General features: G+C 42.6%; 3 protein-coding genes and 2 long non-coding RNA genes across 14 annotated transcripts; 4 read left to right on the forward strand and 1 right to left on the reverse strand.

The window, feature by feature from the left end:
* The first annotated feature begins 9111 nt into the window (after positions 1–9111).
* On the forward strand, positions 9112–37886 carry MFSD6 (major facilitator superfamily domain containing 6). 2 transcript variants are annotated; one of them, XM_064515092.1, is made up of 8 exons: positions 9112–9387; positions 13940–14115; positions 17266–18861; positions 23941–24038; positions 29728–29889; positions 30569–30667; positions 32860–33140; positions 35702–37886. In XM_064515092.1, exons 3-8 carry the CDS (start codon positions 17318–17320, stop codon positions 35876–35878), a joined length of 2361 nt encoding a protein of 786 aa, XP_064371162.1. In that variant the 5' UTR covers positions 9112–9387; positions 13940–14115; positions 17266–17317; the 3' UTR covers positions 35879–37886. The 2 variants fall into 2 exon arrangements, with proteins under 2 accessions (XP_064371162.1, XP_064371161.1); XM_064515091.1 differs by lacking the exon at positions 13940–14115 and having other exon boundaries at positions 9113–9387.
* An 864-nt stretch (positions 37887–38750) lies between these two features.
* Positions 38751–55265, reverse strand: NEMP2 (nuclear envelope integral membrane protein 2). Of its 3 annotated transcripts, none has more exons than XM_064515099.1 (9): positions 55040–55265; positions 51824–51939; positions 50022–50250; positions 49777–49849; positions 48659–48752; positions 47820–47934; positions 46964–47189; positions 44313–44489; positions 38751–42092 (listed from the first exon to the last, which is right to left on the reverse strand). In XM_064515099.1, the coding sequence occupies exons 1-9, from the start codon at positions 55155–55157 to the stop codon at positions 41867–41869; spliced, it is 1374 nt and encodes a 457-aa protein (XP_064371169.1). In that variant the 5' UTR covers positions 55158–55265; the 3' UTR covers positions 38751–41866. The 3 variants fall into 3 exon arrangements, with proteins under 3 accessions (XP_064371169.1, XP_025954331.1, XP_064371171.1); XM_026098546.2 differs by lacking the exon at positions 55040–55265 and adding an exon at positions 54726–54844; XM_064515101.1 differs by lacking the exon at positions 38751–42092 and adding an exon at positions 42099–43114.
* On the forward strand, positions 54929–114269 carry NAB1 (NGFI-A binding protein 1). 6 transcript variants are annotated; one of them, XM_064515094.1, is made up of 12 exons: positions 54929–55031; positions 59091–59180; positions 66130–66261; positions 66620–66775; positions 83639–83725; positions 93474–94307; positions 99889–100022; positions 101011–101062; positions 106494–106604; positions 108993–109134; positions 110338–110487; positions 111588–114269. In XM_064515094.1, the coding sequence occupies exons 5-12, from the start codon at positions 83666–83668 to the stop codon at positions 111677–111679; spliced, it is 1575 nt and encodes a 524-aa protein (XP_064371164.1). In that variant the 5' UTR covers positions 54929–55031; positions 59091–59180; positions 66130–66261; positions 66620–66775; positions 83639–83665; the 3' UTR covers positions 111680–114269. The 6 variants fall into 6 exon arrangements, with proteins under 6 accessions (XP_064371164.1, XP_064371166.1, XP_064371163.1 ...); XM_064515093.1 differs by lacking the exon at positions 54929–55031 and adding an exon at positions 55334–55518; XM_064515097.1 differs by lacking the exon at positions 54929–55031 and adding an exon at positions 55334–55518 and having other exon boundaries at positions 110338–110463.
* Positions 83732–86697, forward strand: LOC135328872 (uncharacterized). The gene is made up of 2 exons (XR_010390023.1): positions 83732–83823; positions 84866–86697. It is a non-coding gene; the product is annotated as an uncharacterized LOC135328872 (long non-coding RNA).
* Positions 114270–135717: 21448 nt separating the features above from the next.
* Positions 135718–138249, forward strand: LOC112986503 (uncharacterized). Of its 2 annotated transcripts, none has more exons than XR_010390024.1 (2): positions 135718–136399; positions 136641–138249. It is a non-coding gene; the product is annotated as an uncharacterized LOC112986503 (long non-coding RNA). The 2 variants fall into 2 exon arrangements; XR_003260112.2 differs by having other exon boundaries at positions 135718–136125.
* Positions 138250–142520: the final 4271 nt, after the last annotated feature.

The raw sequence follows: 142520 nt of genomic DNA on the forward strand, positions 1-142520 counted from the left end.
CACTGCAGGGAAAGTGCCTCTGCCCCCCACCCCCTGCCCGCCCCGAGTTTGTAAATCCATCATATGCCCCCTAAGTTGCCTCTTTTCCAGACCGAAGAATATCAGACCACTGAGCTATTCCAGGCAGATGGGTCATTCCATAGTTTTGATCATCCTTCTCTTAACCCTTCCCAGTTCCACTATGCTTTTTTTGAAACAAGGAAACCATACTGGTTTTCTCAGAGAATTCATCTGGGATCCATGCCTTAGTTTCTCTCAGTGTGGAAAAAATCTGTGGAGTTTGCTGAAGTAGTATTCTTTCCTACCTTTCAATTGGTTTTGCACTTATTTTATATATATATATATTTAATACTCGTAAGTACTTTGACATTAGTTTCGAGGCTTCTGGTAACAAATAGTTAACAGCACACTGTAGCAGTATCAGAAATCTTCAGGGAACTAGTTTGTACCTCCAAAAAAGCAGCTAAAATTGTCTAACCCTGCAGGCAACAGGAGACCTTTTTTCAACTATTAATAGAAGGGGAGAAGAAATGAGAAAGAAGAATAGGAATTGGTAAATGATTTTAAAAAGCAGAGCTATTTAAAATTCATAGCTGATATGCTCCTTTAGGAAGTTGTGAAATATGGCATAGAAAAAAGGTAAGAAATGTTAATACCATTAGATAAGCAAAGAATATTTCTCTGCTTTTGTCACTTTCCTGTATTTTTTTCTTTCCCCACCCAAGCATTTCAAAGGCATATCCTCGCAGTGACTCATCAATTTGCTGTCTACTGGAGGTTTGGAAATAGCTGAGATGTTATAAATAGATCATGATCTGCAAGAGACAAAAAGAACGGAAATACTGTGAAAGGTTAGCTGAAAAATGTAGATGTGGATCAAGATCTCAAACATATCTCAGCGTGGAAATACTCAGTCTGAAGTGTTTTATTCAGCGCAGCAGAGGGACCTGCGTTTGTTGCAGAGCAGCACGGAGCAGCCGGCTGGAAGCGGCCGGGATTTTTGTGGTGGTGCAGGGCCCTCAAAGGCTGCATTTGCTTACTGCCGCTAAATTACTGAAGCTAAATTACTAGAACTAATTACTCTTATAAGCACTGTAGAGCCACTAAATCAGCATATATAATTTTTATACAGTAATTTTTCTGGCATTGCTCATGTGTTTTGAATTGGTAAAATTCTTCAAGCTCACTCCCATTTTCCATTTGTCCTCCAAAATGCCTTAACTTTACTGAAGCGCCTTGGTTTATGGTGAAATCTTATCCTTGTCCAAAGAGGCAGTACAAAAGCTAGAACTGGAAAGCAGTCTAATATATTTTTATTTTTGTTTCAGAGTACTTGCTTTGTAAGGTCATTTAAATGCTGCAGAAACTTCCAAACTGCCTTTACGAGAAGAAGTAGTGGTATATTGAAACCTGATGCCAGGAAGTGTTTTTATTCCTGTACCTGTATATGTATAGCTGAGATCCATGTTTGTGTATCCTGACCAGCCAATTCTGTTACAGCAGCTGTCAAAGGGAGCACACTTTCCCTGGGATGTGTTCCTGTTTTGAAGAGATGTTGCTTCCTGAAACCATTTTGGGTTTCATGGTAGCTATGTTATGGTAATGGGCTTGACCTAAGCTGTACATTCTCAATATCTGCCAAATACAGTGACATACCACTAATGAAGGACCTGGTCTTGGTCCTCAAAGTGCGTCTCCAATTGTTACTGGTTTCCATAGAAGTTTAGGCCAAGAAGCACTTTGCAGAATCAGGCTCTTTAAACCTAAATTAACATTCTGTTGAAAACTAAACATATGTTGTTTTTCTTCACAGTCAATAATTTAGTTTCCAGGTTTGGAAAAGAAACACTGCTGGGGAGGCATCCAATGAATTTATTAATGAGCTTGGTAAGTATAGAACTATTAATATCTTCTGAAATTTTGTTTGTGTTATTTTTACCTTCAACTTAAGACTCTGAAATAAACAGATGTTCTGAGGCTTTCCACTGAGAATACTACAGCATGTGAAGCCCTATTTTAAATACATTGTCATTATCAGTATATTGTAAGAAACAGGTGAATAGCTATGTTCAATATTTCTGAAATAATCTGTAACATATATGAAGCCTGTATTCAGATTGCACTGATAACACTACAAAGAAAAACATCTTGAATGTTTCTCATATGTTACTAATGAATTTTATTTCCAGCCAGAAATCTGAATAGAAAAATGGAATCAAATTAGTTTATAATATTATCAGTGCACATTAAGGTTCCTATTACCATTTCCTGGCATGGCTAACAACATAGTTCACCCATTTTAGGCACATTTTAAATATACGAATGTTTCTATTTGTCTAAATTTTTTTATTTATTTCATGTTCATTTTTGATCAGAGATACTGCTTTGAATCTCAGTTTAACTGGAGTCTATGGCAATCCTCACTGACACTGAGGTATTGAGGTCCTCGTTCTTACAGGGAGGACTATCATCTTGAGAATTTATCTGAGAAGGGCATCAGTCAATCGCCCGTTGTTTTCACACTTTGGGGAGGAATGTTTGAAATTGACCTTAAAATTGAATTCAACTACTAGGATTGCTCAGATGCTGATATATTAACCAAGAAGTTAAAACTGGTCAACCATTCAGTTACACTAGAGATGCTGAGATGAAATACAAAATAAAAAAGATGTGTCTGTTTTTTGGGGAAAAAAGGCTTGGCTGACACTGTGACTCATGTCCGTATCAGAAGTGCCATTTGCTGCTCCAATTTATAAATAGGCAAATTCAGCCCTAGAGAATTCGGTTAGTCCTCTGAAGCTACTGCAGTCAGTCTCAGCTTGAATTCAGTGTAATATGTTTCTCAAGAGAAAAGATGACTTCACTGCTTGCATCATTCATGTGGTTTTCATCAAAAATCACATTTGCATGTCTTGGTGCTGGTTTGTTTATTCAGCTGCATTGTAGAAGACGTGAATTTAATATGATTCAAAGAAAACAGGTGGGTTAAAAACTGCTTTGAGCTATCACCACTTATTTCAGCCATATAAGTGGTGAGAGCTGGTCCTTGGATTAAAGGAGAAGAATATGTAATGCTGTGTAAAATCAGAAGCTGTTTTCTTGACTAATCTTCCAATGTGAAGCGTACTGATTCTTAGCTAAAATTTGTTTCGGTCAAAGAATATTTTGAAATGCAGTGGTATTGTATTTCCTTTAAAAGCTAATCTCAGAAACTTAATCTAGTTAGAAGCTGAGAACTCTAATTCCCATTGACCTCAGCGACCAAGTCATTTACTAATAACGAGAAGAAAAAAAAAATGAATATCTGACCTTTTTTTTCTTTTGCAGATGTGAAGAACAATGCAGAAAATAATTTCCTACTTGAATGCCAATATTTGCTCAATGTTTTGTTCTCAGAAGGGATAGAAAGAACTTCCTAGGGATCAGAGGGAAGTGGTCAGTTTGCTGTCCCTCAGTCATATACTTGCAGATATTTTGTAAACAGGTTAGGCTCAATGGTTACTTATTATGTTCTGAATACAGTTTAGAAGACATACATTTGGGTTACTGAAGCTAAATATGAGAGCAAGGACCTGTTCTGCCAGGACTTAGTGGGCAGAGGAGATTGGTGCCTATGCCTTTTTTAACCATTCTGTCTGCCCTAGTCATTCTCCATTTTTATTTTTAAAGTTTCTAGGTTTTATTACAATAAAATGTGTGTGGGAAGGAGGTGCTTATATTTAAGTTTTACAAGTTTTTTGGTTTTCTCTGTAGACCTTGCTAGATGAGAAGGCCTAAGCAGATCCATCTGAAAGCTCCGGCCAGTTAAGCCTGCCTCTGTGAAGACAGGCCGATGTAGAATTCATCACAGGTTCAGTGTCTAAATTGCATAAACTATCTTAGCTCCTGCCTGGAATACAAATAAAGTCAGCAGGGCTTTGCATAGGCTCTACAATCTGTATTTGCAGAGCTTATGACAGGATCAAGGTCATAATATTTTTGCACATATTCAATGGCTTCTGTATTAGCAACAGCCCAATGTAAGCAAGCGGCCCTGTGAACAGCAGGGCCAATGAAGCTTCGTTTCCTGCGCGTCTGTGTACTTCACCTTTACAACCCACCCTTCCTCCACCACTTTGCACACCTCCGCTGTCCCATCTCCGTTTCATCCAGTTCTCATCTCTGTTCCCTAAACTGTCCCTCCACTCCTCCCCAGGTTAACTGAACCGCTGCTTGGGCAAGGCGAGGGTTCACGGCCGAATGGGAGCCAGTTGTGGAGTTTATGCTGTGGGCTTTCCTTCCGTGCAGGGCTCTATCTTGGGTTTCTTTGCTTTGCTATCTGCTGATGTTCACACAAACTCGTAGGAATTTAATGTTTATGAGACCATCACCACTCACCCAATTTGGTATGTGCCAATAGGTTCCAAAGTTCTCTGGGTGAGGAAAAGTTGACTTCTGTATAGACAGATAAAATGCAAATACAAACCTAATTTGAGGGAAAAAAAGGCCTATCAGCCTGGAAAAAGCACACAGGCGTATACAGTAAACATACTTTTTGTAACTAGTATTTGCTTTTGCACATTGCTTTGTCTTCTCTTGGCTAATGAATTTAATACTCCTAAAGGTGTTAGATTAAAAATCTGAGGAAGTGAATGCTCTGCTTATCTGCTAAAGCAGATAGACCACTGCAATAGCATCTCATGGTGTGATCAGCTGTGAATACTTTTACTCTTGTTACCATTAACATTTTTTTTAGCTCTGTATAGTTTGCTGATTCACTGTGTGACTATTTTTCAGTTCCTCTGTCAGGATTTCTCTCTTACTGATGGTAATGTATTTGCATTTACTCTTTGAAACAGTAGAGAAAAGCCACTTTTCTTTGTTCCTCATAACAACTTAACTTCTTCCCAGATTTATACTGGGATACATACAAACTGGGTGTGTGATGAAGACCTTCCTAAAGAGGAAGAACTGAGTGCCTTAGTCACCTTAGTGCATTTCCTCTCCTAGCTAAGGGTTGACTAAAGTAAGTTTGTCTATGTTGTGCAAAATATACTAAAGGCTTAATTGAAATAAAAGCTTTTCTGTTGACTTCAGTGTGCTCTGGAGCAAGTCCTAACAGCATAATCTCACCTTGAACTTATCTTTCTAGCCTTATTGATGTAATTTGTGTTTTCCTTTTTGGCTCAGAGCTAAAAGCCACTGAAGGACAGTAGAATATTTTGTAGCAACCAGAAGTTCCTGATTTCAAAGTACCGCTCTACTTCATGAACGAACCCAAGTAAGGAGATAGTTCTATAAATCAAAACCTGAGCTTCTAGAAACAATTTCCGTAAGATGAAATCTCAGATACTTTACCTTTGCCATTATTGGAAAATATCAAAATCATGATATGCATGTATTATACATCTAATATGAAGGACGTTTTTCTGTAAAAGTTTTGTATGTGTTATGTAATGGCATATTTGCTTTATTTTCCCTCTAACCTCGGAACAAGTCAGCTGCCTCAGAGGGTCAGCTGGCACCACTGAGTCCTTTTCAAGCAAGATCCGCTACTGTGAGCAACGTGCAGTGTTCCAGCAGATACATCTAGGTAATTTTGTTCATTTTGTTTTTAAAAATAACTATCTTGCTTTAATTTTTTCAGTTTCGTTGGGCCTTTGTATTATATATTAAAGTTTTTTTTTCTAAACAATGAGGTGTTTGTAGATATTTTTGGCAAGTATTCTCTCCCCAACATACGGTAAGGTGGTATAGGACATGTAAATTGAAATCTTCATAAAGCAGTGTAAGCATTTAACCAAAAGTCCACAGAAATCCACTGCCATTTTTTCTATTTCTTTGATAAGTTTAACCCAGGTATGGGTTCATAATACAGCATTTATTATATGACATGTATATTTACTCTTTATATTTATTTTACAGTTTAAAAGCATTACTTTTGAATATTCTAATAGCCAGTGGTCAGGTGCATATTTATTAGTCTCACTCTGTGTATTTGCTAACAGCAAAAGAGTTTTTCAGCATAATTTCTTGTTTTTTACATTTTGTATATCACATTTTACAGCGATTCAGAGCTTAATCCTAAGGCCCTTGAAAAAAAGAGGTTTTCCAATTAATTTCAACAGACCTTACCTCTGACCTGGCTTTGTATTTCCTTAATTCTACTATCATGTCCTATAATAGCAAGTGCTTTAATTGAAACTTTGTACTTTAGGTAACTCAAAACTGTATTTCCTCTTCTCTGAACACTTTGGCTAGAAATATATAGGCTTTCTTGATAAAAATACATTACGTACAGTCTGTGTATAGTGCAGCAGTTTCTCCATTTCTGCTAATCCTCATTTTCATAGCTGAAAGAACAGAGAAGGAACCCTCTGAGCATATGTAATAATTTCTGATGGGTTGTAATCCAGATCTTTACAAAGAGCTTCACTGAAAGAAAGAACCAGCAGAGCCCTATTATGTTCACTCCCGCTCACCCCGGGATAGCTTGTCAGATGGGAGCAATATTGTTGAATGCTGAAGTTTTCCCTTATGTCAGAGATCCTTATTGCTTGAAGCCAGTGGACCCCAGTCTAAGCTATTTGATCAAATTCAGTTGGTCCTTGATTAGGTTTTTAAACTCAGCAAGAAACCATTTTTGCAATACATAAAATAATTCATTGTAACTGGCTGTGTGTTGGGCACATTCCATTATCCGCTCCTCAGCTGCAACTTCCTGTTCACATAGCATGTTATGCAACAGCCTGCGAGGAAACATTACACATTTTGCCTAAATTCCCACATTCAGAGAGGAATTTTTCTAGGATATAACCCTGGCATCTCAGACACCAAGTATACGGAAGGGGGGATGTGCAAGGTAAAATCTCCCAAAGACTGGGCTCCGAGAAATCATAATAGAAGCAAAGTTGCAAAAGGTGGTTACATTCTCAGTATGTATTAGTGGGTTCCCTGCATCTGTGGTGTTGAGTTATCCAAGTTCATGAAAAGCCTGCTTTTATAGCTTCTGTAAATGTAGTCTGTCACTACAAAGATCAGCTTTCCCTTTTCAGTTCAAGAACAATGACTGAAAATGATTGGAAATACATATTATCCCTAAAAGCATTTGTTGTAGTAATTTGCCAAAAAATCTCCATCAGGATTAAATAGCTTCAGTTGGAGCTGACATCTGATCCATTACAGCAATATTTTGTAATAACAACAAAACAAGTTGTATGAGTTGATAAATGTCTGAGTCCGGCAAGACAGTATGAGACCTACCTATGAGGTCTAGTCTGACGTGGTTTCTCTGGGTTTCAATAGCCTTAGGGAAGATTTTCAAAGACAAAAAGGGTTTTGTAAATCTGGACAGATGATAAACAAGCCTCCTCCTGCACCAAGCCATCTGCCCTATGACATTCAGCTTTTGTCTCCTGCCTCCTTGAGGAGAGGCTTTTACTGCAGAGCTAGGCAAGGTTTTAATCGCATATCCCTCATATCTACATACAAATATCTACATATCTTAGGTAATTAGCATGGCTGGGTAATGGCCTTGAGACAGCATTTCCTTCTGCAGAGACTGGTATCCCGTTCACCGCAGCGAGACTGAAATCGGTCAAATGCTACTGCTCCCCCCATTGCCCACGGGCGCAGAGGGGCAGCTGAGCGTGGCCACGGCTGGGACGGGACGGGACAAGATGAGGGTGCTCTCGCCAGCTGCAGCACAGCACGCTGCAGCTGCGTGCCCCGCAAGCTGCAGCAGCAGCACAAGCTCACAGCTGGCAAGATGTATACAGTGGTCCTGGCTCTGCCCTGTGTCGTCACCCGCTTCTGTACGTTGAGATTGGAGCTACTAGAAAACTTGCTGTCCCGCTGGCTCTCTCGCTAGTTTGTTCTTTTTATGGATGATCTTAGTTACCTGAAGTAGCTACTGGCACTGTGTGTATGTATTTTAAACAATCCCATCCTCTGTCTGTCTGAATTAAGCAAAATCATACTTTTCTCTGGACTTCTTCCCTTGGGGAAAACGCTGCAAAGATTCCTCTTTTCCTTGAGGAGAGGGGGAGCCTCCTTCACAAAAAGGGAGGTACAAACAGGAAGCTATTTGCCTTATTGCACCCCAGTTGCACTGTCTGTGCTCTAGTCTGTCCTTGGCAGCAACCCGTCTCCAAGCGTGTGCCCGCTCCCGAGCCCCCGGGCTCTCCTCGGGGACACCACCCGCTCGTGCGCCACTGCCTTGGACGTCCCTGCGCAGCCTGAACTCCCTTTACCGACCTCACTTGGCCTATGGCCCAGTTCAGGCCCTTCACGGGCAACTCCCCGAATCTGAGCGCTTGTGTAGGAAGCACAGGCACTTGAGCTGAATCCTCCAACTTTACTACTTTATGAGTTCAGGGCTCATAAACTCCCTCCAAACCCCAGGCTGTCCTTTCATTTTCTGTCTTGATTATTCCCCCTCTTCAGCTTAACGCTGTCGGACTTTCGACAGTGCTATGGTCTTGTGGGGCGGCTTGGGCGGTTTCTTTCCTGGAGATCTTGCCCTCTGGAACAGGTTGCTGGCGTTTTTCCACCTCAGTGATTGTCATTCCGTTTTCTAATCTCGCTTTCGGTAGCGGTGGTGGTGGGGAGGTTTATCCTGTAGCCCGCACTTTCAGCAGTTATGTCATTTCACGTGTACGTAACTCTAGGAGCGCTACTTGGATGACTGAAGGGCTGTGCGAGGCTGTACCCATCGCAGCCCTGTGTGCTCTAAGAGGCCTTTGCAACCTCTGTGCAGCAGGAAATGCTATCAGTCATGGGCTGTTTTGTCGCTTAGGGCCCATGAATGCTCCCCAAATGCTACTTTTAAACCCAAAGTCTACCGTGTGGCCGAAGCCCTACAGGCTACTGCATGTGGGTGCAGACCTGACGTGGGCAGAGCTACTTCTTGTAGACAGACTCTCCCCACATCACCTTCCCGGCGACTGGGGTTTACATCGGAAGAATCAAGTACAACAGGGCGAAGCCCGTAGAAGGCTTCCCGCAGCCCCGCGCTACCGGCGCGGTTAAAGAAAAGAGCGAGCGAGAGAAGCAGCCCCCTCCCGCCGCGCCGGGGCAGCTCCCCGCGGCGCCGCCCGGCCCGGCCCGGCCCGGCCGCGCCCGCCGCTCCCGCGCGGCCCTCGGCGGCGGCCGCCTCTGCCTCTGCCTCTGCCTCTGCCTCTGCCTCTGCCTCTGCCTGCGCGGGCGCGGAGGCGGCGCCGGGCGCAGCGCGGCCCCCCCGCGCGGGGGGCGGCTCCGTCGCTGCCCGCAGCGCCTCTGCGCGGCGGCGGCCCGAGCCCGGGCGGGCGAGCGAGGGTGCGCGGCGCCGCCCGCAGCAGCGGCAGGAGGCGGCGGGAGGCGCTGCGATGCCCGCGGCCGGGCGCCCGCCCGCAGCCGCCCCCGGGCGAGGTGAGTGGCGCGGCGGGGATGGCGGCGGCGGCGGCGCCCGCAGCAGGCCGCCGGCTGCCGCGGGGGGCGGCGCGGGCTGCCGGCGGGCCGCGGTCCCCGCGGGGCGGCTGAGCCGCGGCTGCTGCCCGGGCCGCCGCTCGCCTCCTGGCTCCCGTTGCGGCCTCGCTACTCGCCCCGCGCCTCGGGAGCGCGGTGCCCCCGCGGCGGGCCGAGCTGCGGCCGGGCCGAGCCGCCCCGCCGGCTCCGCACCCGGCCCCGCACCCGGTCCCGGCCCCGCGGGAGCCTCCGCGGCAGCGCAGGCGGCTGAGCGGGGCGGTGTCTGTGGCTGGCGCTTGGTTTCTGAACCCTTACATCCTTAAAACGCCGCGATTTTCAGTCAGCGGTCGCCCGTCGCTGTTGTTCCGCCCGTTTAAATCTGCCCGGGGATGTTGGCTTGCTGGGGCCGCCCGCGCTGGGTATGGTGTATGTGCTGTGGGCACCTGTGACGTCCCGCAGTGCCACGCGTAGGTTTTGGAAGCGGCCTTGGGTTGGTACCTTTAAAGCTTTAACAGCACTTTTTTTTAAAATGTGATATTAATGAAAAATGCAGTATTGAACAGCAGTAAACTTGGCACTGGGGAGAAGAGAGCGGCTATCTGAGCATAATACTAGTAGCTAAAGTATTTCAGTAAGAGCTCACCCGAAACAGTATTATGCTGCTAAGCTATGTATCGGGTCTAGTTGTCCATTTAGCTATGTCCAAGGAAGGGTATTGTAAAATGCTATTTTTCTGGTCTGGTAGTATTTCAGGTTTGTTTCCCTGGATGTAAATAAACAATGGACAATGGAACATTTATTTAATTATTTGTGTTCTCTGAAGTCCCATAGGAGGGTTAGGGGACTTGAAAACAAAATAGTTCCCATCTTGAAGATGGTGTCTGTGGTAGTAGCCATTAAATGAAGCAAAAGTCCTAAACAAGTTTTGGAAAAAAAGTTCAAGGAAGCGGAGTGAGAGCATAAGAGCAAAAGCTGGTCGCGGGAGTAGCCGGTACGGAGAAGTCGCGGTTGCTCACTGCTGTGACGGGGCCAGAGCAGAGGTGCTTCCCTCAGGATCATCCTCGGTGTCCAGCCGCAACACAGCGGGTGCGAGTTCTTACCGCAGCGCAAGGGAACGTAACCTGGGGATGTGATCCAGTTACAGGAACCGCGCAGTAACCCAGAGGCTAAGTATCGCCGAGCAAATCTCTTTGTTTCGAAGCGGGTCACTTCTTCCGCTGCTGTGAAGCGGTGGCTGGTGGAGCACAGCACACGTTGCCTTTTCCCAGTACTAGATGTACTGGAAGTGCTTGGAGACTGCCGCAGGTCTGAAGTTGGGCACTTTCCTGGGCGGTAGCTGAAGTCACACTTATTATTTACCAAAACTAATGAAGTCTAAACCTTGTAAGTGTGGACACATAGTTGGTAAATTAAGAACTGGTTAAAAAGTTTGAGCCTAGTACTGATGAAAAATGGTTAAAAAAATAGCTTACTATGACACCTTAATTTGCACACATTAAACAGAAAACATGGCTAGGAAACAGGAGTCCTAAGGTGCGAGTTTAATGGCTTTTCTCTAACAGACCAGGATCTGATAGTGCTCTTACCTTTTTGCTTTAATGTTAACACTAGTACTATTGTATCAACTTAGCAACTTCAAACCTATTATAAAGTGCATTAAGCCTATTATAAACCTGATCCTGACATAATTTAGACGTATTTTTAGTGTCTCAATCTAATTGACTAAACATGTCAAAGTATGTGGGGTTTTATGTGCATATTAAATGATGTAGAAAAGCCTGTAGACCAAAACATCAAGTAAGTGCATGCCAAGCAAAGCACAATAAACCAATTTTAAGAGTTAAGTGTTTTAGAATGAGGTGATTTCACTTCTTGGAAACCCTAATTATGGTGGCTAATGTTAAAACACTAAGTCTCACTTGAGACTTGAAATAAGTATATATCCCAGCCCCAAGTTAATTCACTAAGCGTGGTTTACGCCTGCCTGTATGACTTCTGAGCGAGGTGGCCATGCTCAGGGGCGACGGGCGAGAGGTGCGTGGGGGCAGTGAAACCACCGCTCGCCGGCCGGGGGGCGAGGGCAGGGCGCTGGGGGGAGCCGCTCTGGGGCGTCTGCCCAGCGGGTCTGCATGCCGCTGTGCTGCTGGAGGCTCGCGTAGCGCCGAAAGCCTTGGGGCGCAGTGTGAGAGCAAACGCAGGATATACGCTCTCGTGTCATGACGTAAGCTGTTTGCATAATGTTTACCACCTTCTTGGCGTAGATGCAGGTGATGACGCTAGGCTGTTCCTTAGGAGCGAAACTTGCTTGAAAAGGGAAAACGCAGCCTATTATTCATGTTTATTACAGCAGTGTTTTATAGACTTGCTTAATTTCTGCTAGACACTGCACAGAAACAGCAGCAGAAAGTTCTTGATCCAAAGGTTTTGTAGTTTAGATCAATGAGACAAGGAGGGCTGAGGAAGAGATACTGTGTCTGAGCACTGTCATGGGTGCAAATGTTGTGGCAGTTTCACCATCCCAGGGATAAGTGAGGTGATCTTCCTTTTAAAGATAGTTTTTAAGTTTGCTTCTCTAGCACAGACCTGCTCTGAATTTAACTTAGTAATTTAAAACTTCTCATAAACCCTAATTATGGAAGTTAATATTAAAAGGATAAAGTCTCACTTCAAACTTGAGATAAATATATAGCCCAGCACTGAGATAAGAACTTAATAATTAAAAAAAGAAGCTGAAGAAGAACATTCAAAGAACATGTTTTGTGTTAGCAGATTGATTTTAAAATATTCATGAGAAAATCTCATGTGAAATTTCACATTTATTGCAAACTCATTTTTCTAGTCAGTGAAAGCCTGAATGGGGTAAAATAAGATTTGATGTCATATATAGGCTGGCTTCGATTTATCCACACAATGCAGACATCAGCCTATCCTGCTTCTGTTGTTACAGCTCCATGTTGTTTGAGAGTTTAATTAATGTTTCCTGTTTTGATATTCTACTCTTAGAGTATGTTTTCAGAGCCTATGTAAACAGAAATCTTATGCAGTGATTTTGATGGGTACTTAACCGGTTAAAGCTATTCTTAACTGCTCGCACTGTGTTACTAGGAATTGTGAGGGGGCTTTCTTTATTTTCTTTTTCTTTTTTTAAAAAAACATTCTGTTTACATCCAAACACTGACTTTGATGCTCTTGGATATTTTGCTTTGTGAGAATTATACTTGAATTCTCAAAGCCTAAATATTTGATTTGTAGATATTATGCTGAATAAAGCTTTATTTAAAAACCACAATGCTCCTCCTCCTAATTGCTTTTTGGTCTGCAAGTGAAGTTTTAATGGCTTCTTTTTACCCCTCTAAATCTGTAAGTGTCTTGGGACTTTCCTTGAGAGGTTCAGGGATTCGCTACCCCAGTCAGATCTGTTGATCAGCATTTTTTTGAGACACGATGCAAAGCAGGTGCTTTTTGGAAGCTTTTGGGAAGAGTGACTCCAAGGGGAGAACTGAGTTTTTAGTATACTGTACTAATATTTTCTTGTGTTATTGTTTTCCTTTGTTTTGTAGGGAACTTGTTGCAATGTCAGGTTGTCTTGAATAGACTAGCTTTTTGTCCTTTCTGATCTTGAAATCCTCTAACTATTGAGAGAGCCAGTGCAAATGAGGATCAGTTTAAAAGGAATGCCAAGAAGGTACTTAACTAAATAGAGCATACCCAGGTCTGTCCGCTCCCAGGCAGCTGCCGAAGAGGCTAGTCACAAGTGTTAAATGAGCACGGCGCTGTCATCGCTCGGGTCCTTGGAGCGAGTGGTTTTCCCTCTGTTGCTCCGTTAGGGTCAGCTGTTCGCAGGCAGCGAAGTCTGCAGGAAAGCTGCTGTACCTTTTTGCAGGTTGCTGGCTGAAAGCCTTCTCATAGATTTCAGTGTTTGAAGCAGAATTTCATTAGAGGAATAAGAATTGGTGTAAAGCGGGAGGAAACACTCTGCTTGTCAGGAAACTCACAAAAAATAATTGACTGTAGGACTTATCTAAGAATACTCTTTGCGTAAAGCGCGAAGGAAGAATAGTCCTGTGGTTAACACCTGTTTTCTTTATCTGGAAAGAAACGAATATACTTTCACATAAACAGGCTCAGAGAACGTGTGATCTTGCGCAGAAATCCACTCCGATGAAGTCACATCAGCCACAAGCTTCCTGTGTAACTTTGAGCGAGCGCCTTACAGTCGTGTACCTGAAAAACCAGATTATGTTTCCCGGGGGGGAGGGGAGGATGTGCATTTTAATATTATGAAATCCTTTGGAGCTGTTACGATGTTGGGGGCGATAGGGTGATGGAGAAACGAAGATTCAGTTCTTAATTCTAAGTGTTAAAGCGTTTTGGAAGCATAAACCTGTTTGAAGCGAGAGGCTTGTTTGTCCTGTCAGCTGGAGGAACAAAATACTTTCCTGTTACATAAATCTGCTGTCCTGTCTGCTTGCTAAACCTCATTCCTGTCCATTTGCGTTTTTTTTTTTTTTTTCAGGATCTTTTCAGATGTTTCTTGCAGTTTGCGTATAGAGGTTAAAGGGCTGTCTTGGCTGTTGGTGCTACGCAGATAAGTTCATGGAAGGTAGCTTCAGATCAGTTATCCCTGTTTTCCAAAGTGATGTTACTACTCAGGAACATTTCTGATGGTGCGAGTGGACCCTTTTACTACGTGTAAGTCCAGTTACCCTGGCTAGACTGATGGTGTTTGACAAGTCTCGACCAAAGCTTCGTGGTGCTGTTCCGCCTCGAGGAAGTTAAGGCAGGGGAATGCATCGCGTTTGCTTTTTGAACCGTTGCTCCTCACTGCTGTGCGCTGCTGATCATTTTAAACTTGGCGGTAGCACTGTCTGCTGTCCTCCTACTGCCTGGTGGATCAGGAAAAGATTTTACAACGGGAAGATGTAGTATTTATAATACCTGGTCGATACCTAGCCTATTCTCACTTGGCAGTATGTTGTTTTGCCATCTGGCTGATTTCCCTGCACATTCAATTGCTGCCTGGCTTTTTTTTTTCTTTTTTCTTTTTCAGGAGAAGGAAAGCCCCATAGATCACTAAATTTTTTGCAGATTTCCAATAACAGTACCAGTTAGTTGGCTTTCTCATTTTTAGTCATTTATTTTTAGAATTTAGAAAGATTGCTAAATAAAATCACTTCCAAAAACCCAACCCCCAAACAAACTAGTGATCAAAACATTAAAGAATGCCATATGGCTCCTACCAGTCTAGATGCTGTTATATTTCTGAAGGGTATATTCCATGTTATTAATAATATTCAAAGAAACACTCAAAGGGTGGGAAAATATTTGCTGAGCTTATTATGAAATATACTTTTCATAGATTTCTTATTATAGGTGTTTTAGTCAAAATAATAGAAGAGTTTAAAATTTCTGTTGGATTAATCCTCACACAACAGGTTAGATGATGATAGATGCACTGGCAAATAAAAGTCATGGGGCAGGAGAAAGAGGGTGCAACAACTTAAGTTTTTAAAGGTTAAGAGTATAACAATTTTTAATATACTCACTCTTCATACATCTTATGTAACTGAAGTCCCTTTCCAACAGGAAAGGGAAACTGAAGTAAAAAAAGATCAAATACTAATTGCCAAATCTTTGTTGTCAAATCAAGGCAAGGCTTAAAGAAAATAAAAGCACAGAAGATGACTGATCTGATTTAATCATTAGAAGGACTTGTTTTATGGATGTATAAGCCAAAAATGAGCAAATGTACAAGCAAAGACCTACAGTCTTTCCAGCTGTCAGGTGGAGGTGGCTGGCTGAACTGAAAATTACACGAACTAACTAAACATCTGCTGGTTTTCACTTCACGTGGCTTATAATGGTAGCAAGTAAGAGCAAGAAAATGTGTTTTCACATTTGACTGTTGTAGCAACTTAATTAGGACTTTCTCTAAACTTTCAACACTTGCAGTTTTTTTTATTTAATTGGATTGTCTCTGAAGTATTTTTAAAGCAATAGGAGAGAAAAGGAGGCTATGTTTATGTGCTAAGTTTTTTTGATCAGCTTCTGATTTTGTACACTTGAATATTTAAGGTTCCAAGATTTCTGTGCAACCTTTTCTCTCTGGATAATACCAGAGATCCTTGTAGATAGTATCCTTTGAAATACCATTTAAAAATAAAAAACATCTACAAATATCATGAGAGTCTAGAATATTAATGATGATATTTTGAGAGCTGTCCAGTACCAAACTATGTAAGGTTTTGATTATTTCAATGGACCGCTCTTTTTTAGAAGTATCCCTCACTTGTTCTGCCAGCTGTTGTGTGTACATTGGATCAGTACGAAACAATTCATTTAACATACTTGCGAATTTCAGATTCTCTTTCATTAGCCTTCCATTGGTTTGCAAATATGTTGACGGCATTGAAATAAATTCTGACTTATAATTAAATAATTTAAATGAGCTGGTTATCTCAATGCATGACTAATTTTAAATAGACTGTATTATGCTTTCAATGGAGCTATGAAAGACTGAAATTTCATTGGAGCATTGCTTGTGAGAATAGAAAGGGCAGAGCTGCAAAATATACTCCAATTTCTGGAGGAATATCTTCCATATCCATAATTTCAGTGTTCTTAGAGAAATTTCAGGCTTTTCTGGAATATTGCTAAAATGCCATATTCAAATCTTTGTCCTTGAAAAGGTTCTTGTGTGTCATTAACAGTGAGCCAAATGGTAACGGGTGACAGAACCAAAATATAATAAATGTTCAACTTACAATGGATGTATGCTAATCTTCCTAGGCTAAATTTGCAGGTATGAGCATAGCAAAAATAGTTGCCGAACATAATGGTTTTGGACTGGTAGTCCATTGGTAGAGCTTTGTTTTATTCCTCAAGAGGAAAGCTTCTTTTAGCTAAATCGTTTGTGCAAATGATTTGTTGTTTTCAAATGTGAAAGCTGTTTTGTCAAATCAAAGTCTAAGTAGTGGTGACTTTGGTCTTGTTTTCAAGTGCAGCTTGTCAGTTCTGCAACCTTTTACTTCTCCGCAGGCTAAGTACAGTGCAGGCAGCTGCAGTACAGTTTCTCTCCTTAGCCACCTTTCTTGAATTTCAGAATTTGACTTGAAAAGATCATTATAGGGCCTGTATTTACTTTCTGTCCTTGTGTTTCTTTGCTCTCAGGTCCTTGATGCCTTTGAGGTTGTTATCCTAATTGCAAGGATCTCTTGTTTTAATCTTGAAGGCCTCTCCTGATTCCCATCTCCCTTCCCACTCGGCCAGAAGCTTTAAGCCTCCCACCAATTTCTGCTGTGGTTGTACAGTTTTTTGAAAATCATGTTTCAAGAGGGGATTGATTAACTTTGTGTAGGATATCATCAGCCTTCAGCTAGTAATTTATTTTGATCATTAACAAAACAGGATATATATTTGGCTGCATTATTTAGTTATGAAATCATGGCTTTCTTATCCTGTGGTATTACTGTATTCCTGAGGGAATACAGGAAATAAAGCAGTTAGCGTTGGAGGATAAAAGACAACTTGAAAGAAAAGACTTGCAAATGATAGCACTTAATTGCTGCAGTAACTTTGAATATACAAATTTACCCTGTCTTAGACACAAAAGGTGCTTTAAAGCACAATGTTAAAGTTGCTGTTGGGAGAACAGCGTTGGTCATGAAATCCATTTTTCTTGAACCTACCGTGTACCCGTAGTCTAGGCAAATGGCCTTCTCTACTGTGGTAACTGCTGTATTTATTGCTTTGGAGCATCAGTTATGTTTGTTCTTGATGACTGGCATTGCAGATCTGTCCCTGTGTGTTACCTTACCATGGTCTCTTTTCTTTGTTCTGTAGGGTAGCAGTAATTCCTCAGAGTGCATGAAATATTGGGTGCCTGTGGTAAGCCATGGCAGCTGATGATAAAGTCGCCATTTTAACAGATGATGAAGAAGAACAGAAGAGGAAGTATGTGCTTGCTGATCCTTTCAATGGCATTTCCAAGGATCAAGATTTGCAGCCCCCGAACGAATCCCCTTCGACAGAGACAACCACTGTCCCAGATGAAGAGCTAGACTGGTTAGAAAAGCACTGTGTCAAAATAAATAATGATCTTCTCATCTCAAAGGTCTTCTATTTTTTCTTCTATTCTGCATATGGCTCTCTCTACCCCTTGCTGCCCGTGTATTACAAGCAGCTGGGTATGTCACCCAGCCAGAGCGGACTTCTGGTGGGCATTAGGTACTTTATTGAGTTCTGCAGTGCTCCCTTCTGGGGAGTGGTGGCAGATCGCTTTAAGAAAGGGAAGATTGTCCTTCTTTTTTCACTTTTATGCTGGGTTTTATTTAACCTGGGGATTGGATTTGTTAGACCAGCCACCTTAAGATGTGTACCAAAGGGCCTTCCCCCAGCACATCCCACCAATGCAAGCAGCCATTTAACAACAGTTTTGCAAAATGCCTCAATTTCTTCTCCGCTAATCACAGCAAATGCTACATCCCAGAAAGTTCGTGGGAAGAGAGACCTGTTCACTTCCAATCCAGGCCCTTTGGAAACAACAGGGACTGCTAGTCCTGAAATAACATTCCTGTTACCTACTCAGAGCAATGACATGGAATTTGCCTTGGAAAACAGAACCCGTTTGATTTCAAAAAACACGACTGCTAGTCCAGTCTCACCAGGAAATACGACTCGGAGTACCACTCCAGCTGCCACCACGACAAAGCCAATGCCTTCTGACCAAGCTGTGCTCGTTTATGATCATCAAGAAGTAGAAGCCATCTTTCTACTCATTCTGTTGGTTGTCATAATAGGAGAATTTTTCAGTGCTTCTTCTGTTACTATTGTGGACACTGTAACTCTGCAATACCTTGGCAAACACAGGGACCGGTATGGACTGCAGCGTATGTGGGGGTCTCTGGGCTGGGGGCTAGCCATGTTGTCTGTGGGAATTGGCATTGACTATACCCACATCGAAGTTGGCATTGAAGGTCAAGGATGTAAAGCTCCTGAGTACAAGAACTACAGGATAGTTTTCATAGTTTTCGGTGTTCTGATGACAATGGCATTAATTGTGGCCACCCAGTTCCGATTTCATTATACGCACTTCAAGCAAGATGAAGATAAGAGAAAGGAAGTAGAAATATCACAGGTGGACAGAAGTGCCTCCAACGAATCCTCTGATAATACTCCCACTAGTATGAGCCAGTCGCAGTCTTTCAGTTTTTGGGATCTAATAAAACTGCTGTGTAGTATCCAGTATGGCTCAGTGCTCTTTGTGGCTTGGTTCATGGGGTTTGGATATGGCTTTGTGTTCACCTTCCTTTACTGGCACTTGGAAGACCTGAATGGCACTACCACTCTCTTCGGAGTTTGTTCTGTGCTCAGCCATGTGTCTGAGCTGACCGCCTACTTCTTCAGCCACAAGTTGATTGAACTGGTTGGTCATATCAGGTAAGGAGTTGTTAACAATCATTAAAGAGCTATACAAAAAATGTTCAGTGTTTGGCCTAGGCTTGTGTTACAAAGTGAAATTCAAATTAATCTGTTTTAAGGATTTCCTTTTATTTTAAAATTCCAAAGCCTGATCAGATACGTAGCTGTCTAATCGAGGTTTTTATTCTGGGAACTTAAAGTGCGCTGAAATTCTTCTGTAGCATTTTAGTTACATGTTAGTACTTGCATTTTGCTGGCAATGTGACCTCCTGTAGATGGTTCCAAAAGACATCCTAGTTCACTGATGCAAAGCTCTATTAGAGATCTTTGCAAATCACCTCCTACTCAAGGATTGTTTGTTTTGAAATAAAATTTCAATTAATTGTATAACTTTTTCCTGTGAGTAGCAGTGTTCTGGAAGTCTCCTGCTTAGCTGCTCCTCCTTGCAGGGTGGTTCTTTGCTCCTGCACTCGACTGGGAATGTGTCCCTTGCGCTGTGGGAGGGGAGGCGTATGAGACGGAGAGGAGAGGTGAGCACCTCCTGTGCAGATGCCCTGGTAATCAGACTCTGGGTGTTGGCAGAATGAGGTTGCAGCCTGGTAGTGTTGCTTACAGGTTCAGTTCCCTGCTCTGTGCCTTTAGTTGCAACTCTGTCTGTTACCTACTTAAGTGAAATGGCTGTATGGTTCTTGTACTTTTTCCCTTGGTAAGTGGGACTGATTACTTAACAGCATGTTAGTGAATGTTTTTTTACTCTGAATTCAAAACTGACATGATATAATTTCTGCATATGTTATATCCATTCAGTCATCTTCAAAAAAGCTTAGGGAGGAAAGATAGAGCGCAATCTCAGTTAATGCAATTATAAAGGTTTTTCTGTACAGTATTCATTCAGGTACTGCGTGCACGTGAGCACAGAACTCCGTGTGCTGTTAGCATCTTGTCTCTTCCAAATACCCCAGTTACAATCACACAGTCATTTAGATACAAGCCTATTTGCAGCCACCTGATTACACTGTTCTTTTTCTGTGCCTTTTCTGTGTGCTTGTTTTTTGGGTTTTCATTTTGCTTTTCATTTGGATGAATCTTTCAATTCATTTGACCTCTACTAAAAATATGTTTGAGATGCTTAGCACAGTAATTTGAGAGATCACTTAACAGATTTTTTTTAAAAAAACTAAGGATGGCCCTTCTAGTTTGTGCCATTCTTTTATTTTTAATCTCTGAATTTAACAGTAATTAATTTGAGAAAATATGACGCCTTGCATGCAAAGACTGGAGGAAGGATATAATGATGGAGGAGTGGTGAGAACAGATCATCATCTTGATAACTGAAGATAGGGTATGCTCTTTCAATGTGTATTGTTATAGTACAACATTCAGGGTTAGATTTCAAATAGAGGAAAAAATAAAAATTGAAAGAAAGGTAGGCTTATAAATAAGATGAAATAGGAGTTATAGGGGGGATAGGAGTAGTGGCCTGCAAAAAGAAAGATGTACAGGATTAACTCTCTCTCTCTCTCTCTTTTTTTTTTTTTTTTTTCCCTTTGCACTGGTAAACCTGTAAATCCCAGATTGGATCAACATAAGTTGTTAAAACACTAGTTCCTGTTTTCAGTGAAACAACATTCTTTATAGATATACCTGGAAACGGCAGATTAGTCATATCTTAATGTTTTCTAATGCTTATTCATATTTAGTCATCACAGTTTATGAGCAGTCACCTTCTGGTTGCCTTTCTTCTCCAACTTTTTGAACTTTGCTATATAATGCATGGTTTGTTCAAAAGAAGACAAACTACCAAAAAAAAAGCATTGATAGGAGTTTAGAGTTCATACTCTTCCCTGATAGTTCTATGTATGTCTGCCCTATATTACAGGTATTCTTTCTCCCATTAATAAGAACCAGCAGTCTACAGCTAGATGTCTTTTCTCCTAGGCTGTTAGACTCCTGTAAGTAGACACTCAATCTTTCCTTGTTATCCTAATTCTTTGAAGACAGGCTCGAGTAGCATAGTTGCATGCACTGTCACAACAGCGAGGAAAGAATACTATTGACTGTCCCTTGCAGAACTTGTGGAACAAGATGGGCTTTACACCTTTGTCAGATACAAACTCAGTTTTCATTTTTCCTATCTTGTAGAGCTTTCTGTTTCTACTATTGTATGTGTTGGCGCATAAGCTCCTCACCACGTTCTGAATGTACTCCATTTTCACGCGTTGATTGAACAAGCATTCGAATTACTATCCAAGCATTTTAAGTAATACTATACTGAATATGCATTGATTTAAAGTGCCTTATTTCTGGCTTCATTAGCTTTACTGTTCATAAACATGTTCTACATGCATACAGATGTTACATATGCTGGTAGCATTTCTGATTTTGTACGAGATTAGCAGGTGACTAGATGAATCTGGTGCAGTAATACTGATCAGTTCAGCTAGGTAACTGTTCTGTGGTTGTACGCGTTTACAGGGCAAAAGGAATTTTGCAGATGTTAGAGGGGTTTTTTTTGCCTTTCCTCCACCAGCCACCTTCTGAGAGTTGAGAGAGTAGATTTTTCATTTAAACGTAGACTAAATAATTCAAAAGAAGTCAGTCTTCAGAAGATGTGCTGAAGGTCACAAGTTCTTTGAGAGGATATGGTGACACAAGTGAACAAAACTGGCTATCAAATGTTTAGACACCATTGCTGAATGGTGTCCTGTGTAGAAACACTCATAGTTGCCCTTGAATTTAGGAAGATGTTGTTAATCTCTGAAAATAACCACCTGCTTGAGGTTAAGCTTGAATGCATTTGACCATAATTTTAGCATGTGAGCTTTTATGGGAAACAGAGACTGATAGTTATGGCTGCAAACAGCTTAGTCTTCTTAACATAAATAATAGATTCAGTGCTTTAAGTGTTTAACCTGTAAATTGAATATGGTATCTCTGTGGATACTGCAAATAGTGTTCATAAGGAATGTCTGTTTACATTATCCATTTAGGTCTGATAAAGAGCCTTAGTGGTTGCTATAAATAGGTTTTTGAAAGATCCTGTAAATATACAAGAGTTTTCATGTGATGTGTGCCTTCAAAAGCATAATTATAGAAATCTTCCTATGAATAACTTAAGTATATCTAAAACTACATACATATTCTATTAAATTAAAAGGTAGAACTCGACTAAAGAGCGCTTATTAAACTCCAAATTATTCTTCAAATGTAACATTGTGGGGGAAAAAACAAACTGAGTGTATTAGTGGCCATGGAGTAGCTATGAAGCAGGAGATGTCTGTTCATATGTCTGATCTGGCTGTCATCGTGAATGGCTAAGATGGGAAGAAGGTTCTTGCTGCATAGTCAAACTTTTTGCTGGACAAAAGTGAAATTAAGCTGGTATGAACTAGTCCTAAACAAAAGGCTGGATGCATCTGGGTGTTGATGTGGAAAAACAGGTATATGGTGATGAGGTTTCTTTACATCTCCAAGAGTATGCACTGTGCTGGGTCTTACTGGTGGACCCCACTAGTATCTCCTTAGGTTTCCTTCTCTTTTCTGGCAAGTGTGGTAATACAGTTCAGAAGTGTAACTGTACATAGGAATTGCATTAAGTTGTGGCTGTAGAAGGAACTAAGTTACTTGTTTGGAATAGTAGAAGTTAAAGAGGAGGATAAGACTTATGATGAATGGTATACAGAGTAAGTTTGTTCTCTTTATTGTATAATATCCAACTTTTTCATGGTTTCCCATGTTTCCTTCAACTAATGCCTTGGCTTATGTTGCATAAAGGCAGCCTACATCAGCTATTGATGGACGTCATATGCATCTGGGAGCAACACAACTTGGCCTGATGAAGGGTTTTAGGAAAAAAAAAATTTCCTGCAAACTTACCCAACTTATTTAAAGTAAAATGTATTATGTCTTCTGTAAGTCTGTGCTGTTGGAAAAGGCATAGGCCTATCTTTATAATTCTGAATGTTCTGTGATATCCCTGACCTAATGAAAATTATGGTATTAGTATTTTAGCTGTCAACATGTATATTTAGAGACTTCGTATGTTAACAAGATGCTGCTTTTGTATGAGAGCATCTCACTCTAGATTTTGCAGTGGCTACGTACCATTGAATTAAATCTTGCTGTGCTTTTGTGGAATAGCTAACTAAAAATCAATACAAAGAATAGTGAATTCTTTCAAAGGATATCTGTGCTTAGACCTTTATTATCAATTATGTGTATTTTACTTGTGCCAAACGAGGGCTTAACCAAGAACACTGCAGCCCTATATTTGGGCAATAGATAGTCCCTGTTTCTGAAAACCTTTAAAGGTTGCAATGGCATCTTTTCTCAAGCCAAAAACATGCTTGGAATAAAGTCTTTGTTTCCTAAAATCCACCTCAAAATAAGAGAAAGATAGCTGGATGAATGAGGAACTTGTCAAATATTAAGGTAAATTAAGCTAAATCTGAAAACTGAAGGGAAAAAGTCATCTGGTGCAATGGGAAATGCACTGTAAAATAGTTTTTGTACTTCATTGTTTAACAACTGTTACCAGAGCTTTTTTCTCTTGCTTCTGAGATGCAGCATCTGCTGCTTTTCAACAGGATGGTTAAGTTTTATCCTGAGGCATGCTGCTATAAACCATACTGTTTCTGTGGGATGTGTTTTTAGAGTAGTTCTGAGCAGTTTGCAGATACTGGGAAGATAAACTTATATTAATCGGGATAAAATTAATTCATATAATATAAACCTGCACCAAGCCCATATTACAATGAAAAATTGACATCTGAATGCTTAGGAAAGAGGATTTGTTTGAGTGTGTTTAGAATGAAGCGATAAAAGCTCAGTGGATCTGTTGACCCTGTTGACTTTTTTCCATTAGGATTTTGAAGTGACGTTTAACTTTACTCGTTTTGAATATGTGTGTATTTGGTGGGGGCAAGAGGAGAGTTTATGTTTGGTTGTAGGACTTAAAGGAGGTATTTTTTGTTGAGCAAATGTTTCAGATGAGCAAACTGTCCATGCAAATGATTTCCAAAGCAGTCAGTATATTATAACAAACAAGACAAGGAAAGCGCAAACCATTATGACGTCTCTTTTCTTTACTTCCTTTAGAGTGCTCTATATTGGTCTTGCCTGTAATACAGCTCGCTACATTTACATCTCGTATCTGGAAAATGCCTGGACTGTTCTCCCTATGGAAGTACTTCAAGGTAAGACAGTTCATTACGGTACATTACAGTACATTAATGGCCTTCCAGTTTAAGATCATATGCTTATATTTTTCTTGTTTTCAACTGAACTGTGATTAAGTAGCAATCTGGTATTTCTCTGTTCTTCAACCACAAATATCCCAGAAGACCCAGTTTCCTAAAACGTTATTGTTTATCTTGGAAAATATTTGACGTCAAGAGGGCGAGTTTGCATTTGATTGTGCCCAGTTCTCTGTTGATTCAAACAGAACTGTAAAAGACCAACACACCCTTTAACTAAACAAAGAGACAGAAACATGAACTGAGTACACACCTTCTGCAAATCCTGTTTGGTGGATAAATATGAACTTCATTAAATGCGAAAGGTCATGGTGCTTGAAGGGATGCTTTAAAAACAAAAAGGACGAAGAACATAGTATGGGTCACTCTGTCTCTATTAAAATATTTTGCAGCTGTCTTTCTGTGGTACGGTTTGATTTATACCTTAGACCATTGATTTTTTTTATATAACTAGAGAGGAATTTCTTTTAAAAGCTTTGTCAGTGCTAATAGAGCTTCTTTAAGATAATGGCCTTTTACATGACTTAGAAGGACAAAGGTGTGGTCTATGAAAAGTTTGAACCCTGTTTTCATGTCCTGTTGTCAAAGAAGTTTGTAAGACCATTGCACTGTTAAAGTATAAATTGTTCTTATATTTTATGTCATTTTTATTCCCTCTCTGTAGTGTGTATCACTACTCAAACATAAGAAAAAAATCTAAACAATTTTACTTTGTCTCTCCTGTATTTGAAGAATACTGAATTTGGATTTGCAGGCATGAAAGAGATAGTTTAATTTTAAATGCATAAATGTTTTCCCTGCCTTTAAAATTAACTGAGCCATCTTTCCTAAAGCCAATATTTTGACTTTATAGAATGCTGTATAGAAAGTTTTCCACAGATTATACTTAGAGGTTTTTAATTTTTTTTGTGCAGCATAATTTGAGTTTGCACTAACTTTTTCTATTATATTTACAGAAATCTCTGTAAGATAGATTTCAATGTGAGTTATAAAATGCCATTTGAGAGCAGTGTATCGATCTCTAAATAAGCGTAGAAAGAAACCTGTCTGTCCTGGCTCCTCCCCTGCCTACCAACAAAAATGGTTTATTGTATTTATCTATTGTAACAGCAAGCTTCTGAATAATTTTTTAAGAAAAAAAAGATGCAAAGCAACCACTATCAAACTGATAATTCATCTCTCATACCAAGTGTTAAAATATGGAAGTGTGACAAAGAACCTGAAGAAAGTGTACGTGTTATAAATACTCTTGCCTGCTTAAACGTCTAGGGAGGATGAAGGATGAATATAAGGGATTGGATATTGCCTTGTACATAATCCTATTTTAATGACACCCTGACTCAAAATACAGGGGAGGAAGCTTATGTCTCCACAGTACAGCCATAAATTTGTGTCTTGCATCCTACAGTTACAGCTGAGAAGGAATTTTCTTCTACTTTGTATCTTGTATTTATTCTACTGAAATTTCAGTATGATTTGTTTATTATATAGCTTTGCTTTTACAGAAAGGCTATGAGGGGGCTATTTTGGGAGACTTTTTTGTATGGTATAATCTTGAGTAATTGAGATTTGAGAAAAAAATGGGGAACTGCAAAATAATACTTTCTCATAAACTATTCTGCCAAACTTTATCTATATCTAGCCATTGCTGAATCATTTACACTTTACAATCTTGTTTTTTAAAAAATGAAACTTTGCAGTTATTTATAGTCAGCAAACCAGAATGTTAAAAAAAAAAAAAAAAAAACACACAGAAAACAATAAAAACCCTCTTCATGTTTTATGTGCACTTTTCAGCCTGCATCTCATCTGTCATTGCTCTTAGGGGACATGAAGTTCATAGGCACAGTATATATGTCTGTAATTACTGCCACTACATTTGTTACTTCCCAGTAATAGCATTCAGTGTTGCTCAATGGGAGACTGAGGTCATCTTTTTAGAAGTACTCTTGGGGTTTTTTGCCCACTATTTTCATCCCCTCCTCTGTCTTATTCATTTTCTCTATTCTTGATTTTTTTAGTTCTTTTGCAGCAATTATCAAATTCTATTTCTTTGGGCCCTACTTTCTTTTCTGTATATGCAGCGAATCTGTCAGTAGGGATAATAGGTGACACCCCAATGAAATTTGGGGAGTTGGAAACTCTTATTTTTGTTTAAGTGAGTCTTGTGACTGAGGGAGATAGAGTTGCAGCTATTTGGCATATGTGAGGGTTAGAAGTATTTAGAAACAGTGGAAGATGAGCTCGTGCAGAGTATGTGGGTACTGTATGGGCCACATAACTGCTTCAAGCTGATAGGTCTTTTAGCTCTCTTGGTGAAGCCCATGTTGTAACTGCACATAATTCTCTTTCCAGGAAGCTGTCAGATTTTATACAAACTTCAGTACCAGCAGCTCAAGGGTTTGTAGGGTTAGCAAGTTCAGCTGAGTCTTGCAAAGAATTTCTTTTTCTTTTGACTATGTTTCTGAAATACAAGAATTATTATCCCCATGCTGAAGGGCATGGAGAGACTTCTGGAAGATGACTCTGCAAACTGCGTCTATTAATTGTAATGTGAACCATGCTGTATTTCAATTGCGATCAGCCTAACTAGGGTGGTGAGGGTTCTTTGAGTGCATTATACTCTCAAAGGAGTAAATGAGGAGATTTAAACTCACTTCTTAATGCAGAGTTCTGAATCTGTATGATTTATTTATTTGTACGTGCAATGTATGAAAATGAGGGCTTAGGTTGAATCTTAAAAAGTTTCAAGACATTCTGATAGGTACAAATGTATGGTAGGTATGTGTATAAAATGCTGTCTGTCAGTCTCTGAACATGTAAGGAATGTTTACTTTGAATTTCACTGATTATGTTTTAATATACTAGTTATATATGTCCAAATTCTGTGGTAACAGCTATGCTAGCTAACTAATTTGCATAACAGGAGTTTTTCTAAAATACGAAACTATAATAATAACTTGAAAATTAGCTATTTTCATTTGGTAGTTATCCATCAAACTCCAAAAAATAAATAATTCTCAGAACTGACTTCTATCCTACAGATGCTCCAGTAACACAGTTACATTCTAGAGAATAAAAAAGCTTGCATCTTTAACTGGCAATAATTATATTATCATATATCTCTCTTGAAGTAAATTAGGCTGCCAAAATCTTCAACTCATGGCTAAAGTTTACTAAATATTATCATTCTGAGCATAATACTAGGGTTGTTGCAAGCATTAGTACTATAGTCCAAATGGCCAAGGAGGGTTAGTAGTTACAGCAAATAATGTTAAAATATGTTTAGTGGGAGCAGCTTCTTTAAAAAAAACAAAACAAAACAAAACACAATTAGCAGAAATGCAGGCCAAACTTCTTATAAGGAGTTGTTGTTAAAAGCATTCCAAACTGTCACTGTTGTATAAATAATCATCATAAAAATCACATTAATAATGTACAGTTTTAAATGTCTGTATCTTTAGAGCCAAGAATGATAAGCTAGCTTTAAAGGGAGTAGATTTCTTTTCAAAAGAACTGAGAACACTATGTTCTATCTGGATCTCCTAGTTAAAGGTGAAAATCATCCAAGAACCTGTGTATTAAGTACAGCCTTTTGTTTTCAAACAAATATAGTAGTATTGTGCCTAATGGTTTGAGTAATTTTTGATCTGCCTTTCCTTTGCCTGGCTTTAAAATTTGATTTACTCTTCAATGACTGACAAAACTGAGTATTTTACGTTAATTGATATTCATTGTTTTCTCATTGGCACGTGCTCTTCCTAAAGACAAGTCATCTGTGTTAGATTAGCTTTGCTTTGTGACTGGGACAATACTTGCTTGCTATTTTCAGTGCATACGTGGATCTGCATTTAACAAAAAAATTATTAGTAGAAATTCAGTGAGTTTTAAAACTCAGAGCTTTTTCAGTGGAAAATCTGTAAGTTTTAAAGCCTTATACTGTAAATGATAGGGTAAAATACACTCGGCCTAACGTAAGCCTTTTTTTCAACAAGATGATGTACTATTAGCAAAAACAATTCCACAATGGTAAATGTGGTCTTTATGTAGTTTGCTGTCCTTTCAGTAGTCCTCTTTTTACAAACCAAAAGGTTGGGCAATTTTTATTCAGACTTGGAATTAAATTGAAGAATACAGCCCTGTGGACATCAAATGTACACCAACTATATTGAATTTTTACAGTGTTGTTTATCATTTTACTGCCAAGCAAAAGCAAAGTTATTCTGTATGTTAAAAACCAGTGTATTGTCTTGCTCTTATGAATCTTCAGCCTAACCGCATAAGTAATTATTGAGTGTCCAACTATTCCTTAATAAGTTAAGCGTAGAGGACAGAACCGTGTTGACTGAATCATCAGTTATGCCAACGCTTTTTTAAAATTAGGCAGTAGAGCTTAGAATGTCTAGGCACTGGTAAACTGTGATTACTATTTTTAATTCCACTGAAATGAGAATAAATATTCCCACTCAGCCTGAGGGTGGCAAAATAGTTCAGGCTTATTTACTGTGCAACAAGCTACAAAACTGCTATTTTGTTTCTTCAGCATCTCCATAACCCCTCCTTTTGCTGTCCAATTCTACCCCCCTCCAAAAAAAAAAAAAAACTAAAAACAAAAAAAAAAAAACCAAACCACCCACCAGGTGCTCCAAGAAGAAGATTGAGTCTGCAGCCTGTTTTAGCATGTTGATGATCATTTGCTGTTTTTCTATTTAGCTGTTATTTTTCTGTGGTAGGAAAAATTGTTTATAACCCTGAATCTACAATGCAAGTACCAGAAAGAGACATCCAAAATCTATATGGGTGAGCTCTGACTGTCTTGGATAGATGACCATTATTTATAGCTGTGAGGACCTCTACTGTTCTTAGTCCTTGATGTGGGTGCAGTATGTGCAGGCAGTGTGGGGCAGCATGCCCGGTCAGGATACCATCAGACTGGTGAGGAAGGGCCTCTTGGATCTACCTCAAAACAGCATAGGCAAAATCAGTGTCCTTGGCCTATCCGGTTTGCCAGTCCGGAGCTTGCATGGTTTGCCAGCCCAGACTGCTCAGTGCTAAATGCAGAGTGTTGGTGCTGAGTTCAGAGTTTGTTTGGGATTGGGTTGGTGGGGAGCGAGAAGGGCAGAAGAGGATTCATTCTTGCCTCTGAAAAAATGATGTGGTATCTCTGAGACTGCTTAATGTTTTATAGGCTTTGCACCTTCTTCATTGTGGCAGTAATGAGACTGCTGAGAAGCATCAATGCTTTAATTGCCTGTAGCTTATGAAATCAGCAACGTATATCCAAGGCCCCAGTTCAGTCTTGAGGGGGTGAGGAAGCTGCTGGAGAGACTTTAAAAACGTTTTATATAGCCTTTCTAGGGACCATGTCTCCAAAAGAGAAATAGTCATCTTAGAGAGAGAAAGAGCTACTGCCAGACTCTACAGAAGTAGTCATCACATCTCCCTGGGGTTTGGTTGCCAGTATTACATTACCAAAAGTTGATTTGTACTTCATAAACATTAGTCACTGAAGGGTTTTTGTTGTTTTCCTTTTTCCCCTAATGCATGCTCTAACTGGTAAGTGCCATTTTTCTGATGTGTTAGTGTACTTTGGGCCCTGTACTCTCCTCACAATGTTTCATCTCTCTAGGTGTTACACATGCAGCTATATGGGCAGCTTGTATTTCATACCTTAGTGCAGCGGTGCCTCCGGAGTTGAGAACGTCAGCCCAGGGAATCCTGCAAGGTCTCCACTTGGGTCTGGGCAGAGGATGCGGGGCTATGATTGGAGGGGTTTTGGTCAATTACTTTGGTAAGCAAAAATTGTATTGGAGGATTTTATTTTATTTATTGAAATTCTGGGTTTACTTAACTGTTAACTTACTAACAATACCTTAAGTATAAATAAGTTGTATTACTCTTACTCTTTAAAACATAGCACTTTGCATAAATCTTGGAATCATAGGATCGCTCAGGTGGGAAGGGACTGTAGCAGGTCTGCAGTCCGGACTCCTGATGGAAGCAGGGTGAACACTGAATTCAGACCAGGTTGCTTATGGCTTTGTCCTGTCAGATTGATTAAATATGTAACATCTTGATAATATTTGGATTGTGTGAGCAAATCTATTAACTAATCCTTAGGTAAGATGAGCGAATCCTGTGTGAGAGAATAGGTTGATACTACATAGCCTCTTGACCAAGAAATGAGAATGTAATTACTCAGTTAAAAATCCTACACAGAACTTGTTGAGGAAAAGTGTTAGGAGGAAGAAAATGTAATAAAACAAGCTAACAAGAGTCTATGTGGGATGATAAATATCCACAGAGTACATTATGTTGACTTACCTTGTATTACTTTATTGGTTAGCTAGATTCTCAATTAAAATTTTATATATATATAAAAATATATATATATATATATATATATATATATATATATATAAAAAAACACACACACACACACACAAATAAAAATATACCTCTTTTCACAGGTCCTGCTGCGACATTCAGGGGAATAGGAATGGCTTGTTTAGTGATTCTCCTTCTGTTTGCACTGATCCAGTGGCTGTTGGTTCCTGATGAAGAAGAAGGTAAATATTCATGTCACTGAGACACTGCAAAATTAGAGTTGGTGAAAATGATATCTCCGAATGTCATTCCCTGCAGCTTTAACTTGGTCTGTTTGGTGTCTTTTCTTGATTTTGGCTGGACAATTTGTTTTCAAATGAGAGGCTTTTTCCTGAGTAATGATTGAAATTGAGGTGGTGTGTTGCTGCTGTAAAAAGTGCAGCACTGAGTTCTTGGATTTTAATAGGAAGAAAGTTAATATACTTTATTATCTTTACATCCTCTCAGTTCTGGGAATCCCTTAATTTAGTCTGACAGCTGTAATGAGTTGTTTCAGTTACGTCAGTCCCTTAAGGCAGCCTTCTCGACCACTGCAAATGTTTGTACTCTACCAGTCCAAACCGTCTCTGCCAGAAATTGTAGAAATGGCCTTAGAGAGCAGAAACTTTTGTAACTGCTTCAGTTCTAGTTTCCCCACAGATGGAACCTGAGCTTTTTCACCACTATCTTTATTAGTATAAAGGCTAAGCAGAAATGAAAACTTATTGTGAAGTTAAGGATTTAGCATAAATCTAATTCTTACAAACAGAAAATAACATTGTTGCCTAATTCTGAAAAGTTGCATGAGTTTTTGATTTCCTTTTTACCCAAATGTTACTTTCTAATATGCTTGGCATTGAGTATGAAATGAAAGATTGTTTTCTTTAGCTGGAGTATTAAATAAACTGTCCTTGAATAATTATCAAGTTGCCTGTACCGAAGTAGTCAAATATTTATTTTGCTAGAATTTTCCTCACCTCTGTTCAAATGATAATGGAGAAAAATGGCAAAGTGAACAGGGTATTTGCTGTTTCTATTTTCCATGAATGTTAGGTTCATCACACACGAACCTACAAAATTATAGTTTGTTCCTTGTGGTCTTACTCTATGAAGTTTGTTTCAGCCTTTGGTTTTCACTTAAGATGGGTATTGAGTGTATCTTAAGAGTATGTATCTTAATTTTAAGCATCATAGTAATTATGTTGATCTCAACAAGACTATTTGAGTGAGTAAAGCTAAGCATGAGCTTAAATGCTTGCAGGATTAGTCTCTTTGTTTCTTAACTACTACAGAACTCACAGCCATTGCTTAAAATATCCACCGCTATCTTAGAAGTGTGTAAACAAAATAGATTTTATAAATTTGAAAATTTTTTTATGCGGTACAGTATTTTTACTCAAAAAAATTTCCTTCAAATTTACAGTGTTACTTACAGACTCATAAAGAACATACAGCTTGTTACACAAAAAGTAATTAAACAAATTGTTAGAAACTGTTGGATATTTTAAGTATAAATACTCTGGCTCTTCCAGATTAGAAGGCACACCATTGGGCCACAACAGTCATATTTTGGGTGGTATTTCATGGCACTTGTGAAAACTATTTCAGACTATCAGAAGACCTAAGATGTAAAAGAAGGAAATCTGTGGTATTATTTCTCCTTTCATCTAAGCCTCTTTGATAAACATTTTAATTTTCTCCAGTGTGTCACTCTAACTTTTTTTTGGTCACTAATTGTAACTGCATCTCAGTAACTACGCAGGGATGATTTGTTTTCTTTGATAGGACTATGTTAGGTAATGGAATAAAGTGATGAAGAAGATGTAGAAGGAACTCCTTTAGTCAAATCAGTCATGTTTAGAAACTTTAAGATCAGAACCAAATATGATGATGATGAAGGCCACGGGACTTCACAGAATGATTCTGAATAGTGTTTAGCTATGACTGTGAGTGAGTTGTAAGATACAGGGTTTATGCAGAGAAAGAAGCTTGCCACAAGGTTAAAAGACTTATTTTAAATTTGCATTTAACATGAAAATGACTTATTTTAAGTTTGTATTAACATGAAAATAAGTAAACCTAATAGCTAGCTGGGAACAAATGGGCCACTTCTTAATCATTAGCCCCTCCTGCTCATGCAGTCACTGCAGCTGCAGAACAACCTTGTTTGTAAGGAGCATCCACATAGTGTTCCCGTAACTAGATTGTGATGTTTCTTGTTCCTGGCTGTTTGTGCCTTGTGGTCTGCTTTCAGGACAGTAATAACCATATTATGACAGCAAGAATCACATTGAGTTCATTGCCTGCTTCGCTGCTTTTTCTTTTTCTTCTTCTTTTTTTTTTTTTTTAAAGCTCATTTGGCTTTTGCTGATGATTATTTTGTTTTAAACTTCAGAAAAGACAATGCTGGCAGAAAGGATCCCAGTGCCTTCCAGTCCTGTTCCCATAGCAACTATTGACCTTGTACAGCAGCAATCAGAAGATATCATGCCTCGGACTGAGCCCAGGCTCCCTCTAAAGAAAACCAAACACCAAGAAGAACAAGAGGATGTGAACAGGCCTGCTTGGGGGATCAGCTCTTCTCCTTGGGTCACCTTAGCTTATGCCATCTATCAGATAAAAGAGATGGTTAAGCTATCCAAAACCAATCCAACTCCTGAGAATCAGCCTTTGCAGGTAATCTTCTGATATATAGAAAGTTCTTGCCATAACTTACTGTTGAAGGTAAAAACATTCTGTGGGATGCCTGAAAGACCTCAACAGCTGTATGAATCTGTTGATACCTGACAAGCATTCTCTGTCAGCTTGCAATAAATTCGGAGCTGTGAAACAATAATTGAAATATTGTAGCAAATAAAGTTGCGACCCATGTATATAGTACAGCAGGAGTAACTATTTTTGAAGATATCTTCCTGAAGGTAGAAGAGGGAGACATGGAAAGAGACTTTGTTTTATAGGCTTGGATATACTTGAATTCCCTTTAAGTCTGCGTTTATTTTCATATTATTTGGAATGTGTGTTTTTTCCATTTACCGAAATTAACAAGAGGATAAATGAACATGAAGTAAGATGCATGGCTTCTTAGTAGAGTATAAAATGTTTTTTATTCACTTTTGCTTCCTTGGGCGATGCTGTCAAACATCTGTATTGTGGTGGAAATAGGTGTTCCAGACAATTACCAATGGGATACAGAGCCTTCTGTTGAACTAGATTTCACCTCAATTTTATCTAGAGTTGTACCAGATGAAGGCAAGAGCCATTCCGTGACTTAAAATATCTGATTCCTAGTGCTTACTTTACACAGTTTCCCCTCTTTGCAGTCTCTTCCTGGAATAACTTTTTAATAATCTCATCAAGGACTGGATGGACTTGAATCTTAAACAATGATCTAATGCTTTGGATTCACCTTTCAGAATGGAGTTGAAGCATACTGGTTAAGCAAAGTGGGAAACTGCTGTTGATACAGGTGTGAGGACAGCATGGGTAATGTTAAAACCGCTGTGTTTGGTTGTCTGGAAGAAGGAGTGGTGAGGTTCCCTCTTAAACACCTGGTGCATGTGAACACAGAAATGCTATTTCCACAATTCCTGTCTTTGGGAATGGGTAATTTGGGATATGACTGTGAATCAGCTGAGCACAGTGTGCAGGAATTTCACCTGGTCAGCTCTCTCCTGCCTTTATCATTTGTCTTTATTATTGAAAATACATTTACTTTATTTGCTTTATTTGTCTTTTGAGCTTCCCTGAGTCTATAAACTGACTTGCAGGAAGAGCAAGCACCTCAGCTGTCCATTAATGAATCTCTAGTGTCTGATGTCTTATCTGGAATGATCTTGTTTAAACATATTAAGAAGCAAGTGTGTTTTATAGTGGTGCTGAAGATATCATTGAGTGTCTCACATCAAAGTAATCTCTCTAGATAAACCACTCTGTTTCCCATTGGTAAATGTCCTCAAGCTGTTTGCTGATATAAGCTGTCCCCATTTAAAAATTGGAAAAAAGCAGTGATAGATAGAGAGTGCTATGTACACATCAAGAAAAGAATGTTTTGCAGTTGTGTGGTGTCTTAAGACTTGTCCAACACTGTTGGACACTACTCAGCTGCTTCACTGAGAATTATTAAGTAGCCAAAAAGGCTTTCTTGCCTGTTGAAGTTCATTGCTGTCTCTAAAGAATATCATCTCTTCATTATTCTCATTCCTGTAACAATACAGTGCTGATATAAAAGTAGTTCTTGCTGATGTGCCAAAACTTGATGCCCCACATTGTATTACTTGCTTCATTTTGCAGTCTCGAAAGTCAATTCCTTATCCCTGTTTCAGGTTTCCAAAAGCACAAATCTGTCCCAAAGCTTTTCTATTTTCTCTTCACACAGTCATTTTAGGCTGATAGTAGTAAAATACTGAAACTAGATAAAGGCTGCTCAGATCTGTTACTAAATTTGTCAAATAGCCTCCTTAAAATGTGCATGAAAATAGATGATTTCTAAGGAGGATTAGTGTACAGAAAATGTAATTAGTTACAAAACTTATTCCTCCTCATTTCATAAAGATTTTGGCTTCATAGTGCTACTGCCTGCTTATCTTCCTTCAAGCCAAGGAATATACTTGCCATACTCTTCATTCTTTAATGAAAAAAATATTCACAGATAATGTGCCATCTTCTAATGTGAAATTTGTCAGTATGAAGGCTTGTTGTTTCAATCCTGGGGGATATAATTGGTGTTTGTCCTTAAACGTGCTCCCATGTTTCTTAGTAAGGCCTGGTTGAGTAGACTGGATGGAATGCATACTTCAGTATTGCAAAAGTTCTGCCATTCAGAGAGTCTGAGCAGTATCTTGGAGAGGGAGGCGCTATTGAAGAAAGCAATGTGTAAGGAGCATGAAATAATTCTACAGATTTCTTTGGTTAAAATAATTATGTTGTTTGAACACTTTAAAGTTCAATTTTTTCCCTTGAAGCACAACAAGTTTGTTTTTTGCATGCTTCCTGGGGAAGTGCAGTTAGGAAAAGAGATAGAAGGTAAGCTATCGTCTGCTTGTTGTTAGTGCCATCCGGATTTGAACGTACTACTTTTGCTTTGCTTCTTTAAGTTGATTTGCTATGTTGTGGGCATTCAGCCTAAGGGCTTTGTGAATTTCCAGAAGTGACTGAATGCATCTGGGGATATCCACTGGGGATAGTGCCATGAGTGTTTATACTTACTTTTTGCACACAATGCTTTCCTCTCTCTTTAGAAAATCGATGAGAATTGCAGTGCTTCACAAGCCAGCTCAGCAGGACAACCCCAAAATGTGACAGATTCTGGCCAGTCCAGAAATTGCTCAACACCAACAGCAACATCAGATTCCCAAGTAGGCAGCAGCCGCATTGTGTTGGACTGTGACGCTCAGCCTGCTGCTGCAGGGCCCTGAGATATGTTCATCTTATCAAATCCAGTGCATGGAATTCTGCTTCTCGGCTGGGAAACGCTGGAATAGGAGCTCAAAAGTAGGACTTCCTTCATCTTAATGATCATAATGTGATGCAGTGCAAGCTTTTAACTATATAAAGAACATTCATATGACTACACAGAGCAACATGAGCTGGGAACCCAAAAGTTTGGAAGGCTTGAGCAAAGTGATGCAACTGGATCTATCTGTAGGAAGAATTATTGGCTGCTTTGCTAAAGTTTAGTCAAATGTTATTAGATTTCTTTGCAATCTGTAGAAAAAGGGAGTTCACTTTTCACTTGCTCAGGCACAGTGTGTCTGACTTGGTCAGCTATTTTTTTTTTTCTTTTAATTTGTTCCTAACACAAAGAGACTTTTTAGGAGAGAAATTGAGTTTCCCTGCATAGTCTATTAGAAAATATCAGACCCAATAAATACAGGAACAGCATGAAACTGTCTCTGTAAAGATTTCTCAGAAACAGAATAGCTTTAGTAAGCATATCTTGATATTGTGTTGATGGATTAAGTAAAACACACAGCATATCCTTTGACAGAAACATTATCATGTTTGAGATATAGGTCTAGTTCTGCAGAGCAGAGATATTGAGCTGGCATTTTAGTGAAACAAAGCTGGAGGAAGGGTTCTGAAGAAGCTAACCTCTGGGCTTGTAGCTCTCAGTTGGGACATATGTGTGCTTGGGTAACTTTAGGTTTGATGTTATATCAAGACAACAATCTGATCAAGATTGCACAAGCTGAGATTGATCAAGGTTTTCAATGGACACACTGACTTTATTTTTTATTTCATCATCTATACAATGGTTTATTTAATGAAGTGTTGTTACTGTGGTTATTTATTAAGAAAACAGTAAGCTTTAAGTGCCTGGGGAAGGTGGGAGGGCAGGGATGAATTACCTATAAATCTTAATGATTAGGATTTCAGGGGGGAAATTGTTGATGCAAAAGTCAAGTAACATGAGAGATTCTCAGGAGGAAGGAAATGTAGTTAAATAGCAGTATGTTTAGAAAATTGCTTTGCCCAATGTCAAGACACTGGAAGACTTTTGAATTATGTTTTGTCATGCTTTTCAATGTTAACTGTGGCCAGCTCAGTTGCTGGTGCACAGTGTAAATTGCTGCTGAAAGGAAAATTCTTGGGCTCAAGGTAGGAGTCTGTGGGGTTTAGGCAGGATAGTGTTTTGGCCCACTTGCTTACATTAAGAGCTTGATCCTGGGAGATGCTGAGCGCTCAACTTTTACAGGACTGAATAAGTATTGCTTAGCCCTCCTTGAAGTCAGGCGTATGTGACAGGCCTTCTGTGGGGAAGGTGCATGGACTGTAAAGCCTGTGCAATGATCCAGGTGCAAGCTTCACAGGAGCACAGGGTTAGGGGAGAAGGCGGTGGCAGCAGGTCAGAAGGAAAGGGGATATGAAGTTTCACCCACTTTGAAATCCAGTTAGCTTGACTGAAGGGTCTCTCATAGCTGTGCTTTAGCTGTGCTTTTAGTACAACCCATGTTCTGGTGCCTGGGACCAACACCACAGAAAATAAAAAGAAACATCGATACCTAGCCACTAGTTACTTTTTTTGCACTTGAACTTAAATGTACTGTACTCACATAAATCCTCATGACTTGTTTAAGTGTCCTTTAAAATCAGAATTGTTATTTATTGTATGTTTGTATAACCTGGGGGAGAACTAGACAACTGAACAGGTGACAGGACAGAAGGATGCTAAGAATCATCAGACAAACCATTTGTAGAGTTCACACTGTGTGGTGTTACCTCAGCTGCTACTGCATAGCACCTGGATTGTGAGGTGAAGAGCTTGTACACTGTGTTTACACTTCAGAATTGTTTATTTGAAATGCTTGCTCTTTTTGGAAATGTACAGTCATTCTGTGTTGCAAAATGGACATGTACACCTGGGTTTTGATATTTGTGAAACTGTAAAAACTGTGGTAAGAAATATAAAATATCCATAATGTATTTAATAGTATCAATCTGAACTTTTATTACATTTCCTCATTTTATGGCACCAGCAGTGAACATAATCACCTGAATTGAAAATAATTAAATTATAATTACCTTTTATAAGGTTCACTCCTTGAAGGCTAGTGAACCTAGAACCTGGGAGCTACTATCTCGTGTGGTGTTAAAACTGTTAAGGTGATAAAATGTGACTGTAGGCACAAACTGTCTTTTGTGGGGTGAGGTGAATCTAAAGGGTATACACCTAAATGCATCATAAACAGGCTGATAGGAGAGTGGGCAAATTCTTCTCAGGACATGAGTGAAAGTAAAAGCTGAATTAAGTTTGTCTCCTAGCAAGTTATGAAAAAGTGGCTGCTGAATGCTGGTATGGAAATACTTCCAGTTTCTATTTCGGATTGACTACATATATTTGCACTAATGCACCTGCTCTATACAGCAGCACTTTGCCTGGAATTTATTTTTATTTTAGGTGTAGGAAAGTTCAGTTTTTATTATTCCAACTGCTTAACTTGGGTGCAAGTACAAAAGTCATGAAAGAGAGAAATCTTAGGGAAAGTTGTTGTTGTTGTTCCCATGTGTATAACTGCCAGACCTCACTTGTAATCTTATGAATTTGGCTTTGTTGTGGTTTGGATCTGCTATGAATGGAGAATGAGTAAGGCACATTCCTGCAGGGAGATGTATTCAAGGTAGAGGAACCACTCCATTTTGAAGCAACCACAGCCAATACACAGCTACTGTTTAAATATGCTATGATGCAGAAGACTTAAGGACATGAACACATGTATCCATTTGCTTGGTTCCTTTTTGTTAGGTGCCCCGCTGTTCCAAAGAGAGTAAATACATAAGGGGTGTGACCACAGTTGAAAAAATACTTTTATTTAAAAATCTTGAATGCAAAAGACAGTACATCAAGTATGTTGCACCATGAATGCAAAATAAATATGCAATTCTAACTTTTTTTTAACACTGTGAAACAGAAGATAAATGTAACTCATCCTTCATTAAGGAAGAAATGCTTCTCTAATGGATAAGGCACTGGATTAACATCTAGATTCTGTTCCCACATGTTCTGAATGAACACTACACAGTACTTAATAATTGTGTTTCAGTAAACCTGTGTAATCTCCATATATCATAGGAGCACTGTGCAAGTAAACTTGCTGTTAGTAAAGGCCTCAAATGACAGCACTCAGTTTTGGTGGGTTTTGTTTATGAAACGCTTCAAATGTTGAAACAAACGTGGGAGGATTTTTAAGGTCGGGATCAGCATTCTTAGCTATCCACTAAATTAGTTATCTTTCTCAATATGTTGCTATACTTCTTTTGGATGTGCTTAGTAGTTGCTGTACTTTGGCTAGCATTTACCCATCCCTGGTAAATTACAGGCTTTGTAACTAGGTAAAACTTGGGTTGTTTTTTCCACTTTGGAGTGGGAGTATCTGATATTTTTCTAAAAAAACATTAGCAAAAGGAAAAGAGTCTTAAAAATTGCCTGTTTTGTTTGGGCTTTTCCATTTAACATATTACATAACCAAATAATACATTAAGATAATATTTTACCTATTGTATATAAATACATACTATATATCTATGGAAGGACAATCATCACTAACTCAGCAAAAAGAGGAAGTCCAGAGAGATTGTGTGGGTTTAAGCTAGGACAAAATCTGATGCTCCCCCTGGGCCTCGAATCTCGTGATCAGCAGTTCTTAGCTAGTTAAGTACACTGGAAAAATTTGCTTACGTTAAAACGTGCAAGAAACAGATTTAAAATTAAGACATCTCTGCAATAATCCCTTTCTGATTCATTTTGTAATAGTTTTTGAGTATTTCATTTTCACAGGGGCAACACAGGCAAAGATGAAATAAGATCATCGTTCCAGTGGGGGAGTTTCTGTCCTTCTGTCAAACCATCAAAGGTAATGGGGCTTCCCTCCATTTTCACAACAGCTGATACTTGTAACTTCTTGCCAGTAAAAGAACCTACCCAGTCAAACCCGACTGGTGGAATATGGGTGGCAATTTAACTGTGAATTTGGTAGCAGCCTCTCTTGGAGGTGACTGGGGTGTCTCTTGCTGCCAATGGCCTTGCTGAGTAGAACTCTCTCATTCTATCTATTTTTGAATATTACTGACTTACAAGTGAACATATTTTTGATCACCAGCTTGACAGGGCCTCTCTCCCCTAAATATACTTTAGACTTTGCATATATATTTCTAAATGTATGGCACAAAAAGGTGTTAAGCTTCTCTTCACTATAGAATGAAAAGTTCTTTTAAAGTAAAGCTACCTCAAAATGATATAAAAGAGGAAGAATGATCTAAGTGATGCTTATAAGCATTCAATCTGAGTCACGTTGTGTAGAGAGGAGCTCTTGGAGTGTGGTATGGTGGTAGTTTTTAGAGCTTTTACTGGAGGTAACAGATCTTATCTCTTGTCCAGAGATGCACATGAGAAACCACAGTTAGCCATGCACCACGGCAGTGATGCTGCATCAGTAGGTGTGCTACAAAGAAAAGGTATTCCTTTCAAAGAAGATGCATTTTGGTCTGAAATGCCCTTCTGGAGAGCAAACTGCTTCCCACCACTGGCAATTCCTGGAGGGCTTACAAGAGAAAATTAATGTCTCTTGCTCTCTGAAGTTTGGAGACAATAAAAGAAAACCAGCAAGGGTGAGGACAGAAGAATACAGGGAAAGCCTGAAGAACAAAAGAAGAAACTGAGCCCTGCAGACAGATGAACTGAGGGGAGATGATATATCCCCTAGCCTAGTATTGGATAATACATAAGCTGTAAGATACATGACTGTCTAAGGTTCTCTCCCCATTCTCTTTATTCTTCTCACAAGCACCTCCTGTTGTAAGTCCCGAAGAAGGGGCTAAGGAGAGGAGGGAAGAGTCAGGTATTTCTCCCTCCTTGTTTTGCCAGGGATGTTTTTTTTTTCCCCCTCTGTTTATTGAATGAACTAACCACTGAATACTCTGAGCATAGCGGGGCTATATGTGGGTCATTCCCACTTACATAGCGATAGCATCACTCTGGCCTCACTGACAGCAATTCCTCCAAACAGCTGAAACATCCTCAGGCTTTGCTACCTTTCCTGGGCTGTTCAGAGGGCTGGAATGGAGGGCAGTACCCTTCTGAGGTAAGGTGACACAGAAATTGAAAGCAATTATAGAAGACTGAAGAAAGATGCAGTAGAGGGTACCTGTGAAAGAGGGAAGAAATGTGTGAAGAAATAAAAATGCAAAATGCAAAAAGAACAAAAGAAATAAAAATGCAAAATGTAAAAAGAACAAAGTACAGCATAACTAGAACAGAGATGAAGAACAGAGCAATACAAGCAGGGGGATGAAAAGTCAGGTAGGGTTCCAAAGAGGAGCTTAAAATTCATGTGGGGGGCAAAATGAAGCTAACAAAGAGCAAGCCTAGCCAGAAGAGCAAACAAAGCGCGTTCAGCTGTGTTAACTCTCTGTGGATCTTTAGCACTAAAAGTTGCATGAATGATAGAACTGGCTTATCAGCATAGTATCAGCATTATTCAATTTGTTAACATGTAGGGCCCTTAGTAAAAGTAGAGCATTAATAATGACTTCCCCTCCTTCTAGTGCTCAGTACAGAGGACTTGACAATGAAAAGGACCGAAACGGAGTCTCTCTTTTCTAGAGGTAGTGTCCTTGGGTAAACAAAGCATGGTACTGGGACAGGCTGCTGCCAGTACTTGCTTTGGAAATAAGCAATGTTTATTGCTACAGCTAAAGTACTAATAGCATGAGAATCCTTTTCACTTGAACAGCCTATATGACTTTCTTCTGTTGCTCTAATCAGGCACATCAGTGATACAAGAAACAATCTTTCAAAGATGCTTGCTTGTTCCCTGGCATCCATAAGAAATCACCAAGAGTGAGTTCTCAGTCTGTACCCTTCCTTTCTAGGAAGAATGTCTGTTTTTTAGGGTATTTTCCAAAGCTCAGGAGAACTCAGTACCATACGGAAATGAAATTTGTTCATTTTCATCTTCATCCTCATCATCTCCTTCTCCATAGATGGAGTTGGCTGGTTCACCCTGCTCTGATTCTGCCCTTGTGTCAAAGAGCTGCTGCTCTAGGAAGACGCTTCCAATGCCGTATTCCTCATCATGTGCCTTTGTTTCTGCAGGTGAGACATGGGGAGATCCCAGAACAAAACCTGCAAACCTGCCAGATTTTTTTAAAGAGAAGTGATCAGCTAGGAAGCAAAAATATACTGCAAATGCAGGAAGTACTGCCAATTAAACACGGAGGTTGTGAGGGCATATCCATGTGCAATGCAGGGAAGTCGCAGCATAAGCTAGGGAGTCATGCACAACAGAGTAAATAGCAAATATGGCAACAACTCTGAACACATCTCATTGTTTTCCTGTCTCATCTTCATTTCTGTCTTCAGTCTTTTCTAAGTAACTTTTGCTCTTCTAGAAGCCATCTGCAAGGTCTTGTGACTAAGCAAGAAGATCTAAATTTGATTTCTCACCTTGTCAGCGTTTGCAGGGTAATCCAGAGTGAAAACCTGTCCCCTTCCTGTACTTAAGTAAATGGTACTTTAACTTCTAAAAATAAATTAAAATTCATAGTGTATCTGAGATAAAGGCTGTAAGAATTCAGGTAAGTTGACATTCTGCTAATGAAGGCAAAAAGGGTGAGAACTTAACACTCCCATGTTCCTGGGCAATCACCTTGCTTCTGATGCCGAATACTCTGGGCAAGCTGAGACAAAGTCTTGTAGAAGAGCAACTGCTTTTGGTAAGCTTTGAGCTGCAGACTGGGAATTCTGCAGCTGCTCCAAGTAAACACCAAACTAGAGGTTTTGCAGAACAAAGCATGAATTTAACACTGTCTCTACATTTCAGTTCGCAATAAATCTTACTTTCAGTGGACAACTGTATTGAAAATAGTCAGAATGGAGCTGGAGGTTTCTGGCAAGTGCATAGAAACAGACGGCAGTTCTGACACCTGGGTAAGTGTCGACAGCATCAGATAAATGTAAGAGAAAGGAACTGCAGCTATATTTTACAGTTCTGGTAAACTGATCAATAATTTACATTTTAGATTTAACATTTCTTTGAGATGAATGTGTCACCTCACTCTTCTTCACAGCATCGTTAGCCTATATGGGGAACAGTGTTGGACTTGCTCCATTTTCCAGATTTGCCTTGTGTTGATCTTCAGATAGTTAATGAAAGCTTGAAGAGATATTCAAATTTAAATCAGACCTCTACCTGTTCTCATCATTATTTCTGTATTTTTATTGTGAACAATTTGTAATAATATTAATTAAATGAACTAAAATAAAGAACAATATTAACTAAACTAAAGAATAGTATTAACTAATCTAACCAGAGAATATATGTCTCATTTGCTTGCTCTGTGCATTTGGCTTGTTTGTTTGCTTGTTTGTTTACAAAACTGAAGTTGACTTTTCACTTTTTGTATCTTTCAACAGTGCTACAGAATGCAAGTATCTTAGAAAATAAGATAGTTTAACAGGAAATCTATAAACTATGGCAGGGGGCTGTCTATGTGTCCATCCAAGGAAGATGGAGCTTCTGAAACTAGTTTTAAATTTATACTGATTAAATGCCAAGCTGATGGTGGCTCCTTTGAAATTGTGAAAATTGGTTCTGGGGTAACGGCCAAATCTTGCATGATTGGCTAATATGTGAAACTCTGCTCCTAATATTTTAAAGTTTTGATATTGAAAAAAGTACACGATTATTATTTTCTGCAAGCTTTTTTTGCCACATTTATCATACCCTTCACAACTCTTATTTGTCTTAAGTTTGTCTCTTAAGCTGTATCTGGAGTAGCTCAACTCATTATACTTCCTGGGTAAAGATGCTGCTTTTGCACAGTATTCTTAGTCTTAGATACTGGTTGATACTTTAAGCAATAGGTTTCTTTAGCTGTGCTGGCTTGCAGTTAGAGAGCTTGATACTGCTAACGTTTGAGCAAGTTATCATCAACCTGCCCCAATTTTATGGAACATAAGAGTATTGCTCCTAAAGCTACAGAAATAAGGGGGCATTTCACTGGTTAGACAGCCCCCTGGGTCACTAGGTAGGAACTGGCACAAGCATTATAGGGAGTGTATAAGGTTTGGGGAAAGCTGCCATTATTATGAATTAGCTTTGAACCTCTGCAAACTCTCAGGAATTTATGGTCAGAGGAGAACAAAAATGGGGTATAATATTACCAGCAAGTAATATCCTGGAGAGCTGTGCCTGTGATCTGTAGCAGGATTACCCAAGCAGATAAAGCTAATTCCATGTCTAACTGTATGTAAGATAAACTCACCTGGAACAATGCCTGAAGTAGTATTTGGATCTGCTGTGTTAGTGACTACAATGCAGTTACTGTTTTAGAAAAGCCAGATTTTCTTACCTATGGGGGGACTGGAGTTTGGATACTGCTAGCCATGATGGGAAGTCAGGGTTCCTGCAGAATGAGCGTAGCTCCTCCAGAGCTCTGACAGTTTCTGTTTCACCTTGTTCTCTGTATTCTTCTTCAGTAAGGCATCTAATCACTAACTCTTTTGATTTAAAGTAGTTCTTCATTTTTCTAAAATGAAATGAAAACAATTAGTACTTCTGAAGTCTTCTAGCATGTATTTCTTGTGCCACACGTGTAGTCCACCTAATTATGGCCCAACCTTCTTCTCTACTATCTACTATTAACATGCATTAATCATCTTTTTCCTCTTAAGAAGAAAAGCCACATACTTGTATTAAAATTTTAGGATGAGGGGTCTAGTGTTTGTTAGCCTGTTCACTCTAGGTCTCATCCAAAACTGTAGAATTCTGCAGAAAGATATCCACTGAGCTTCAACTGAGTTTTGGATTGGGTCCTTTCTAAATACTTCATTGTGTATGCATGGACTAAAACCTCATAAATATCGAATAGACGGCTGCTTGCTCAGCCATTTTTAGGTGCAATATGCAAAATGTGTCTGTGCAGAGACACAGGCTGAATCAAAAGCCAGTTTGCATATATAACTTTGAAGATAAGCAATGCTCTGAGTCTGTTATGAGTTGTTCATGTTGTTTACTAGATTGCTTCTCTTAAATCTTGCTTTAAATTACACAACTGAGTAGTCTGAGGCCAAAATGTTTACAATCTGATGTTTTTTTAGCTGCTGCATAGCAATGTATAATATAATTAGATATCAATTAGAAAGTGTGCCATGTTCTGTTCCCTTCTGTCGACTGCTTTCAATTTAAATGTTGTGATGAGTTAAGATAAGCAAGGGCTGGATGCCCATAAAACTTTCAGCCCTGTATAAAAACACCTGCTCTAACCATCAGCGTTCAACTTGCCTTCTTACTTCCCTGTAGGGCAAGAATGAACTGCAGCCCTTACTTGGGTCAAATAGCAAAGGTCTTGCTGGCTCACTGTGATCAGTACCGACCTTAAAAACGGACAGATAATGTAAGATTAATTCTTAGTTGTGTTGACATATCTGCTGCTCTGAACAATGTATCTTGGCCTCTGTTTATCTGAATGTATGTGTGTGTGTATAAATATATATATATATACACACACACACATATATATCTATATATAATGTGCATCTCTATCTCTCTGTATCCATGCTCTGAACTGTGTATCCTGGCCATCTTGGGCTCAAAGTTTGGTGCTACTGCTTAATGTTTTCAAAGCAGAAAGGAAAAAAAAACCCTTCAGATTTTCCTGGTTTTGAAAATGCATCCTCATTCTCCCAAGAGATTTGTAGTGCTACTATTTCAGTGCTTTTTGGCTCTACAGGAGCATTAATTCATTGAAAAGAAAAAGGGGTACATGTGAAGAACAAACCACAGTGTATCAGGGTAAAACACATATGTTCTGACTTCTGTCAAACCCTAACCAAATCATGCTGATTTCAGCATGAGCTGAGCCTGCTTACACCAGGTAAGCATTGATCCCATATACTGCTGTTGCAACAGTTTGTACTTTTCAGCTGGTGGAAAAATCGGTCTTTGACAAATGGCAAATTCTACCCAAAACAAAAAAGTTTTGACCTAATCTACACCAGAACATCTGAAAATAATACAAGAGCAAAGCAATATGTTCTTCAAAATTAAACAATGTGTCAAAGACTAAAAAAAGAAATTAGTATTTGTTTTTTATTCTTTTGGTTATTCCAGTTGTAGTCTTTGCCTCTTCCTGATTCTTTGAGGTTCAGCAGAAGTACACAGCCATGGAATAGTCTGCACTAAAGACTCTCTTAATCTGGATGTCGTCACTGAAGGTAACAAGCAGCTGTAAATTGTTGGGATTTTTCTTTTAGAATCTTCATTTGTGTGTTATGTTTGTGATAAAACACACTTTAAGATCAGGAAGATCAAACATGTTGTCCCCATACTGCTAAATAAAATGCTTAGCAAACTGAGGTCTACATATTGCTAGTTCTAATTCCAGTTGTATAAATGGGGCTCTGGGAATATGTTGGAATTCTTCACAGTGATAACTGTTGCCATGCAGTAAGGGTAGACAAGTACATCTCTGATAATAACCCTGGAACACTAAAATCAGTGGAAACCATTACTTTGGTGGAACTAGGTTTTTAATCCCTGAACTCTATCTGATAGCCAACCAACCTCCAAGAACCATTATTTAACATCTGCTTCCTACGTGATAATACACTGTTTTATCCTGTTAGATTCGGTGCGAGTTCCCTGCACATTCTGTATCACAACGCATGAAACCAAGATGGTATTGCTGAAGTCTAATCAATCAAACAAAAATGTGTTGGTTACCATATGCTGCAGACTAGAAGGTGCTACATTTGTACTTAAGAGCGCAGTCACGTTTCTCCACAGAACAAAATTCATACTTAGAACCGCCAACTAGAAAGCAATTAAATTCTGTATCTTACAGATTTAAACGTCTCCTAATGTAGCTTTACATTTGGTAAAAATATGAACTAGCACTAGAAACTCACAAATCGTAATTAAAGTGTAAGGGCTTTTTTCATTATTAACCTCTAATATCTCCTGGCTATACAGAGATTTGGACCTTCACAAATACATACAAACCTGCCTATGTGACAAGCAGCACCAAGGGGATAACACAGGCCTTTTGAACAGAGGCTGACTGCTATTACTGTATATGCAACTTGAGGTATGGTGACTCCACAATAAATCAAGGCAAAGGCTATTAATTGTAGTGTCCATGTGAAGAAGGTTATGCTCAGTTCACTAGTAAGTGGTCCATGCTGATAGCAAGTGGCAAAGCTTGTAATTCCAACAGCCAAAAAATACCCTGTGGAAACAGGAAAGAATGACATGGAGAAAAAGATGCAAACTATCCACGTATGCTTTAGTACTTTGGTTGACAAAGTATAGCCTGCTGTTTCTTGTGTTGCCCTATAGGTACCTGAGACATGTTATATGCCCCTTGTATTTAAAACGCATGCAGAGTTCACAAGGTGATCTACAAACAGCCTTTAGCTAATGCTGTAAGAGCCACACAAGAACCCTTTCATGAGAGAATGTCCAAGCAGGTGCCAAATCAGCAGGTTTGTCAGCCCCTGCAGCCACATCCAATTATCAGTTTGTGCATCCACATTTCCCAGTGCCAGCAAAATGCAAGCCTGCACAGCTAACCTTTTGCTGTCATGGGGAGAGTATGAAATGACAAATTAATGAAGAAATAATACAGACAAAATCTGCTTTTAAAGTTGCTACTGGCCCACTATATTTAATGTGGAGTAAATGATCATTTGAGTGGATTAGGAAACTTCAGACTATTCCAACATCTCTGGCTTAGGAGAAAAAAGTAAATAATAAATGTGAGTCAATTGCCATTTCTTTATGGGCAGGTATTAATCTAACCACTAAATCAACATCAAATGTGCAGTGCATTTTCTGATTATTCTGATCAGTCTCTTACCCAACAGATAGTTCCTGTGTTCAGACCACAACCACTGCATATTCTCTTTAAAACAGTAAATGAAATACAGTGAGGACATCCAGCAGCCACTCATTAAAATCCAAAAGGTACTGTGCTGGGGAAAAAAAGAAAAAAAAAAAAAGAAAAGGGAATACCTCAGGCAGAGAGTTACTCATACTGGTAGCATCAAAAAATCTCGGTCAGAATTAGGACCACTGTGTGCAAGGGAATTCCCAGGCAAAGACAGATTTGGTAGACCTACTAGGCTTATGAGCTGTATTAGACTTCCACTATAGAGTGCTCTGCATGCTACAACTAAACAATGTCAAGTCTAAGTGGAGCAACTGCATTTCTGTATTTGTGTACATGTCCCAGTGCCATGGTATGAACCCATTACATCCTCTTGCAATGTATTTCCAATTAACATATCTCAGAAACGTGACAACAATGCACGGACATAAAGGTCTTGTGAAATGAAGGAAAAGTTCATATCTGCCTTGAGATGAATTTTCTCTGGTGAATAGAAGAGAATTTCTCCCAATTGCCACTAAAGCTATGGTTTGAGGAAGCTTAGCTGCAGTCTAATAAAAACAATTCAGGTTTCAGAATAAACTTTTCTTGTGCATCAACAGTCTCCAGTTCATTTTAAACTTGGGAGCAACCTAATTAGAACTCAGTTCTGACCTGATTATATTTATTTGATACAAACAATCCTGTACCCATTTCAGTGGAATTACTGGCCACAAAATCAGAGCAAGGTCAGAATCTGCATCTAGACTCTTTACTTCCTATATGATGATGATGATGATGATTATTTTGTTTTACAAATATAGATTTACCCTTGGAACAAATCTTTTAAGCGTCAACAGGAGAAAGACTAGCAGAGCAAGAACACCCAGTACTATTCCAGAAAGGTAAAAGAACCTGGGGCTTCTGTAAGAGAACAAGAGAGAATACTGTAAGAAGTTTTTACTAAATTGTAATTGATTAGAAATGCCACATTTTTAAAGACAGCAGTGGTCTTCAGTAAGAACACAACTGTAAATCAGAGGTTGCAGTGATATGGTTAACAGGTCTTGTATAGATTTTAAACTCATGCAAGAAAAATTCTCAAAGAATGTCATAAGGTCACTGGAGCGTTAAAGTCACAAGCTGTAAGTCTGTCTTCTTAATGCTCACATTGTTTCTGCTTTTATTGAATTTATAGTTTCTAGTCATTTTGTTTCCTTATATATACAGATACAGTTTTGCATTGCAAGACAAGTTTTTAAGTTTAATTTAAAACGTTATAAAAAAAAAAAAGGTTTTCTAAGATTGTATAAAATCTGACTTACAAAATATAATACAGAGTTAGCTCTATAAAACCTAATGCTGTTCTGCTTGTTTTAAAGATGTCACGTGACAATTAATTGCTGACTCATTTTGCTTTGAAGTCCTGGGGCAAGTATTTTGTTAGAATAAGAGGTATCTTCCCTTACATGCTATGCAAAATCTGCATCAAAAGAACAATGAGAAAAGGCTGTCATCAAGGTGGAGGCAGACCAGGCCCCACATGATCTCATCCTAAGCATTTCTCCCTGCAGGAATGCATCATTTATAATACGTACAGCATCCTTTGGCATTCAGCTAACCTTACTCATCTACACAAGGGAGAGAGTTTTTCTAAATCCACACACACTTGCTCAATCAAGATTGTCTTGGTGTTTCCAGAATTTCTCATGAGTGCGGGAAGCTAAGGAACCCTAACATAGCTACATGATGAATATACCACAACACTTCAAGGCATGGCACAATCTGTCTATACCCAAACATACCCATGCAGAAGTTTAAATATATGTTTATTTTCCATATTTCACTGTCCCAGAGAATAGCCGTTTGGCATCTTTAGCTTAGGTAACAGACCAAAGATGCACAGACATTGGGAAAAGAAGGTCAAAACGCAGGGGCTAGTACTTACCTGCTAAGAGTGTTTGCAAAATGGAACAGAAAAATTCCAGCTACAAACAAAAACAAGATCTTTCCATCTAGCACTAAAAAAGGAAAAACAAACAAACAAAAATGGATTTTAGGCTAATTCAATCTGAAATGTTGATTTTATATATATTAACAGAAACGTCCAAGATTCCTACATAAGAAGTAGTGTTCATTAACACTTGCAATACCAAACTATTTGTAAGCTAAACTGAAAGCATTATTACTTACTTTTTTGTTTTACACTCACAATGTATGGTTCTTTCTTGAAGGGCTGTATTTTGAAACAAATATCCTCTCCATATTGTTTTAAGTTTATGAAAGTTTCTGTAGATGTCTCTGATTGCCAGAATATTCGAACAGCACACGCAGCAAACTCAAAAACAGTTTCTGAATTACGACAGTTGCTTTTGTCTGAAATAGGCACAAACTTGAACGTTTCTGTGCTGTTAACTTTTATCTAGAATCAAACAATAACAAAATACCTGTAAAAGTAGCTCAGAACTATTGGGGTTTTTAGTTTCTGAAACACGTAACATATAATTCATACATATGATAATGAAAATCAGTATAGAGAGCTAAAGAATAAAATGTTAGTTCAATTCTTTCTGTTAGTTATGCTACTATATACAGTTTGGACCTTAAAAGGCTATTCAGAGAACTCAGTCACCAAAGTTCTAAGGGCCTGAATCCATTCAAGGGCTCTGTGGGTTTGGTTTCACCTGTGATATTTGCCCACCCACAAATTTCTAACAAAACCAGTAATATTTGACTGACCACAGTTACTTTTGTGGATGGTCACACTCTTTCCCATTCCACTCCTGAACCACAAGAAACTGAACTTGCTTTTCTCATAGAAAAGAACACAATCTTCATGCTAGGGACAGAAGAGGGAAAAGGAAAATGGAAGATGTTAATGGAAGTCAAAAATTAAGCATTAAGGATGTTCCTGTTGTGTCTTTTGGGGTTACTTGTTGGTGCACTCCCCCTGAAAACTGTAACAGATCTTGTCCATCTTCTGAGATGGGATGATCTACCTGGAGACTATGACTGACTGTGAACTCTTGAACAGGGCATACTGGACAATGAAGACCCATCTACAAAAAAGTGCTGTAATAGGTAATAAAACTTCTACTAAGAGAAAGAACAGCATGGCAGCAAGCAATCTGTTGTAGGAAAAATCTTAACCTCCTGGTTTTAAGCACTTACTCAGAGAAAGCTTGCATGATTGCTGGAGGGTTTCACTGCCTAAAATCTGCTGCCATGCACAGAAACATCTCTGGTATGTTCCTAAGAAAGGAACCTAAGGTCCTGGGAACAGATAAAAAGATGTTCCCGTTCCTTCTATCTCAGAGCCAGTTCCTCCAATGGATGTGAAGCAAAACTGTTTCCTTCCCTTGTCCAGTAACATACTTCCCCCTAAAAAAGGAACCAAACAGATATCAGCTTGTTCCTTACCCTGTCGTTACTTTCAATGTTTTGAGGATTTTATGCTTCAAGCCTGATGTCCTAAACATGTTTCTTATAAGACCCTCTGTTACTCTGCAAAATAGAAATATACTGCTACTGCTGTTTTTTATTAGTCACGATCTAATATGCCTTTTGTTCCTATACTGTGGCCTGCAATGCTACGATAAGTGATCCACAGAGCTGTATTTTATCCTCAGATTTAAAAGTTTGATGAAGATGTTTGGTGATAAGCAAAAACATTTGTTACAGAGGTTAATGTTTGTTACAGATGTCCATCAGTGGAAAAGGTGTGTAACAACATAATATGCAACATGAAGTAGATGTTTGGCCTCTTATTATAACACCATAGCCTAATTTACATCCTTCTAATAGAGACAGCAAACCTCCACTGCACACAAAGTGAAGGAGCACAGTACTATAATGTAGTTTTATCATGGTCCTACCTATACACCATTCAGACTACGAATTATACACAGAGATAAAACTTTGATCTTCCTAACGGATCAAATACTCTGCTGGGGAAAGTACTGCATACGTGAATGATCCCCAAAATAGACTCTTACCTGAACAGTTGACCAAACGTATTGTAAGCGCATGGTTCTGTTTTGCACATAACAGTAACAGTTTTCATCCAGTTCCTGGATGACATCTCTTTCCTCCAAAAGGCTACAGTTTCCATCTGGTGGGGGGAAAAGTTGGTTTTAAGTATATATATAATATGTACAAATACAAATATATAATCTTCCTCCTTCTTGCCTCCGCCTCCTTCCACTCATTTTTGATATATGCTGAGGGAATCACAAGCAATTTGCAGATAATCTAACATAAAAGCTATGCTACAGGGTAACCTGTTCAATACACTTTAGGTGAAAAAACAAATTAGGATTTTAATCAAGTAATTTAGGCTCCAAAATAAACTGCAGCACCTTTGGAAAAGATTAATCTAGGGTGGTATTTTTTTAAAAACGTGTTCAGTAGAAAGCTTGGCTTTTATAACAGTGTTTTGATGGCACTGGAATAGGACCTCTGGGCCAAATTCACTGCTGGCATGAGTGGGTGTAACTGCACTGTAGTCAATGCTTATACCAATGGCGAATGCAACTGTGGGAGTCTAAGCAGGTAAACAGGCTTACATATTAAAATAGTCATTTAGCACATGACATTGCTGCTGATTGCACAAATCTCATAGTCATCTCTCTCTGAAATGTTTATAATGTTAAATAACATAACTCTTTTAAAAACAATTTGTCCCCATAGTATCATCTTTCCTGACATATTCCAGCCATAACACATAAAAAGGAAATTGCACTGATAGCTTGCCAAAAGCCATTTAATTAGGACTGCTAAGTGGTCTAACTCTCCTGAAATGTTAGTGACCCCCTATAATTTTCAGAATTAGATTGCACCTCAGAGCAGGAATGCACCTAAAAGATTTATGGAGCAAATTTTTAAGAACATTCATTCCAATCTATACATGTGTAAAATATAGCCTACAGTCCATTACATCAGTGTTCCAGGAACATAATTAAAGAGCAGAATAAAGGAAATTAATACAGATGTGAAAAGAGGGAATCATTTGGCTCACTGAACAGGAAAAGTAGGTCTAAGTCAAACTCGCTAATAACTGCTAAAATACTGTCACACACGCAGAACAGTATGTGCAAAAATCAGTATGTGCAAAACAGACTCAGTCTGGATGAGGAAATACTGTTTGCAGGTAAGAACCTGCCCTGTCCCCACAAGGAAGTTAAACCTAGCCTAAATTATTTTTAAATTGATTTAATTAAACCAATGAAAATTATCTGTATGGATGTTGTTATCTCAGTTTGCTGTCATTCTAAAATCAGAAAATACAGTGCATACTGTATTTTATCCTGTTAAACTAAATTGGTTTAAACTTACAATTTGGACACTTCTTTTATGAAAATTAACCATATGACTAATCCTCATCCATATTGAATTCAGTGGGAACACAGTACTTTCAGACAAGGGCTGACTATACCTCTGAGTTGATAGGCACTTACTATAAGGTCATCAGAAGAAGTTGCAAAAAGATTCATTTGTCTCTGAAAAGTGTTACTGACTGATGCAGTAAACAGATGGCGCTGGGCATTGCCACAGGGCTAAGACTGAGAGGAGTTCAGTGATAAGGAAATGGCAATACTCTAGCAGAAGCAAAGTGCAGCCTAAATTGCAAACACCTTTTCTGCAAGATGTATTGGGAAGAGATGTATGTCTGCCTGCGGAAAGCTAGAGCTGGCGTCTTGTACTACTGTCCACACAGTAGCCACAAGCAAGAAATCAGAGAAGTCTGTAAGAAAGGGAAGGATGAGGGAGGAATGGTCACAGCAGGGGCTGAAAGGAACAGCCCAGCAGACATTGGCACATGATGTGGAAAAGAATATACACCCCAGGCCAGACAAAGGAAACGAAAGTCTCTGAAGAAACAAAGACCCAAAAGCTGCCACACTGGAAATAAATTACCACAGATAAACTTTTTGTCCACATTAGAAGTAATGTCTCCAAAATGTAATACTAGTAAATGTTTTCTTAGCTTCCTTAAGGCAGCTATATGCATTTCCTTGAGAAAAATCAGTTGCTTCAAACATGACATCAGCTCCGCAGTGTTAAACAGAAACAACTAAGTTGCAAAAGCAGGGATGCATCTGAATAGCTAGCCATCAGAAGTAGGATTTCAGCTGAAGTAGGGACACAGAGAAGACAATCCTCAAATTTCAAGACTGTGAGCAGCAGAGGGAATCAGCATCTTCTGCAGAATCCTGAGGATGCCTCAGATCAGGGAGCTTCCATACAGGAAGGAAACGTAAACAGCTTCTTGAGTTATGTATTGCTACTACAGCTGAGAATAATCTTGCTGGGTTTTGTTGCCCTCTTTAATAAAAGACACATTCTCCAGCTGACTGTTTTGAACCAAACTAATAAAAAAGCCTGAGAGAATAACATACATTACAAATCATAGTTTCACATGACAACATATACCTAGGCTTCCCAGCTCTGCACTGAAATAGGTCAAAGAAATGTTTGTACCCGGTGCATTTGTTGCCACTTCATTTATACATTTTTTTCCAGTTCAGTCACAAGTGCTCGTGTCTACCTATCTCACAAAGCAACACGAGCAAATGTTATTACAGTAACTAAAATCGAGAGTAGAAAAGCAGAAAAACTAGCAGAGAAGCTCAAGGACATGTTTGATGAAATTATTGCCTGAAATTATTTTAACTTTCTATTTAGCCGGGCAGATGTCAAACGGAGCACCCTTACTGCCTTAGGAGTTATGACCACCCAGATAGATGGTGGCAAGGCAGAGGACAATACCTCGAGTTCCTGCCTTAGTAACAAAACAAATGTAGCTGAAATATCTTGCTCTGAAGCTAGAGGGACGAAGACGGATTAGTCACATACTTGTGAGAAGCCGTAATCTGTATCTTTTTTATAGGATAATACCATTTTAGGTGCAAGCAGCAGCAGAAGAAACTTGAGGAAGCGGGTCACTGTTTTCTGGAGGTGCCGGATTCCTTATCACAGGAAACTGTGAGAAATCCGCCCCTCCCAGGGAAGCCGAGACCCTCCCCTCCGCGGCCGGAGCGGTGGGACGAGCGGCCGGACCCCGCCGCCCCCGTCCCGCTGCGGCGCGGCCCGCCACCCCGCGCCGCGCCCGGGCAGGCAGCGCCCCGCCGACGGCCGCCTCCCCGGCTGCGCGCCCGCCCCGCGGCCCCTCGGCCTGAGGCCGGCGGGCGGGCGGGAGGAAAGGCGAGTACCTGCGGGTGGCGCCTCCCCGCTGCCGCCGGCCGCCTCGGCCAGCAGCAGCAGTAGGAGCCGCAGCCGGAGCGGGGCCAGGAGGCGCTGCGAGCGGCGGGGCGGCCGCGCCGGGCTCATGGGGCGACGGGGACGACGGGGCCCAGGGGCGCCGCGCGCCCAGCCCGCCCCTAACGGTCGCCGCCCCTAACGGTCGCCGCCCGGCGCGCGGCGGGGGAGGGGCGGCGGCCGCGCCGGGAATGCCCCTGCGGGGGCGGGAGGGGGAGGCCGCTCGCCCGCTCCCTCCCTACCCTGCGGCCGCCGCGGGGAGGGCGTCGGCGTTTGCTCGGCGGGGCGGGCGCCGCCGGCAGTGCCGCTCGGCGCGCAGCTTCGGGGTGGTTTCGGGTCGCTTAGGCCTCAGGCAGCAGCTCCCGGGGCTCCCCCGGCGGCGGGCCCGGCCCTGCCCGGCCGGGCCTCCGGGGCGATGGGTCGCGCTCAACCGGTAATGCCTCCTCCCTTTTTTTCTTCTTTTTTTCCCCTCTCATGTTCTTTGGTAACTCCGGTTTTGAGTGCTGCCGTTTGAGGAAATGTTCAGATGGGACTTGGGAGCTCACAGAAATCTGTTCATTACCTTCGTGTTCAGCTGCAGCCGCAAAGTGCTTAAAGATGTGATGCTTCGGGCGGGGGGGGGGGGGGGAACACATTCGGTAGTTACTTTCTTGTATTCCTCTTTTTTTTTTTTTTTTTAAGCTTGGACTCGTAGGGAGTTGAAGCGTATGCAGGCGTGCTGTTGCTTTCCTGTTCACTAGGTCATTTTTGGACTGGGTCGACTCCAAACATGGTGGGATGGAGACCTCGGGTACCAAGGTCCTACAGGCTTTGTGGAGATACGTGGTGGAGGGCAGGAAGGCAAAGTGGGACACCTGGGTAGGAGACACCTGTAGCATCGTCTCTGTTGTTAAACACCGGAGAAATCAGAACCAGATGCCAATTGCACTAGGTGCTTTTAAATTGTGTGAGAGAGAAGCCCAAAGAATCTGTAGTTTAAGGGTTTTGTAGGCTGTTTCTTTTGATATTTTAATATTTTTGTCATGACAAATCAATACTCCTGTGAATTGTGTGAATGAAGTGTTGAAAGGGCTGGGAGTGCTTCTTGCGTGATGCATCCTACCTCCTTTTCTTTTATTTGTGCTTTGTGTTTTAGGGCTTCAGTGAAATTAAGAATGCATGCATAAAAAGAAAAGATAACATACAAATTTAACAGTTGAACAGACTGACAGTGTTAACTGGTGGTTTCATGAGTGAAAGCCTTTCATTAGATTGTAGTTCTCTCTCTGCCTAGCTGTCCAAAAATGTTGACTGGCCTTATCAAGCTGAGATGTAAATTTGTCCAAAAACAAGCTTGTGTGCTTCCAGCATTTCCTGAACCTCCACTAGGGCAGCCACCCTAATCTAACAAAGACGACTGGACATTTGTCTCCCTTAAGCACTCTTTCCCCTATTTTCCTTCCTACCTGCCCAACTTGAGCTAAAAGGCCAAGTCTGGTCACAAATGTGTTTGTGAAGAGCTTGTGGTTGGCCATGCCATACATCAGATACTTTGGAGGTGAATGTCAGCAACTTTTATTCCCCAAAGCATCCACAGGAAGAGTCTTAAACAGTAAACAAAATTCCCACGTAAGAGCTGTGAAGACCTGAACTTGGTCAGATTCAGACAAAGTGCCCCAGTTCCCACTCTAATTTCAGTTGCTTCAGGTTATTTGTGGGACACAATCAGCAGTCAAAGGTGGAAACGACTGGAGCATTTGTTTTTGTGTTGTTTTTTTTAATCCTATCCTATGAAAATCAATAAACACAATTTTGCCAGGGCACTCTGGTATCACCAATGTCTGTTTTTATACTGAGGCCTGCGTTTGGCCTTTTCCGTCTGTTTGCTGTGTCAGAATGCCATCCGTTCTTTGTCCTTAAAGTATGCTATTTTGATGCACAAAGGTTGCTTTTGGTTTTATTCTTGATTGTTTTGGGCTGAGTCCAATTCCTAGTGGTGCTAGTACGGTCTTTTTTTAACACCTGAAGGGGCTGCCCACTGCCTTGCACCTTGTCTCAGCGTTTACATCTGTGCGGAGTGGGTGGCGCGGGGCTGCCACGCGCATTGGTTAGCCCTTTACACCCACTTTGCACTCACTGGGCACAGATATAACTGTAGATTATTCCTTGCGAGTACTAAGGAAGTGGAGAATGAGGGCAAAAATAGTTTGGATTTGATATAATGTGCAACATCCGACAAACTTCATATTCTAAAGGAAGCAGCAGTGGATTTCTGTCTTTGTCTTTATATAATTTGGGTGTTGTCTTTATATAATTTTTATCATCCTCTTTCTTTAGGAAGTGCAGTGAAGAAAGGAATACTGTATATTATCTTTGCCTGCTTCCCTAATAAAGCTTTAGAAATATGTTACCTTTTGGTTATGTTTCTAAACAGACAGGACAATAATAACCAAGCTTATTAGAGGAATCCCTTTCAGTTTTTCAGTTTGCAATATATTTTCAGTTATGTTAACCTCTTCGACAGTATTTTTTTTGGGGAAAAGAGAGACACTCAGTTCTCTCTTGTATTTTCATTCCTAGAGCTCTTTGCACTTCACTGCTAATTAACTTTCAATAACTGTCATAGGGTTACAGTCAGTCAGTATGAATCAGAAGGAAAATGTAGCTTTAGGGGACCACACTCTGTCAGAAACTATTAGAAACCTTTGCTTGATTTCCAAGGAGAACATATTCACTCAAGCAAGATACAACAGCTATTAGGCAGTGTTCTACCACACTAAGAATTCCTTAATAAAAGAGACTTTTTTCTTTTGTTATAGCAGTCCTTCTAGGATGGCTGTGATTAATTATGCTGCATTTCATAGCTTCCTATTTGAAGCGTGTGTTTGTTTGACTTCCTGAATGGTGATGTTGCTTTGGCCGAAGCTCGGATTCTGAGCTAAAAGGCTACGTTTTTAACTGTTTGCTCACAAATATGGTATGAAAGGATGGAGGAGGTTGTTTATTGGTGTATCTCGGCTTGCTGAAGCTGTGCCCTTGTCAGATCTTATAAGCTGAGAAGGGTTGAGATCAGCTTTTGGCTGAGATAGCTGTAGGGAAGACCTAGGTGTGGCTGACAGTGATGTTGGTGATACTGGGAATTGGTCAAAACATTTACCTGAGAAGTCTTGTGCTGATGAGGTACAAAGTTGAGATCCTGGGCATCAGAATTTAAATAGCGGTGTTTTAAATTCCCATGACATAATATGCAGGGTTTTCAACCGCAGTGTTTTAGACAAATTGCCGTTTTAGTAATTTGGTGTTGACAGGAGCAAAGCAGACAGTAGTGCAGAGCAGTGACCCTGATGCTCTTCTTCTCAAGCTTTGGGAGCTCAAGGTTATGTCACCCAATATTTTCTCGCCCCTAGAACACTCCTTAATATCATCTGCAATGTCCTTGTTTAGCCACTTAAAAGCTGAATGCATCGTTAGATACACTACTGAATCCTCTTTGTGCCACTGAATCCTTCTTGTCCCACAGAAACCCCTGCTACTCGCTGCTGATGTTTTATTTGGCATGTACAGCCATACTGATAGGCTATCGCTGACTGATGGCGAGAGGCTCTGTGCTTGTCAGAGCCTTGCCTATGCCGGGCCCTGCACGGAAGAGGCACCTGGGCCGGCCCCTCTCTCCAAGCCACTGCAGCATTTGCAACCTGGCAGCCCGGGGACAAGGCAGTAAGGGTGCCAGCTCCCTCCCCACAAGGTGATTCCTGTTACCCTGTCGTAGCCTATTGTTTACTTTCTGACTAATGCTAGTAGAGGATTTTAATTTCCAGGCATACCATTAAAATCACAACACATGCTCCTGGTGACTAATGATGCTTCCTCTGATTTTTTTTTCCTTTTTCTTTGCTCTCCCTTCCCCCTTCTTACGTTAGCAAATGGTCTAATTTGTTTGCAGAGTTATAGGGTGTTTTATCTTTCTTTGGCCAGAACCAAGTGGATGCAGGTTTGTTAAAGCTATGGCAATTCTTTCTTTCTTAGAGTTGGCATGTGGGCGTTGGATTGTGTCATTCGTAGGAGGTGAACGTCAAAGGAAGTGGGATCAACTGTTGGAGGAGATTTGTAATCCAGGTACTTAATATTTGGTTTCCTGGAAAAGAAGGAAAAAATAGCAAAACAGGCAGCCTCTCTGCCTTTAGCTTTCCCCATGTAATCAGAATAACACAATATCTATATCTGCTTAAGCACACTTTTTTGCCTTAGTTTATTTAGGATAAAGAGCTACTGTATTTCCCTTTAAATGGTTTCACATGTTTTGGTGGATTCTGTTGAATGTTTATTCCAATAATACAAATAATTCATGTTCCATAAGTGCCCTTGCAAATAATGCAATTTATTACCAGGTACATTATGTTGTCTTTTTATTTGATGTAAATGGTCTCTTAGAGTTAAAATTAGACAGAAGAGCCATTTCAGACTATTTTGTTCATCTCCAACTGTTTTTTTAGTAGTGCATTAGTCTGAAGTATTTCACAAGCAAAATACAGAGTTATTTTTTGGGGAGAAAAATGATCTACAAAAAAAAATAAGCATAGGTACTTATTGTTACAGTAGTTTATGTTAATCTCTATATTTTATGTGACATGTATAGATACTGAGCCAGATGCTGCTCTGCGAGGAATATTTATTACTTCTAAACTGCTGTAGGTAGTCTAGATATCTTTTGCAGTCCTTGTTCAGGCTAAGCTTGAAAAATGAACAATGGAAATGATTTTTGAAAGGTTACTTGTGTGTCATATTATACTGATTAGGCAAAACAGCATTTTTATCACGCTATTTTTTTTCTTAAACCTTTGCATATTGAATCTAAGATTTAATGCAAGATTCTTATGTCCTAGGTCTACATGCTTTTGAAAAATCAATGTGTCATAACATGTGCTTTCTTGTTATATCGCAGGTGGGGGGTCAGGCGTTCTGAGAGAGAGGCAGTCTAAATGTTTTTAAATAAACCAGTATGAGTAACACGGCTTTTTCCTTTTTCTATAGCTTCTGATTTACGCAGCTTTCCTGGCATTTAACCCTAGATTAATTGGACACTCATTTTCCTATTGGTATCAAAAGGAACTTTAGGTCAAATGGAAGGAAGGTTCAGTCTGCTGATGTTAAAATGTTCAGAGGAGGATGTGTATGCATTTGCTGGAAACACAGTCCCTTGCTCTGATTTCAACTAAGTATTCTGGTGTACATTAATTGATTTCAATGATATTCTTCCTTATTTACACAATAATAAGCAAAATCAGGTCCAGGCTTCTGTTAAGTACCAGTGGGCCTTAAATATTCATCTGATTTATTTTTAGTATGCCAAATGTAGCTATTTATATAGTAAGGAAGCAGGGATACAAATCTTACTGGATTCCTCCTTTGCTTTGGATTAGCAATAGCAAAGCAGTATTTTTTTTTTTTTTTTTTTTTGACCAGGAACTCTTATTATTTATCATGTCAAATTTGCTATGATTAGTATGTTAGTCTTCATTTTTTCCACAGCCTCTTAATTCCCTGATAAGAAGATAGGGGATCCTGTTCCTTATCTAAAGGAACATTGATATAGCCTAAGGAAATGAGAGGCATGGCAGTTTTTCGGTTACTTCACATGAGATCCCTCAAAGCAGCTTCAGTTTCATCTGATATCATATTCCAGAAAATCATTTACTGCCCCACAAAAATAGCTTTCCCGCCAGTCTCCTCTAGAAGCAGAGACTTGTATCATACAAGGAGAAAATGTTAGAACTCATCAGTCAGTTAATGAATCAAACAGCTATAGGAAAACAAAGCCATTTTAAACTAAATCTTTTGAGGGTGAGATCTGAGTCTCTCTTAAAATGTAATTTAAAAAAGATGCCTGGTACTGTTTATAACGATAGGGGATGTCTCTGTACCCTAAGCTTACTAACTTGTGAAATGCCCTTCCTGTCTACTTTATCTGAGGCCCTGGATGCTCTTTACACAAAGCTAAATATGAAGTTGGCTCAGTACCTAGAAAAAAAAATCAGTTCCTGCACTAAAACTGAAACCAAAGAGCACTCCACCCTGCCCACCCCCTGCACAGACATGTAAACTGCTGAGCACAGTGAAATCAAATAGTTTGGAAGACCTCACCTTCAGGTGAGCAGCAGGATGTATACCAAGCCACAGAAGAACGCGGCACCAGGGCTGAGCATACATATGCCAGTGACAGAGTTCCCAGAACAAGCAGGTCTATGTCTAAGCCGTGGAGGTTTGCTCATGATGCAGAGCAGAGACAACCAGGAAACCTGGGTTCCTTGGAGGAAGCTTGTGAGCAGGCTACATTTGGACTCAGAAACGGTGCCAGCAAACTAGAAAAGTTAAACCTTTAAACTTCCAAACACATTGGTTTGCCAAATATTTTGCCATTTTAGAATGTAATTTCATATACAAATCAAAAGCAGGGAGCATGATATAGCTGTACTGACGGGAGTCTATGATCCTGCAGGGAGATAATGAAGCAGTTATCAGAACTGTAGTCTCTTCCATTCCTTATATTTACTGCACAGCTGGAAGGAGATGGGGATAACGGATTGACAGTGATTGTTTGGTCCTAAAGCAACTGTGAGGTTGTCCAGCAATGCTATGGCAGGTACTGATACCTTGTATGGATTTATTCTGTGATGGAGAAAGTTCCCAAAATTGTGAGGAGGTTCCAAAACAGAGATTAGTGGAACTAACAGTTTGAAAGTGGCGTGTACTCTTGAATGATATCTAGTACAAAGCATAGAAGAAAACATATATATGTACAGTTGATTCTACGATTTTATTAGTAATCAAATAATCTGATGGTCCAGTGTTTTGCCCAGTGTTAAATATTTTGGCACTTTCGGCCTGCCACTGTTAGACAAAAGGGATTGGATCTCCTTACATTCTCCATAAGAATTTCCTATTTTGCCTATATGGATGGAAAATAAAATTCCCCCCTGCCTTAACTGTAGAAAAACTGAGAGATCGTAACCGTAAGGATCAGCTGGAACTTGTGCTCTTTCATGGCTTCCACTACCAAGTCAATGTCTCGGGTTTCTGGTAGTGGAACACCTTTGCCATCCCGATGTTCAGGACTCCCTCTTGTCCCAAATATATGTGGGGCCTGAGGAGATGGAAAACTCTGCAGAGAGGATTTTATGCTGTAAACTAAAGTATCTTTTCTGACTAGGTTCTGTAAGTCTAGAAGGGGACATGTCCTACCCATAACCCATGCATTCTGCCCTTGTCCTTTCTAGTCTCCCCTCTAAAATACGTTATCCTATGATAGATTTTGCATTGTGATGTAGGGCAGGCAGATGGTAGTACTGAGGTGAGTGAGCCTGTGTTTATGGCAGGAGGAAAGACATTCCCCTGAAAAGATGCACAAAGTACAAATTAGACTGGTGAATGGAAATGCCAGAAACTGGCATGTGGTTTTACACGATGACTCAGAAATTAGCACTTTTGGCTCTTAGACCACTGGTTTTTATGTAGGTCAGCTCAACAGCTATTAAATACTGTTACTTTCTTTTGATTTTGGATGGTCTGTGGTAAATAGATTGGTGATCCTAGCCTAGTCTTTAGCTGATAAATCACAAAAGCCAAGTCCTACCACTACTGTTGGTATCCTAATCGATAGTCTTAGAAATGTATCTAAGACTTCATTGGCAGCTGAACAGTCCCCACCAGGTAGAGAAAGAAAGGCAAATCCTAATCTTGTAGGATTTTTTTTTGTCTGTCCTGTGGAGAAATAGAGGACTTACCCAGTGTAATGAGCTTTAAACATCATTCCAAATCACTTCATTTGATTATAAAGAGAAAAAAAATCATAATAGAGTTTGAAAAGGAAAGAGAACTAATAGATAAAGTCAACCCACAGTGTCTTAGAATTCACATCACATGGTACGTTTTTGTAGAGAAGCTCTGGGAACAATGTCTTATTTATGGTGAAGTATGTTTTGTCTCTGTCTTGCACTTTTAAGATTTACGTTCATATTAAATGTTACCTCTACACAGGAACCTCTAATAATTATTCTGGGACTTGACCAAGCGGTCTTGGAAAAATGATTCGTTAACAGTATTAAACAAATGTGAAAAGAATTCTACTCATTCCAGCAGTTCTTTATTTCTTGGAATTAAATTTTAGCCCTGATGTGCTCAGCTACCTTAATGATTAGTCTGTGTATTGTCAAAGGAGCTTGTCAAGCTCTCTTAGATCAAAGGAGCGTGTTTGTATTAAGAAGGTTCTGATAATGTCTTTCTGTTACTTTGTAATCACACTTTTGCAGTAACACCATTACAGTTGCTGGCCTGTCATTATAGCCCTTGAGGAAAACCAAGGACTTTTGATAAACCAGGTGTGTGCTTGGCAGGCACCTTTTCCTAACCATGACTGAAAATCCAGAAGCCAGCAAGAGAGTGATGCTGGCTCAGGATCTTGTTCTTTGCCTTAATGCTATGAATATGAATACAGTAATTGATTAATGGCCAATTGTTTTATGAAGTCTTTCCTATGAGGCTTCACTGTAAAAAATGTCCCCCAGAAACTTTAAAAAGGGCTAGTAACTGGTGTTAACAAAGGGACAGAGGACAGAAGAATTCCCAAGAACTGCCTCTCTAACACAGCATGTCGTAGCCAAGCACTGGAGCAAGCGTTGTACCAGCACTGAAGAGAGTACTGACTTCTTGGCAGAGGCAGCCTTTTTTGTGTATGAAACAATTGCCATTGATTTTAACCAGGAAAATAATGAGAAAGACGGGGCCATCCTAATATTGAGAAGGTCCAGGAAGGACAAACCATCTTAAAAGTTTTTCAGGAAGACACAAGTAGCCTGTGGCTTTCTTCTGACTTTTGACCCATGAAGTTTTTGGTGTCTTGCTGGTTCCTACTTTCTTTTACGTGCATGCTCTGACTAGTTCAGCTCAGGCTTTCGGTTGTTAACACACCCATAATCTAGCATTTTCAAACTATGTAAAACTTTCCTTGCTCTTTCAGAGCTTGCACGTTTTGGGTGGTTTAGTGTTTTTCTTAACAATGCACGCAGCCTGCTGTTGCTCACCCATGCACCTCTGTACTCATTCACCCCAACACCCACATAAAATTCAGTTGCTTGTAATTCCCGTTACCAGTAAAACATGCCGGTTTGGTCTTAATCCCCTCCACTCTCATCATTCCATTTTAAAATGTATCCCATTTCTGCTTTGACACACAGACCTCCTTCATTATAAAGTTTCTTAGCCTTCTTAGATCTAACAATTGAGGGACTCTATGAGAGGAAGTGTTTATTTCTGTGAGATGTTTTAAAATAAAACATTAACATGTTTTATCACAGCAGAAATTTATCTTGGTATAAATGTATTTCTGTCTAATGACTTTTTTTTCTTACTAACTCAGAAGATTTGGCTACTCTCTTTTTCCACATCTAAATGTACACATGGGAGAGATTGAGAAATAAATGATATTGAATGAATTAGAGATATGTGAATGGCTTTGATGCTTGATTGATGGATTTACACAATAAGTAGGCAGCTTTCTAGTGCCTTTCCCTAAAATAAGGCAATTTGCTTAAGGGGCTGCCTTTGTAAAATACTGATAAGCAAATCATAATACATATCTAAATATCTATGTAGGGAGAGTCAGGATGTACAGTCATTTTGTCCCTACTAATCACGGCCATTCTTGCAGGCGCTTGTGGAATGCAGGATGTGCCTCAAATAGATCTTTACAAATCATTCTTTGCTGCAGTCATTTCAACCTTTCCCAGTATTAATATTAGGTCTCATTGACAACTGAGGATTTTAGTGGCAGTGAGTGCAGCAGAGTACAAGTGGTTGTTTCATGCCAGGCAAAAAGTGAACATAAGACTTGTGGTACTGAGTCAGATCAAAGGCTGAACAAGCCTGAGCTTCTCTCTCTGGCAGTGGCCACAGAAGCTTAAAGAAAGAGTTAGAAGAACAGAACAAGCATTAAGTAACAATTTCCCCATTCTGTCCTCCTAGCAAAGTGGGTCTTTTCAATCTGGCATCTATCCTGACAAGGTTAGAGAGAATAATTTAGAAAATCCGTTGGCAAGGAGAGGAGAGTGGCATTCTCTTCAAAGCACTCGCAGGTTTTAGTTTTTTGATCCAGTGCCAAATGCAACAATGGTACTTGCCAAATGCCCTTGCAATGATACTTGTCCTAGGTCTTTAAAATATTACACCTTGCTCTCTGTACTGTGCTATTCTGTTTCTGCTGATGTCAGTGGGATTCCTCTGAAGCTGAAACTATTGCCAAGCCCTTGTGAAAATCCTGCTTGTTCTGACAGTAGCATACATTTCTGGTGCGTAAAAGAACAGGAGAGCCCTGTCCATGCAGTTAGTAAGACAAGTGGTTAGTAAGAGATTTAATTTCTTCTTGTCTAGTTGAGACTGGAAAAGGGTATGCTGCACGTGGAAACATCCCATTTTATGGTACTGCATCCTTTATCACAGTGGTCCATGGATAGAGACCATGTTCTGAAAGTCAGGGTAGAAGTTGGGTTGGTCCCTGTAATCCTTACCATTTACTTATGACCAGCCTTTTATCATACTCCTGTTCCCTTGACATGTGGAGCCAAGTTCAGCCTGGTTATAAATCTACTCAAGGCAATGGCATCAGTACCAGGAGCCACCCTTATTTGAGGCACTGACTCCTGGGCAGTTCCACCTCAGGATTAGGCCTGCTAAACTGTGTACGAGTTTAGTGTACAAAATGCATAAAAAATTAGAGGCACAAGAGTGACTCCAGATTGAAGGCTGCAGTTCTGTTTTCATGAAAAGCCTGGTTTTTTTTTAACTGCAGTGTGCACCTCTTCTAGCCTTTTCATTTGTATCATATTGGTATTAAAGTGAAGAGAGACTTTATGTGTCTGTGTGTCCATTTTGCCATCAAAGGTTTCATTATTAACAGGACGAGCTTCTGGCATGGACAGTGGCTTTGCTCTTGAAAAAAATGTTTTAAGCTTTTAATGTTAAAAGCAACATGGTCTAGAAACATCAGCTTTTGTTCCATTTCTTTAACCCTTAGGTTTGAATGCCCAGAACTGTTTTTCCGAAGGAAAGTTGCCCTAGGCAGGTGCTATTTGTCAGCTGATTTGGGCCTTCGGCAGTTATTAGCTCTGAGCAAGCTTCTTCAGTGTGGAAAGACACCGCAGAACCGGTAAGCTCGCAAATACCATTCCTACTTCAAAAGAAGTTAGAAGTGCCAAACACCAGAGGATCTTGCCAGCTCTGTGAGCCAAACAAACTCCAGTTTAAGGAGGTCAGAAATGACTTAGACACACCTGGAAAAACTCATAAAGTATTTGAGCCTAATCGCTGTTGCTCAAGGTGTCCAGAAGCTCTGCAGACATTTGAACAATGTGTGAGCCAGACAGGTGTGGCTTAAGCAGCTTAGATGCCCAAAGAAACTCAGCAGGCTAGAATCATTGAACTAAGGCTTGTCTTTTTTTTCCTCTCTCTCTCTTTTTTTTTTTTTTTTAATTTTGTTCCTATATGTCTTTATACCCCTTCTGTAGGGAGAGAAGATGCCAGCTTTTCCAGTATATGGACACGGAAAGGACAGGAATAAAAGCATCTGTGGCTGTTCTCACAGGGGAAAAAAATGTCATCTGGCATGAGGTCAGGATGGGCTCAGAAACAGTCCCAGTGCACAGGACAGCGCTTCTAAGCAGGTGAGCTGCTGCCTGTGGCATGACCTCCGCTTCCGCTCTTTCTGTGCACCTGCTGTCAGTCAGGAGCAGCATCTTCCAGTCCCAAATGCCTGTGTTTTCTAAACTGGTCAGTGATCTTGCATGGCTGTGGGACACCTTCGGAAGAATATTAGCTCTGGAGAAAGGCACTTACAGCTCTTTTTGAAAATTAGACTCTTTTAAAGAATCTTTAGGTGACCAAAACTTGAAACACTCAAAATCATTAGCTATTGTTACGTAGGCGTGTATGTTACGTAGGCATATATTTCCCTTTAAGCGTTTCCCATTCTTAGTGTTGCTCACTGGCTGTGCACTGAAGCAGGGTGTTACATTAGTTTCCTTCACTATTGGTCATAACATCCCAGCCTTGCCAGAGACATTTCCTATGTCTACAGAAAATGGAGGCATGAAATAAATAAAGAAGAATAGCGGAAATCAAAATATTGAGAAGAGGTTCACAATCGTATGCGCAGAAACTAGCTACAGAAGCATAAACAGAGGTGGTGGTGGTGGGGTTCTAGGTGGAGAGATAATATAGGCCAGTGCTCTTGTGGGGACTCCGTCTACAGGAAACTACATGCCTCAGGTGCTTCATTTAGAGGGAAAAGAAGGAAGCAAATTGAATCAAAAAATGCTAGAATCTGTTGTGGTACACAGTGGCTGGCTCTCTTCTGCAGTGAGAAAGCAAGGTAAGGGATGTTGATACTATCATACTCAGTTCTCAGGTGTTTCCTATAGATATCTTTTGTTACCTGCTATCCTTGGGAGAAAGACGATAGCTATTATATTTGTTTAGGATACAGTGTTCCAGAGTTTCTGCAGTCCGGGAAAAATAGCAACTGGGAGACTGAACAGGAGTAATGTCTAGAGTGTTCCTCTGCCTCTTTGAGCAGAAGGATGCAGCACACCTGGGCTCATTGCACTCAGTGTGTGATTACTGTTTGGAGGATAATTAACCATTAAGCTTCAAAGTCTTACCTAAATGGCTAACATGCAATAAGGATGCTCAGGAGTGGAACTGAGTGCCAGGACACCACCCACTGTTGAGGGTTTCCACTGTTGTGCTACTGTCCACTGGCAGTTTGCTGACTGATCCAAAGGACTTCTTTTCAGTGGGTAGCTACACCAGCCACTGCTCCTTTTTTTTGATCTGTTTTGAGCACTCATAAATAGAATTTCTTCTCTCTCATGAGAAATACTGATGATTTTAATTGTTTTGGTGATTTTGATTTTTATGCAGAGCCTATTCAAAAACCCAGATGCAGAGCAGGGGTATAGATATTGTGCTGTTGTTGTTCTTAGTAGCCTTCATTTTCAAAATCAGTAAGAGCTAGCCAGATGCAAAGCTTACTGTGCAATGCTTAATGCTCCTCAAGAGTGGATGTTCTCTGGACTGAGCATCTTGCTTCTCTGAAGCTGCAATACAGTGTACTCTTTCAGGACAAAGACAGCATTCCTTGCTTGTTCTGTGCATGTCTTTTGCAGAAAAAAGAAATTTTCAGTTCTAGGCTGAAGTAATATCTTTACTATGGGAGCTCTGTATTTTCAGTGTATTAGTAGCAGAACATCAGACTAGAACCAGGCCTTCTGCTTACATTGGCTTTATGAATGTGGTTATTATTGCTAATCACAATTTTTAACACCCTGTAAACTGCAGGGAAGTTGAGCACCTTGGGAAATAAGTAATTTCACATTTAAGACTTATGCTTTCACAACTGTTTCTCTGTAGTATCATATCCTGAAAATTAACTTACTGGTGTTGTGTGTGGCATGGCATGTGCATCTACAGGACTCTATTTGACTTTTGGTACTGTTTGTTACTGTTGCAGTGTCAGCCTCATACCTGAAATAGTGATGCTCATAACAAAGCAAAACAAACCTCATTCTGCATGTCCTTCAAAATTAGACTAAGATCAGAGTTTGTGTTAGGAAACATTCTGGTCTTGCTGGGCTTCTTTATGTTCTTGTCCAAAGTAAGAATAACTATGAATTTAATTTTCAGCCACTTCAATATATTGTGTGTGTTGCAGATGTTTTTTTATAGTAGTGGTTCCCAACGAGTGAGGCTGGTCCAGCTGGTGGGACATGAGCCTTGCATACGGTGGAGGGGATCTGAAGAAAATAAACTCTGCTGAATCTGAGTGGGTTCAGGAATCTCCTGGGACTGGCCATACCGGGGAGTAGGGTCCAGAATCACCTGAGTGCTGGCTGCTGTCATCAGCACTGCTGGAAGAGGCATCAGAGCCAGCAGTGGTGGCAGCACCTGCAGCTCCGCAGCCCTCTTGGGGGCAGAGGAAAGCCAGAAGGGGAGTGGTGGCAATGTCAAGTCCAGGGAGAGTGAGGATGAGGCAACGGAGTGCCGCCATGGATGGTAGATGAGCAAGCTGTGTCTAATAAGACCCATAAGACTTGGTTCAGCTGTCAGCTCTCTCAAACGAGGCTTGACTACAGAATGATTAGGAACCTCTGACTAGTAGGAAATGTGATTTCTTTATTTAAGCTAGTGTATTCCATATGACAGAAACTGTATTAACTCCTTTAGTGACAGTTTGTAGCACAAATCCTGGCTGTTTAATTGGATTTATCATGGCTATTGGGAGCATAAATGTGTTTACAGATTTGTTGTGAAAGCTTTTTTGTGTGTTTTTCTCATAGCAAGTCAACTTCCATGTGGTGCAATTATGTTCAAGATGTTCCCTGTAGCACTGGAATAACTTCAGATTATATTGTGTGTGCATGTTGATCTTCAAAAGGATTTTATCAAAGGCGTGATATACCATGTCAGAAGGAGAAAGGGATCTTACTTTCTATCCAGAAAGGCATGCTAAGCTTAAAACACAAGAAATCCTGTTGAATCCTGTTGTCTTATTATGGAGTAGTGTTTGGCACTGTTTAGTGAAATGTGAGGCTTTTTACCCCAGTAACCTCTCTTTCCGGCTCCATCTAACTTTGCCAGAACTAAGTCTGTCTATCTGCAGTTTTCTGCACTTGTTCTACAGCCATCTGCAGCTTTTTCATTGTTGAAAGTTTGAAGCAAAAGCAGTGAGACATTTCAGAGATAAGAGTTTGAAAAATTAAATAACTTTCATTTGGTTTGGAAAGTTTCTTAGTTTTCATTTGGTTTGTCATACCATATAATTTGGTTTGGAAACTTCCCCCATGTTTGATGCAGCTATACTCAGGATGGACAAGTGCCTTTGACCTCTTCAGAAGAGTGTGGTTCCTTAATAATATTATGCTGGAGAGTGAGTAGAGTGTGTGGGTGTAACAACAGTTTTTTTGTGCTCTCTAAATGCAGAAAGCAACTGAGCTCTTTGATGGAACTGATCATTGAAACGATGGGGGCTGCTGCTGCAGCAGAGGCCACCACAAGGCTGGAGGGAGACTTGGGCAATGTGACCCTGGGGCTTTCCCTGGGCCCCAGGAACAAGCTCCAGGGCAGAGGAATGATTTGAGTTGCAGCTGTGTGGAAAGGTGAGTGCAGACTCTGAGAGGGAGGGCAGCAGAAAAAACAGGCTAGTTTGGGAAGGCTTCCTGGCATAACCCTGAGAAAGAGGCAAGGGAGTTTTATAGGAAACAGATGGGAATAAAAAAAAAAAAGAAACTTCAGTTGCTGTTCTATTCCTGCATCCAGTGTAGTACATGGGCAGGACTGCCTCTGTGAAACACCTGGCGATTGCTTCCCAAAAGAAGCCACCTTAAATTTTGTCTAACTGCTGAGGTCAACCAAAGTGACATTAATACATGGCTGAATCTGGCCCTGGGCTGGTGCGGTTGCTCTAGGCTGTGAGGGATAACTGTGTGGCCCTGCAGGTGGTCTCTGGGCTGTGACGTGGGGTGAGGAGGGAGAGCAGGGCTCAGCGTGAGGGCGTGAAGCTCCGGCTCTGCCCTGTGTGCAAGCCACTGGAGCTCACTGGAGGCAAGCTAGGAGTGCGCTCAAACTTGTTACAAGGCAGCTGGAGCATCTTGGCAAGAAAAAGCAGGCAGGTGGAGGAACCAGGACCCCCAGGGATGTCTGGAAAGCACTGCTGCCTCCCAGGGCTTCTCCTGGGGTAACACAGCAATGCCCTGACCATAGTGTGCTTTTTGTCTGAGTTTAGGAGCAAGTGTGGCCTTGATGAGGTGGTGTCCATTAGCTTCGCACAGCCCAGTGCAGGCGTTAATATGCGACTTATGAACACAACGCAATTATGTTAAATGAAATTCCAAGGCAAAAAAAATCCCTAAGCTGACGTCGAAAGTATGTGTCATGAGCTTCAGGGAAATACTGGATTCTGTGTTTATGTTTACATTTCTCAGGGATTCCCAGGTCAGCTCTTTCCCATTAAGCAGTAGCTGCCAGCCCTGCCAGTTCTCTCTGAGATAGAGAAAACCCCTGAAAAAAACATTCTGACTTCTGAGATCAGCACCAACAACAGCATTTCTGTTATCAAAGTGAACGAATGATGCTGACTATACATGAACCACAAGTGAATCCTGCTCACATTCTCTGAGCCCAGAGAAGGGCCCAGGTAGTACCACAAAGAGCAAGAAGTAGTAAAATCTTATTTTAACTTCTCAAGGAAGCAGAGAAGGCTGAATAAGAAAGCATGGAGCTGTTCAACTGACATGGAAGGGACTTTTTGTGCTGGAACCACAGTTAGGTGTCGATGGCACAGACGAACAGCATTACACTAGGGATGAAGTTGGTCTATAATGCATATCGTCAAACTTTTTTTTTTAGGTAACAATGTAATTTCCTGTCTGATGACAGTTCAGATATTAAATGTCACATCTGCCTAATACTTTCATTCTTAACTATGACAAGTTTTCCCAGCGCTTCTAAAACAGACAGTTGAGATCTATTTTCCTGCTGAATGATATTCAGAAACCAAAATTTGTTCTGTAACCCTTTATTATTATTATTACTAATTGTTGTTATTACTAAGTCTTGTACAGGGATTACTCAGAGTAGCAGTATACCAGTTCTCCCAAACATGGGAAAGGTCAAGATTTTCAGATGCCATTATCTGGAGTCTGTAACCTATTAGCCTGTGTTTTGAAAACAGGTGTTCTTTTTCAGAGTTATACTTATGAACATTTTCCAGAGATGTTCCTCTCTTCTCTCTTGCTGTCTCCTTCGTCCAAGCCTATCAGCTCCTTACAATGCCTCTGTATCCAAGAGCAAGCTGCTGAGTCTTTGGCTGAAGTTGGCAAAACAGTTAACAGTACAGACCTTTGAAAACTACAGAGCTCTAAATTCATGTTCCTATGACCAGAGAGAGATGGGTGGAAAGATCAAAGAGGACACAGAGAACTTCAGAGACTAGGGCGTAGGGGTGTAGCTGGTTTTGTCATCATTGGAAGTGAACAGAAGACAGGATAGGTGGCTTCGATAGGTACAGTGTCAGTGTTACAGGAGCTAGAATATCTGTGGTACAAAAAAGTGTATTGACAGACACAAGGAACTTGCAGCTGTGCTTAGCCTGTCTCTCCCTCTGGAAGTCACTGCAGTTACATGCCCTTTTGCTCTAAGTGCTAATGCTATGCAGGAGCAGGAAAAAGGACACAAGCAAATCAGAGGAAAAAAAGGAAAGGGAAAATCCATATGTTCACTAAAAATAAATATAGGAGAAGATCTCTGGCAATCAAACTTCTGGCGGCTCTATGCTGATTCGTGCCAGCTGAGAATCTGGCCCCAGAAACTGAGAGCTGGCAGTACAGCGCAAGCAGAGTAACCATGTATGCAAGCATCAGGTAATATTTTTCATTGGTTTAGTAAATCCAGATCTACAGATGTACTTTGCTAATTGAAAATTTGGCCTCGATGAAAAAAATTTGCCTGAAGTTTCGTGCAAGTATATAAGAAAGTACCAAAGAATGTAGAAACCTCTATGTGCCTAATCAGTTACATATTTACTAAGTTTTACAGAACAGTTTGATGTATGTTCAGAACAAAATCACATTTTAAAAGCACAAAATATACTTCATAGAAGCTCAGTGTCCAGGCCATTTTACAGAATTCAAGTTTTTACTATGCTTCAATCCAGTTAAAAACCTGTAGGATGAGCCATTTTAAAATATTTCACAAGACCCATGAGTCATGCAAAATGCTATCACATTTTTCCCTCTGGTTGAAATCACAGAAGTTACGAATGGTAAAAGACCTGTTAAACCATAGATAAAGAATGTTGCATGATGGGTTGGTAAAATACAAAAAAAATCCAGTTTTCATCTAGCCTGTAATTCCCTGGGCATGAATCCAACAGGTAAGATTGACATATCATGGCTTACCCTCAAAAAGGAGTGGCATGCAGCTGTATCCCTCAGAGAGTCGCTATTCCTTTTCTTGATTTCTCTACTGCTCCAGGCAGAAGGAGATTTTAGTACTACTCCTTTATCTAGCACAGTTAATTTCCCCACCCTATACCAGCTCAGCTTCTCTGGCAGGTGTGTTGGGGGATGGCAGACCCAAGCTTTCATCTACTCCCAAGTCTTCCCCTAAAAAATTGCACATTTGTGATCCCACAGCCTGTTCTGTGCCCAGCCACAGACTAGCAATCAGGTAGACAAGTAAGAGGTGACACTGGATCCATAGATTTAGACCTACAAGTGCTACTGCTTTGGGTGGGGATCTAGCAATTCTCTATGTACACAGCTTACAGCGGTGGTTGTCCTAAAGGACAACTCCAGAGCATGCGCTAGTGGATCGTGCGATGGATTTGGGAAACACCAGGTTCTGCACTTGTGTAGTCATAATAGGAGCAGCCAATTTAGGACAGCTTCATTGCCTTTAGATCTACACTGGGGCAAATCATGGTCCTGTCCTGTGCCACAGATCAAAAAGAGATGGTCAGCTATCTGACTTGCACAGTTAAATAGTGATTGTACAAAACTTGTGCAAGAAAATGAGAGGCCAGCTTTGAAAGCTGATTTATAGGTTCTTTGAATCAAAAGGAGGTTATAGCATTTTGTGTTTTTAATGCAATCTCTGAGCGTTTCTAGGTGACAGTGAGCTTTATATGTGCTTGGGGAGGAGTTGGTTTTTTTGGGAAGAGTAAGTATTAGGTTCAGGTAAATAAGGATATTAGATTTCTTGGTGCTGAACTTTCACCTTTGCTCCAGCAGTGAGCAGAATATGATGTTAAGTGAAATCATCTGGTAGGATGTTAGCTAAAGCAAAGGAGCATTAAAGAGAGAGTCTTGCTCGTCAGGTATGTACAAGGAGGCAGCGAATCTAAAATTGATCTAGATCAGATATGAGTGATAACAGAGATTAGATTATCCAGTCTAACTCTTTGCAACAGTTTCTGAATTTAGCAATTGCAAATTGGTAGAATACCAATATTCCCTAGATAGTTTTGTTACTAGAATAAGGCCTGGCAGGGAGTGCTGCTTGGTTGTATAGGTCCATGCTGGACTGCCCTTTCACGGCCAGACTTCAACCTTTTTTTTCATATTTATTTCTTATTCCACTGTGATTGATGAAATCCTTACCCTTTTATTTTCTTCTCCCTGAAACGCTGTGCTCAGATTCCCCAAACTTTGCATTCCTTGTTGGCTAGGAATTGATAAAGGCCAAGAAAAACTCCATAGAAAACACTAGGCTCGGGGGCTCTCAGGTGAGCATAAACTGTCATAGCACTTAATCAGAGAGAAAGTCCCACTCTGTCTCAGCTGTCCCCCCTCACCATTTTTGGACCACATATTGGAGCTCAGAACTTACCTTTGGCAGAAACAAAGTAAATTCAAATAATAGGAAAAATATGTGCCATTTGAGCCAGGATTCTGTGAAAAGAGGGAGGGAAACAATTATTTTTCATTGCTTGCATGGTTCAATTCTATATGATTAGGCATTACAAGACTTTTTTTTAGCTGAGGGAAAGCAGCATAGTTTAGTAACTTTGTATGTTGCATAGAGAGAAGTAGTTATGGTTTTCAACAAATCTGAAATATTCTCACTATTAAATAGAATTCTAATTATTTCTTATTGCTACTTTTTTCAAGTTCCCATTTTCACACATTTTTTCCTTCCCATAGTCACTCTATCCTCTCTCTAACCAATTTCTTCTGGAGAAAAAAAAATGGAAAAAAGAAAAGAAACCAAAATCACAGTAAGGAAGTCATGAAATTAGGGTGAGGAATTGCACACAGTATTTTTAGTGACATCCCTCAGAACTCGATCATTGCCAGCAACCATAGGAAGGCCAGCAGGGAACCCAAAACACTCTGTTCCTCAGTTATACTGTGGGGAGAAAGCAATGCTCACCAAACAAGGCTGACAAGTTCCTATTCTAACATTTAGTAGCGGTTGATCTATAGCCTAATCCACTTCTCTTTGCCAAATAAGAGGACCAGGTTAGCAGCAACCTTTGGGCGTAGAACTTCTTCCTTATTCCCCACCACTGCGTAGGATCTGCTATCTGATCTTCACTTTAGTAGCACATTTGAAATGTCAATGGCACCCTTTGACAACGTCGTTCCATTTAAAATTAAATGTGTCCTGCTTTCAGATAGTTGCAAAATTCCATGCATTAAGCTTCTGTTGTAATGAACTGAGATACTAATTTATTGTAAAATATCTTTCATCAAACTTAATGAGCCAGGTCTTGCCAATGCTAAAAATAAATCTGAATATAAAAAAGGCTTATGGAGTGAGCAAATCCAGCTGCAAAAATATCATCTGTTGTCAAGAACACTGATCATGTAACATTTCTCTAGCTCTCTATTTCTTGTGAAATAGAACCAGACGTACTTAGCCAGCTCCTGCATATAGGGAGTCTAGTGAGGGATTGGAATGTCTTGTGTAGTGATGATGCTAATTTCATACTTCTGACAACAGGTACAAAGATGTATTGATTTAAAAACTCAACTTGAGGTAAATACCTGGCCTGGAAAATTTTAATCCAAATTATTAAAGTTTAGCAAGATCAAAGCACCTCAAAACAGAATCTCATCAGGATATGTTAGGTAACAGATGAAGCTCTCAGCTCTACTAGTAATCACCACCTTAAGATGGATCAGTACTTTAAGAAGATCATATATTTTTCTCTCTTTGAAAAGCTAGCAGATAATTTTGAAAACAAAAAGGCCTGTACAGCTAGTAATGAAGTGAACCTTGCAGCTATCTGGATATTACTCAGTTGTGACCATGTGTTTTCTGCTCTATTTCTTAGCAAAAAGAACCTCAACCTTTGAAAAGGTTAAGCATGTGCTTTATTTATGTTCCATACCTGTTTGTGACCTCTCACACTGATGTTAAACAGAGGAAGGCAAGCTGCAGTCTTTGCTTTTGTTGGTTGGTTGCTAAACCCCATATCTCACGTGTCTGTGTCACCCACCAGTTCCTTTCTGACAGTTATGCAGCGATCACAAGGCTATTCTTTATTCTAGCTCATTTACCTGTCACTCATTTTCTATGAGGCCTCACCACCTGGGTTGTAAAGCAGGAGAAGACAAATTTTGCTGTCCTAACTCAAGAAAACAGTTAGAAAAATGAAGTAATAGAGCTCATAAATGAAGGAAGAAGTAACCATGAGACTGGTCAAAGCTGTTAGAGCTGTTGACGTTGTGGTGTATACTTCCAGTTGTCTCAGAGGGTTTCACTTTGACACAAGTGCATGAGGTGGCAGGAAAATGTGGCAGTCTTTGTGGATTAGAGGAAGAAAAGTGACTGTTTATTTGTGTCACAGTAGCACCAGGAAATCCCAGTCAAAGATCAGAACCCCATTGGGCTCAATGCTGTACAGTCATTTGACAAGACAACCCCTGTTTTAGGAGATAAGAATATGCTATGTGGATATAGCAGACAAAGAAGGTGGGAAGTAGTTTGAAGAACAGATACATTTACAGAGTTTAGCAGAAAAAAAAGGATAAAATCCAACTCTGCGAAGGAGAGTGACTTGTAGGCATCATGGCAAAAGTGCCTTAAAAGACAGTAAGATGAGAGCTCTGTAACTTCTGACAGATTTTTTTGCTGTATAAAGAGCATTCTCTCTGCAACGTAAAATGTGTGTGTTTCTTGATTGTTGTGCAGTAGATTGTTCATATGCTTTTTTGTCACTACAGCACTGGACTGAGAGAGCTAAAGATCAAATTTTACAGAATTGTAAGGCTGAATTGTTTCTTCTTTTATTATCTGTTAAAAAACTAAATGGAAGATGAGAACCTGCCCACTCTAAATTCATACACAAATACAGGATCAGGCAACAAGAGTGTACTTTCTCAAAGATGAGTAAATGCTTGGGACTATTCAGGAAATTGATGGGAAACAGGTCATTCAAAAATAACTTTGTGAGGCTATGGAAAGTGGGTGAAATGAAATAAAATGCAGAGAGAAGGGGAAAAAGCTGATGAAAGCAAGTGTTTTATCTGATACCAGAAACTGTTGGTTTTCTTTCTGATCTGTGGTTCTTATTTCTGCATATAGCCTTTAGAGTGCACTTCAGGTTTCTCAAAAGTTATTATTCTTCCAGTGGCATTAGAAAGACTGAAATGATACTTGCAGTGAGGGTAAATGACTCTCTTGAGGTTTTGGCACCCACAGCTCCAGATTAACCAGAAATGCAAGCATGTAGTAAATCTGAAAATCAGAGCCTCTAGGCCTTGCTTGCTCCAGAAAAGTCAACGGAAGTTTTGTTGGTAGGATCAGAACAGGACCACACTATGTGCCCCAGAAGGGACATATATCTGAAAAAATAAGCCATCCAGAATGAATGCCAGCTCATAAAATGGTGGCCTCTCTTCTTTTTTGTCCAAACTGGCTCACTTGGGATATCAGGAAAGCTCTGTTGTTGGCTACATGGATGGGAAGGGCAAGACTACCCTTTCTGATATTAGTTTCAGCTGACCACAGATATAATTTGTATAAATTTATGTAATTTAAAATCAGCTCAAGTTTCCAGTTCCCAAAGTAAAAGAGCTCCATTCATAGTCTGAAGTAGATTAAAATAGTAAATACTAATCTGGCACGGGTTCTTGAGACACTCTACAAATAGATTCCTTCAACTGCTGCAAGGTAAAAGTCTACGGAGGACTGTAAGAGTCACTTAATGACACTCAGTGAACCTACGTAATAGGAAGGATCAAAACACTTTTATATCCAATAATATTCCTGGGGATGTAAGGTAGGCAGAAAACCATTATCTCAGTTGGTAATGTGCAAGACAGTGAGGCCTATCCTTTGTGAAAGTTGGTGTGGTAATCGGTAATCAAGACCATAATAACAGCTATATGGGTATAGGGTATGCTATACTCTAAAAATCTACAAAAATCTACCTTATTCCAGCTCATCTGGGTAAAAGTGAAAGCATCAGTAAAAAGGCAGCGATACAGGCTGCCATATGTAGAAAACCAGACTGTTCCCCATGGTCCTTGTAAAGTTTATATGCTGACTGGAAACGTATGATAAAGTCTATGCCACTTATTTCCACTACTTTACCCTCCCCGTTTGCTAGATTTTCCTGTCTAGAGAGAACTGTTTGCAATTATGTAACACCAAAAGGGTCCTAGATATTGTCAAAGAAATTGGACATGTTACTTGGATGAAAGACTTCTTGTTCTCAGAAGATGGACAGCTAGGCCAGGGGACAAAGGATAATGCAAAAACCAATAAAGATATCCATCTGTACGTACACCCATATACATGCAGTTACATCTCAGTTGTACATTAAATGACTCTCTGCCTCACCATCAGTTACTAACTTGCTGTTTTCTTTCCAGAAAGAAAATCCTTGACAGAATTTAAGTGATGAGTAATGACTCTAATTTTTTTCATTCCTGCTGCCACATGGATACATACATTGGTCCTACAGCTGCCCAGCAAATTTGAATTTTTAGCTTTTTATTACTGGCCCATGTCTGACCTTCACTTATCACTTACCAGTTACTCACCACCAGGTGAGTATGGCAGAGTCAGCTTCTCTGTGGAGACAGCACAATTGTAACTTTAACAAGAAAGAAAATATTTTACTGATAAACAGGAATATCAGCTAGAGAAAATGTCAGTGCTTAAACCAGAGCCTTGCTATTCTCTTGGCGTTGTCATTGCTGGATCCTCTGCCCTTCCTTACAAGTGGGTTTGAGGAGGTGGTTGTTTTGGCTGGAATTAGAGAGGCACAGGTGGTATCACCAGCTGTAAATTGGAGGAGGCACTTCCTGATTATGACCACTGCCTACACGTAAATCACTGCCAAGAGAGAAGCTGGAAAGTGTCGAAGCCTTCTCCTTGCTTGGAAAAGAAGCCTGGAGCGTGATCTTAACTCTCCTGTTCTGTAGGTTTTTCACCTGTAGCATGCAGAGCTCCTTATAAGCATGCGGCTTCCCAAAATGCTGTGGCATAGATGCTTCTCAGCCATATTTGGCAGATGGGTAACTTGAGCACCAAAGTAGTTTAAGTTCATATGCCTAAAATTTAGGCATATAAAGGCACTGGGAGCTCAGGAGATGAAAGTGTGCAGTGCATTAGAAAAGCAGCTTACTTTTTTTTAAAGGACCTTGATGTAGATTGAGATGGCTACTTAACTGTGGCAAAATATTAACCCCTTCAAGCAAATAACAACTTGGCCTCTGTGAGGTCAAGATTTTGCCCCCTGGCTTTAAATGTTTGTGGTGGGAGACTTGTCCAAAGCTGCAGAGTAAATACTGACCTTGGGTCATTGGCAAGGAGGTTGGCCTCTTGTTCTTGGGAATGGTTTTTAGAGGACACCAGAGAGTTTCTGTGTAAATCCTTGCATGGGCAGGAACAGGCCTTGTCTCAGTGCAAGTACACACAGCGATTTGCAGTTACGCCTTTTTATTATCAGGTTAGAATTTTCTAAATTATTGTCTGGTGCTCATTTCCCTATATAATCACCTTTACGTAATGAAGGCCTATTCTGCTGGCCTTGACTTGCCTTGTCTTTGGGAAATTTGGGGTGTAGTGCCTTCCCATTTACCTCAGGCTGAAAGCTATTGCTGGGAATGATCACTCTACCCATTGCCAGCTCACTGTCTTTTTTTTTTTTTTTTTTTAAATCCATGCTGTCCTAAATTTGGGTCCGCTGTACATACACACAGAGAGCAGTGAGTGAGTGAGAGAAGTTATAGAATTAACCCACCAACGTGTGCTGCTCACCCACACACTCGAGGAGAGAGAAAGATTAAAAGATTAAAGTTACAAACTAAAAACTACCTCAGGCTACTGATGAGATCTAAGTGACTGGATGCTAAGCCAAACTCCCACTCCTGAGGTGCAGCGCCACACTTGCTGTCACTCAAACCAGATTTTCTCCCTTTCCTCTGCCATCCCCTCCCGCCACTAGCTTCGCTATTTTTACAGACCAAAAATTAAATAATAAGCTACTTCTGCCCTTCTGAGCAACACCTCAGAAATACCGAGGTGATCATGTAGCTAGTTTTATGCACTCCTAAATTTTTGGAGTTTGAAGAACTATCTGGCAGCTTTATTGTGTGCCCGATTTGCCCATACCACAACCTCTGGATCATTTCAGTTCAGGAGAGGCCCAGCACAGGAGTAGGAGGGATGGAAATTTGCCCTGGTGTGAATTGTGGTAACTACATGGGGAAGTCTGCAAGTTCTTCAGTGCTTGCTCCTTCCTCCAGAGAGGTGTCATACAAGCCTCACTCTGTGAAACTTGCCATTAAATATGCTCACAGCTTTATATTCCTTTCTGCCATTTGTTAATGTATTTCCTCATGTTTTCCCCGTATCTTCAGTAGGTGAAGCCTGGGTGGCCTTTTGGTTTTATGGCTGAAAGATACAGAAGTAAAACTGAGTTCTGGGCCTTCCAAAACACAAGTCATATTGCTGCACCTATGTGCGTATATGTGATACAAAATGAAACAGAGATATTTTTTAGTTGACCAAAGCAGTTAATTTAACACAAAATGATGATTAATCATTTAATACTCAGAGTACTGCACTCTCAAAAGTACTTTTTCTAATTTTTTTTCTTTACGTTTTAGGGCACTTTCTATCAGAAACAGGTTGTTTCAAAGAAAAAGTTGAGCTGTGTCATTTGAAAATGTTGAAACAGTATATTTTGACATCTCAAAAGTTCTTTCTCCTCCCTGTGTTTTTCCAGATGAAGCTATTTGTCAAATGCAGGCTCATTTTGTGAAGATGTTCAGTCTCTCTAAGATCTTATATTTAATCAAATTTCCTAGTTATCAGAAACATTTTGTCCCGCTCTTGCCCTGGGACTATTCCCAGGGGAGATACATAAGTGGCACCAGAGACAAATGACCACTGTAGCAGGAAATGATGTGTGTGGGGCATGTGATGGTCAGATGTACAATTCATAGCTTGGTTTCACAGCTGACGACAGTGGAAACCTTGCAGATCAAGACCTGTTCAGGTGACTCGTACCCGTCTTTAGATTCCTGCGCTGCTTCTAGTATGATGGGCTGCTTTGATCCGCTGCCAATGGTCTCAGCGTGGTAGATGTGCCGAGTTGATCAGATCCTTGGAGCTATCCTGGCAGGGACAGCTCCAAGGGAAGCTTTTCAGTGCTGTTGCTGGAATTCATGAAAATTTAGATGCTGAGCTTTGAAAATAGGACTGGAACTACTGATGTGGGGCAGTCAGCTAGTTCCTCTTTCCGTGCCAAGGTACAGGGACTGTACAAAGAAATGCAACTATTTGACTATATATAAATACATGCACATACAGTTCTTGAAAACTGGTTGCATTCCCCTTCCTCCCTGTGCCAGGCAGGCCCCTCTGCATAGTGTCAGCAGGGTAGCGTGTGCTTTGGATAGAGCATCTTGCCAGCAGCTTCGTGGTGCAGGGACCTTTGTGCAGTCCTTCCGCACCTTCACCTGGGGAAGCTCAAATTGCTTTGCCTTTGTCTGTGCCTCAGGGGAGGACAGCAGCAAGATCTGCATTTCCCAAGGGATACGCAGTTTTAGTTGAGCAGCTCCTATTGACTGTTACCAGCATGGCTAAGTACTGCAGAGATACAGCTCTAATCTGGAATCATTTCCACATTTGTGCCTCTTCTGATGAAGACTAAATAAGCATTGTTAGCAAGGTCTTGTTTTATGTGCCATATGCTTACACAGGTCTTTGTGATGAATCTGTACCCTTCGACTAATTATAATTAGTGCGCTATTTTATTTACCTAGGATTAATCTAATTCAAATGACTAGATGAAATTCTTTGATCTTCAAGGTACAGGAGGTCAGACTATGATGATTTTAAACAGTTGCTTCTGACCATAGTATCTATTAATTTGAAAATCAATAGAAAGATATTATTTGCAGTGTTGATAATTTCCTCTTCTAGTCAGCCTGACCCTGTTTTCCTGGTTTCCACTCTCCTGTGAAGTTTAACTTTTTTTTTTCTTCAAGTTTTGCTCTACTCCATCCTGCCTAGCTCTCTGCCATCATTGAAGTCTACACACCATTTCCTAGTCTTCACTCAAGCTTTCTTCTTGACTGTCTTTTTTACCTCTGTTGCCTACTGTCTCATCTGCATGTGTGTGTGGTGGCGGGGGGTTGTACTGTCCTTTCAATTTGAAGCCACCTTCTGATTTCCATGCACTGGGCATGTCAGTTCTCTTTCAAAACTCTTTTTGCTAGCCATGTGTTCAATGAGGTGTTACAGCTGCCAAAAACACATCCTGCTCCTTATTTGTTCTTCATTGTGTTGCATGAGTTTATATGTATGTATGTTTTGGAGACTGCAACTTTCTGGGGCATGGTCTTTAACAACTGCTGTCATCCGCTCAGCAAATCCTGCGCATTGCACAATGTGATGAATATGCATGATGCTAAATAATAATCCTCACCTCTTACCTAGAACTCTTCATCAGTAGATCTAAAATTGCTTCACTAAGGAAGTCAAATCATTACCCCAATTTCCAGACAGAGAAACAGAGGTACTGGAAGGTAAAATAAGTTGTCTGAAGTCACCCCAGGGTGGAGGAGAGCTAGGAGGAGAGTGCAGCCATGTCTGGCCCCAGTTATACATTCCAGCTGCTAGACCCTCCTGCCTCCTCAAGGATAATAGAAGATAATAGAACAAGCTAATAAAATAAGTGCTTATGCAATGCATTTTTTGTCTTCTTCATTAACATCAAACATTTTGAGTGTTTTCTTCACACGCATTAATAGCATCCTTGAGAAATATGTTTCAACATGCATTTTCAGTAATACTTCTGTGTGTGTTATGACCTAGCTAACAGTTGTGACCTGTCAGAAGGAAGCAGACTGCAGTGAGGGGGAGAGGTGGCACATACTCCCTTGCATTCAGCACTTCCTCCTCCTCCTCCCCTCATCTCTTCTGGTGGCAGTCGGAGACGTTGGGACCAACCGTGGAGACATTCTGCGCGCGGCTCCTCGGGGAGCTATACCAACTGCTGTGTTGGCAGCCTTGGAGTTGCCTCTGGGTCTGCCTTGCCGGCTTGCCTCCTTGAATATAATTGCTTGCTGTGGATTTTTTCTTTGATTCTGTGGCACTGCTATCCTGCTCAGGCTCCTTGTCAATCTCACAATCTGGGGAGTCTGAAGAAATAAAGGATTGATCATCTGCATATTTCTTCTGTATATTATGAAAGTGTCCCTATGCCATGTGTGATTTTAATATTTTTTCGTTTAATGGGAAAGAACATCAAAGAGTCACACTGTACTGGTGAGGTCTGCGCACTCAGCTGGGAAGGAAGGATGAGTTTCTGCAGAGATACTCACTGCCTGCAGCTCCCTAGGCGCTTCATGAGATAGAGGTGACAGCAAGTCTGTTGTTGTCCCCTGTCTAACCCTGTGCTTTACCTCCCCCTATACACACACACACACATGCACGTGTGCACACACACTTTCCACAGTCTTGCAGATTTTATATGGCAGACCATATCCTCTTTCTTGCAGAGCTCTCTGTGGCAGGAATAAACAGCAATGAGTGAGCCCTTCAGGAGTGGCAGAGTATGTCTGCCTGGAGATCTGTGCATTTCGGCGGTGAGTCCATTTCTCATTCTTGGAAGGTCATGAGGAGCCAAAGCACTTCATGGAATTAGCAAGGATTTTAAGCAGAGCCTTCCTTCTCTCTTCTGTGTGTAAGTTATATCCACCCAGGTACCTTACCACTCTGGTAGGAAAGGTATATGTAGGTCAGGTGAGTTTGAGTGCAAGTGGGTGTATGCTGTTTATGTATTACTTCTGTATTTTCATCACAAACTTTTGAGCACTCTAAATGTATGGCTTGTGTCACAGAGAAGATAGGACTAGATAATCTTCAGGCTAGGTAAGGGACTTAAAATTTCTGACATTTACTCCATAGCCTGAACGCATTTTAAGAAAGAAAGGAGATCTGAAATAGAGGTTCTCTTGTGCACTGAAGTTCTGCTACCTCAGTCATTGGATCCTGACGATTTATTTATATTCTGAGGGTTACAACATCTTGGTTTAACCTATCTACTCAGTATAGTATAACCATTTTGAAACCATAATACAAAAGTACAAAAACAACCATAAAATTATGAGAACTCTTTCCATCTCTTCCCATTCGCGCAGGGCAGACATGCTCAAAAGGAGACTTTTAGCTTCAGGTGTCAGGACATCTGGGGAAAGGATCAGACTCTGCAATGGTTTGTCCTCTGTGGGACTGCTTGGGACGTAAGTGGGTGGAAGCAGTACCTGGGCAGAAAAGTATTTGAATTGTAATGATAGGACAGTGCTAAAAAACACCGTAAAAACAATTCCCTGCTTTTCACTGGGGAAGTCTCCATTTGTCTCATCAGCTGCCTCTGGCTTTTTGCCCGGTGTTCTGAAATCTACTCGCGAAGGAAGACAGCAGAGCGAGTTTGTCCTATTCCTCTTTGCAGGCGCAAGATGTGCGATTTGCGTAGATATGCAACCATTTCTGTTCCAAGCACACACCACAGCGGGCGGTTACAGGGGGTTACAGCCTGCTTAGTCTGCTCATAAATCTGCCCCAATATATTAAGTGGTCCAGGGCAAGACGGATTTACACATCATTCTTGGGCAGCTGTCACAAGCACAGCTAGGTCTTCTAAGCATCTGTGCTAGACAATTTGAATGCTCTCAAAGAAATGATTTTAGCCGCTCTTTCTCTAAGATAGGCACGCTGCGTTCCAGGTGACTTCCCGTGTGCAAGCTCTCTGCCCGAGTCCCTGTACAGGATTGCGCTGAGTGGACTTCAGAGGGCTCCTGGGAACTTCTTGCAGGAGAAGGGATTTGCATCAAATGTCCTTGGTGAAAATTTTACTCCCCATCTTGATATGCACTGTCGCTGCCCCTTTTCTCCACAGAAGTGTCTGCATTTCTCTTGCACTGTGTGCATGGTATATAAAGCATTTTGGATGAAAAATCTATAGAAGTGTGATACTAATAATATTTTACAGCTTTAATTACCATGATTGTAGCGCCTAAGGGTGTTTGCAAAAACATTTTGAGTGGGAGGAGAGAAGGCAGCACTGTGAACATTTTTGTGGTTTTGCTGGGCAATGCACAACTGAGTTTTCTCATGGGAACCACAGTGTGCCAGGAAGAAAAGCTGCCTGCACCCCTCTGTCTACTCCACTGGCATGCTGGATCACACCCCAAGGTAAAAGACACTGCTACAGTCATTTCAATTTCAAGGAAAAGCTTGTCTGCCCATGCCTCTGTTCTGTAGAGAAGCTCCAGAGGCAGGCACTGTCCATTTCCGCATGCAACAGGTATTTTTCCTCAGGTGACATTACTTTTGTAAAATCAGCGGCAGTTTTGCCTGAGGAGTGGTTTTAGGATTGGGCAACTGCTGATTTGTGGCATTGATTCGTCAAACTGAGAACAGCAACCTCAAGAGTAACAATGCAAATGGAGTATTCGCTCCTTCACAACTCCCACCCATCCATACTATGTATATGTGGGCAGAGGAAAGACAATGAGAACAACAGAGGGGCCTTGTGTGGCTGTGCTAGTGCTCGGAGGGGTCGGGGTCAAAAATCTTCAGGCAGAGTTCACCACGGGATGCTTTATAGCAGTGTAAATAGTCTTAATGCAAAGTAATATACCTAGCTGGCCAGAACTAATTTTTAAAAATAGGAAAAAAAAATCCTACAACAGAAATAAAGGTTCTAAGAGTTTACGGTATATAGAGTTTATGGTACATGGGTATAAAGAAGGGAAACAGTACCTTCAGGACAATGCACTGGAGAAGTTTTAAGAGCAGATTTTGAGTGAAAAAGTACTATCATTTAGGTGTAAGCGCTAAGGTGTAAGCACTTTATTTGCCCTTTGTTGGGTAAATGTCTGTTATTTTATAAACTTAGCTAATACTAGCCCTTAGCCTAAGAAAAAAGGCAGATTTACCATGAGAAACCATAAAAAAGTCAATTTGACCTGTTGTATCAGTATAAAATCTCCATCTTTGGGGATGACCTTGCATTTCCCCAGCTGCAGAGTTCAGTCCTGTATCTTTTGAAAACTTAACAGTTTCACCCTCATGCTTAGATCATGTATTAATTTTGAGATGTCTCTGCATAGTTTATATGATGGTGATTTGCCGTAGGTTCATCAATAAGATGCTTCAAAGCCTGCAAGACTTCTACATGAAAAACTGAAACACAAATTCAATTTGCTTTAAATATGGTACCCAAAGAGTCAGTACGTGACTCAGCTTCCATGTACACCGGTACCTATCCTGTCAGACACACGACTGTGAATTACAGTGAAGTGTTTTGATAGCCAATGTATTGATTTGAAGGCAATGAAAACAGAGAGGAAACAGTCATGAGTGCGATAGATATTTCTGGCTATGAAAAAAACTGTACATAGCCTAAGAGAGAAACATATTTCATTGAGGGTTTTTTCCTGACTCTCTAAGTTTTGACATTTCATCCTTTTTCTTTTGTTACACTGAATAAGATTTTCGCTATTACAAACTCAGATTTTGATCTACTTTTGATGAGTTAAATGCAGTAAAAAGACATGAATTTGTTCTCACTTTATTTGGTACAATGGTATTTAAATAGTTTTAAAAACATAAAAAAGAAATTCTAATGATATGGTAGTACCTTAAAACAAGAACCAAATTTCGATCCCAGCCTAGCCGAGATTGCTGTAAGCAATGAGCAAGAATGCAATCTCTCATTGTGGTATTACATTTTTTATGTCAAGTTCTTACAAAGAAGAAAACTCTACAGCTGGGTAATCAAATGGATTACCGCCATTTTAAGCTACAAAAGGGTAATCAAGTGGATGATCACGATTATCTAGTGAAACTAGAGACGGAGATGCTAGGCATCGCTGCCTGGGGTAGCCCTGAGCTGTCGCTGTTAGATAGTATCACTAAAACCAGATGCTGGGAAGAGGCTTGCTGAAAGTTGTCAGGCAAAAAAGACCGACTTTTTTATTGTTCACGGTGTGTACAGCTCAGTATCTCCTGTTCTGCCATTACCAAAATTATCTAAATGCATTTTACAGCGTGTGCACAGCACATTCACCTTAGGCACGTTCACCGAGGCCCCGGGACCCGCGGCCGGGTCACCCGCTCGGCGGCGCAGGGCCGCCCCGCCCGCCCCTGGCCCGGCAGAGCGTCGCGGCTGGGGCCGCGCCCCCCTCGCGCGGGTGCCCGCCCCGCCCCGCCCCGCCCCGCCCCGCCGCGGGAGGGGGCGGCCGCGCCGGGCAGAGAGCGGCGGCCAGGGGCCCCGCCCGACCGGGACGCCGCTGCCGTGGGGCGGCCGCGGGGGGGAGCGGCAGGGCCGGGCGCGCTCCCGCCCCCGCGCGGCGGCGGCGGCCCCCGCCAGGCGCTGCGTCACGCGGCGGCCGCGCGTGGGCGGGCGGCGGGGCGGGCGCGGGCGCCGCCCACGTGACCGCGCGGGAGGGGGCGGGGGCCGCGGCCCGGCGCGGGGCCGGGGGGCGGGGGCGCCGCAGGCCGCTCCCCCGCGCCCCCGCGCCGCCCCCGCGCTCGGCAGCCGCGGCCGCGACGAGGCGGGCGGCGCGGCGGGGCGGCCGCGCGGCCCCCCGGCGGGAGCGAGGCGGTGGCGGGGACGGGCTCGCCCACCCGCCCCCTCGATGGGGAAGGAGGAGCCTGGGCCGGCGGCGCGCAGGCGGGGGGGCCGCTGGCAGGAACTTCTGCGGGGCTGAGGCTGCGGCGGCGGCGGGACGGCATCGAGGAGCGCCCCGGGCGGCCCGCGGCGGCGGCCTGCTGCGAAGTACGTACGTGCCGCCGCCGGGGGGGCGCCTGCGGCCGCGGCGGGGCGCTGCCGGGGGGCGCGGAGTTGCCGCGCAGCCGGGCCGGCGCGGGAGCCGCGGTGGCGGGACGGAGCCGGGGCAGCGCCGCCGCCGCCGAGGCGCCCCTCGTCGCGGCTCGGCGGAAGGAGCGGGCGGGCGCGGGTGATTCCCGGAGAAATCCAGCGCCGGGGAGGGACGAGCGAGGGGGCGGAAAGCGCGGAAACACTCTCGCGGTGTCTGCGCCCGCGGGGCGGCGGCGGCCCGGCCGCGCTGCGCCCCGGTCCCCCGCCCCTCCCCCCCTCGCCCCGCGCGGCCGTTGGGCCCCGCGCGACCGTTGCGGCTGGGCGGCCGTTGGGGCCCCGCGCGGTTTCAGAGCTGCCGCCTCGGGGAGCCGGAGAGAGCGGGCAAAACGGGGCAGCTTCTCTGCACTTAGGTGTCTGGTTTACTTCATCTCCGGCACGTACGCCCACGTACCCAGGAATGTGTGCGCTCGTGTGCCTGGAGCCTTCCCAGGGAGCCCTCCCCGCTAATAACCGACTTGTGGAGAAAGATCTTTTTTTTGAGAGAGAGTTTTTTTCTCCACCAGGCTCTGAACACGGCATGGCACAAGGGATGAGGGTCTTGTGTTACTCTTCAAAGAATATTATTGGTCTTCTATGTCGAGGCGTATTTTTGTTATCAGACTTAAAGACTGCGGAGTTTGCATCAGCACACGTACAAATTGAAGTGCTCCCCCCCCCCAACCACACACCTACTTCTTTTGCTTTTGTCTCCCCTTCTTTCCATCAGCTCTGTTCACCAGTCTGTCACAGCTGTGTGGGGATCAGAGCTGCAGTTGTGGTTGTTACTAATATCTAGGAGCTGTAAATAAACCTCTCTGGATTACTTTGGCACGGCAAGGTGAACTCAAGATGGAGCAACTCTAGTGAATACTTGGGAATTGTTAAGTATTTGGGCCGCTTTTTTTTTCCCCTCTATGTGACTGTTGCATGCTTCAAGTTTCTTATTAGTTGCAGCAAGATATACATCTGTATTTGAATATGAAATTTATTTAATAGATTGTATTTTGGCACACTTAAGAGCTAGACAAGACTATTTAATTTGTGAAGTCTAGCTACTGCAGCTACATGTAATTTTCTCCTGCTAAAAGTCCTTTGGAAATGCTGCAGAAACGTAATGAATATGCATAGCAGCCAGCTCTCAAATCCAAATCCAGTTTGTCTTCAGAGACTTTTCAAAACACCCAAAGCGATCAAGATATATTATGAAATAATCACTTTTGCCTAAAATACAAGAATTTGATGTTCCACACTTTTTCCTTATGCATATTCCTAACTTAATTGGTGACAGCTCAAACATATTTCACCTGAAATAATACCTCTAAAATTCAGTTAGGGTTGCTCCATCGCTTTTACTTCTAGTACAACCGTAAAAAAGGCAGGAAAACTACTAGGTAAGTCCTTGGCCTGTGCTTATATCCCATAACTCTGAGTTTTCCGTCTCCAGACTACCTGATCACAGTCCACTGCCTGCTTACTGCAGCTGTGTGTCCTCCCTGCCACCTCCAGGAAATGTGCAGCTTTGAACTCTGACACTGCTGAATGGGTTGAAATGGGTGTTTTCCAGTTCAAAATGTTGAGCTGAGCTGCTGTCAAAGCAGTTTGTCTTCATAAACGGAGTCAGTTGCAGTAGTGCGTTGTGATTCTGGCACTGATTATTTACAAATATTTAGTAGTGCTGTGGTGCCATTGTTGTTGTTGGGTTTTTTTGCTAGGAGTTATATTTGTGGTCGGAATTAAGGTGACATCCAGTGTCTGGAGCGGAGGGTATGGGGTGGTAGGCTGTGGATATGAATGAGGTAATGTGGAAAATGAGAATGCATGGTTGTGGGTTGCAAAGGCTGAATGAAGATTTAACTTGTGATTTCCTGGTTCTTTCTTTGGCAATAACGGTATGCAACCTTAAATGTATTTTAAACAGCTTTTTCTGTTATAGGGAATTTCCTAGCTTTTTTTTGTTTGTTTTTATAAGTGAAAAATGTAAATGACAACTGCACTTCCCTGTGTGTTCCCACACTCCTTGCTGGTATACTGTATTACTTTATTTTTGTATTTCTGTTTCCCTCTCCTCCCCCCCTTCTGAGCTTCAGTTCTCAAGCTGTCTTTCCCTACTATTTATCACGGAGAGTAAGCAAAGGCACAGGAGAAGTAGCAGCTCAGACTGCCGTCACAGCATTCATTTATTCTTGCAAACCTTCCAATGTCAGCTTTACGTTCCTGTCTGTTGCCATGAAAGGGTTTGCAGTTGGACATACCTTAGAAGAAGATCTGCTGTCTCTCTCCTGAGGCAGCAGTTCATTCTGCTTAGCTTCTTGTGGTTTGCCAGAGGACATTACTAGGCTGCTGCTCCTCAACCAGATTTATTTAGGATTGCAGATGAGAAGGCCTATGACTTACCAAGGATACTGTGGAAGAGGGGAAATGCGCATGGTGCCCCCTGGCCTTACGCAGGGTGCCCTCCGTGGTCAGGAGCATGCACAAGTCTCCTGGATGGGTGCTTGCCCTGTGTCTTCTCATTGCTTAACCTCTTCTCATGTTTACTCTTTGCCCCAAAAGCACTTTCACTGCTGCATCAAGAAATGGGAATAACAGCTCTGCAGTCCCATCTGATTCCCACAGACTGTTTTCCTTGCCAGCCCTCATCATCTTCTTCCATGTTGACTAGCTTACATTCTTGCCTGGTTTTCTGGTCTGTGAGCTGAGCTGAGCCAGTGGAACAGACCAGTAACATCTGAAAACCAGTGTAGGTGGCCGTGTAGCAAGGCCCTCTTGCAGATGGGAGGGACTGTTTCTGTTCTGTAACTACAGAAGTACTTAGGATGTTGTCGGGGTGAGAGCAGATGAACTAAAGGAACTAGGTTTAACGAGAGGAGAAAAGAGGTCAAAAGGAGGAGTGTCTGAAAATGTCTTCTCTGCAGAAATTAGTAGCAATCTTAAATGGAAAATTTGCATGGTCCTCTCAGGAGTTACTGTGCTGAATTTGGAAAACAAAATCGGTCTTTAAAGTGCAGAACAGAGGGATTTCAGTGTTGCTTTAAATGCAAATCTCAATGCAGTCTGAACTGTGGACTCGCTACTGACGCCTCCATACTACATATTAATCCAGTTTTATCTGTCATGAGGAGATTTGTTGATTAGAAGCCTCTAGGTGAAGACTGTTCATGGGCTATTGCTGCTTCTTCCAGCCTGTGGGCTGGAAAAATTAGCTCCGTGCCTTGCATGGAGCTCTTGGGCTGTGTGTAATTCTACTGCCACTTTCTTCTGAGAATTCAATTTACTTTTCTGCACAAAGTCCGTTTATGTAGATTTATGTAGATTTTTGTGCAAAGAGGAATGACTTTTGGAGCAAATGGGTATTCTTGTAACAGTTATGTAAGTTAATTTCTGGTATTGATGGGAGAAAGTCAATGTAGCATATGAAATAGGAGAGCAGAAACAGTTTACTGGAATACCACTGTTATACCAGCTGTTTGCCTTGTCAAAGTTTGTATGGAATAGGAAGATTTTTCTAAGAACTTCTCCGAAGTATTGATAATTTTCAAGATAATGAATTATGTAGCACTTAAAGGATTTCCTGAAGTGAGCTTCCTCACTGAAGCTCACATCTTTGAGTTTAGACAGTACTTAACTGTTTTTCTGCAGTTCACTATTGTTTTCTACAGTTAAACTGTGTTTCTAAAATATGTAACACTTGAATGTCTCCAGATTCATCCTGAGTTCTGAAGTGTACAATTTATTAGGCCTTGATCTAACCAGTGGGTCTTTGAGGTGGTTGCTCAGATCTAAATGGCTAATTTGGTCCGTTCTGTTTTATAAATACCATCTTACAAACAACAATATATGCAGCTGGCTCCCCACCTCCTTCTTTTCCTGAAAAGATTATATTTGCAGGTATTTGCTGCCACATACATTTTGTAAACTTTCTGTTTGCTTCCTAATTTTAGTTTTCATTAGAAGAATGTAATGAAAATTTTGTAACAGAAGCCTGATCTTTCAGGTGCCTGTTGAATAGAAGTTGAGTTCTGTTAGTGGTACGTTTCCGTTTATTTTGAGTTGCTGAAGACTGTTCATGGCAAAAGCACATAACATTTAAGAGTAATTTCTGCCTCATTATTGCTTTTGATTACCAGTCTTCCACTGTGCACACAAACGTATTCATTCTTGCATCAGTTTTGGGTGGATTTTTTGTTTGGTCTTTTGGAGACTGTTTTAATAATGTGCAGTGTGTACAGATTGTTCCTTAAGTGCTGATTTTTAGGTTACTACTCTGTCCATTTTAAAGTAGGGCCAGAGTAATGCTAGCAGACTAGCTCCATACTTTAGTTCTGTTATTTTCACAAGCAACTACAAATTACATGCTTTAGATTTTATTGATTGGTGGTTTAGCTTAATACAGTAAGACTGGAAATTATCTACTTGTCGTCGTGAAAGCCATTGTGGAGTTAAGAGGGGGATGTGTGTGTGTGTGATCCTAGAATTCTCTGGAGTGTTTATTATTTGCAGGATAACTGCGGATAACATGGGCTTTATGGAAACTGTTTTTTGTAGTTGAAACTTGGGGAAATGATTTTTCTGCAGCCGTAAGGGTAGAATACTGCTGCAGTTTGTCTGTTGGGAGCCTTCAGAGCACAACTGCTGTGTTGCTGAATGGTATTTCATGTCATAAGTACCAGTGATGTGCAGGCCTGTGAGTAAACAGAACAGGCAGGTGAATTCAAAATGTTTTCAAACTACAGATATTGAAAGCCATCATTTTTGCTTTTTCTGTGGATGTTGCTGTCATAATTAAGGTCAGCAGAGGCATTAGTGTTTTGGGGGTTTTTTTTGTTTTTTTTTTTTTTCTTTAGAAAGGGGGTAAACTGTAGAAATGCTTGGTTCTGAAATACCCTTTTACTGATCCAGCTTTATTAATATTCTGGGGTTCTGTAAAGCTCTTCTTTCTTCCTTGCTTTCCTCTTACAGTCCTCCATGCTATGGGGGAAATTGAGTTGAGAAATAAAGAGAGTCAAAACCGAGGTATTTTTCTTCGGCGATCAAGTATTCAGTAGTTGTTCAGCTTGTTTTGCGATCATTTTGATCTGAAGATATAAAGAAGAGCCAAGCAGAAGCAGTGAGCAATATTGAGTGACATTCTTGGGAACAAACATGAAGTGGGAATGCTGAAAACAAGCTGGCTTCATGTTTGAATCATCTTCTTTGTAGGTGCACTGCAACTATCTGCTGTTTTTCTTTTTTTCCCCACCACAAGTGTTTCAGTTATCCACTCCATTCCTGAAAGAAGTCTCTTGCTTGATAACATTAACTAGTTGAAAAAGAAAACTGTAGCCCCTTTCTTTGTTTCGATATGTGTCCATATAATGAGAGAGAATATCTTGTCCTTTAACAGTCTTAAATCTGGGAAGGATGGGTGGCGGGAAATGCATCTTAGTGCTGGCACTCTGATGCTCATCCTCTCTTTTTTCTGTTTGCAGGTTTTGTCATCCGTGATGGCGTCAGCCCTACCCAGAACCCTTGGGGAATTGCAGCTGTATCGAATACTGCAAAAAGCAAATCTCTTATTCTACTTTGATGCCTTCATTCAGCAGGGTGGTGATGATGTGCAGCAGCTCTGTGAAGCAGGTGAAGAGGAGTTTTTGGAGATAATGGCTCTTGTAGGCATGGCTAGCAAGCCGCTTCATGTCCGAAGGCTGCAGAAGGCTTTGAGGGACTGGGTCACGAACCCTGGTCTTTTTAACCAGCCTCTCACTTCCTTACCTGTCAGTAGCATTCCAATATATAAACTGCCAGAGGGGTCTCCTGCTTGGCTGGGGATATCCTGCAGTAGTTATGAAAGGAACAGTAGTACCCGAGAGCCTCACCTGAAGATTCCAAAATGTGCTGCCACTACCTGTGTGCAAAGCGTGGGTGCAAGCAAATCTGATGTGGTGGGGAGCTTATCACTGCAGAGCAGCAATGAACCAAGACTCTGGCAAGGACATCACACTACAGAGAGTGAACACAGTCTTTCCCCAGCTGACCTTGGCTCTCCAGCTTCACCAAAGGAAAACAGTGAGACCCTGGATGCCGCTGCTGCTCTGTCGGTTGCTGAATGTGTGGAACGTATGGTTCCCTCCCTGCCCAAAAGTGACTTGAATGAAGTCAAGGAATTACTGAAAACAAATAAGAAACTGGCAAAGATGATTGGTCACATCTTTGAGATGAGTGATGAGGACCCTCACAAAGAGGAGGAGATCAGGAAGTACAGTGCAATATATGGCAGATTTGACTCGAAAAGAAAGGATGGCAAGCATCTCACCCTCCATGAGGTAAAATCCCTTGAGCTGCAGTGAGCTTCTTCCCCTGTTCCTACTTCTTTTATGAGATGCTGTTTATAAGGTACACTTTTCATACAGGTATTTCTCACCGAGTAATGAGAATTTTGTGTCTGCAAGGGCCATAGCCAGCCCTGCCCTGGGACAGCAGTCTCGGGTGAAGTAGGAGTACCCTTTTTTTGGTGTGTGCGCGTGTGTGTATGCGCCGATGATGTCAACTTTGTGTCATCAGAGTGCTCAGTCGCTGGTATGGTCTGCCAAACAGAGGCTTGAAACAGCTTGGCACTGAAGTAGCAACCGCTATTGCACAGAGCTTGTCCCTTGGGAATCTAAGCATTCGGCATGTTTCTAAACCAGTCCTGTCTTTATATTCCCCTGCCCCTTTGAGAATAGACTGGTTGTTTTGAAGATAACTAAAAAGGTTTGTTTCTGTAGCAAGTTCACCTGGCTTGGTTACTACACTGTTGTCTTTCTTCACTGGTAGACCCTGCTCTATAGTTTGTGCAACTTAAAGAGAATTCTGCCGATGAGGTCCCAAAATCTGGTTATTTTTCTGGATTGGGATGAAGCTTAATTGTACGTCTGCATTTCTTTGGGCATCATGGTCTTAGGCAGTTGAGTGAAGTGCAGACTGAGAGCTGTGAGGAGGAAAGGAAATGACTGTCTCCAGTATTGAGGGTGACTGTAATCTATACATTTGTTCTTCAGTACCTGCAGAGCATCTGTGTTCCCTCCTTTTCTTAAAAATGCATGCAGGCCCACTTCGTTTCTGTTCTTGCTTTCTTGAAGCTCACACTGCATGTGTTGTAATGCAATAGGTGTGTCTGTGTTGGGAATAGTTCCCTAGTGCCGAAGTACAGTACAAGAGGAGAACAAACATTAATTCAGAGCAGTGCCAAACCACTGTTGATATGAATGCTGCATCAGCATTTTCACAGTTAAGTGATTGCAAAATTTCAGTTGGATTTAAAATTTGACATGTAAGACTTAGCTCCCAAAAGGAGAGGCAGTGTTTATGCTTCAGGGGTGGCAAAAAAACTGTACCAATTTTACACTTTTTTTCACTTCAGAAAGAAGTTTTGTATGCATGTTATTCATAGAGTAGATTCTTTTTATGCTTTTGAGAGAAGGATGAGAGGAATGAAAACAACACTTACTTAGCTTCTTGCTTGCGTATTTATGCTTATGGAGAAATTGCACATCACCAGCAGTGACTTCAAAGGACTTGTTACTACAAATCAGGGAGACACTTCCAAGGGAACTTACCAGTGGTCAGCCACCTCTATGCTGCACAATTTTAGTTGTGCAGCTTTCACGTATCTGCTCTGTGTTGAATATGTATACCTATGAATTCATCCAGTGCGAAAGAACAGTCTTGTCTTACTCCTCTGTCCCTGCAGGAGTCTCTCCTGTAACAGGACAAGTTGCTTAAGAGATGGAGGTAGGACATGAAAGGCTTAGCTGGGTAGATGGCCCACGTACATTGCTGTACAGTCTGGAGTGGGGCAAATGGGTCTCCTTACCTTATGGTGGAGACACTCAAAATTTAGCACGTACAGCAGTATGCTTTTGCAGTCTCTTTCTCTCTGGGGTAGCAACTGTGGAAGTGCTATGAAGGCTGGGCAGACTCCTCGTAAGTGTAATTCCCTGGCATCCAGCAGCATAATGTTGGGTCAGCGTTTGCATAAAATGTATGGTAGGCTCAAGAGTGGCTCTGAGAAACTGGGGGAGTAGTTTCAAGGGGCAGTGTAGCAAAGAAGTGGGGGAAAGGAGGACTGCTCTCTGTTAATGTGTGTTAATATGGCCCTACGCATCTTTACTACGTCACTGTAAAGACATTTGAAAATGGAATGAGAGTGTGGTTTGGCTTTAGGAAATGTTTCTATCACTATCTCTGATTAAGGGCACAAGATCAAAGGAATATGTGGTTGACTTCTGCCTCTGTTATGCATGTGGGGCCTTTTTAAGCTTGGTGGGAACTGCACATGTGCAAATGAGAAGAACTTGCTCATGATGGGTTGACTTTTTTCTTTTAAAGCTGTATTTCACAAAGTTTTCTCTTCAACAGCTTGCTTTCCATTTCCATTTTAAAGTAGTAAATATACAAATTTGTTTTAATATACATGGCCAATGAGACCACTTTTTGTTTAAAATTTACTAAACCAGACATTGCCTTTTTTAAATTCAACTTTAATGGCTTTTTATTTTCAATGACTTCTAAACAATTCCCTGGGGAAGGAAGGACCTCAAACAACTAGGAAGGTAAGTTTCTGCTTGTCCTAACACTGTGCTTCTACATGTGTTAATACATCTCAAGCCTGTCATTCTGCCTCACAGTCAAGGTTTCTCTTTGCAGCTGGCAATGAACAACTGAATAAACATCATCATGAATTTAAAAAACTGTAGTGCATAGCTTCTTAATGAGACAGTCATGGCATCTCTGACTTCTAGAGCAGAATGGAGTTGCATACAGTTTTAACTCAAACTTGATGGAATTCTTAGTGGTCAGCTATTGAGGTTGTTACTGTTTCTGTCTTATAATGTGAAGTCTCCAGAGGTCTTCAGCTGCTGTTAGAAGCCAATGAGTGCTGTGGATGTTGAGTTGTTTTGAAAGTGTGTGCTACTGGTTCAGTAGGATTATCTACATACAGAACTGATCTAGCATAAAATCTGATGCAGAATCTTTGGAACAAAGAAGTTCCAAAACTAATACATACACTGTCCTTAATCCATCCACCCACTGTTTCAGTATTACATAGCTTTTCACGTATGGAGAGCGCTTGATGTTTTAAATTGGATCGAAGGAAGGATGAGTATGAGGCTTGCCCTTGAACTCGATGACTCTTGTAGTCTTGAGTCAGATTTGTAATTAGTGTGTTAATATTTCGGTGCTTGTCCAGCTACCTATAAAACAGAATACAATCCTGTTTAAGAGGCATAGTGTGAGAAATGGGAATAAGAAATACATGCAATGAATTTAGTCTAACTCAGTGTCTCCCTTTTCTTTTGCTGACTCACCAAAATTAGGGCTTGGCATTTATGAATGTGTTTTTAGTGGGGGAATCTGTGAACCCTATTAGGTGGGAATGTCTCCAGCATATATCTGGTATATATCCCTCCTTCTCTATAGTAGTCCTCCTTCTGTATAGTCTCTATGGTTATGTACTACTCTATCATTAGGGCTCCCAGTGAAGGGAATCCTCATTTTTAGGCATACAACACTTTCTAGCTGTAGAATTAGGCCTCCTGAAAAGGGAGGAAGCACGGTGTACTTCAATTTGGTAAGTCTTAATGTGACCTGAAAGAAGAAATCAGGAAAAACAAATAAACATTGGGCTTTTCTCATGTATTAGGATAAACAGAATTTGCCAACAAGTACCCGAACATTTTCAGTCTTTTCAGTTGTTTGCAACCTCTCAACACTTTAGCAAGGTATTAAAAAAAAAAAAACCCAAAACCCTGAGCTATTTTGTAAGCATTAACCATATTATCCTGTGCAAAGTAACAGCTATTGCTGTTAGAGAAATTAATACTGACTTTGGGTAGCAATTCTTTTCATAAGCGTTGTTTTAATCCTCTGTGTGTTATTTTGTTTTTTGTGTTCTTTCTGGAAAGATGGACGTTGTAGAACAACTACTTCTGTCTAATGGGTAATAATTTGGGTTTTTTACTACACTGTATTATAGAAACATAGTAACCAGGAGATGTTTCACAGATTAAACCTGAACTTTCCATCTTTGTACATCTGGTTTCTGTGAAATTTTTGATTCAACAGAGACTATGGGATCAGGCAATATATCCAGCTTACATATTAAAAGCCATGTTTGCACTCTGATTAGTATTCAGGTATCACAGGAAATGTAGTAATCACATCAGATGCTTTTGTGCTAAACAGGAAAAAATGCTTATGAAATACTAGGAACAGCAGTTTCTTGTGAGGTTTTACTAGAAGTACTGCCTAGGCACTCACTGCTGAGAGAATCTCAGCTCTTCTGATACATATTTTTGTTTTATAACCTCCCAGAGAACTAGCATCACATTAGAGCAGATCTGTTTTTCTAATTCAGATGATATCAAAAACTGTGGTTAAGGACAGTGTATTTCTATTATGTTCATGTTATGTGACAGCTTCAGGACTTTACAGTAGTGTAGGTGAGTTGCTGGCCTTTATGGTTTAATTCACCAGTAATGCAGGATAAAGGACTGAGTATCATAGCCTTCGTGCGAAAAGACTCCACATAACTGTAGACCTGCTGGTCTCTCCTCTGCTTCGCTGCCCATCTGCTTCTGTGGAAAAAGCTTCTGGTAAGAGCTGTGTTTTGGGCGTTTGGGGTCTCAGGTGTGTAATTTCTGCCACATCTTCCTCAGTACTGACCTCAGTTGCTTTCTTACACTGCCAGCCCTGTTAGGTTAAGGACTTAAAATGGCACAACTCAATTCATGATGAACGTGCTGACTGTGCTGTGAAAAACCTAGTCACCTTGCAGTATTCAGTAGCCAGAGGCAGATATAGACCATAACAATTGTTGATTTGTGAGAAGCCCAGTCCCTTTAAAGCAGCTTAATTTCCAAAAACAAAGGGCTCAACACTTGTGTGCGCTTTGGAAAAAATGCCTGTAGTAGTATGTTGTCTGCTTGGTGTTATGTCTAATTGCGAGTGCTAGCCGTTCCTCAGCTGAGGAGCAGGTGAAAATGTCTCTTCAGCTCCTGCTTCCTCTGCAAGGAGCAGGGAATCTCTTATACAGTATCTCCAGCATCTGGAGCATCTCCTCTCATAAACAAATTTGGATGTTTGTCCTCGCTGCTGATCATAGGCTTTTCAGACAGCAATATTGTTAAGCTGGTATAGTTGTGATGGTACCACCACTTCCTATATGCTTCTGAAGAGCATTGCAAAACCATTTTGAGCCTTAACTTAAGGCTGTTTTTCTGCCTCTTCATGAAACTTGCCAGCAGCAGAGGCTCTAGAAGTGTGTCCCAGCAGGCTCAGGAAAACATCCTTGAAACAAGTTACATTCAATTCATGTCTGAAGATAGTCTTCACAAACATAAGGGTGAGAAACATAGCTAAAAAAAGTTTAATCGTTTCTTAAACCATCACCTTCTACAGCATTTATGCCGTATTCACCAGGGAAAGCCATCTGTACCCACACTGTCAGTAGTTCTTTTTGAGTCCTGGGCATATTGCATTTATAAAAATAGTATTCGCTGTAAAGGAGGCTTTGGGAGCCAAACACTGAACATTCAGAGCTACTGCTTTATACTGAAATTTAATTAATGCTGGGATCAGGCACAAGCAGTGCACATTGAGTGAGCCTTACAACAACGTTTTACTTTAAAGGATGTTAAGTGCATATGTATATCTTTTTTTTTTTTCTTTTTTCTTCAAAGGCTTTTCTCTGTTATTAAGGATACACATAGATTGAAAAAACCTTCCAGGGTTTAGTATACAATTTTAAGTAATTTTACTTGCTATTGAAATCTTTTATGACCTCAGAAGAATGAGTACCTTTACAAGCGCAATGGGTGAAAGTTTGCAAGATCATGAATCTCTGTTTTTGTTTTTAATTTCTAGCTCACAGTTAATGAAGCAGCCGCTCAGCTGTGTGTAAAAGATAATGCATTGTTGACCAGGCGGGATGAACTCTTCGCACTAGCTCGGCAGATCTCTCGAGAAGTTACATACAAGTATACTTACAGGACCACCAAGTAAGGTTTTATTAACTCAAGGGGCCTTTACTTTCAGTGAACTAATCAGTTTGCTAGCATTTCTTTTGAAACAGTAGAGACACGTTCTTCTTGCTCTGTAGCTAGCAAAGTGCTCTTCTGATGAGGGGAGGAAAGTGCCATGTAAGTCATGAAGCTTTCAAACTACTAAGATTAGGTATTTTGAATTACTTTTTTTATTTATTTTCTAGCTTTCCAGATTTTGCAATGAACTAGCATGCTGAAAGACATCTGAGAGGCTGGCATTTTAAGGCATTTGTTCACTTCAAGGTTAATGTGAATGGGCAGAGTAGCCAAAACTTCTGAATATATAGCTTTTTTTGTTGGTTTGGTTTTTTTTTTATGTGCAGATCTGGCTTGTTAGTTTCCAGGGAATGAAAAAGAGAAAGGCCACAGGGAGTGTATTACAAACTTGCTTTAAAAGAACTGAAGCAGAGTCCTAATTTCAGTTGTTAATGTTTGGTGAACTGCTTGCCAAAAATGTAACAAAGGCTTGATAGCTTTTTTAATCAATTAAAACTTTAGAATTAATAAATACAATGAAAAGTCCTGATACTTTTTATAGTGTTGCTGTTAAAGGTCAACTCCCTGACATTTAGTATAATACATTTCAAATGTATTTTAGTACAGTTTGTGTTTTTTCCTTCCCTCTCTGTTCTTCAGTGTCAATTAATGTAAATGTATACTCATTCAGGGTAGGCAAAGCCAAAGGCATTTCTGTAATTCTCTGTGCTCAAGTAGATTTCCCCTCTGTTCAGATGAAGAGTATGTGGATCTTCGGACACTTTTGAAAATAGCTTCTGTGCTTGAGTGATTTTTCACTGCCAAGTCCAAGTGAATTTGAGGGTTTTTTGTACGTTTCCCTTGTTCTCACGTGAAATTTTTGTTTTGTTTTGACTCTTTCATGCTGGTTTCTGATGGTCAGGGTTAGTCTGCTGTTTACTGATAGTGTATGTGTCTTTTCTTCTAGATCTAAATGCGGAGAAAGGGATGAACTGTCACCAAAGAGAATTAAGCTAGAGGTACAGTATTGTGACTGCTGCATTTTGACCTATGCATGCTAAAACTGATTTTTGTTTTGAAGATCGGGCATCTGTCTAAAGAAATCTGTCAGGAAAAAATCTTGACAGGTGATGTGCATGTGTGTGCAAGAGCGAGCATCACCGTTGTCTCAGGAAATATAAATGCTTATAGGAAGAACCTGTAGGAGACAGGGTAAAGATTAGGATTAGGATTTGCTTCATGGTAAATTTACTCTCAATGTTTTGCACTCCACGTGTGTAGGAGGGGAAGGAATGGGACTGATTGATTTCCTGTGGTGGAATAAACTCAAGAATTTATGGGAAATATCTTCCCGTAAGGCCTCTTGGTTTGAAATCAGTGTGGTGTGGTGTTTTCTTTGTTGTTTTTGTTTTGTTTTGTTTTTTTAAATCACTTGAGTCAGTTTTTTCATCAGGCAGAGTCCTGAGTGTTTTGGGTAGGGATTAATGGCAGCAAATTGGCTATCTCTGGCTGCTATGAATTCTAAAGTCTGTAATATTGAGAAGTCAAAAGCCAACTAAAAACTGTTTGTAAACACACATTGTCGGACTTGTAGGTATTGACTTACTGTTTTTTGTAATTAATTTTATATAAAGAGGATGTGTGTAGACAGCTAATACGTACACCTGCACGAACTTTTGCTTAGGGAAATGCAAGTTCTCCTGGGAGTTTCTTGTTAGGAGTGCAGGATCAGAATATAGGTAAAATAACTATTTCTTGAGTTCCACTGCTGGAAAGTAAATTTGAGGCCTTGTCACTTACATAAAAAGCAGATGTTCCTCGTTTGTTTATTTTTAAGCTAATTATCCTTTCATTGTTACATGAGCATCTAATGCATCTGTAGTGTTGTGGGTTTTTTATGTACCATCTATTCCAAAAAATGTATATCAAATGCAGATTAGTATGTATAGTGGGCCTGTGCTGGAATTGTATGTGTCACAGATATGAGATACATTCTTTACTCTTTAACTGCAGCAGAAAGGTTTGTAGTATTCTGGAATACATGTTTCTCATACCTAACTCATTCTGTGATAAGTGATGCCCCTATGTAAGGCCTCCTGTTTTGCAGCGGTGCAGTGCTTTGTTATCCATACAATGGCTTTTCCCATATGGCAAATTCCAGAAAAGGTAGTTGGTTTTGACGAGCCAGTTATGAACAGAATTTTTTTAAGTTCCAGTTTGTGTACAGTTGTACTCTGAGCTTATATAATAAAAATTATACATGTGTGCTGAGTGTTCCCTGGTAGCTTTGATAATAATTCTGTAATGTCATTTAGATGTTTTGGGGGTTTGCTTTGATCTATGCTTGTTCTTCAATCCAGAAGAGAGCTGGGAAAAGCTGCAGTAAGTGATTTAATCCATCTTCATACCATTATCAGCCTTGACCAATACATGGCAGGATGGTCGCTTGATTTTTCCCTTTTTTGCCCAATCTAGCATGGGGAGCTGCTGCTCCTTTGCTTGATATTCCACAGCCTAATAGATTTCACCTTTAAGAAGTTTTTCTTTTGTTCAGTAATAATTGGTGATGACCAAGTACCTAAAATGACACACTGCACGGGAGGTGCTTTTTTTCTGTAGGATCTTTGTTGAAAGAAAATTAAAATTAAAGCTCTGAAAAATGTAGGCTGAAAGTTCAGGTTTTGGGGGGAGTAGGGAGAGGATTAGAGCAACCTTAGGGCACATGTGGTCTCTTATTTTCTGAATGGTGATATCTTAAATACCCATTTTTTCTAAGGCACTCTTCCTAGTTCAGTAGTTCTGAGAAGGATGTTTACTTTGGTTTTTTTGCTTTTTAACCTAAAATTGCCAGCAATATTTTTATGTGCTTATGATCCTTTTAGTAAATTTTAGCATAATTGTACAACTATTTCAGAAGGTGTTTCCAAAATAAAAATGGAAAATTAAATAGAATAATATTTCATTCAGTAGTATAGCCTTATTAACTATAAAATGACTAGTGTCGTTATAAACATGTTTTTCCCTACAAATCTGTGAATCATCGAAGGAGTGAGACAGTTGCTTTTTTTTTCTTAAGGGGGGGCTATTGCACAGTAGAATACTTTTGCATGTGGTGTTTCAGTTTTTGGGGGTTGCACTTTGCAAAAAAAAATTATGATGTTAATATTATGTTTTGGGATTTTTTTTAGAAAGGTGCAAGTAAAATGAAAGTGGTAGCAAATGCTACATAATGTTTCTGCTCTGGATGAGAAATACTGTCTCAGTGTTTTGAAAGCTGTAATTCTTCACATGGTCTCAGAGTAGCTCACTGTGATGCTGATGTTATGCAGAGAATCTGAACATAGGTGATTTTTGTTGTAGTTACTGGCTTTAATGGGCTTTTTATTTATTTTTTTCTTCTAAGTGAAGGTCATTTTCCCTTTCTGTTCTAAGGCAAGGCTGAACTCTATATTGATTCACCGTTCCTTTGCCCATTAGTCACTAATGTCCCTGCAAAGCTTGGTCTAAAATGCTAGTGCTTGTCTTTGGAAAGATTTCGCACCCTGTTTGCCTAAGTGTAGAAGATTACTTTAAAAATGAGTCAATTTCCTAAAATATAATAAAAAAATCCTCCAAAAAGATTCTGAAGGTCATACTTGAGCAGAGCTAGCAGAGCTTTGTATGCAAGCTTAATCACTGCTGGGTTTCAGCCACCATTGTAAATTTATCCTCTTCATGACTACAGAACTCACACAAGCATTACAAAGAAACAATATGCCATGAATTACATCAAATTACCTGTAAAAGCCTTTCTCTTCCCCTGTGTGCTCTCCCCCTCTTATTCGTAGAGTGGGTGGGCAAGTTGTGGGAGTGAAGTGTACCGAGAAGAAGGAAAAAAAATTTCAGGCAAACACAGATTCACACACAGAATCGCAGAGACTAAAGGTGCAGAGGGAATGAAATAAGGTGTGGAATGAATTGGGAGTTGGAACCTGATAGAAAACAAAGAGTTGTAGTTCCTAAATCTGTTCTGGACAAAGAGCTGGATAGAAGAAGAGGGATGGAAACAGCATTTCCTCTCTGGAGCAGCCATCTTTCGCATGGATTTAGTGGGGCAGGGGCATCCCTTATTTTGTCATCTTTGGTGACTCAGTACTGGCGCTGCTCAGAGCGATGAGTTGTTGAGGCACCAGCTCAGAAAGCAAAATAAGTCACAGATGTATTTTGCAAAAGGCTCAGTGGGAGAGGCTACTTACCATCATTACTGCTGCTCTGTATTGTGGATGAAGAGATTACCCTTCCAGATACAGTGTTGACAGTCAAGAGGGCAAAGAAAGGGGAAACTAAAAACATTCTTGCTCTCCGTGGGCCAGTGGTGTGTCAGCATCTCCTTTCTGCTGAACAGAGGAGTGAGGAGAGCTTGCGAAAGTTAATTTCATAAAGCTCAGTGGGAGTGGGGGGACGCAGACAGGAACAGAAGATCAAAGTGGAGGTTGTGAGGAAACATCTCCTGTTGGTGCCAGTACGGATAAAGGGGTTGGGGGGGAGAGAAATGGCCTATGCCGGCCTCCATCTTTGCTGAGGAGATTGAAAAGAATACCAGTACCAGTGTGGGATTTCTGTCATCTTCATGAAAACAGCAGAAGCAGTAGAATCTACTGTTTGCATAGGAAAAATGTCATTAGAGGGAACGAAAAAGCACATGTGGGACTGAGAACATCTGCTGTAAGAAGCCGCTTGAAAAACAACTGAGCCAGCAGCATGACAAAATACAAATGCTTCATTGCACGCAGCAAAGCCCTGCTGATCTAGGAGGGAGCAGGAACAGGGAGACAAACTGGGTGCAGGACAAGTTGCGTGGCACAACCTGTTAGTCATCAGTCCTTATTGACAGGGCAGTGGGAATGAGAAGTGCCAGCGACAGGGAAGATCTTTGAGAAGGTGACACAGAATTACATTGTCATCAAAGAGCTGTGTGCAGGAATCACAGGCAACCATCACCAGCAGGCTGAGGCCTGCCTTTAGGAAACTGCCTTTGGTTTTGTGTAGGCATGTGATCATAGATGCCTTTTAAAGAACCACATTACATGATTTGTTGCAAAAATATGATCCTGAGTGATAGGGTTTTGTGTATTCAGTTTTTCATCTTCCTACACATAATCATTCTCTTTTCCCAAACAAATTCAGGTCTAACTCTAAAAGTGGTCAGTGCTTATGGAAATGCACTACACAGTCTTTGTTTTTAGAGGATGAGGTTTTGTGGCAGTTTACCTGGTTATGAAGTTTTACATACCTATCATGTTTTATTTTTCCCTTGGGAGAATATGTTGGGTGGATAAAAGCAATATACAGTGTTCAGGCAGGTTATTTTCTTGAACATGGAGGGTAACTTCATTGGCATTACATAATTGAGGCATGGGCTGACAAAGGTCTGACCACCACTGTACAGGTCAGTGTGGAGCCTGCCAGCTGCATAGACCTTGTAGTGTCTCTTCCCTGTGTTTTTTCTGGAAGATAGCTTTTTTTTTTTTTTTTCTCTCTTTGAATATAATCTGTTTCATCAGCTGTTGTCAAAGATCTTATTCCTTGTGTTCATGTGCCTTCAGAATGCAAAGAAAAATGTACCTAGTTTGGCATACATTTGATACCTTGGGTCTAGTGTTCCTTGATAATGAATCTTGCTGTCTTGGGGTTTGGCACTCTCAAGATCTCTAGCTTCCTCTCCTAATTTAACAAAGTCACCCATACTGTACTTTTGTGAGCATTTATGGGTGTTCCTGTGCTTTACATGAGCTTTCCTGACTGAACAGGATAAATTTCTCATCTTGAACCTTTGCTTCAACAATTCATTTATTTTAATAGTTTAGCAGGCTTTCATGGGAACTTCATTTGTGCATATGCAAGCTGCAAAAGAAATTTGCATGTCATAACCATTTGAGACTGAAAGGACTACTGAATTATGATTTCCCATAGTACATAAAGTTTTGCTACTCTACTTTTAAAATGGTGGTGTTCTGTGCAGTGATACCTGTGTGGTTTCTATGTGAAATGTTGAATTTTGTGAGACTTCACTCAATTTCTTAAGGTTAGTAAATCCAGCTGCTGTCCTATAATCTTGACTACATATAAACCTGACTTCTTAAGAACTCCCAAGCTGATGTATGTAAAGGAGGAGAAAAGCCATTGGCCTAAATCTGCCTGGCAAGGCTAGATTTAAATTATTTGATGGCAGTGATGACAATAGTCTGGATTTACATGCAACTGCGGGAGATGAGATATAATTGTATGCCATGTTAGATACATGTCAGTTGTTGTAGAAGGGGCTGTGTGCATTTTTATATACAAACGTAAAGTGTATAGCACAGTCACTTAAATTCCAGTCCAAAACTTTGACAGAAGTTCAGGAATACTCTTTTTCATGAAAAATCAGTAATAACGTCTCGCTATTTGGTTTCTTCTTTTGCTCACTAGGATGGTTATCCTGACTTCCAGGACACAGTCCAAACACTCTATCAGCAAGACAAAATGCCTCTTGCTTTGGCTAAAGGAAAGAGTGAAGACTCAGCAGCTCTTAATTCCCAGGTAAATCAGCTACACGAGGCTGTGTGAATAATAGAGGCTGTGTCTTTGTACAATGATTTCAATGTATTATTTTGATGACTAAAGTCATTACCTTCAGTTTTCAAAGGCTGCCTAGGTTAGCTGTGATTGCCTCACGTTTAACTTGGATTTACCTTCTGAAACTGCTCTGGCAGGGCTAGAGCTTTACCCTTGTTCGTTCTGTGGAGGTAAGGATCTGCCCTAGTAGGCTTGAAAAGAAAAACACGTGATTGGCTGGTGGGAGCAAGTAGGGTACTGCTGGTACAGTATGTGCTGTCTTGTGTTTTTAGCTATAAATGGAAAGTTCAGGTTGTTGAGTCTAGTGGAATAGAGTAGGTGATCTTGGAGTCATCAGTTCTGATGCTTCCTGTAAGAAGAAAGGCCAGTCTATTTAGGAAATGGTGAACCTCTGGATCTGAGAGGATAAATTGCCTTTCTAAATAACATCCAGCCTGGTAGAAGTGCAGTGTTTTCTGAATAACCAGAAAGCTTTTTATTCATCAAAAATGGTTTCTTTTTTTTGTCTTTTCTGTAGTGTATCCCAGCCTTGAGCTGCAAATCCTATTTTCCTACTGTCAATTGTTGCCAGGGAGGGATTGCCTGTTAAATTGCAGCAAATTTATTTTGTATAGCTGATTTGGACAAATATAATCACCAAATTTTCATGTAAAATAACATTTAGGAGTTGTACTCCTGTCTTCTGAGACTAGATATGTTATCTTTTCTTTTACCTTCCTGTATTGCAAAGTAGTGCTGTAGTAGTCATGCAAATTCTGTTCATTGTGATATGTGAAAAAGTGATTGCGCTACATGTTCTGATGTCACATAACAGACTAAATAAACTTGTTTTTTGCAAGCTTATTTTAATCTTGTGTATGCTCTAAAGTTTTCATTGGCCATTGTTACAAAACAGTGGAATAGGAATTTATTTTAAGCTTTTGTGTATCTGTGGCTCTACAGTTTTTTTTTTTTTTTTATGGTGATTGGAAACAACATTGCAGTTTAGAATGCTTTGTTTTGGGTTCTTTTGGTTTTTTTTTAATCTCGATTAAACAACATAGATAACAGAAATTAAAATTTTAACTTTTTATTAGAGATGTTTTACAGTTCAAAAGTAGCAATAGGCATGACAGAGAATAGCAAACTTAAAGCACCCTTAAAAGTAAATTATTTGGAAATAGTTTACTTTTTTTTTTTTAATCTACCTCCCAAGACCAAGCTTGAGGACTCAGTGTTCTTTTGCAGAACCTGATGACCTCTGAATCAGAGTAAGCAAGCATCAATCAAGTTATTACCCTGTTCTTAGGGCCATCACTGTGCAGGAGAAGTTGAATTTGTGCTGGTCTGCTATGCTGTCATTGTTTTGTAAGGTAGTGAACTATGCTTAGCAAGCAGACTTCTGTGGAAAGTCAGGGCTTTCATCAGCTCCCACCAAAAGTTAAGCGCACTGCAAAATTCTGTTATTTCTTTTTAATAGACATCTCTGCTATGTGGAAACAATTATGAAAATACCTGGAAGAGAAAAGAAATTTCTCTTATTATTCCAAGGTGTTAATTTTGTACACTTTCTGTTTCTGTTCTCATGTTCATTGTGGCTCTTCTAAACCAACTTTCTTACTTTGATTTTATTTTTGCAATATGCTTATTTACATCCTCAAGAACAAGATTATATTGAAAGTTAAAATTCTCTTGGCATTAAAGTCAATGACAAACATTCAGACGCCACTTCCTCCCACATTGCACTGCATTGTTTAATTTCACTCTCTAGAGGTGTATAGGTCTTGTTCTTCTTCTAGACAGACATTTCACACCTTTATCCCCCACAAACATACTGTCATCCTACACTTTCAGGATGGCAGATTTTTAAGCTTGTATAGTGCTGTTTCCTGAAATAAAGATTCCAAGATGTCTGGTGAAATCTTGGCATAAGTTCTTTAGCAGATGTTGCCATTGCTTTTGGAATACTTTGTGAAGATGTATATTTGAACAGAGCTAAATTGGATAATTAAGACATTATCTTTTGCTTTTGTTGCATTTCTCTTCATGTAACCTGCAGTCCTAAAGTGCAGAAAACGTGTTTTCGAAGAATATAATTTAGCATTGAGTTTTTGCGTGGTTGAACTACAGCAACTGACATTTTTAGTCCTTTTGAGTGACTCAAAGATTTTCATACTGTACATCTATGGGTGCAAAAATATTTTGTTTGCTTGATAGTTTTGAAGAAACTGTAAAGCACACATCTGTACATATGAGTCAACAAAAAATGTATGTCTAGGCTGTTTAGTCTTATCCAATACTGTTTTTTTCCTGTGTTTTGACTCACTGTATATATGTATATAGAGAGATATTGTTTTTTTGCTTTATTTGCAGTCTGAAAAGGTGATGGCAAAACAGATGGAATTTCTTTGCAACCAGGCTGGATTAGAGAGACGTCTTTCCACAGGGTGTTACAGGCAAAATTCAGAAGAGCACAGCCCCAATGGCATGGCACTAGATAATGCTGATGGACAAGGTACAGTAGCTTCCAGGCATGGCATTGCTGCCAGCAAATGCATTTGATACTATGGAACTGCTGTCATTGGTGTTATTTATCTAGCATAGCACAAACAACACTGAGCACTGAATGGACAAGACAAGATCTCTGCCCTGAAGTGCTTGCAGTGTAAATAATGCAGTCAGATGCAGAGGCAGATTCTGCTCTGTTGCTCTAATGTATCTCTTGGCAGGCTGCTTTCTCTAAAGATAATATATAGGGAGGGAGGAATGTGAAGTGCACTCACTGAGGGTAGAACTTGGCTCTAGGACTACCCTAAGTTTTGGAAATACACCAGAATGTTGCTTAAAAAAAAAAACCACAGAAAAACAAACAAAATACCCCCCCCCCCCCAAAACCCCAAACTTTGTGGAAATTGAAATTAAAGGTTATAGTGAAGTTAGTACCTCTTCTTGTTTACCTGTTTGTGCAGTCTAGGAATAAAACTTGAGGAGCTGGCTATGTAAATTACTTAGAAGTAAGTAGATAATAATGATGTTCTTCGTAGGTTGTTGTTATTCAGAAAGCTTATAGTTCTGTGGTTATCTCTGCAATTTACCAACTGGCTATTCATTAGCCTGTATTAATTTTAGGAGTGTTTGGGTTGCTTGGGTGCTTTCTGTTTGGATTTCTGTTTTACTGTTGTGAAATGAGAGAAAATGTTATAAACACATGCAAGAAATACAACCAGAAACTTTTTTGGTTTCTTTTTTAAAGGCAAGTTTTGTTGTAAGGAAGAAAGAAGAGCAATAGAGGGAAAAGCTAAGGGAATAGATAAACATAAGCATTAATGCACAGTATTTCATTTGTGTATACTGGTCAAGCAATGCAGTACACAAGTATACAGGAAGAATTAGGTGTGCAGATCCAGCTCCTCTTGATTGTGCAAGTTTCTTTATACTGTGGAGTGGGACTGTTTAGGATCTCAGAGAGCTTTTTGATCAGAATAAGAGTTTTCTGTATGGCTGATTGTCACTTTGTAGCAGTGCCTATGGTCTGGTAAGAAGAGAATCATCTGCAAAACAGCACGCTTGCATAAGCCCTGTTTTGCTAGAAATCTTCTCTGAGCACCTGGAATTTAGGATGTGCTTCTGCAAATAGAGACTTGAACACTAATTCTATTAGATTTTTGATACCTTTTTGCTTTTAATGTATCAATATTTCATTGTGAACAACTTCCAGGTGAGAGACCGTTGAATCTCCGTATGTCAAATCTGCCGAGTAGACAGTTGCAACACATTTCCCTTGATGGAGAACAGCATGTTGGAAAGCCCCTGTGCAGTGACTTGATCCGACTTTACCCCAGTGGTGAGGCAAAGTCTCAGTCTTCGGGTTAGTGCTGTCCCTCGTAAATGAACCACAATTTCTTAGCAAGACTGGAATGAACTGCTTACTACGTCAGGTCTCTGAGTGAAGAGTGTAGCTTATTCTGACGTGCTTTGTGTGTAACCTTTTAACAAAGGCTTTGGACAAAACTTAACAGTAATGTTACTTGTAATCTAGAAACGTAGTGAACATTAGTTGGGATAAGCTTAGAAAACACAGTTACTAGGTTCAGATAAGCAAGTTCTGGCACATGTCTGTCCTCCTAGAACTATTGACCTGAACTACTCTGTTAAATACTTATGTTGCTGTAATTGTAACGTGGTTTGATTATACCATGGTTTCACTCTGTATAAATCAATCAAATTATAAACAGGCTCTTTATAAAAAGGACTTTTTAACCTGGTTTATAAAGACCTGGTACTGTTTCTCTACTCTGAACCAAATAACGCAGTAGGTTTTTTGGCCTGGGTTTTCCATTCACTGACTTCTCGCTGTTTATCCTGTCATTTACCTCTGACAATGGGAGTAACTCATTCTAAGTTTGGTAGAAGATGGCAAGAATCCTTTTCATGAAATCTGTATCAGTGGTTTCCATTTAATAATTGGTGCACTGAGATGAAGCCAGGAATTCTTGAGATGCTCACAACTTCAGCTTTAGGAATAATGATAAAATCCCACCTGAGTTTGGAAAATGAGATGCGAAAGAGCTTATTTGGAAGACTGGGCAGAACCTTACATGTTTTGGTTTGGTATACTGCAATACTAGCTCAGCTTTTTTACAGTTTGACTGTCCCAATCCCGTTGATTATTCATCTGGTGAACTTTCTAGTTGGCGATCGTTTACTGATTCCCTTTCAAAATGCTAGCAAAGAGTGCATCTTTGCGAAGGCCTGCTCCCTGGGAGAACTCAAGTAAATCTGTCATCACTGTAACATAAGTGTGATTATAATCCATCTGGGTTAAAGCCCAGTAGGAGGAGGCAGAATTTGTTTCAACTGTTAGTATCCATATAGTTCATGGACCTTCTTCTTGAAATAAGACCAGAATATATTTGTCTCAAGCAATATTTTCTTTAACATCTTTTTTTTCTTTTCTTTTTAACACAGAAGGCCTTGGTATTTTAAAGGATTTTCCTCACTCGGCTTTTAACAACATGGAAAGGAAGGTCATAAAAACAGAACCTGAAGACACAAGATAGTCATCCTGCTCTGGATAATGGTATCATAATAAAGAATGAAACTTCAGAAGAGGAAGAAAAAAAACCCAGCCTTAATAACCAGTGTTGCCTCATTCAAATAAGAGATTTCAATAGCCAAAGCCTAAGAACTGGTACAGTAGTCTGTGGAAACAGAAAAGCAAGAGACACTGCAAACTAAAACAGTAATACAGGTAGATAAACATTCCTGTAAAAGTGGTTTTATAACGTGGAAAGATTCACAAATTAATATTGTGGATCTTCATTATTTAAGAATGTATTATGTATTTGTATAACTTATCAAAGTAAATCTAGATGTCGGGACGTGTATTGAGTCCAGTAGATGTGGCTACAGTTCATTTTACTTGAAATTTCAGTGTCTACTTTAAATGTACCTAGCGTAGATATGGTTGTTACACATTTGAATTCAAATCCTTGGAGAACTAGGAGTGCGAACCTTGTGACACAACAGCAAGTTTGCAACAATATTTGTAGAAAAAAGGAAAATGCATAAAATATTTCATGGTTTAAAATGTTATGTGGATATAGCATTTGATAGACCCTGATCCTGTATTATAGCGGACGTACTTGACACTTAGTATCGTTATATCACTTTTAACGGTTTCAGCAGCCTTCGTGTAACACACTTGTAGTATACTACCTATCTACAGTTCAGGAGTGTAGGAAAAGCCAAGTAAAGTGTGGAAGAGTCCATATTATCAGCTCCAATTTCATTGTGGAAAACTGTTGTTTGAGATACTGTACAATTAATAAAATTTCATTTGGTAGGAAACCCAAGAGACAAGGTAGCATGGACAGGGCTGCAGAAATTGTGATTCAGGTCGTTATAACTTTTTGGACTTCTCTGTGGATCTTTAAAAAGATGAAATGCATCCTAGGTGTGGCAGAGATCAAATGTGATGCAGGATTTATGCATCAGTGTAAAAGGTTGCACTTGATATTCAGAAACCGTAAAATCTTTTGGAGGAGAGAGATGAGGGGTTATATCCTTTAGTATGTGACTCCTTATTAAGTGCTGTCCAGCCCACATGATTCTATGAATATATCGTATACTGCATACAGTATGCCAATACATTTCTTTGTGTTTAATTAACATCTGTATTCATTATTTATTTGACAGTTTTTATTTTTTGTACATTTTCACTTTTGCAGATGTCATTTTATCTAAAGAAAAATAATTGGCATATAACTTTGGAATTTACCATGGTATGTTCACGTGCATCCATTTTTCTCTGTGCAGTTCCCACAATAAGAGTCGCTTTCCTGCAGTCAAAGTAGTTATATGTGTTTAGTTTCTGAATACAGTTTTTGCTGCAGTGCTTTCTGGAGGGGTAAGGGAGGGCCGAAGAAACTAAGTTACCGTGCAGTGGATGAACGTCCCCATTCAGGTGTGCACTTCATGTCCGCAGTTTGCTCTGCGTCATAGGTATGTATTAATGATTCACTCACAGTGTATGTTGTACTGAAATGATCAGCAAAATGTGAGCTGAAATGTCTACACTGCAGTCTCTTATCACTGTAAACGTATCTAATTATTTTATCACTTTTGATTTGTGGAACAAAGCTTTATAGTAGAAACACCAGTAAACAACTTTTTATACTATTAAAATGTTTGTTTTTTTAAAAAAAGTTTCTTGAACTGTATGGTACTGTTTCACTTACTGAAGTATCTTACTTTAAGCAATGGAGTTTGCAGCTTTGCTGTTAGAAATAAGAGATTGAATGTGTAGTTATATTTCCTCTTTCCTGTTGTGCAAGCTAGTAATATGGATAAGATATTTCTTCAGTTTGTAATGTTAGCTAGTGCACTGGTTAGTATCTGAGTAGTTTTCATGAGACATGTATGGAACTTGTTAAAAGACAGCTTAAGGTTTGAATTGTACAGATTGAGTAACAGAATATGTCACTCAAGAAGACGTTACAGATGCAGGAAATGGTCTTTTTTTCAACATCTGATATGATTGAAAGTTATGCATGGACCACAGAAGCAGCTGTCAAGCTTACTGGTCTTTTCAGTTGTAGTGAGAGGAAGGAAAAAACTTACTGAGCAGCACGCTGTTTCAGTTGAGTCCAGAATTTATTTTGTAAACACTAATGTATTAAATTTGCTATAAATTAAAGTATATAACAGCTATATTTTTGAGTTGTAAATACGGTACTGTGTGTCACAACCAGTTGGTTATCTCTAGAATGATATTTCAGTTTATAGTCCAACAGGCCATTTCAGTGTCAATAAGCCAGGAGCAATTTTTTTACTGGTTTGCAGCTGTATGATGTTTTTAACCCAGGGAGAGGAGGGGGGGCTTAATACATTCCGAGATTGCACATATGGTTGATAACAGCAAATATTTCAACGCTTGGTCTTTCCAAGACAAAGATCTTGGACTGTAGCGTGGCTCATGGGAGTGACCGTAGTCTCTGGAGTCACAGGTGAAAGTTTACCCTCCTCTGTTCATTGAAGGGTTGCTAGATTCAGGATACTCTGGATCCAGGGCCAGCCCTGCAAACGATGCCTGTTCTTATTCACATGTTTATATTGTTGCTTACAAAATAAAACTCACCGTGAGAACTCTTTAGTTTTCCCAGGGTTTTTTCTTCTTTTTTTTTTTGTTAACAGTTTTTTTTAAAGGAATGTGTTAATTTTCTTGAGGTAGGGGAGGAGGGAGTAGCTTGAAATGCAGCTCTCACTGGTGGAAGCCTTTTCCGGGTCCTGTGGTTGAATTCTCCTTTATGGGTGGCCTTGTTACATAGAGAGCCTGCAGGTATTTAGTGGGCCAAGGCAAATAGGGAGGAAATAAAATACAGAAAGGGTCTTGCAGCATGGCAGTTTTGTTTAATGCCATCTCCTTCTTCACTCTTGCTCTTGTACGCGCTTATGTTTGCACGAGACCACCTCGCCAGAAGGTGATACTAGGCTGCAGAGGTTGTCGTGGGGAATTGAAGAGACGGAACGTCTCGCTGCTCAGCCCTGTGGCTGCCTTCAGCAGTTGCCGAGGTGATCCACCATGTTTCAGCTTGCTTTCTAAAAGGCAGCCCATTTCTGGATGGGATCAAGTGATAAAGCATAGTTGGAGGACAGAATCTGTATGGGAGATTGCATATAAAAAAGGAAGAAGAACAAAGCAGAGGCTAAAAATTTCAAAGAAAAGGAAAAAGCCTGCAAGCTGCTGAGGTAGCATCAAAGTCCCATGTGATTCCAAGCAGAGAGGGAAATCCACCCAGTCTGGCGGGTTCAGAGTAGGATGCAAACCCTCCTCTTTTCTCTCAGTCCAACTCGGAGAAGATTAAGTGTAGGAAACCTGAACAAATGGCTTAATGTTTGCTGTTTTTTCTTTACTCTTCCAGTATTATTTTTGGCCTCATCAAGGAAGGGAAAATGCAACAGGAAGGAAGGAGCTAAGCACGATTGTCTTGAACGTGGAAGGATGAGATGGAATTTGGTACGAGTTGTTTATTGACAGTTTTCCAGACTGCATACAAATACACTCAAGAAAACTTTCAAATTTATTGCTTGTTCTGGGCAGAGAAGCGACAGGAAAAAAAGGTGTGGTGTTGGACTGGTATGGTCCTGCTAGGGCCCACATGCCTGTGCCGGGCCTACCAGGTTCAGGTTGTTATCCCTACAAAGAAATGTGACCTTAAGCCAGAACGGGAAGCGAGGTTGTGTACCTGCTGTATCGTCCTGGGCAGACATTTAACTGTGTGACCTTTTGTGAAAAGATTGCTGCTTACAAGTGTCTCATCGAGGTACTGCAAAGCTTAACACTGTAAGGTCCTTGATTGGAAAGCATTAGTAGATTAACACCTGTTACAGAATGGTTACTAATGTTAAATTTCAGGATGTGACTGTTTCTCATGCAGCCAAAAAGCTCATTGGCGTGGTTTGCTGGCTGCTCACCTAAAGCTCTTGTGTTTTTCTCTAAACAAGCAATTTATGTGAGGGTTTGAGGGGTGAAAAGTATCCAGTCGTGGCGGTGGCTTTATTCCTGATAACGGTGCAGAACTCACTTCCTCTAAAGCCTAATTTTCTTTTTTGAAATAATGAAAGCTTGTACACAAAACATTAGTTTCAGACGTGGTGATGAAAAGCCTTCCAGTGGCCCGTACTTAAAGCACAGACATTAGTTAGTGCAATGATGTGGATTTAGCAAGCACTTTGTCTTGAATCTGATTCTTGCAGTTCACAACATACAGTGTTGGACTGCTGCAGTGAGCTCACTCCTGCAGAGGGGTGCGATGAACATACCGTGCTGCGGGTATGAGAATCTGGTCCTCCGCTTGCATATGGAGTAGTTTGTCAGCTGACAGCTAGGTCAGACCTGAAAAGTGCCACTGTAATTCATACGCAATTTTTTTCTCTTAGCTGCTGTCTTAGCTTTATAGTATATAACCACATATATATGTATAGATACATATGTTATCACAGTGACGCATATGCAGTGGAACTGTTGGAAATATGATACTCTCTCTGAAATCATCTGCAGAGGCGGCTAAAATCTTGTAGGTGTGAGAGGGAGGCAAAGGACTCGGCAGCAGGGCTGTGGGGAGGTGGCCCGGCGCCGGCGGGTGGGCTCCTGCCGCCTCCGCAGCGGCCTCAGCTGCGGTTTGGGGACCAGCTGGCTCCCGGAGGGGAGCTGTCTGCTGCCCCAGGTGAGCCTCCGTAGGGGCTGGAAGGTGGTGTGCTGTTTCCCAGTGTTAAGCTGGGATGCAGCCAGATCGTACTGGGGAGCTCGCTGGATGTCTCCTTAAGCAGGAAAATGAAGAGAAATAACAGGTTCTTTTCTGCTGTACAGAAGGGTTGAAAAGATGTTGTGCTGCAGTGATTCAGTGGGGAAAGGATAAATCCCTCACATACACCTACGCACCACCACGAGAAAGAAATCTGTGGGCAGAGAAGGAGCAGAACATGAAAAACGAATTTCCTTGAGCTGATGGGGAGGGGCCGAGCGGAAAGGACCGCTCTCCGAAGCGCTTCCTCCGGCCGCCCTGCCTGGCCAAACGCTGGCAGGAGCAAGCGGCTCCGGCGCCTGCATCAGCTGCGCCGCGGCGCGCGGCCGCTCGCCCTGCCCTGCCAGTTCAGAGCCGCGAGGCTGGCGCGGGGCTGCCTCCATCCGCGTGGCGGGGCTCTGGGCCGTGGCCCCTGCCCGGAGGAGGTGGTGGGGCCAGCTGCGTGCATCCCTGTAAGCCAGTGGCTCTGTGGCGGCGGGTGAGCAGCAGCCTTGAGGCTGAGGTAAGCAGTGGGGTGGCCCCTGCTGTGAAAAGGTTTGGGAAGTCCGAGCATGGGCTACTGCCAAGTGCTTGAGTCATCTCGTGCCCCAGACAGCTACCTCCTTCCCCGAAACCACAAAGGCCCAGCCTGCAGTGTTGCTCACTCTTTGCTCTTTGGGTAAGTCCACAAAGCCTGCCTTGTGCAGGGAGACCTGCCCTCCTAGGAGCTGTTGCTTGAGATGCTGAAAGGTTTGATTAATGCTTTTGCCTGCCTAACAAAATATGCAGAGGTCTTTAAAACGCATTTGTTTGCAAAGTGCACCATCTGCTATGGTATCTCATGTAGTACATACTGTACAGAGCTTAGCACATGTGTATTCCCACATCAGCCGTTGAGGACACATTGCAATGAAGATAGTCGCTATTAATTTGGATAGACTTCATTTAAATTGCAACAGTTCCTATTTAATTATGTTTGCTTTCTCAAATATTTTAAATTGCTTATTAGTAAATCTGAATTCCTAGTATAATCTCTAAAATGTGTGTGTATGCAGCTAATTTCTTACTACCTTGGGGATTCTAGACAGCTTCATTCTCTGAGCTATTTCAAAATTACTTAATCACCTTGGAAAACCCAATGCAGCCAAAAATCTTTTGTTTTCTTATTATTCAGTTGTAAATTAACGGTGCAAAATATAGCACTACTGGGTTGTAAAACTGCACACAAGTCTCCATTGAAATCCAGTGCCAAAATAAGAACAAAATAAGAACATTTAACTCTTTACAAAGTGACACGAATGCAAATGAGTATTTTCATCACAAGTTTGAGCAGGAATTTCCGAGCTTTATGCATAGCCTAGTAACCTGACAAATTCGCTGTAAATCATCAGTGACACACCGAATTAGAATGTGATCATATTTACACATTTTGAAACCCTGTAATGACTCATCTCTATGCCATTAAAAGTTTGCACTTGATAAATTTGTGTTTGCCTGCGTAAGAAGTGCCACGCCGAACACCCACAGGCTGCTCGGTGAGCTCGCCCTTGCGCCCACTCCTGCCGTGCGCCCTGGCGCGTCGGTCGCGCGGGCGTGAGTGGGGTGGGCGCGAGCGGGAGCCTCCTCCCGCCCCTCGCCTCTCTGCAAAGGGGCGTTTTGCAGCAATGCCAAATAGCCGCTGCGGCGGCCCTTACGTTCAAGGTTGCTGCGCCACAGAAAGAAGTGCAGGCTGGTTCCCCCCCTTTTGCAAATAGAAATTCTTGTGTTTCACAGAGAGTTTTAACATGACTTGTCCTTGCGTTTTGCAGCATGCTGGGGGCGTGCAGTCGTTAGACACGGCGGTCCTGTGTGTGTCCTTGCATCTTCATCCAAGGTGAAGAAGGTACTGAACAGTGAATAAACTAGTTTAATGAGCACTGCTCCAAACCTGCTGGACAAAGCTATTAAACAGGGAGGGGGAGGGAAGCTTGGCTTCACGTCTGGGCGTCCCAGAAGCAGTTTCCATCATAATATCGGGCTAGGGGCTCTCGCTGTGATGTATCTAAACACTGGACAAGAAGGTCTCCTGTTACTGGGGGAAAAACCCTTGGAAAAATCATGTCTGGCTTATTCTGATGCCTGTTGGTGTGAGTGTGTCTGGCACTGATCCTGAGGCCGGCTTTGCACAGGCTGAACTTGGTGATACTTGGTAGCGGTGGCAGGATCTGGATCTAAGCTCCCGAGCTCACTGCAGCCGCATGCCTGTCTGAGGCGTCTGGCAGCCGCGGGGGTTTCCTCGCATAGCTCGCCTGCAGCGGTTTCAGTTACTGCTCCCAAGTTAGGTCTCCAGGGCCTTGTGCATCCGTTGGAAGTGCCCCCAGTTCCGGGGGACCTTTGTGCCTTTATGTTTCTGTCGTGACCAGAAGCCAAACAATAAAACTGCCTTATTTTTAAGGGACAAAATCAAAGCCTCTGTGAGGAGCCCTGGGCTTTGGCCCCTCTCCGCCGGGGCCTCGTGCCCTCCCGGAGGGGTGAGCGCCCGGGTAGGAGCCCGCCTGCCCCTCCCTCTCCTGGCTCGGCTCCAGCCGTCTCCGTCTGCGCACGGTTATTACTTCAGCATCCAGCGTGTTTTACTTTATATTCATTTCTTTTGCACATACCGGCCCACTCACATATTAGATCCAAATCTTTCTCATTTCTGCCTGTTGCTTGACGAGGCGGCGAGGCACCATGCGCTGCGTGTTGTGACAGCCGCCGACGGGCTGCCGCCGCGCTGCGCCGAGCAGCCGGCTCTGCTGCGGGGCCCTTGCCGCCACCAGCACCGCCACGCGAGACCGGAAGCGCCGGCGGCCTCCCAGCTCCGAATATCTCTTACCAGAGCGAGGAGGAAGGCGCGCGGGCACGGCCCTCCTTCCCCTCAGCCCTTTGCACCCAAAGCTTCGCCACGGGCTTCTTGGATGTTGTTTTGGCGGCACCCGCTTCGGGCTGCTCCCTAGGATCGGTTTGGGCTGCGTGTCTTGAAATAAGGGGTGCAATGCCTGAAATTGTGGGGATACTGAGCTTTTAAAGGGGTTTTTTTTGGGTTTTTTTGTTTTTGTTAAGTGTTTGACCATTTTTATAGGGCTGTAGCTGTGCTCCTCACAGAGATGAGACAAGCTTTAAAACTTGATGGGAATTTAAAATTGCAAAAGCAGAGGGAGGGAGGCTCATATTTGAATGCCAAGGAGCTTGTATTGGTGGCCCGGGAAGGCAATAGCAGTGCACCGGTTTAGTTTATGTGATGTATATCTGCTGCTGTATTTTCTCTTCTTAGCATCCTCTGAAAAAACTCATTTTTGTCGTTACTGTCTTTCCTATTCTTGAACAACCTAGTCAAAAGGCTATAAAATAGTTCTGTTGGCTGGTAGAGCCTGATTTTATCTAAATTTTCCAGGGAAAAAAGCTGGGGCAACATGCAAAGGGGCTGTTTTAAAGTAAGTCTTGGTCGCAGGAGGTCTGTGGTACAGCTGTGTGTTAGTTAATTATGAAATAGAGAAGCATTTTTGTTAGCGCTCAAACCAGGCAAGGTGGGGAGGAGAAACTGCGACCCAAACTGAAAGGCTTTTAATTAAAACACCAGATTAGATCAACAGGTGATTAAATCCTATGGCGAAGCAGCTCGCGCTTTGTTCCCATACGCGGGCGTGCGAGGAGACTTTCTGCCAGGCGGACGCGCCAGCAAGCGCAGCGCACCCAGCACCCGCGTCTCCCGGGGGTAAAACTGAAACCAAAACCCTCTTAGACACGTTTCAGAGGGAGGAATCAGATTAGCTCAGGTTGTTGTGCATCAGGGGAAGAAAAAAAAAGGAAAAAAAAAACCCATTGGCACTGATATTTTTGCATCCCCGAAGCGCCGCGTTAGGATGCGAGCAGGGCGCCTCGCGAGGTGGAAGCAGGCGGCCGCGTTTCTGCCCTTCCTGCTGTTTTTGCCCATGGCGGGAAGGGGTCTCGTGTGACCCCGGGCGAGGACAGATGGCGGCTGGGCCCGCGCGTGGGACGGGGAGCCGGGAGCTCCGGCTGCTTTTCCCGGCTGCATCAGACACTTGCTATGCGGCACCACCTCCGCCTTCACCCACGTCTCCTCCTCCTCCTCCCCGCTTGCTCGCTGCGCTTCCCAGGCCTTTCACCTCGCCGAGCGTGCTGACGCCCCTCCAAGCCCCACTCCTCCTCGGGGAGGCGGTGAAAAAATATTTCCCCATTGTAATATGGTATGGTGTTAATTTAAAAAAAAAGAAAAGAAAAAAAGCAAAACAAAAACCAAATGGTTGCGAAGCCAAGTCCCACCACCCTCCAGCTGTTGTGTTTTACGTCTGCTGAAATGCTGAAACGGTCCTTTAAAACACACATGTCTAAGTCTGTGTGAATAACATCACCCCTAAACTCGTAATTTGTTGTGAAACTGAGGATTCTGAAATTCCTCGCAGCCTTCTTGAAACTTTGTTTTTTAGACAATGCTCCATAGCAAAATGAAGTTTATTTTATCCTATGCATGTATGATAATTTTAAAGAAAAACTGTGGGTTATTTATCTTTGGACCTTCTCGATGGAACTGAAAGATGCATTTGAAATGTTCCAGTTTCCCTAAATCTGCTTTTTTCCATTGAGATCTGCTGGTTCAGAAAGGCTTCAGCAAGTTCTTGCAATAAGGCTTCCCCGAACACGTGAGGCTTTAGCAGAAGTCACTTGAAGGTGACGTTTGGGAAAGGCCGTGAGTGGTAGAGGTATAGAGCTCCGTGATGCTTCAAAAAGGAAAACAATTTTAAAATTCTGAATTAGGAAAACCCTTTTTTCATAAAATTGAATTTTGGAAAATTCGTTTTAGAATTTTGAGGAAGAATTGCAGAATTTGTTGGCGTATGGGGATTTTTTTGCCATTATGGTATTTCGTGACATATCTGTGAAAGCAGCACTTACAACGTGTCAGGAAATTAGAAGCACGTAATATAGCATAAGAGCTGAAGCAATTTTTGTTTTTTATTTTTTAATTAAGAGCAGCCTGCGCTTGATACTGATTAAACCATCTTTCCTTTCTTTCTGGATCAAAGCGCCTCCTGTTTGCGTTGTAACGAAAGGGTTCGACAGCTTCACGAGGGCACCAACAGGAGACTTTGATCTGGAAGGGAGGGAGAGATGTCTCCGGTAGCACCAGACAACAGCTGCTCTTTGTGATTGTAATGGAAAATAAAATGAGAATTTTTCAACTATTATTCTTGTCATAATATGACATGATACAATAACTACTTCTGACATGTAATTTAATAGGTAAAAATAATATTAGAAGCAGGAAACTCCACGAAACAGGAAGGATGTTTGATGGCGAAGCCACCTCCATGCAGAAAGCGGGAAAAGCAAGTCAGAGGAGGGATCCCGTGGAGGCTTACGCTTATCTGTTCGCTTTGCTCAGGAGTGTGGATGTTTGCGGGGTGAAGCCTTCCCATCACACCTGAAATCATGCTGCTTGCCCACATGCCACTAGTAAGATCTACCCATAGCAATAGCACTGTCGTTTCTACACCAACACATTTTGAAAGGGAAACCGCGGAGGAGAAGCCGCTGCAAAGCGTAAGGAGGCTGCGGAGTCGCCCCCGCCGCTCGCCCGAGCCTCCCCCACACAAAAACGGGCTTTTCCGCTTAAACGTTCCCAAGGAGGTGCATTTTGAGGCCAGGCCGCGTGTCCTCGGCTGCCTTGCCTCCTGGCTGCCTTCCTCGTCCAGGGAAGCGGTTTGCATCGATGGGCGGCCAAAATACTTACGTATCTTAGGTAAGATGCCACCAAGGTGGGCTGACACGCTGTGGAGGATGGAAGCTGTCCCGCGGTCCCGGGTGCGCTTTGCAGCTGGGATGTCTAACCGCGCGCGCTCGCCGGCTTGCTTTGCCGTGGGGCCGGGCGAAGCCTGCTGCGGCAAAGGCTGGTGGGGGCTGCAGCGCGCCTGCTGGCAGTGCCGCCCCTCTCGCGACGCTTGCTTTTATTTTCGGAGCACTTGGGGTTTTGCATGTGTTAGTCCCACAGATGCCATTTCGCTTTCTCCCAAAATAAATTTGCAGTTTTTGTGGTTGCAGGGGGGAAAAAAACAACACTGTGAGTTTGTTTCTTATTTCCATCGTTAAATACAAAACAGAAAAAAACCCCTTTGAGTTACGCCGCATCGGACACAGGTGAGCATCCCCCTGGCCAAGAATATTTGCAAAGAAAAAAAGCGACACAAAGCAGAGCCGTTGCATGAGGCCCTGGGCAGGCTCCGGGTTTGCAGGGCGGGTGCCTGCCCGCTGCGAGCCCCCACCGCAGCACGCGTGCCACCCCCGCGCACCGCCCCCACCATGCACCGCTGTCACATTGCCGCTGCCGCGTGCCGGTGGCAGCCCCCGGCGCCCGCCGTGATTAATGCCGGCAGCGCGCGCCAGCCGCCAGCGTTCGCCTGTATGTCAGACAAACAACAGAGATGTATAGGACTGCTCAGATAAACAGTAATATCTCAGCTGCTCCAGGATATCTCACCCAGAACCGGTGGATTGGGAGTAAAAGGGGGGAAAAGGGGCAGTTTTGTGATTTTTTTACGTTTCCTTTCAGTTCTGCCAATAGGTTGGTTACGGCATTTCCAACCGGGAAGAAGAGTTTCCCTGGGGCCTGGGTGGCCGCGGCGCTGCCCTGCCCTGAGACTTCAGTGGCCACAGACAACCCTTGTGCCTAAGAGCCCTGGTGTCCTCGGCTTCGCAGCAGGCGCTCAAAGATCGGATTCAGCTTGCGCCAAAACTAGTGAAAATTGGCCTGGGCCCAAGAACATATTTTTCGGGCTGGCAAAATACGCTGTTCTCCTGGACTCGTATTGCGTTTGCCCAGGGATTCTCCGATCCAGCAGCTGAAATATGGGGAAAGTGTGATGAAGCTGAAACCAAATCCTGCGATTTTTCCTCTTCCCCTGCCGCCTCCTCCCCTCGCCGCCTCCTCCCCGGTTCTCCTGGAAACAAACAAAACCGGGGAAAGAAAGCGCACAAAAGCGGGGAGGGGGCAGGCAGACGGGGCTGATCACTCCCGAAGAGTTACATAATTACAGGCTTCCTGCGAAACCATCTGCTTTCTCCTGTTTAATTTTTCAAGCGTGTCCGCGATGAATCCAAGCATCTCCGACGGCACGGCGCCCCGAAGTGCGGCACCGGCTGGACACGGCTGCAGAGCGCCGCTCGCTTCTGCGGCGCCGCGACCCTGCCCCGAGCCCGCAGAAAGCCCAAGCGTGCGCGTGTGTGGTGGCTCTGTAAGTCCTCCTGGCACTAAATAATTCTGATTAAAAAAAAAAAAATAAGAAAAAAGAAAACCCCACTCGATAAGCACGGGCCGAATGCTGCGTCCGCGGGGAGCAGCACCACGGGCTTAGTTGGTAGTGCAAATTCACTCGGTTCTGCTAATAATAGTGAAGTGACCGGGCGTTTGCTCCCCGGGGCCGTCGTCCTCAAGGGGAGCCGGAGCATTTTGTTTCAGTGAAAGATGCTTTTCTTGGCCGCTTTTATCTCACTGAAGTTTCTTGTTAAATAGGTTCAATAGAAGAAACGCTAGCCACAGTTTCATACAAATAAATCATTTGGAGAAGGAAAATTGAAGAGACCTTCCGTCATTAGCAGCCATGGAAAGAGCCGCCACAAGGGGCCATTTGGTTCGCAGGCCCTGAGTACTGTCTCTCAGGGGCAAAAATCATCAGAAATGAATTTTCTACCTTTAAGAAAAAATCAGGCTGTCCTTGGGATGGCGACAAGCGGAGAGAAGGGCTGCTTTCTCCCAGCTCCATGGGGGCAAACGGCGGCCTCGAGGTCTCCCCTGCTCGCCTGCTCACGCTCTGGTGAGGGCTGTTGCCTGGAAGGGGCAAGTCCATGGTCATCGGCCTGGAAGGGGCCAGTCCATGGTTATTGGCCAAACTGCAGCCCGTTTTGCCCCCAGGGTCTCCATCAGGTAGGTGGTGGCAGACAGGGGGGTGGACACCCTGGGGCGCATCCTGCCACGCGTCCGTGAGGGTTCCCCCCTGCTGCGCGGCGGGACCGGAGAGCTCTGCTGCGTCGGGGCGCGGGGGGGCGGGCGGGGGGCGGCTGCCTGGGCGTGCCGTGGGCTAGCCAGAGTCGTGCGGGCGCGGAAGGGAGCTGGCGCCTATCATCTCCAGCTAGCGTGGTCTGGATGAGGAGGTCTGGATGAGAAGGGGTTTGGGCTCCATAGGGTCTCATGAATAAGAGAAGCTGTCGAAAACCCCGCTTCTGCGGCGTTACCCCAGCCGCCTGGCCGGGATGCAGTTCACCTTACCGTGGCGGCAATCTGCCGGGAGACAGGGCCGCTCCGGTGGCCACCGCGCCCTGGGGCTCCAGCAGCCTCCGCGGCAGACGGCGGGGGGCTGCCGTGGGTCCCCCCGGGCACCGCCGCGATGCGCCCGCTGAGAGCGGAGCTTGCTTCCGCAGGACATCTGCTGGTGGAAGGAGGCACGGCTGCCTGCACGAGTAGGGTGTCTGCTCGGGGGGGGGGTTAAATTTTTCCAAAAAAAAGCCTATCTTTTAGCATTTATCGGTATCGGATTGGAGGTACCCTGAGTCACTCTGGCAGGTTAGGACGGCTTTAGTCCAAAGCACACGCATACAGGGCATCTGCCTCTGCTTGGCAGGTTTCTGTGTTTCTGCAGAAGATGAGCTTTTTAGAAAACGACTCGCCCGACTAAACCTTGATTTCTTTTGGCTAGGACAAAAATTGCTCCAAATGTGAACCAACGCAACGCAGCCTAACGCAATTGCTTCAGAGAAAGGTCAAAACGGGGCTCCTCAACATCACCAGGGCTTCCTTCACACCTTCTCGCTTTAACGTAGACATGGTATCAGCTTTGTGCAGCCTTTACGGTGCCCCAGCTGCCCGCTGCGTCGCAGGCGGGAGGGCCGGCGATGGGCAGGGGGTCTGGCATGCAGGAGAGCGAGCCCCCGGCACGCCGGGTTTCTGACCTCCAGCGTCTCGGCCAGGACGCGGCAGAAGGCTGCAAATCCTTGATTTGCAACGACACTGTATTCTTCTGCTGGCTGTTTAAGAAGAATATCATTCAACAAACAGTAGTTGAATGCATTCACGTCAAGTTAAATCCTTCCTCTAAAAGCTTTAGTTGTCAGGTATTCATTAGAGTGAGTTTCACATCAAAATGATAGTCACTAATACGGTGAAAACATCTTTTATAGCTTTGGGGATTTTTATGTTGCATTGTATAAATGCCAGATCTCCACTGATACAGAAAGGTCTTCCTGGACCCACATAGTTGATGTGAGAATGTGTTTTCCACCTCCTCTTGAGGAGATGAATACTACGTACCAGTGCCGTGTGCGGTAGGAACAAGGATACTGTTGAAAGTCTTTTGTGTAAATGGGACGCGATGGGCTGTACCTGCAAATCTGGTGCAGCGTTCTGACACTTTCTGCAAACTGTTTTCAACCCTGAAAATACCAAAACTGGCGTTTCTCTTTTGTTGTCTCCATAAGGTGACAATTATCATTCTAACTAATGTAACTTTTTTTCCAAGTAACAGAGCTGAAAGATAGCTCTGGCCTAGGAAGTCGAAAGTGCATAGCAATCTGGATGCTTCAAGTCTGGGTTGCCTGGATGCTTTTGAGAATTGGACTGATATAGAAGACCGCTAGATCTGCATCGGGTAGGAACCAGTCCTCCTTTCCAGACCCCAGCACCCGCCGTCACCAGGCAGCCTGAAAACGTGGCTCACTGCAGGGAGCTGCCCTGGTGGAAACGGCAGGTGATGGCAAAGTCCCGCCGCCTGCGCCGGGAAGTTCACGTTAATGGTGGCGGCAGCACGCGCCGTTCCCCCGAAAGTCGGGCAGGAGCCTAAATATGGAGCGAGGCATCACTTCAGACTGGCTGTTTCTGAAAATCCTGGCCCCGGTTTGTGAATTGATGGCATTGCACTTTCGAAGAGCAGATGGTACTAGCTGGTGATCCAGGACAGCTTTTTTGCATTAGTGTCAAAAATAGCTAAGATGCCAGCTGTATCTCTTGTGGGTCAGCGGAGGTGAAATCGCAGAGCGATGTGCGCAGTACTGCAACGCACAGCGGCAGGGGAAAACCAGACATGCCGCTTAGCAGCACGCAGTGCTTTTAGATGGCTTTAAACTGCTAGCTTCCCACCTCTTTTGGAGCAGACCGACTCCTCGCGTGCATCGCCCAGCGGTAAGCTACGCCGCCAGGCACTGTAAAGGTGCCCCTCTGTGCAGGCTCAGGTTTTACCACGGCGCAATTCAGCGTTTGCGTCCAGCCCGTGGCGTTGGTGGAGGACGGCGCTGGAGGTGGCCGCGATGCCGGTGGGGGCTCCCAGAGGTCCCAACAGCTTGGCCGCTGCTCCAGCACCCGAGCTGGAGAGATGGCCAAGACGGGGGCTGAGCCGAGGCTGACGGGACGGGGATGCAGCGGAGGAAGGGGATGCAGCGGAGGAAGGGGCGGCGGTGCCCTGCTTTGCCTCCCCAGTAGGGCTGGTTTTATAGGTGCGTGTGGGAGGTCGGCCAAGCCGATCTGCTGAAGAGCAGGCAACGTAAGGAAGAGTCTGACAGTGTTTTCTGTTTATTAGAAAAAAAGAGATTATTCCCGTTTCTCCGCTTTCTGCTCATTTTTACATGTTGCAGAAGTGTAGTCGTAATCTTAGTTACAAACCACAGGAAGGTGTTGCAGCGTTAACGAAGATGGTCCTCTTTGGCTGGTTTATCTGGGTGCATACCCTTTTTCGACTGAAGGAAGCTATGATGTATAAAAAAGAGAGATTGCATCATGTAGGATGAAAAACGAGCTGTGCGTGCGTGCAGCAAAGCCGGTGCACCGGCACAGCCTGCTGGTTTCCAGCGATAGTGCAAAAGGCATTTCTTCAGCGCAAAGCAAAACTTTCCACAGCTCTCTCCTGCCTTTTCATCAGCCACGTTAATATTTTTCCCATACTGTTTCTTTTCGTTTGCAGTTCTGAAAGCAGAGACAGCCCGTGACCTCTGGGTGGCTAAGGCGGGATTTCCACCAGCAGGGGCAGGTGGCTGAGCAGGGGGCTTCGGCAGTAGAGGCCGGTGCATCCGAAAACCTATCGACCAGATCTCTGTAAGAACGACCTTATAATGTACATAGCCGGAGTGGCAAAGACTTAAAGTAGGTTATATGTGAGATGTCACACTTGCAGAGCTCGGCAACGCTGTGGGCTCAGCCACGCACAGAATTTTCCGCACGCAGAAAATTACCAGAATAGCTACAGCAAAGAAAATAAAAAAGACGATCTTTGCCTGTGCTCTGGAACCCCTCCCAGACGCCCCGTGCGAGCCTCGCCTCTGGGCGCCTTTCTGCAAAAAAAAAACAAAGCGGGGGGCCATCGTGGGGGCCTCCAAGCTTTCCCGGCTCCCGGGGGGCGAGAGGCTCTTACAAAGCACGTTGCCCAATTCACTGTCTTCGGGAAAGAACTCGACGCCTCTGAGAGGGGAAAAACCCCATCATTATCACAGCGCTTCACCTTGCATCCAGCCTTTCTCCCCGTGCCGCGACCGTCGCTGGGGCCCGCTGCTCGGGGCGGGGGGGCGGCGCAGCCCGCGGGCAGTGGTGCTGCGCCCCGGCAGCGGCGAAGCCTCCGTCCCCTCCGCACACAAATAACCCGCTTTTGTCCCATGAGGAGGCCTCTGAGCTCATGAACAAACGTTTTTCCTATGCTGTCGCAGAGGCAGAGTGGAAAACTTTTGCACGCCGCTGTTTATAGCGGCGCCTGGCTGACGCAGCTTTGCTTGGGACCGCGGTGCCGACGAGCGGCTCAGCACGGGCACCAGGCTGTGGCTGGGCCTTTCGCTCCAAGGGGGTGCCGGCTGGGTTACCGGTGTTTCACCATCCTTTGGGAGACCCTGGCGATGCTGGTACTGACAGAGACGCGCGGGTGCCGGGCTGCGGTGTCGGCGCGTGCGGCAGCCTGTGCCTGCGGGCAGCTCTCCCTGCCAGAAGGGACGGGCCTTGCAGCGCCGGCCTGGAAAATGACGCACTTGCTGCCTTCTCTCGGGTTAAATTTGTCAGGGACGTTATCATCGCCTTCAAATCTGTATAAACCTACAACGAGCTTATAATAGACTGTGGTAAAATAGCCACAGCAAAATAACCAGCAAATATAAGAATATCCCTAATAGTAATAACCCGTGCAAATATATGTTTGCTTATATTTTACAGCATTTTGCATAACGGAACATAGTGAGTCCGGAGCGTGCTACGCGCTTGCAAGGCCTGGGAGGCGGCTCCCTGCCCCGCACACCGGCGTGCAGGCGAAGGGCGGCGGTCGAAGCACACAGCACGGTTTCGTGTTTGAGCACTAATGTTACCGACTGCATCATCACCTTCGGGGCACGAGGCGGGCGCCAGGGTGACGCGTTTTCCGCGGCTGGGGTTTTTGCTGCTTTCCATGCGGAAAGCTCCCGGCAGCAACCGCGCGGAGAAGGAGCCGGGGCTCGGCCTCGGCGCCGCGCGCTGGGAAGCCCCGGCTGAGCTCGGCCTTACGGCAGGGAAGGGCTGCGCCTTGCGCTGCCGGGTGGAGCGGTGCCTCCGACATGGCCTGCACAGCAGGAAGCACAGAGACGGGCTCAAACAGTCTGAATTTTGTTACAGCAGGTTTTGCTCTGTTTTGCCCAAAGACCTCGCTGCTGTATGGTAGAAGAAAAAGCAGTGCTCATTTCTGCATACCCAGTTTGTGCTGTTTTTATGGCACCTTCCTTTCTCTGTTCTACTTCTCTTCATATATGAAAAAATGTGTTATTTTGGATGAAGCCGTAACCGCTGTGCACAGTGGTGCTGCTCGAGGAGGTAAGCAGAAACGGGCGCTGAGGCTGGCTGCTGCACAGCGCTGTGCCCCCCCATTTTCCTCCCGGTCCTACAAAACCACGGCCGTGTCCTCCGGCAGCCCTCCCGACCCGCAGGCCCCCGCCCCGACGGCCGCAGCGGCGCTCGCAAGGCAGCCGCGCGGTGAGGGCGGGGGGACGCGGCCCGCGGTGCAGCATGCCTGGCCGCCCTCCGCAGCGAAGCGCGTGCTGATGCTCAGATACCGCTGCCGATTACCAGATTAATTTTGGGCGGAGGAGGAAATCCACCGCTGCCTTGGCCGGTGCCCGCGGGCTCCTTCAGTGCCGCTCGCAGGCGGGTGCCGCCGCCGGCGCCGTGGGGCTGAGCCCGGGCTCCCAGCGCAGCTGTGGGGCTGCGGGGCAGAAGCGGCCCCGGGGCGCGGGAGGGAGCCGACGGCGCGCTGCCTTTGCCAGTGCTCGTCAGGGGTGCTCGGGAAGAGGACGACACGTAGTAAGATGACGTTCTGCAAGACAGATAACGAACGAAGCAGGCAGAAGCCGTAAGATGATGAATATCAGCTTGTGTCTTCTGCTGATGCAGTTTCTTTTCCAGTGACATTATTCCGACCAGATGCTCTTGGGGGTTAAGCAACCACCACATAACTAATGGGCAAATGGGATTTCAGCCTCGAAAGTGAGTCATCTCCAGCTGAGGAGGACACAAAGGCTGCCTTCAATTGCATTACACAGCAGAGCGGCTCGCACTTCTAGCCTGAGTTGTCAGCCTTTAAGCAGAGAAATCATGGGCCTACAGGAAAACCAGCAGCAATATTGCTAATCACTTACAAAAAAATGGTAAATGCTGTTACTGTACTACTCCACAGTAACTGAAGTTTGCCAGCTGCTGCAGCAGAGGAGGCTGAAGGCTGCAGAGACATCCAAGCCACCTGCCAGCCACCCTCAGCTGCTGGAGATTATGATGTTCTCTGCCATGTTGCTTCAACTCTCCTTTGAATCTGTGTCCTAAACTGAAATTTTGGGCAAACGTTTAATCACCTTTCTGTAGCCGTCAGTGAGGTATTAATTGTTAAGACTTTATGGGTTAGGGTGCTTGGTGCAGAACAGCTTTCTGCAGTGCATCACCCCCGCGCGAAGGGCTGGGCACAGCGTTCCCCCCCGTGCTGACGCTCTGCTGGCCTTGAGGGAGCCACGGGTTTGAAACCTTAGGGGTGGGGAGATCCAGGCCTGTGCACAAACACGGTTAGGGTTAAACCTGGCTGCCGACTTGAGCACAAGGTACGATATATATGTACCCGCGGTCGGACTATCCCTCTGTCCCTTCCTCCTGCTGCTCAGTGTTGGTATCTGCAATAGCTGGAGCGCTTTTCATCCTCACATAGCGTTACAGGCCACGGGGCTGGGACAACAGCTGGTGTTGGCCGAAGGCTTGGGAGGGGGCTGGCGGGGCGGCTGCGTGCTGCTCCTGGTGCCTCGCGCGAGCGTGCTCGGGAGGGAGGCGCAGGGACCTGGCCCGGCCTCCTCCACCGCGGCTCGCCGCCGGGCGCTGTTTGGTGGCACTTTCAGCATTTTCCCTACCGCTCCTGCTACGGCGATGCCGAGCGGTCGGGGCCGGGGTCAGAGCTCGGTGGAGTTGAGCGCTGTGTGAACGCGTGGCAGAGACGGGCGCTGAAGGGCTGGCCGCCTGTTGCTGGTGTGCAGAGCTCATTGCACAGGCACTACCCAGGCGCGGCCCTCGTTTGGTTTTTTTTATGTTGAAGTCAGTTGGCATTTAGAAAAGGAAAAAAGAGGCATTCTGTTTTTCTTCTCTCCGGTCTGATACTGGTACAATAGACACCGGAGTGTGGGTCTATTTTCGTAAAGAAGAATAAAGACAGTGGGACTAGCTGGGCGAAGCTGCGCACAGCTTTCCCATATATGGGAACTGCCAGAAAGTGCAGTTCTTCAGCGAGGCTCTTTTCTGCAGAGAAACTCATAAAGCAGCGTGGTGATGTGTCATAAAGTAGTCAGCATGGATGGCCAGAACAACAACACTCCTTTAAATAACTTTGCAAAACCTCTATGTGTGGAGGCCACAGGCTTCTTCTGAAGAGCAGTGGGATATGTGCAATCACGCTGAAGAGAAACTGGCAAGTTTGCCTGAAAAATGCCCTCTATCATAACAGCTAGTTTGCAGAGTCTCTGTGCAGACCTGTAACGTAGGCAAGCCATCCTCAGCTGGGAGCTATAAGCACTTTTGGGACGATCAGGCACTTCCAGCTGGGTGGAGAGAGCTCGCTGTGGCTCCTTCCCATCTGCTTAGGAAACGTTCCTGATTGTACCTCCTGGTCTCCAGCTCGTCTCCCAGTTCTGGCTGTCACCTCCAGCTCCTGGACAGGATGGGTCCTGCTGCAATCAATAAGAGGCCGATCAGCCTGCCCTGTGTGTGGGGGGGATGCTAGGCTGGGATGTGCTCTTGTGCTGTGGTTCCCTTCCCTGGTGAGCCTCGTGTTAGTGGGAGCTGCGTCATATCAAAGACCTTTGCAAAGGCTGCTGCCTCAGCAAACAAGGTAATGCATATTTTTTAATTAAGAGAGTAAGTGGTTATGAAATGTTCCTGAAATCTTCATGTAAATAGACACTGACAGCAATGACTTTGTGTGAAGTAAATCAATCTAAATAGATCTGTTAATGTCTACTGCGCAGCCATGTGGCTTCACTGGGCTTTGGTGTTTTGGCTGCCACAAGGCAGCGGTTGCAGGTGCTGGCGGAGCTGGGATTTAATGAGCTGGGGCCTTGGCACATGGATATAAGGTTGTCTTTGTACCTACGGCCGTCTCCCTGAGCAAAGCACTGTGGCAGTATTCCAGCAGCTCCCAGGGCTACTCGTGCTTCCTGCAGCACCGCGACTGCAGGCGAGTAAAACTTTCTGGCAGGCAGAAACTGAATTTGCAAGTTAACTGATGTAGGGAAATTCCCTTGCTTAATTTAGAAAAGAAGGGCCAAAACTGAGAAATAACTGTGCGCTTGCCATGAGCGGACCGTCATCCAGCACCGGCGCGTCCCCGACCCGGCCGGCTGCTGACCCTGACCGCAGAGCGGGCAGAGGCGCGTGAGCCGGGTCGGGGTCCCCGGATGCGCTGAGAGCTCACTCAGCCCCTCTCCTTCAGCGCTGAAGGGTGTCCCCCTGGAACAGGGCACCTCTGAGGAGGGTTGTGGTGCAGCCCGTCACCGAGGCGCAGAGCCTGGTTAGGGCTTTCCGGGGAGCCGAACGGGTGCAGTTCCCGAGCGCGCCTCGAGGGCGAGCGTCCACCCGACACGCGAGACCTGCTTGGGAGTGCGCTTGCGTCCCCCCCGCTGGAGCTGCGGCCGTGCCACGTGTAGTGGGCTGTTATGTCACCTGTCCGTAAAGCTGGAGTAGCTTCTGAGAGGTAATAACAAAAAGTCGATGGTATTAAATGAAACCTACGGCTCTCCTCTCAAAAGGAAAGATGGTCTGAAATGGGAAAAATATAAACTGCTATGTGGAAAAAGTTTGGTTGTGCAGAAGCATCTGTCATCCAAGCCCTCGACTGGGTGAATGAGCTTAAAGCTACACCTCAGGAGAAGTGCAGGGAAGCTTCTTCATGTTAAGCATGTAGGTAAGGGGCTCCGTAACGGCCTGAAACACCATCTGCTCCGCCCCGGGGCAGGAACGCCACGCCTTGCCTTCCCTCTTAGCAGGAGATCTTAGCGAAACCTAAGCCCAAGGAATTGCAAATAATAAGTCCTTTTCACAACACTTCTATTAACACTGTGAAAATCTGAATGTGACTCAATCGTTGTTTAATCCTCCTCAGTGCTTGGTGCGGTGCCCTTTCTCCTGCTGGGCTGCTTCCCTGCTCGGCGGTGCTTAGCCTCCCGCGCGTGAGCACGGCGCGCCAGAGTCTGCCCCATCTAGAAAAGCGATGATATGTTCCCCGGGAGAGCTCAGCCTGTGTGCTTCAGTCTCGGGCTGAAGTTCATAACTGATCCTCCTCACGAGTAAACCACATGCTTCTGGGAAGATGGCAGTGCGTGAAGTGCGTTCCTGCCCGGAGCAGATGGCTCGGGTCTCCGTGTGGAGCACTAATGAGTAACCCCAGCGCGTGGGGCAGGAGGCAGGATATAAGCCCTTCTGTAGGAGCCTTAGCAGGAGCGACCGTGCCCGGCAGCCGCTTCGGCTCTCCCGTGGAAAAGCCGGCGCTCCGCCGAGACGCCCAGGGTAAAGCTGCCGCAAGACAGGGGCAGTTGCTGATAGCGCTGTAGCCGGGTGCAGCTCATACGTCGTGCATCGCGCTTAAGGTCTTGCGTGGTCTGACTGCATTTAATCAGCTCGTCCTGGCTCTCCTGCTGTTTGGTCAAGCCAACCATCGCATGGCTTGGGCCTAAGCGAGAAGGTGCGGGAACAGAGGAGGGGCTGGGGAATTCTGCTGGAAGACCGTGAAATCATGACTTTCAAGCCCAACAGTGCTGCTTATTTCTGTGTAATTAACCCTTGTTATCAAACAACACTGGAGGCAGCTGAGCATCATACGTTCCCCCTCGTTACTGAAGTGAGCTGAGAGCTTGTTCAAGGAAATGTGGGTTTCTCACTGGTTTAGACCAAATAAGCCAAGACGATAGCTGTGACTATCCTCTCCAGGTAATGTTTCATCCGTTAGTCTTTGTCGTGGTTAAGAAACTGTACCCAAAACACTGACCCCTAGTATTTTGCTGCTGTCCTTGGATGACACGTACCAGCCTGGAGAAGGGTTCTGCAGTTCCCTCTGTCGGCCCGGCCTGGCCCGAGGTAAGCTCGCAGCTGCTGCTCCAGCTCAAGTGCAAGCTATCTTTGGATAGGGCTTTGAAAGTCAAGAGTTCAAATTATGCAACTAATACATTTGAAGGGTTCTTATAGTTGCACATGATGATGTGTTTCTCCTGATTTTAAAAGCTTATTTAAATCACACAGGGAGAAAAAATATTTAAAAGAGACATTATAGATGAAGGACACAACTCTAATTTATGACGTGATGTAGCAAAACGCAGGTGTTAACTACGTAGTCATTCCTCGTATATTTTGACCGTATATTTCAAACATGCAGGTGGCTCTGAATGGCGGCCAGGATGCTGCTGCAGGTGCACCAAGTTCTTGGATCAGTGAGATCCAATGAAACCAGGTAAAAGGGGAAGATTTGTGGTTCCCTGGGCAATGTGGCATTGCCCATGAGTAAAGCTCACTGTCTCATATGTGGTATCACTTCTATTATGTATTTTGACACAGCCTGTGCTCTCCGTACGAGCGTTCCTGTTTTTTCCCCCATCTGAAAAGCTCCTTGAGACAGGGATGCGAGCCTTGGGTGTGGTAGATCCTCCTTCCTGGTGAAGCTCCTTCTGGGTCCACCTGCAGCCCAGACACGTAACCAGCACCGGGGCTGTGGGAGCCCTGGAGACCAGCTGGGGTATTAACATCCCTGCCGCGAGGGGATGGCGAAGCACGGCTTGGCAGCCTGTGCTTGGCTGTGCGTGCATCCGAGCTCGCTGCTCAGGGGCTTTGAGGAGCAACGGCTACTCTTTCTTCCTCTGATAAGCCGTGAGGCCTCCTGCCTCACCTTAGGGCTTTCCTTTTGTCTGTCGTTTCTGTATCCTTGCTCCAGGAACAGAGCGTGCTCTCTCTGCTATATGCATTTTTTTTTTTCATGTTTAAGTTTAATCAAAATTCAGGGGGGTTGGGCCTGACTTTTTCACGTGTATTTGCATGGTGGTTTTTTTTTTTTTCTTCTCAGTTTTCTTCCTTCCTTGCTCATAAACCTCTCTGCCCCATGTCCTGCCAGAGGAACTACTGCATCCGAGATTTCTGCCCTTCCGTCCGATTAAGGTAGCCTCATCGCTTTTACGTACGTCTCGAGAGCCCGATTTCTCAGCTGACCGTCCTTAGCTGCTGTGTTGCTGCAGTGAGTCGTGGCTCTAGTTTTGGCACCTGCCAACCTGAGCAGAAATAGTTGTTCTGCCGGACGCCAGCGCCAGCGATCCACCAGTGCCGCCGCTGTGCCATCGAGTGTCCTGTGCTTTCGCTCCCTGGTCAGTGGATCTGACGCAGAGGGCACAGCGGTGTGGACGGCAGTGAAGTCCTTACGGCTTGATGAGGCTGGCGACGCGGTACCGCACAGACCGGGCGCCTACCTTCGCGTTTCCTGTAGGCGCCCGTTGCCCAGGCTGGGCTGAGACCTGCGCGCTCTGGTGCTGAGGTGGGGGCCGCAGAGCGTGTCATTCAGCTCGTCGGTTATCGTGCTGTGACCTTTTGTTTCTGGCGTAGGCAGCTGCGTGCAGCTTTTGGCTGTGTCGATACCGGCTCGTCCGCCTGGACAGCTTTGCGGTAACGCTCGCGCTACAAATCCTGCCCGGCGTTGCTGCTCTGAGAGGCGACGGCTGAGGAGAGGGTCGAGGCGGAGCGCCTGCACCTTCTGGTGGTTTCGCCCTCTCGCCCGACTCGTTTCTCGGGCAAGTCCGGTTGCGAGCAGCCAGAAGAGCGGAGGGATTGCTCCCGGCTCCGCCAGACCGCCTGAGCGGGCCGGACACGCGCGGTGTCGGCGGTGACTCGCGGGGTGATGTGTCAGAGCCGCCACCTCCTGCGCCGGGCGCGGCGCCAGCGTGAGGGCACTGCCTCGCTCGCTCGCTCGCTCGGGAGGGAGGGAGGGCGCTGCCGTCGTGGGACCCGCGCGGCAGCGGCGGCGGCTGGCGTCGCCCGTGTGTCGCGAAGCGCTCGGTCGCAGGCGGTCTCCCGGCAGCGCTCGCGTGTTGGCATCCGCGTGTGGTTTGCTGTTCACCTCCAGGCGAGCAGAAAGGATGAACTCTTCCAGTGGCCGTTCCCCCCAGCTCTCGGGGATGATTCAGCACATCCAGAAATGCAAGTGGTTAGTGAAACCATCTGTGTGGCCGCAGGCGCTTGCTCGGCAGAGGACGCTGGGTCTGTGTTGCTATGGCTATAGCGTTATAGCCCCTTTTGCCGTGCACTTTTTGGGGGGCGTGAGAAGCGTCCGTGGTGCAGCTGTGGCGCGAGGGCGACCTGGGGGCCCTTCCCCAGGAGCGGGGCTGGAGCACGCGTGCCGAGGAGAGGCCGGGCACGCTGCCCGGGTGGACGGGGCCCGGCCGAGCCCTCCCGAGGAAGCTGGGGGAGGCCCCACACAGGTCTGTTGTAACCCGTGGGATCTAGAGCCGGGCGGTCGTGTGTGCATTTGCGTGGGGCTCGCGTGCAGGAGGGCGGCCCGGCCTCACCGCGCGTCCCCCAAAGCGCCAAAGGGGCTGAAGGGGCTCCGTCCTGCCTGGTCGGAGAACGGCCGCGGGGCTCGCCGAGAGACCGGCGGCTTCCAGCTCACAGCTGCTTCCAATAACTTTCATTTCCTGGATAATAATGTTCATTTCCTTCCAGATTTTACTTGCCTGGGAACACAGTAACATCTGCTCCTCTGGGTTGCGTGCAAGATGGATTTCCTCACGGGAGAAAAGGGTGGTTTTTCTTTTTTCTTTTTTTTTGTTTTGTTTGTTTGTTTCTCATAAGTGTTGCTTAGCTCCGAAAGACAGCTATAAAAACGGTACGTTTGCCTCTGCGTAGGTTATCGGCTAAGCAGTTCCAGCTCCGACCTGCCCATCACGCCAGCAGATGCAGGCGGCTGCAGCTGGCAGCGCGGCGGCCGCCGGCTCCACGGGTGGGCGGCCGTGACGTCCACGGCCGGCCGGGCTCGGCGCAGCGTTGACTGCTGCTCTGTGCCGGCGGCCTCGTTCCCCTGCTCAGTGGAGGCCTGACGCTTTTTTCAGACTTCTTCTACATCTTTGCGGAGGGCATTTATATAAATGTCCCTCTTCAGGCATCACACAACCCTTTAATGAACTTGCACAGACCTTTGCGCGCATGCAAGCTGTGACCGCGTGCATTGGCTGTTTCCTGGCATATCCATCTCTGTTCGACCTGGGGCAGTGCCCTGCGATCCCTCTGCCTGCTCCGGTCTGAGGTAATGCGTAACAGGCTGCTAGACCATTTAAAAATGATCTGCTCTACCCATTTGCAGCTCAGACATGAAAACCGCTGAGAGTTGAAGGTCAAGCAGTGTAGGTTCCAGCTGGAATGAGCAGGCTAACTTTATATATATATATATATATATATATATAACTCTGAAATATGCATTCAAAGGTTACGCCTGCAATCGCCTAGGCACAGCTGCCTATTACCCGTGCCCTTGGATGGAAAAAAAACACAAGGTAATACAGGTACAGAGCAGCCAGCTTCATCCTGCTGTGGCCAGTCTGCTTCGGTGCAAGCCGTTTTGGGTAACAAAATCCATAAAGTGGAGTTTCGCCAGTGCGCAACTTAGGATTCGGGTCACGACCGTCCGGCTGGATGGGTGGTGGCCACCAGGTGACTGCACGGCTGCTGCCCTCACCACGTGCACACAATGCTCTGCTGGCTTTTCCTAGGTGCTCTCCTGAAAGTCTCAACATGCCCATAAATAATGCCTGGAAAACAGAAGTGCACAAGGGATAGGAAGAAAACCAGCAAGAAAGCACAGCTGTAACCATAGCAAAGATGCTCAAAGATGCTGCTTTTTCTCCTCTCGGTAATATTTAAAACAAAAGTGTTTGGTCCAGTTGATCTATTCAGAGGTGCAAAAAATCATATCGATTTTTTTTTTCTTTTTTTTTTTTTTTTCTTGAACAACTAGTACTCGTAGAGAAGAGAACCATTCTTAGTGGTTATCTTATTCAAAGGAATGATTTGAACTGATGGTAACTCTGAACAGAGTTTAATGCCCTTCAAGTCTGGGGTGCATTGACAACTGAGCCAAATACTTGGAAAATTAGCAGCAGCGTTCCCTTACGCAAATCTTTCTGCTTTTCCTGAAATACAGAGTAATTACACTCATCTGGTGGATGTGTCGGTTCATCAACTTCATAAGCTAATGGTTCTCAGTTTGCAAATTGGTATTTATATGTAAATTAACATTTCCCTATTTGTTATTAAAATAAAGGGTATTATCTCTATATTCAGGATGTTTTAGATGATTATTACTCACTAGCATGTGAATTTTGATTGATTATTTCCAGTTCTGGTAATCATTAACAACTACTGGTAGTTTAAGAATGACTTTTTATTTCAAAGGGTAGGATTTATCTGGCTTTATATCCAGCCACACTGAGGAGTCGTCACCTTTACCTCTTTAATCCTACTGCTGTATACAGGATAGTACATTTTACTGTTCATGTTCTTTCAACTCTGAATTTCTCCTTTAGTATTAATAAAATATGTTGACATACCAAACAATGTAGCCAATAGGTAAAGCGGAACAAAATGAGTCACCATTTTAAACTATTTTTTTACATCATGCTTGCTCTATTAAAGTACATCAGAAGACACACTAGGAGATGCAAATTAAAGACAGATAACCAGAGGAAAAACTTGCAGAAAGGTACATCATGCTTGCTCTATTAAAGTACATCAGAAGACACACTAGGAGATGCAAATTAAAGACAGATAACCAGAGGAAAAACTTGCAGAAAGGTACAAGAGAAGTTACCAGATGATATAAACTGGGGATGAATTGTATAACTGCATGAGAATACACATAATGAAAGTCCAACAAATAAAACAAATCCAATGCAACTTCTTGATTAAACGTAACTATGACAGAAGAATAGTTGTAAGTAATGTATTGTCATCTTCATTTTGAGAACTTTCCCAAATTGGCTTTCTGTTCATTTTCAATACTGGATTTTAGGATTCTCTTGAATGTTTAAATTCCTAATAATAAAAAGAATAACTTGTATCATCCTTTATTAATATAACAGCCTATAGCAGCCTAATACAATAAATATTTTGAATGTTGTGACTGCCACTACAAATATCACTTTCACTTTAGAATTATCTCGGTGAAATCCATAACTAAATGGCTTCTCTTCTGCTGGTGAATAAGGAGATGCTTCATGTAAATTAGAGAAGATAGTTTTAGTAAAGTGATTGGCAAATACAGAAATTTATTATTGTACTTAACCCTGTCAGTTTTGGAAGGACCCTATAAGAGGATCTTGGTGCAGCTCTCTGTGAAATACTGGGTTTTAAAATAATCTTACTATCCTGTACAAATTTCATGTAATGTTAATACATTGGGAGATACGAAAGCACTTATCCAAAAGTGCACCAAGAGAGGGAAAAGTTCTTTTTTTATTTTTATTTTCTTATTTGTGATTATGTCTCTTATAAACTGTCATAAGAGTTGCTGTTGTAGCAGACCAATATAGACTTCAGAAAGGCTGAGAACACTTATTTGTTGTAAAACTTCTAGCAAATGCTCTTATTCTGAGATCCAGAGCTTTACCTTGACCCTAGCCACTCCAGAAAACCTTCATAGGAAGTAATGAATTTTATACCTGGTATAACTAAGTGTAATTATGCCTTAAAATTGGCATTCATTTACTGAGTTAGAAGCTGGGCTTAAGTGTTTCTCAGTCATCTTGACTGGCTTCAACTAATGGTGTTTATTTGCAACACCTCCAGGACGTTGCGGGTGGGCCGGAATATGAAGACACTTGCCCTATCTCGAGAGCTTGTAATTCTGCAACACACATGATGCAATAAGTCATCCAGCCACACTTCTATTTCCTCCCCGGGTTTTGATGTTTTCTTAACTACAGACGCGGATATTTACATCTATTCTGGATACCTATTGGCCCAAGATACATTACATAGTTCATTTTGCACATGTTGTCTTGAAGTCCCCTTTTAGAGCAAAGTGTCTTCCCTAGCACAGCCTGGTTCTGATCTCGGCATTCAGATGTGCTAGTTCCCTTTCGACTATGTTTCAGCAGAGTCAATCCCCAAGTGTCTAATGAGAGTTTAGGGTAAAGCAGCAAATCTAGTGAGGAGTTTGAAGACAACAATTATATCGAGTGGATTCCTGGCAGACTCTGCTAGGTTTGTTCTTGAATTAGGCCCATGATGTCTTGGATAATTACTGTAGAGTACTGTAAGGTTTTTTTGTGTGCAGGTATGTGGCAGTGTGAGGGATGTTCAAGCAATTCCAGAACTGCTTATATTTCCTCCTGAAATCAGTATCACCACACTATCCAAACAGTGGGCTGCTTTGGCTTCTTACTCTCTCAAAAGAGTATCTAGTTGCCTGAGGCCATGCTTGTTTATCAAGCTACTAAATGAAACTTTATCTAAATATTCTAAATATCCAAACACTTGGTCATCATTTAAAAATTGCCTGTGACAGAAGGCTATGAAGTCTGTAGTCTGGATAACATCCCTTTCCTGTGGTACAAGGCCAAGTGTACGGATAGAAACAAAATTATCGAAACTTCTTGGCTACTGCTCTTCTTTTGAGCCATCCTATACCATGTCTAATTCAAAGCTCCTCAAAACAAGCTTCATAGATTTGTTCTCCTCCTCTCCCTCAAAGAGAAGAATTGCCATTCATGGATTTTTAACCAAGGTTGTTTCATTCACGTGGTTCACAGCAGGACCAAACTAAACAGTTGTCTCCGAACAACTGTGAGGGGGTGATAAGCTACGGTATGTGCGTGGGAACAAATGACTTTGCCACCAGAGATAATGTAATGTGAGAAATGCTCCAAATTTCAACCAAGAACCCAGTCAGTCAAGGCAGCAGCCTGCATGGTAGAGCCTCGTACCGCATGGAGAGGAAACTCTGCTGAAGACTAAAAATGCTGTTTAAAAAGTTGAGATTTTTTTTCCTTGTGCATATTTCCATCGACTTGAAGCGCTCCTGACTTTGGTGAGAGTTGTTTCAAGCCTTAAGTGTCTGAAAAGATGGAGTGTTATGAAACGGTTGAAGATAACATCAAGATGTTCTGTGACAGCGATTAACTTTACACAAGCAAAAATCCTGTGCTTTCACAAAGGTGACTTGCAAGCACTTCAAATGTCTAGCTTCTTGCTATGCTGTATACATAAAAGCACTAAATTTGTTGTTAACAGAAACACATGCTTAATCTAGGCTGGTTTATAAGCTTGATTATTCATCTTTTTGTATCTTTGAATCCAGTTTCATAAACGTTCAGTCACCGTTGGCCTACTGTTGTGAAACTGTTCAAAAGTTCTTGTCTAAATATTAAATAACCTTGGAGCGTAATGGAACACTGCGTGCTACTGGAAGTGCTGCTGGTGGCGGCTCTGCAGGCCCCAGGAGCGTCGGGTCGGGCTCGCCTGCGGTGCTCAGCGCCCGCTTTGTCATGCTTCCTTGCCTCCTCCATTTTACCTGCTTAAGCAAGTTGGGCATTTCTATAGAGACAATTAGAGGGGAGAAAGAATAACCCCCCTTCAAGGTAACAGCATTCAAGAGTAAAAAAACATTGGACGCTGTTGCATTAACCTTTATGGGATTGTTTGTTTTTAAGTCAAGAGGAGATTCACAGCAGACGCCAAGGAAAGCTGAGCCCTAAATCACCTGAAGTGTCCATTCTTCTTCCCTCAGCGCTCCAACATAAATGTTTGTGTGAGAAAGTAACAAAAATATCAGGGCAGAAAGACGCAGTGTGTGGTTTTGCTATGCTGGGCATTAGTCTGCCATTTCAGAGGTACCTTTTTTTGCAGGAATGAGTGTTATTCCCTGCACTCTCGCAAAGTGGTTTCTATGGAGCTCCAGAGGACCCCTCTGGAGGCTGGAGGCTCTTTAACTGTTTGCATTACTGCTTGTGTTGAGAAAGCACCCAGTAATGGCTGGCTGCTTGTTTTGCTGGCTTGGTTTTTTTGCAGGATGGATAGCCCTGCTCCTAAGCCTTGTAGGCTTAAACTTCTACTTGGCTGCGAGTAATTTCGGCCTAAATTCATGAAAGGGCAAAAATAGATGTGTGAAGAGAGGGTTTTCCCACTGGGGAATGTTAAATGGGATTGATTCGTGTTACTTTGCCTTACAGACTGCATTTCTCCAAGTGCCTTTTCATAAGGCGCTTGAGTTTGCAGCTGAAAACAACCATTTTTGGAGCAGGTGTGTCTGTGGTGCACTGTGAGCTTGTTCACTTTAAGGCTTGTGCAGCACGTTCCTGCCTGCAGATGTTCCCAGTCGGCCAGCTATGGCCCAGCACCGCTTGGCTTCGGACCCGCTCACCCAGCTTGTGGTCAGCCAGAGCGCTCCGACCTTCGCTTAAATGCAGGCCTGCAATTACGTGTCCATTTTAAAAGCAGGTAGAAGTGAGTTCATGTGCTCCCTTGAGCAGCCTGTTCTCCTACCCCCGTGCTCTCGTAGGCACGGCTGATGCAGGCTTCTGGGGTGTGATGGACCAGCTGCACAATGTT

The sequence above is a fragment of the Dromaius novaehollandiae genome, chromosome 7 (genome assembly GCF_036370855.1).
Source record: "Dromaius novaehollandiae isolate bDroNov1 chromosome 7, bDroNov1.hap1, whole genome shotgun sequence".
Classification (NCBI taxonomy): domain Eukaryota; kingdom Metazoa; phylum Chordata; class Aves; order Casuariiformes; family Dromaiidae; genus Dromaius; species Dromaius novaehollandiae.

Bases quoted from the DNA above. Each gene is read 5' to 3' on its own strand.
- NAB1 (XM_064515094.1), top strand. From the start codon at position 83,666: ATGAGTGAGCCCTTCAGGAGTGGCAGAGTATGTCTGCCTGGAGATCTG. The intron at 94,308-99,888 runs GTAAAATCCCTT...TTTAATTTCTAG, and splicing joins AGCATCTCACCCTCCATGAG to CTCACAGTTAATGAAGCAGC. The intron at 101,063-106,493 runs GTACAGTATTGT...TTTGCTCACTAG, and splicing joins CAAAGAGAATTAAGCTAGAG to GATGGTTATCCTGACTTCCA.
- MFSD6 (XM_064515092.1), top strand. From the start codon at position 17,318: ATGGCAGCTGATGATAAAGTCGCCATTTTAACAGATGATGAAGAAGAA. The intron at 18,862-23,940 runs GTAAGGAGTTGT...TACTTCCTTTAG, and splicing joins GAACTGGTTGGTCATATCAG to AGTGCTCTATATTGGTCTTG. The intron at 24,039-29,727 runs GTAAGACAGTTC...TCATCTCTCTAG, and splicing joins CCCTATGGAAGTACTTCAAG to GTGTTACACATGCAGCTATA.
- NEMP2 (XM_064515099.1), bottom strand. From the start codon at position 55,157: ATGAGCCCGGCGCGGCCGCCCCGCCGCTCGCAGCGCCTCCTGGCCCCG. The intron at 48,753-49,776 runs GTAAGTACTAGC...GTTCTCTTACAG, and splicing joins TTTGCAAACACTCTTAGCAG to AAGCCCCAGGTTCTTTTACC. The intron at 47,190-47,819 runs GTAAGAGACTGA...CTGTTTCCACAG, and splicing joins ACACAGGAACTATCTGTTGG to GGTATTTTTTGGCTGTTGGA.